Here is a 143,359-nt window from a genome sequence, read left to right on the forward strand (position 1 = left end):
ATGAGTGGGACTAACACACACACACACACAGAGGCCTGTTATCTTGCTTCAATTCAAGTTCATGTAATCAGTTATCAGGCAGTCAACAGTGTGTGACAATTTTCATAACACTTTATTAATGTTTGTTTTCTGTGTTTTCATATTTCATTAAATCTACTATGTCTGTTCCCATCTTCCAGCTCCACAAACTATTGCTTTTGCGTTAATACTTTGATTAAAAAAATTGAGTCAACAAATGTTCTCTCATATTTCTCTATTTCCATTAGAATTAGTTTTCAAAATTACCTTAACTGAAAGTTTTATTATAAATACTATTATTATTATTGCTATTTCACTTATTTCTAATTTTATCATTAAAAAAGTTAAGAAATACATTGGTTAAGTTGTTAACTAATTTTTAGATAAAGATCTCAGAATTTCATATTTTTCTGTTTTACCCTTTTTATCTTAAACCTCAAATCAGAACTACTTTTAAATAAAACCCATCTAACATCTTATCTTCATGAATTTATATGAAGTTATCTATGAGAATATAGATGTTTTGACCCTGTAAATTTTTATAATTCTTTTGAATCAGGAAGTCACTGTCATTCTGGAGTCTTCTTAAAAGATCAGCTGCTCTTATGTAGGAAGTAGTCATGCTCACCCTGGGGGACATTTTCTGTTGAGTATCAGTTTAATTTCTAGAAGACTACTTCTGTTTGGTGATCATCTGGGTTTATGTTTTAAGACTACTTTTTCTGTAGATGATTTGTCCTCTGACGCTCCTTCTTGGCATAAAAGTTCCCCTCTGTGGGGGCGGAAAGATGACACTTAATTATCTAGTATCAATAGTGGAAAAATGACATTTATCTAGTATCAATAGTGGAAAAATGACACTTAATTATCTAGTATCAATAGTACTTTCTGGAAAAAAATTAAAACTTTCAATTTATTGCATTTCAGACCATTAGTAATTGCTGTAAGTTTGTCTTCCTTCATTTTATTCCCATAATTCATTCAGATCTCATCTTTCACATCTTTAGAAAAATGTATCACTTACTAATACACAAACATGATATTGTTGCTCTTTCCAATATACTGTGGGGAGGATTAGATCCCTTTTCAGAAGTAGAACACTGTTCCTAGATTAACTTTTGTGGAAATTAAAGCATGTTATATCTGCTGACAAAAATCTGGGTAGTTTTATTCATGTTAGGATATCTAGTTGGTCATCAGTGTAGGTATCTAGCAGATTAAAAATGAAAGGCACCTTAAAAATAGCCTAGAGCCTGTTATGCAGAGTGAAGTCAGAAAGAGAAAGACAGATATCCTATATTAACACACATGCACACGTATATCATATGTGTGTGTGTGTGTGTGTGTGTGTGTGTGTGTGTGTGTGCTCGAGAAAAATGATACTGAAAAACCTATTTGCAAGGAAGGAATATAGACACAGACATAGAGAACAGACTTGTAAGGGAAGGAGAGGGTGGGAAAAACTAACTGAAAGATTAACACTGAGCCATATACACCACCACATGTAAAGCAGATAGCTAGTGGGAAGTTTCTAAATATATAAAACAGGGAGCTCAACCTGAAGCTCTGACAACCTGGGGGTGATGGGGTGGGGTGTGGGAGGGAGGTTAAAAACAGAGGGGATGTACGTACACCTATGAGTGATTTACTTTGTTGTATGGCAGAACCAACACAACACTGTAAAGCAATTATCCTCCAATTAATAATTTTTTAAAAAAACATTTAAACCCAATTATTTAAGATAGAAAAAACAAAAAAACCCTCTTACAAAATGCTTTTTCTATTTCAGCTACTTCCAGGCAGGTATGTAGCTAAAATGATCAGGAATGAGGTTACAAGGCCAATATCCACTTCTGCTCATAAGCACATTTTTTCTTTCTGTTTAGAGATTCTTTGACAATTTGAAACACTATTCGTGTTTAAAGAATACATTTGAATCAGTTCTAATGAGATGGATGAAACTGGAGCTGATTATACAGAGTGAAGTAAGCCAGAAAGAAAAACACCAATACAGTATATTAACACATATATATGGAATTTAGAAAGATGGTAATGATGACCCTGTATGCGAGACAGCAAAAGAGACAGATGTGTAGAGCGGACTTTTGGACTCTGAGGGAGAGGGAGAGGGTGGGATGATTTGGGGGAATGGCATTGAAACATGTATACTATCATGTAAGAAATGAATCGCCAGTCTATGTCTGATGCAGGATACAGGATGCTTGGGGCTGGTGCACAGGGATGACCCAGAGAGATGATATGGGGAGGGAGGTGGGAGGGGGGTTCATGTTTGGGAGCGCATGTACACCCATGGTGGATTCATGTCAATATATGGCAAAACCAATACAGTATTGTAAAGTAAAATAAAGTAAAAAAAAAAAAAAGATTCTGCAAAACAAAAATATCTAACATTTTACGCAAATAATGCATAAGTGCCGAACCAAGAAAACCTAACAATAATAAATCTGAAAACAAACCTGTATTCAGCCTGACTCTTCACATAGATGTATAATAGCCGATATTTCAATAGGTGAGAAGAGATTTCACATAAAAAAAATATTTCAAGTGTTTGCTATATACTTTATATCATAATTATTTTACATTTGATCATGATTGCTTTCCAGATGTTTACAGTACAAATTTATACATTTAACAGTGCAGCAGTATTCATAACCATTAAAATGTTTAGTTTGAATTTATTGCTACCAAACTTTCCAAAGTGCTATGACTATAAAGGAAGAGTCTATAATTGTTATTCTATTTTGTGAGATTAAAACTTCTCACAAAGCTGTGGTACATATACACAATGGAGTATTACTCAGCCATTAAAAAGAATACATTTGCATCAGTTCTAATGAGGTGGATGAAACTGGAGCCAATTATACAGAGTGCATAAACCAGAAAGAAAAACACCAATACAGTATACTAATGCATATATATATGGAATTTAGAAAAATGGTAACGATAACCCCTGTATGCAAGACAGCAAAAGAGACACAGATGTATAGAACAGTCTTTTGGACTCTGTGGGAGAGGGAGACGGTGGGATGATTCGGGAGAACGTCATTGAAACATGCATAATATCATATAAGAAACAAATCACCAGTCCATGTTCAATGCAGGATACAGGATGCTTGGGGCCGGTGCACTGGGATGACCCAGAGGGATGGTACGGGGAGGGAGGTGGGAGGGGGAGTTCAGGATGGGGAACACGTGTACACCCATGGCAGATTCATGTTGATGTATGGCAAAACCAATACAATATTGTAAAATAATTAGCCTCCTATTAAAATAAATAAATTTAAATTTAAAAATAAAAAAAATAAAAGCATTTCTTTTTTGTCTTTTAAATTTGCTTCTCTTTATTACAGCATGTTCCTCATAAATTGGACTTATGTACTCTTTTTTAGGATTGATGTTGTCATTTAGTGTCATGTTTATTTACAAATGAGAATTGCACTAATGATTTGTTTCAACTAAGTTTTACTTACAGGATGGAAAAAACTGAATGTCTGTCACCCATCACCCATGTGAGTAAACTGATCTAATCCTTAAATCTATAGTTAGGATAGTGAATTGAATGTTTCTGTGTTCAATTCAATATCATCATCACCTGAAAACAAATCTACACTCTGAGACAATACCTCAAATATATCAGTGTAACAAAATAAAGAAACATCTCGCAATCATATTACAGTACAAGTTTGCAGTCAGTGAAGAAGAAACTCTGGTTGTTTCCATCTAGGAGTCCCACTGTTCCTACCTCTTCTCAGTAGTTTCCTACTGGATCTTCAGGATGCAGAAACCTGAGATGTCAGACAGACAGAACATAAGGAAACAAATACACTATTCAGAGCCTCCATACGTAATAAACACGTCACTTCTACCCATATGTCATTGTAGAAACGAATCACTTGGTCCAATGTAGTTCTGAGAAGGTTAGGGAATGATGTTCATTGTATGTCAATAAAACAGATGTATTTGAAGAGCATAAAGCCAGACTCTACCAGAGTCCTCACTTTTGGTCACTAAAGTAAAGGTGTTATAGCATGCTGCAACATGTATACCTTTAGACTGATGATTTAGCATGACACATAACGGAATAAGCATTCATGGTACATATTTATGCATATTAATTTGTTTTATAGATATATTTGAGCCTAACAACACAACATCATTATTATTTTCATTAGGCTTTGATGCTTAAATTAGCAACAGTGGTGAGGCATAATTTACATAACATAAAGCACAACCTTTAAAATTCAGTGATTAGTTGAGATGTACTTGACTTATAGCATTATATTAACTTCTTCTGAACAACATAAATATATTTTAAATGATCATCACAATGTCTAATGTTAATATCCATCAATGTCCAAAGTTATGCATATTTTCTTGTGATGTGAATTTTAAAAAATTCTCTTAACAACTTTCAAATATGCAAAATTATTTAACTATAGTCACCATGCTCTATATTATTTTCTTGGGCACCAAAATCAGTGTGGACAGTGAGCAGCCATGAAATCAAAAGCCTTTTGTTTCTTGGAAAAAAAGCCATGACAAAACTAGAGTGGGTATTAAAAAGCAAAGACATCACTTTGCTAACAAAGCTCTGTATAATTAAAGCTATGGTTTTTCCAGTAGTCACATATGGATATGAGAGTTAGAATATAAAGAAGGCTGAGTGCCAAAGAATTGCTGCTTTCAAACTGTGGTGTTGGAGAAGACTTTTGAGGGTCCTTTGAACAGGAAGGAAATCAAAATGGTTAATCCTAAAGGAAATCAACCCTGAATATTCACTGGGGGGACTGGTGCTGAAGCTGAAGCTTCAATACTTTGGTCATGTCATGCAAAGAGCCAGCTTACTGACAAAAGGAGAAGGGGACGATGGAGGATGAGATGGTGTCACTGACTCAATGGACATGAGTTCGAACAAACTCCAGGAGATAGTGAAGGACAGGAAATCCTGACATGCTGCAGTTCATGGGGGTGCAGAATTAGATGAGACAGCTACTGAACAACATCAACATCATGCTGTATATTGATTGGATTGCTATACATTTTAATAGCTGTTTTATAAATATGACTAAATTCAAATTTACTGCCTGCTGTTTGTGTTTTGTTTCTCTTATACATATATATTTTCATTGTTTTTTCTCATAATTTTTTGTGATTTTAATATACTTTTAGTATTTATGTATCACTTAGACACCATATTAAAAAGGAGAGACATTACTTTGCCAACAAAGGCCCGTCTAGTCAAAGCTATGGTTTTTCCTGTAGTCATGTGTGGGTGTGAGAGCTGGACTATAAAGAAAGCTGAGCATCGAAGAACTGATGCTTTTGAACTGTAGTGTTGGAGAAGACTCTTGAGGGTCCCTTGGACTGCAAGGAGATCGAACTAATCCATCCTAAAGAAGATCTGTCCTGAATATTCATTGGAAGGACAGGTGCCCAAGTTGAAACTCTAATATTTTGGCCACCTGATGTGAAGAACTGACTCATTTGAAAAGACCCTGATGCTGGGAAACATTGAAGGTGGGAGGAGAAGGGGACAACAGAGGATGAGCTTGTTGGATGGCATCACTGACTCAATGGACATTAGTTTCAGTAAACTTTGGGAGTTGGTGATGGACAGGGAGGCCCGGTGTGCTTCAGTCCATGGGATCACAAGGAGTCGGACACGACTGAGCGACTGAACTGATCTGAAGGCCACTTGACTTCACATTCCGGGATGTCTAGTTCTAGGTGAGGGATCATACCATCGTGATTACCTGGGTGATGAAGATCTTTTTTTTGTATTGTTCTTCTGTGTATTCTTGCCACCTTTTCTTAATATCTTCTGCTTCTGTTAGATCCATACCATTGCTGTCCTTTATTGAGCCCATCTTTGCATGAAATGTTCCTTTGGTATCTCTAACTTTCTTGAAGAGATTTCTAGTCTTTCCCATTCCACTCTTTTCCTCAATTTCTTTGCACTGATCACTGAGGAAGGCTTTCATAAGTCTCCTTGCTATTCTTTGGAATTCTGCATTCAAATGGGTATAGCTTTCCTTTTCTCCTTTGCTATTGGCTTCTCTTCTTTTCACAGCTATTTTTAAGAGCTCTTCAGACAGCCATTTTCCTTTTTTTGCATTTCTTTTTCTTGGGGATGGTCTTGATTGCTGTCTCCTGTACAATGTCATGAACCTTTGCCCATAGTTCATCAGGCACTCTGTCGATCTGATCTAGTCCTTAAATCTATATCTCACTCCATTGTATAATTGTAAGGGATTTGAGTTAGGTCATATTTGGGTCATACCCGAATGGTCTAGTGGTTTTCCCTACTTTCTTCAATTTAAGTCTGAATTTGGCAATATGGAGTTCATGATCTGAGCTACAGTCAGACCTTGGTCTTATTTTTGCTGACTGTATAGAGCTTCTCCATCTTTGGCTGCAAAGAATATAAGCAGTCTGATTTTGGTGTTGACCATCTGGTGATGTCCATGTGTAGAGTCTTCTCCTGTGTTGTTGGAAAAGGGTTTTGCTATGATCAGTGTGTTCTCTTGGCAAAACTCTATTAGCCTTTGTCCTGCTTCATTCTGTACTCCAAGGCCAAATTTGCCTGTTACTCCAGGTGTTTCTTGACTTTCTACTTTAGCATTCCAGTCCCCTATAATGAAAAGGACATCTTTTTTAGTGTTAGTTCTAAAAGGTCATGTAGGTCTTCATAGAACCATTCAACTTCAGCTTCTTCAGCATTACCGGTTGGGGCATAGACTTGGATTACCATGATATTGAATGGTTTGCCTTGGAAATCAACAAAGATCATTGTGTCGTTTTTGAAATTGCATCCTAGTACTGCATTTTTGACTCTCTCTCTCTCTCTTTTTTTTTTTTTTACCATGATGGCTATTCCATTTCTTCAAAGGGATTCTTGCCCACAGTAGTAGAAATAATGGTCATCTGAGTTAAATTCACCAATGTGAGAGGAAACCCAAAGTCCCAGTCACCTCTTGAGATGAAGAACGAGTTTCCCACCAGAACTCAAGAGGAGGCTTGACTCCCCTGTTGCAACTTGAAAGAAACCCAGAGTTTCCCACTGGAACTAGAGAAGAACCCCAAATTCCCGCTGCAACTTGAAAAAAGACCCAGCTCTCCTGCTGCAACTCAAAAGGAAACCCGAGTTTCACACCTCAACTTTAGAGGAGGCCTGACTATGCTGTTTCAACTCGAGAGGTATGGCTAGAACTGCTTCACAACTCGAGAGGAACACCATGTTTCCCACTTCCACTCTAGATGAGCCCTGATTCCCATGCAGTGACATGAAATGAATCATGAGGTCGCCATTGCAACTCTAGAGGAATCCCAAGTTCCCCACAGAAACTTGAGAGGAACCCCAAGGTTTCTGCCACATCTCAAGAGAAACCCCAGTTTCCCACTGCAAATAGAGAATAGGTCCGATTCCCCTGCATAGTCTCGAGAGAAACACCGAGTTCCCCCTCACAATTCAAGAGGAAGCCCGACTCTCCTGTTGCAATTCAAGAGGAACCCGAGGGTCAATTCCCCTGAGGCAACTCAAAAGGAACATCGAGTTACCCGTCACAGCTCGAGATGAACCACAAGCACCTTGATGCAACTCCAGAGGATTCCCAAGAGGAACTTACCCCAGAAAATTCGAGCAGGGCCCTCTTCTGCAAAGAGTGGAAGCCCCATACCACAATTTAAAAGGAGGCCCCCTTGCTACAACTAGAGAGTAGCCTCCTGCATATCACAACTAAAAAAGCATCCCTTCTCATCACAACCAAAGAGGAGTAACCCGCCTCACAATTTGAGAAGAGCACTCTACCACAACTAGAGAGGAGCCAAACTGCCACAACTGTAGAGAAGCCCCCCGCCACAACTAGAGAGGAGTCTGCAAACGACAACTAGAGAGGAGCCAACCCACCACAAATAAAGAGTGAACTCAATGTATGGCAAAACCAATACAGTATTGTAAATTAAAATAAAGGAAAAAAAATTATTAAAAAAAAAAAAAAGAGTGAACTCTCCCTGCAATTACAGTGGAGCCCCATGCCACACACAGAGTAGCCTCCTGCACATTGCAACTAGACACAGGCCAGCCTGCACATCACTACTTGAGAGGATCTGCCCCACTGCAGCTTGAGAGGAGGCTCCACCACAACTCTAATGGAACCCTGACTCCCCTGTTGCAACTTGAGAGGAAACCCGACTTTCCCGCCTCAACTCAAGAAGAGGGCTGAATCTGTTATGCACCGAGCCCGTATCTCCGAACCGACCGAGAGAGCAAGTCCACCACAGTAATGCAAAGGCAAGAAGCGAGTTTATTTCTAGCGCGCTAGGGCCCAAGTCTCTTCCAGCACAATGGAATCCGACAAGAGCCCCGAACAAAGGAGTATGGCGGCTTATATACAGGCAGTTCTTTGTCTCAGTTACAGGAGTAGCTGGCGTTACATGATTGGCCAGGCAGGATCAGCGCATATCCTCTTTCTGGTAAACATGACTCAGGTCCTAGAGCCCGTCGTTTGGTCCCTAACAGAATCCCCTGTTGTAACGTGAGAGGAACCCCAAGTTTCATGTAGCAACTTGAGAAGAACCCCGAGTTCCCTATCTCAACTCGAGATGAGGCCCAATTCCCCTGCAGCATCTTGAGTGGAATACCGAATTCTCCATTGCAACTCGAAAGGAGCTCCAAGCTCCCTGATACAACTCCAGAGGATTCCCAAGAGGAGCCTACCTCACCACAATTTGAGAAGAGCACTCTACCACAAGAGAGGAAATGGCATACCACAACTAAAGAGGAGGCCTCCACTGCCACAACTAGAGAGTAGCCTCCTGCACATTGCAACTAGGGGAACCATCCCTTCTCATCACAACCCAAGAGGAGTCACCCCCTTACAATGTGAGAAGAGCACTCTACTACAACTAGAGAAGAGCCCAACTACAACTAAAGAGGAGAACACAGTCCTAATATGGCAGAGAAACAGTATGGGGAGACAACTTTCTCCCCCACAAATTCATCAAAAGATCATTTGAATGCTGAGCAACTTCCACAGAACAACTTCTGGACGCTGGTGGAAGACACCAGGCACCCAGAAAGGCAGCCCTTTCTCTTGGAAAGTAGGTAGTGAAAGGTTGTTGCTGGACCATGAAAGATGCCAGGATTCTTGGCCTCCAGAAGAGAAGAAATCAATCCGGGGCCAGAGACGAGGCTTGATCACTCAGAGCTTTTGTGTAGTTTATTGAAGTATAAAAAGATAGAGAAAGCTTCTGATATAGACATCAGTAGGGGGCAGAAAGAGTGCCCCTTTCACTAGTGTTAGCAAGGGAGCAATATACTTTTAGTTAGTTATTACAATGAATCAAAAGAATGTCTGGAGGTTGTAAAGATTGTACTAGACCCACTCCAATAATTTACATTTTAAGATAACAGGATTAGCCAGAAGGTTTTCAGGAAGGAGAAACTGTCCTCAAGCAGGATACATTGTTGTTATATAATCCTTCAGTTCAGTTTAGTTGCTCGGTCATGTCCGACTCCTTGCGACCCCATGAATCACGGCACATAAGGCCTCCCTGTCCATCACCACCTCCAGGAGTTCACCCAAACTCATGTGCATCGAGTTGGTGATTCCATCCAGCCATCTCATCCTCTGTCATCCCCTTCTCCTCCTGCTCCCAATCCCTTCCAGCACCAGGGTCTTTTCCAATGAGTCAACTCTCTACATGAGGTGGACAAAGTATTGGAGTTTCAGCTTCAGGATCAGTCCTTCCAATGAATACCCAGGACTGGTCTCCTTTAGGATGGACTGGTTGGATTTCTTTGCAGTCCAAGGGACTCTTGAGAGACTTCTTCAATACCACAGTTCAAAAGCATCAATTCTTCAGCGTTCAGCTTTCTTCACAGTCCAACTCTCACGTCCATACATGACCACTGGAAAAACCATAGTCTTGACTAGACAGACCTTTGTTGGCAAAATAATGTCTCTGCTTTTTAATATGCTATCTAGGTTGGTCATAACTTTCCTTCCAAGGAGTAAGCGTCTTAATTTCATGGCTCCAATCACTACCTGCAGTGATTTTGGAGCCCCCCAAAATAAAGTCTGACGCTGTTTCCACTCTTTCCCCATCTATTTCCCATGAAGTGATGGGACCAGATGCCATGATCTTCGTTTTCTGAATGTTGAGCTGTAAGCCAACTTTTTCACGCTCCTCTTTCACTTTCATCAAGAGGCTTTTTAGTTCCTCTTCTGCCATAAGGGTAGTGTCATCTGCATATCTGAGGTTACCAATATTTCTTCCGGCAATCTTGATTCCAGCTTGTGCTTCTTCCAGCCCAGGGTTTCTCATGATGTACTCTGCATATAAGTTAAATAAGCAGGGTGACAATATACAGCCTTGACGTACTCCTTTTCCTATTTGGAACCAGTGTGTTGTTCCATGTCCAGTTCTAACTGTTGCTTCCTGACCTGCATATAGGTTTCTCAAGGGGCAGGTCAGGTGGTCTAGTAGTCCCATCTCTTAGAAAATTTTCCACAGTTTACTGTGATCCACACAAGGCTTTGGCATAGTCAATAAAGCAGAAATAGATGTTTTTCTGGAACTCTCTTTCTTTTTCAATGATCCAGTGGATGTCGGCAATTTGATCTCTGGTTCCTTAGTACAGAGTTTAAACTGAGTTGTTTGCTGTGTAATCATCAGTTGTTAAAGACAAAAATGTTTTATGTGACTAAGACTAAGGAATGTAGAGGGGGAAAAAACCATTTGTCCTTTCCTCCTCCTTGAGAATTACAGACCCCTATCTCCTCCTCGAGAATCCCAGACCCTTCTCTCCTTGGGGACACCCGGACTTCTTATCAACCTGCCTAGGAGTTGACTCTCTCAGTAGGACAAAATCTAAAAGAGAGACAACAGAGTTAGGGACAAAGACCAGTCCAGGGGATGGAGTCATGAAGGAGGAGAAGTTTCCAAACAGCAGGAAACCCTCTCACTGGTGGGTCTGTTAGAGGGCAACAAAACAGGGAGCGGGGAGGGGGGGCGGGTACAAAGAATGCATGCCTAACTGCAACTCCCCACAGAGAAGTAGCCCAGAAGCTCATGTCTGCCACCAGCGAGCTGAGGCTGGACAGGGAGGCGCAGGTAGATGTTTAGGGTAAGGACTGGGGCTGAATGCCCTGAGGACAGTCTGAGAGAGCTAACGTGAGATAGCAACCCAAACTGTGGGTTAGCCAGAGAGAGAAAAAAGAGACAATTTTCTTGCACATAGCTCTAACCTAAGACACAGCCTGGCCAGATCACAGAAACAAAGGATTGAGCGAATACCAAAGGAGAACTAGCCTGCTGTGGACAGGTCCCTTCCCCTCGACAAGAGGCAGAGAGACAGGCAGGCGACAGCCAGAGCCAGAAGGCAAGGTGCAATCTCAGCCCTATAGACAGCATCCTCCTTCAAATTGTGAGCAAGCTCCCAGAATCCTGGGATCCTAGACAACTGACATTTGCCAGGAGGCTTGCAGCCTGAGATCAGCACCCCAGAGGAGACACACAGCACACCTGAGATGGCGCTTTTGTGGTGCACCCGGGAAACCAAGAGGCTGGGATTGGGGAGGTGATTAAGATACACAGCCCACCTGGGACAGTGAGCTCCCCAAGCACCTGGTCACCTGAGCTTCTCAGACCTAGGAAGGGCACAAAACGCACACCCAACCTATTCTGTGCCCTTGTAGAGTACCCAAGAACCTGAACCTGAGCAGCTTAGGTGTGAGAAGTGCAGGAAATGCAGGATCTGCTTTGGACAGCACCCCTGCAGAGCAACCTGGAGCCTGAGCAGTGTAGACCAGGAAAAAACATGCTGCCGTGAGCTGGGGTAAACCCAGTGTGGTCCAAACACTGCGAGCACTCACCACACATGCCAGTGATATTTGTTTGCAGAGTTTCTCCCTCCCCATAACACAACTGAACAAGTGAGCCTAAATAAGTGACCACCTTCAGAGGTTAAAGTGTCTGCCTACAATGAGGCAGACCCGGGTTTGATCCCTGCATCGGGAAGATCCCCTAGAGAAGGAAATTGTAACCCGCTCCAGTATTCTTGCCTGGAGAATCCCATGGATGGAGAAACCTGGTAGGTCGCAAAGAGTCAGACACGACTGAGCAACTTCACTTTTCACCTCCTAGTGTCAGAGAGGAAATTAGACACTGAAGAGACCTGAAAACAGATGAAGCCAAAATAAACAAAGAAGAGGGAACCACTATGGAAATGACAGGTGCAACAGATTAAAACCCTGTAGTTAACATTGACTAAGCATTGGAAGAGGCCTATAGACCTTGAGAAGAAGTATAAGCTGGAACAAGGAACTATCTGAAACAGAAATGACCGCACACTGCCCTTAGCAGCTCCAGAGAAATTCCTAGATATATGGTACTAATATCATTTCTTAATTTTAGTTTTATTATTCTTTTATTTTTTCATTCTTTATTACTCCTTTAATTTTCATTTTTATAACCTACTATTAGCTATTTTTGAAGAAAATTTCATATAAATTTTTTATAATTTTCATGATTGACTTTGTTTTGTATTTTTAATATTGTATTTTTGAGAATCTAACTTCTAGCCTCGATTTTTAATCTTTGCTTTTTGATATTTGTCATCAGTTTGTACCTTTAAGAACCTAATTTTCAGTACCCATTTTTATTTAGGGGTTTGATTACTGGCTTCATTGCTCTCTCCCCCTTTGAACCCTCCCTTTTCTCCCCCAGGTCACTGCTATCTCCTATCTCCCCAATCTCTTCTCTACTTAAGTCTGTGAATCTCTCTGGGTGTTCTGGGCTGTGGAGGACACTTAGGGAACTGGTTACTGGCTAGATTGGTCTCTCTGCTTTTGACTTCCCCTATTCTCCTCCTGTCACCCATCCTGGTGGCTCAGAGGTTAAAGCTTCTGCCTCCAATGACAACTTTATCTCCAGCCTCCCTCTTCTCTTCTCTGTGTAACTCCGTGAACCTCTCTGGGTGTTCCAGACTATGGAGAGCACATAGGGAATTGATTACTGGCTAGATTTCTCTACCCTCTTTTGATTCCCCCTCTTCTCCTGGTCTCTCTCTCTCTCCTCCCTTTTCTCTTCTAATGTAACTCTGTGAACCTCTCTGGGTGTCCCTCACTGTGGATAATCTTTTCACCATTAACCTAGATGATTTATCATCTGTGCTGTACAGATGGAGAAGTATTGAGGCTACCGTAAGAATAAGACTGAAAGCCAGAGGCAGGAGGGTTAAATCAAAAACTTGAGAACACCAGAAAACCCCTGATTCCAGGGAACATTAATTGAAAGGAGCTCATCCAAAAGCCTCCATACCTACACTGAAACCAAGCTACAATGATTTCAGAGTAAAACATATAATACCAGAGTAAGATATACCATGCTAATTCTACAGCAATGCAGGAACACAGCCCTGAGCATTAAAATACAGGCTGCCCAAAGTCACATCAAGCCCACAGATACCCCAAAATTCACTAATGGACACTTCATTGCACTCCAGAGAGAACAAATCCAGCTCTACCCACAGGAACACAGAGGCAAGCTTCCCTAACCAGGAACACTTGAAAAACCACTACTCCAACCCCACCCATAGGGAGCAACCTCCACAATAAAGAGGAACCACAAACTCCCAGCCTACAGAAAGGCGACCCCAAACACTGCCATATAAACAAAATGAAAAGGCAGAGAAATATTCAGCAGGTAAAGGAGCAGGATAAATGCCCATCAAGCCAAACAAAAGAGGAAGAGATAGGGAATTTACCTGAAAAATAATTCAGAATAATGATAGTAAAGATGATCCATAATCTTGAAAACAAAATGGAATTACAGATAAATAGAGACAGCGGAGCCTGGTGTGCTGCCATCTATGGGGTCGCACAGAGTCGGACATGACCGAAGTGACTTAGCAGAGACAAAAATTGAGAAGATGCAAGAAATGTTTAACAAGGACCTAGAAGAAATAAAAAAGAGTCAATCAATAATGAATAATGCAATAACTGAGATCAAAAGCACTCTGGAGGGAACCAACAGTAGAATAACTGAGGCAGAAGATAGGATAAGTGAGGTAGAAGATAGAATGGTGGAAATAAATGAAGCAGAGAGGAAAAAAGAAAAAAGAATTAAAATAAATGAGGACAACCTTACAGACCTCTGGGATAACGTTAAATGCCCCAAAATCATAGGAGTCCCAGAAGAAGACAAAAAGAAAGGCATGAGAAAATAATTGAGGAGATAATAGTTGAAAACTTCCCTAAAATGGGGAAGTAAATAGCTACCCAAATCAAAGAAACCCAGAGAGTCCCAAATAGGATAAACCCAAGACAAAACACCCCAAGACACATATTAATAGATTAATGAAGATCAAACACAAAGAGCTAATATTAAAAGCAGCAAGGCAAAGGCAACAAATAACACACAAGGGGATTCTCATAAGGATAACAGCTGAACTTTCAATAGAAACTCTTCAGGCCAGTAGGGAATGGCAGAACATACTTAAAGTGATGAAACAGAAAAACCTACAGCCAGATTACTATACCCAGCAAGGATCTCATTCAAATATGAAGGAGAAATTAAAAGTCTTACAGACAAGCAAGAGCTGAGAGAATTCAGCACCACCAAACCAGCCCTTCAACAAATGCTAAAGGATCTTCTCTAGACAGAAAACAGAGAAAAGGTTTATAAACTCGAAACAAAGACAACAAAGTAAATGGCAACAGGGTCATATTTATCAATAATTACCTTAAATGTAAATAGGCTGAATGCCAAAACTAAAAGACAAAGACAGGCTGAATGGATACAAAAACAAAACCCCTATATATGCTGTCTACAAGAGACCCATCTCAAAACAAGGGACACAGACAGACTGAAAGTGAAGGGGTGGAAAAAGATATTTCATGCAAATGGAGGACAAAAGAAAACAGGAGAAGAAATGCTCATATCAGGTAAAATAGACTTTGAAATAAAGGCTGTGGAAAGAGACATAAAAGACACTACATAATGATCAAAGGATCAATCCAAGAAGAAGATATAACAATTATAAATATATATGTACCCAACATAGAAGCACTGCAATATGTAAGGCAAATGCTAACAAGTATGAAAGGAGAGATTAACAGCAACACAATAATAGTGGGAGACTTTAATACCCAACTCACATCTATGGATAGATCAATCAGATAATTAGCAAGGAAACACAAACTTTAAATGATACAATAGACCAGTTAGACCTAATTGATATCTATAGGATATTTCACCCCCAAACAATGAATTTCACTTTTTTCTCAATTGCACACGGAACATTCTCCAGGATAAAGCACATCCTCGGCCATAAATCTGCCTTGATAAATTTAGAAAACATGAAATCATTTCAAGAATCTTTTCTGATCACAATGCAGTAAGATTAGTTGTCAACTACAGGAAAAATAGTATTAAAAATACAAACATATGAAGGCTAAACAACACGCTACTTAATAACCAATAAATCACAGAGGAAATCAAAAAAGAAATGAAAATATGCATAGAAACAAATGAAAATGAAAACACGACAACCCAAAACCAATGGGATTCAGTTAAAGCACTGTTCAGGGGAAGGTTAATAGCAATACAAGCTTACTTCAAGACACAAGAGAAAAACCAAATAAATAATCTAATTTTACACCTAAAGCAAATAGAAAAAGAAGAAATAAAGAATCCCAGGGTTAATAGAAGAAAATAAATCATACAAATTAGGGCAGAAATAAATGAAAGAGAAATAAAGGAGACTATAGCAAAAATCAACAAAACTAAAAGCTGGTTCTTTGATAACATAAATAAAAGGGACAAACTCATCAAGAAAGAAAAAGGGAGAAGAATCAAATCAACAAAATTAGAATTAAAATGGAGAAATCACAATAGAGAACATAGAAATACAAAGGATCATAACTATATCCTTGCTAATTATTCTTTGCTAATTATCTGGCAACTATAGGACAAAAAAAATGGACAACTTGGAAGAAATGGACAAATTCTTAGAAAACTATAACCTTCTAAAACTGAACCAGGAAGAAATAGAAAATCTTAACAGACCTATCACAAACACAGATACTGAAACTGTAATAAAAAATCTTCCAACAAAAAAAAGCCCAGGACCAGATCGCTTCACAGGTGAATTCTACCAAAAACTTACAGAAGAGTTAACACCTATCCTGCTCAAACTCTTCCAGAAAATGGGAGAGGAAGGTAAACTGCCAAACTCATTCTATGAGGCCACCATCACCCTAACACCAAAATCAGACAATGATGCTACAAAAAAAGACAACTACCGGCCAGTATCACTGATGAACATAGATGCAAAAATCCTCAACAAAATTCTAGCAAACAGGATCATGCATCATGACCAAGTGGACTTTATTCCAGGGATGCAAGGTTTCTTCAATATTCGCAAATCAATCAATGTGATATATCACATTAACAAATTGAAAGATAAAAAGGATAATATTATCTCAATAGATACAGAGAAAGCCTTTGACAAAATTCATCATCAATTTATGCTTAAAAAAACAAAACAAAAACAAAAACAAACCTCCGGAAAGCAAGCATAAAAGGAACATAAATCAACAGAAAAAAGCCAAATATGACAAACCCAAAGCAAACATTATCCTCAATGGTGAAAAACTGAAAGCATTTCCCATAAAGTCAGGAACAAGAAAAGGGTGCCCACTCTCACCATTATTCAACATAGTTTTGGAAATTTTACACCACAGCAATCAGAGAAGAAAAAGAAATAAAAGGAATCCAGAATTGGAAAAGGAGAAGTAAAACTCTCATTGTTTGCAGATGACATAATCCTCTAGAGAAAACACTAACACATCATGAGAAAATTACCAGTTAATCAATGAAGATAGAAAAGTTGCAGGATATAAAATTAACACTCAGATATCCCTTGCATTCCTATATACAAACAATGAGAAAACAGAAAGAGAAATTAAGGAAGCAATTCCATTCACCACTGCAATGAAAAGAATAAAATATTTAGGAATAAATCTACTTAATGAAAGAAAACACATATATATATAGAAAACTATAAAACAATGATGAAAGAAATCAAAGATGACACAAGTAGATGGAGAAATGTACCATGTTCATGGATCAGAACAATCAATAGAGTGAAAATGAATATACTACCCAAAGCAATCTACAGATGCAATGCAATCCCTATCAAGCTACCAACGGTATTTTTCAGAGAACTAGAACAAATAATTTCACAATTTGTATGGAAATACAAAAAAACTCAAATAGCCAAAGCAATCTTGAGAAAGAAGAATAGAACTGGTGAAATCAACCCCCCTGGCTTCAGACTATACTACAAAGCTACAGTCATCAAGACAACATGGTACTGGCACAAAGACAGAAATATAGATCAATGGAACAAACTAGAAAGCCCAGAGATAAATGCACTCACCTATGGATACCTTATCGTTGACAAAGGAGGCAAGAATATACAATGGAGAAAAGACAATCTCTTTAACAAGTGGTGCCGGGAAAACTGGTCAACCGTTTGTAAAGGAATGAAACTAGAACACTTTCTATCACCATATACAAAAAACTCAAAATGGATTAAGGATCTAAATGTAAGACCAGAAACTACAAAACTCCTAGAGGAAAACATAGGCAAAACACTCTCTGACATAAATCACAGCAGAATCCTCTATGACCCACCTCCCAGAATACTGGAAATAAAAGCAAAAATAAACAAATGGGACCTAATTAAACTTAAAAGCTTTTGAACAACCAAGGAAACTATAAGCAAGGTGAAAAGACAGCCTTGAGAATGGGGGAAAATAATAGCAAACAAAGCAACTGACAAAAAATTAATTTCAAAAATATACAAGCAGCACATGCAGCTCGGTACCAGGGGAAACAATGACCCAATCAAAAAATGGGCCAAAGACCTAAGCAGACATTCCTCCAAAGAAGACATACAGATGGCTATTAATCACATGAAAAGATTCTCAACATCAGTCATTATCAGAGAAATACAAATCAAAACCACAATGAGGCACCATTTCACACCAGTCAGAATGGCTGCTATCCAAAAATCTACAAGCAATAAATGCTGGAGAGGGAGTGGAGAAAAGGGAACCCTCTTACACTGTTGGTGGGAATGCAAACTAGTACAGCCACTATGGAGAACAGTGTGGAGATTCCTCAAAAAAATAGGAAATAGAACTGCCATATGATCCAGCAATCCCACTGCTGGGCATACACAGCAAGGAAACCAGAATTGAAAGAGACACGTGTAGCCCAGCGTTCATCTCAGCACTGTTTAAAATAGCTAGAACTGGAAGTATCCTAGATGTCTATTGGCAGATGAATGGCTAAGATAGCTGAGGTACATATACACAATGGAATATTACTCAGATACTAAAAAGAATGCATTTGAATCAGTGCTAATGACGTGGATGAAGCTGGAGCCTATTATACAGAGTGAAGTATGTCAGAAAGAAAAACACTAATACAGTATATTAATGCATATATGACAGCACCATTGTGGCAGAAAGTGAAGAAGAACTAAAGAGCGTCTTGATGAAAGTGAAAGAGGAGCGTGAAAAAGTTGGCTTAAAGCTCAACATTCTGAAAACTAAGATCATGGCATCCGATCCCGTCACTTCATGGCAAATAGATGGGGAAATAGTGGCTCACTTTATTTTGGGGGGCTCCAAAATCAGTGCAGATGGTGACTGCAGCCATGAAATTAAAAGATGCTTACTCCTTGGAAGGAAAGTTATGACCAACTTAGACATCATATTAAAAAGCAGAGACACTACTTTGTCAACAAAGGTCTGTCTAGTCAAGGCTATGGTTTTTCCAGTAGTCATGTATGGATGTGAGAGATGGACTATAAAGAAAGCTGAGCACCAAAGAATTGATGCTTTTGAACTGTGGTGTTGGAGAAGACTCTTGGGAGTCCCTTGGACTGCAAGGAGATCCAACCAGTCCATTCTAAAGGAGATCAGTCCTGGGTGTTCATTGGAAGGACTGATGTTGAAGCTGAAACTCCAATATTTTGGCCACCTGATATGAAGAGCTGACTCATTTGAAAAGACCCTGATGCTGGGAAAGACTGAGGGCAGGAGGAGAAGGAGACGACAGAGGATGAGATGGTTGGATGGCATCACGAACTCAATGGACATGAGTTTGGGAAAACTCCAGGAGTTGGTGATGGACAGGGAGGCCTGGTGTGCTGCAGTTCATGGGGTCGCAAAGAGGCAGACATGACTGAGCGATGGAACTGAACTGACTGAATGCATATATATGGAATTTAGAAAGATGATAATGATGACCCTATATGCGAGACAGCAAAAGAGACACCGAGATAACAGATATTTGGACTCTGTGGGAGAAGGTGAGGGTAGGATGATTTGAAAGGATAGCATTGAAGCATGTATATTACCATATATGACGTAGATCACCAGTCCAAGGCCAATGCATGAGACAGTGTACTCAGGGCCAGTGCACTGGGACGACCCTGAGGGATGGGATGGGGAGGGAGATGGGAGGTGAATTCAGGATGGGGGACACTTGTACACCGCGGCTGATCCATGTTGATGTATGGTGAAAGCCATTACAATATTTTAAAGTAATTAGCCTCCAATTAAACAAATTCATTTTTTTTAAGATGGTAAAAAAAAAATTAAAAAATAAAAAGAGGAGCCCCTGTGCCACAAAAAGAGAGAAGTCTGCAAAAGACAACTCGAGAGGAGCTGACCCACCACGAATAGAGAGTGGATACTCAGGGGAGTTAGAGTGGAGCCCCATGCCACAAATAGAGACTAGCCTCCTGCACATTGCAATTAGACATGGGCCAGCTTGCACTTCTCTAGTAGAGGGCATCTGCCCCACTGTAGCTCAAGAGGAGGCTCCACCACAACTCTAAAGGAACTCCGAGTCACCTGCTGCAACTCAAGAGGACCCGAGTTTCCATTGCAACTTGACTGGACCCCTAGGCTGTAACAAGAAAAGGGGATACTCGTCAAAATGACAGAGGGGGCCCCAGCCAACACTGAAGCGGATTCCCCTGGCACAACTAAAGTGGAATCCCCCAGGATATCACACCTAGAGAGAAGAACTTTTGCCCCAAATAGAAACGAGCTCCCTGAAGGAATTCAAGTGGCGTCCCTCACAACTAGAGAGCAGCAAACCCACTAATATTAGTGAGGAACCCCTGGCACCATAAGTAGAGAGAACCTCCCCCATGGAGCCACCCACACCCCAACCAGAGAGGGCACTGCCCCATATCTCTAGAGGAGCCCTCCACCACAACTCTAGAGGAGCCCGCTGGACATCACACAAAGAGAGGAGCCCCTCTACTGCTAATACAGATGAACTTAATCAAAAGTAGAGAGGGCCTTGCACATCACCACTAGAGAGAATCGAACCCACCACAACTACAGAGTTGAACCTGCCCAAAATGATAGAGAAGTCCCATGACAAAATTAGTGACAAAAAAACAAGACAGGAGCCACCCTGCATATCACTGCTAGAGAAGAGTCACCGCAAGACAACTAAAGAGGAGTCCCCACTGCAAGTCAAGAGGAACCCTGAGTACATCCATAATTCGAGAGGAACCCTGAGTTCCCCTCCACGGCAAGAGTGGAACCCTGAATCCCGAGCTGCAACTTGAGAGGAACACTGACTAATGGCTGCAATTTGAGAGGAGCTCTGACTCCCCACTGCAACTAGAGAGGAATGCCAAGTTACCCCTTGCAAATCAAGAGGAGGCCAGACTCCCCTGTTGCAACTCAAGGGTAACCCCGAGATCCCTGTCACAACTCCAGAGGAAACCCGAGTTTCAGGCCTCAACTCAAAAGGAGGCCTGACTTCCCTGTTGCAACTCGAGAGTATAACACTGAGTTCCCGCTGCAACTTGAGAGGAGCTCTGAGTCTCCTGCTGCATCTTGAGAGGAAACCCAAGTTCCCCGCCTCAACTCAAGAGGAAGCCTAACTCCCCTGTTGCAACTCAAGAGGAACCCTGAGTTTCCAGCTGGAACTTGAGAACCTCGGGTTCCCCGCCTCAAATCAAGATGAGGCCCAATACCCCTGCAGTAACTCGAGAGGAACCCTGAGTCCCCCACTGCAACTCAAGATGAGCCCCATGCCCCCTGATGTAACTCCAGAGGATTCCCAAGAAGAGCCTGCTACTGCTGCTGCTGCTGCTGCTGCTGCTAAGTCGCTTCAGTCGTGTCCGACTCTACGCGACCCCATCGACGGCAGTCCACCAGGATCCCCCGTCCCTGGGATTCTCCAGGCAAGAACACTGGAGTGGTTTGCCATCTCCTTCTCCAATGCATGAGAGCCTAACCCACCACAATTTGAGAGGAACACTTTATCGCAACAAGAGAGGAAGTCCCATACCACAACTAAATAGGAGGTCCCCTTGATAAAACTAGAGAGTAACCTCCTGCACATTGCAACTAGAAAAAGGCCCCTTCTCATCACAGCCAGAGAGGAGTCACCCCCATCACAATTTGAGAACAGCACTCTACCGCATCTGGCTACCACAACTAAAGAAGATTCCCCACTTTCACAACTAGAGAAGAGCCTGCAAACAACAACTAGAGAGGAGCCGATCCACTACAAATAAAGAGTGGACCCTCACTGCAATTAGAGTGGAGCCCCATGTCACAACTAGAGAGTAGCCACCTGCACATTGCAACTCGCCAGGGGCCAGCCTGCACATCGCTACTACAGAGAATCTGCCCCACTGCAGCTCGAGAGGAGGCTCCACAACAACTCAAAGGAACCCCGAGTTACCTGCTGCAACTCAAGAGGCACCCCAAGTTCCCCACTGCAATTTCACAGGAGCCCTAGGCTGTAACAAGGAAAGGGCACACTGATCAAAATGACGGAGGGGCTCCCTGGCCAAAACTGAAGCGGATTCCCTAGGCACAACTAGAGTGGAGTCCCCCAGGATATCACACCTAGAGAGAAGTCCTTCTGCCACAAATAGAGATGAGCTCCCTGAAGTAAGTCGAGTGGCGACCCTTACAACCAGAGAGAAGCAATCCCACTAACATTAGTGAGGAACCCCTAGCGCCAAAAGTAGAGAGGACCTCCCCCATGGATCCACCCACACCCCAACCAGAGAGCACACAGCCCTGCACTTCGAGAGAAGCTCTCCATCACAACTCCAGAGGAGCCCACTGGACATCACACTTAGAAAGGACCCACTCTACTGCTAATAGAGACAAACCTCACACCACAACTAGAGAGGAGCTTGCACACCACAACTGGAGAGAATCAAACCCACAACAACAGAGTTGACCCTGACCACAACTATAGAGAAGTCCCATGCCAAAACTAGTGAGTAGCTACCCACCTAGCAACAAGATAGGAGCCACCCTGCACGTCCCTGCTAGAGAGGAGTTGCCCCAAGACAACTCGAGAAGAGTCCCTAAGGCAAGTCGAGAGGAACCCTGAGTTCCCCACCACCGCTCAAGTGGAACCCTGAGTCCCCCACTGCAACTCAAGAGGAGCACTGAATTCCCACCACAGCTAGAGAAGAGTGCTGAGATCCCTACTGCAACTCAAGAATCCCGATTGTCCAGCCTCAACTCAAAAGGAACCCCGAGTTCCCTGCTCCAACTAGAGAGGAGACCCAACTTACCTGCTGCAACTCAAGAGGAAACCCGAGTTCCATGCCTCAACTCGAGATGAGGCCAGACTCCTCTGCTACAACTCAAGAGAAAACACAATTTTTATGCCTCAACTCAAGAGGAGGCCTGACTTCCCTGTTGCAAATTGACGGAACTCCAAGTTCTCCATCACAACTAGAGAGCAACACTGAGATTCCTGATGCAAATTGAGAAGAACTCTGAGATCACCCTCTCAACTCAAGAGGAGGCCTGAAATCCCTTGCTGCAACTCGAGAAGAAATTAGTTTCCCACCTCAACTCAAGAGGAGGCCTGACTCCCCTGTTGGAACATGGGATGAACCCCAATTTCAACCACCTCAATTCAAGAGGAGGCCTTATTCCCCTTCTGTGACTCAAGAGGAACCCCAAGTTCCCTGTCGCAACTCAAGATGAGCCCCAAGGACCCTGATGCATCTCCAGAGGATTCCCAAGAGGAGCCACCCCCACTACAAATAGAGAGACACACTCTACCACAACCAGAGAGGAAGGCCCATACAACAACTAAAGAGGAGGCCCCCCTGTCACAACTAGAGAAGAGTCTGCAAACCACAACTAGAGAGGAGCAGAAACAAAAACCTCAGTTGACCACACTGCAACTATAGTGGAGCCCCATACTGTAACTCTATAGTAGCCTACTGCACATCACACCTAGATAGTAGCCAACCTGCTAATTGCTACTATAGAGGAGCTGCTCATGCAGCTCGAGGGGAGGCCCCAGAACAACTCTAAATGAACCCCAATCATCTGTCCCAACTCGAGAGGAAACCAGAGTCCCCCACCGCAACTCAACAGGAGCTCTATAGTGTCATAAGGAAGGAGCTCCCAGTGACAAACAGAGGAGCCCCTCACCAAAACTGGAGAGGATTCCCCTGCCAAAACTAGAGAGGATCGCTCTGGCACAGTGGGCCTAGAGAAGAGCTCCTCTGATGCAAATAGATAAGAAGACCCTAAAGTAACTCGAGATGAGCTTCTCACAACTAGGGTGGAGCAACCCCATAAAAACTAGTAAGGAGCCCCCAATTCCACAACTAGGGAGAACTGCCGGGGGCCAGCGTGAGGAACTCCGCCCATGGCAAAGGTCATGAGGAAGGAGGCTTGGCATATGCAAAGGCGTGATCAAGCCTCAGGAAACTCCCTGTTCCCGAGCATCTACCCCAAAACCAGAGTCTGTTTTATGCTCTCACCTACATCTCTGACTTTACGGGGGGCTCTCCCCCATAACCATTTCTCTCGGAGAAGGAGTTAACTTGCAGCTCCAGTTAATAAAAATTCCTGGGCGTGACAAGAGTGTTTCAACTTAGAAATTCCTCTGGAGGTCCTCTAGCCTCCCTGATCAGGTTCGTCAGGCCACATGTGATTGTTTACAGCCTCCCAACCTTGAGAGGCACAAGATGCTTTAAAACTTTCTAAATACAGACTCTTTTGAGAAGTTAGAAAATTATTAGTATAGTATAGTGGGTTGATTAGAAATTATATTGGTGAAGGGTTTTTTCATTTGTCCTGCCAATAATTACTGCTAATTCCCTGCCCTGGGTGTGACAAGGGTGTCTCAGGTCAAACCTCTCTGCTGACAGACTAGCTTGTGTGACAACCTCTCAACCATAAACAGCACAGAGAGTTTGGAGTATTAGCATAGGGCTTTTCTCATTGTTGAGTCAGGGATTGCTGCCAGGCCTCCATATCCTTAGGCACCTGGGAATATATTAATCAATGAATTTGGAATATAGAAAAGGAAATATAGTAGTTTTTGATGTTGGCAATACTAGACTTTTTGAGTTAATGAATTTTCTCTTTTGTTATAGGTCACTGTACTTTGTTATAAATCACTGTGTCCTTGTTATGTAAAAATGTAACTTTATCACTATCTTAAGACAAAATAGATCTTAAGGGGAACATTGGTCAAGGGTTTACATTTGTTGAGCCAATATTTGCTGCTAAATCCCCATATTCCTTGCCCTTATAATGAATATAACTAGCATATAGGAAAAATAAGTATTAACCTTTAAGATTAATCATGTTAAACCTTAGGCTAAGTAAATTCCTTTCCTAGTTGTAACTCACTACACCCTCACCCTACAGGAATGCAACTTTATTTGGAGGGTGGTGCCTGATTAAAGAAAAAATCACCCCTGGAAAAATAAGTTTTCTGGTTAACTGACCAGTATCAGAAAGGGCCATAAAATGTCAGCAGGTCTTCTGGCCAGAAGATGATGTCAAACCCATAAGACCTTTGTATAATTTTATATGAAGCACCTGATTGTGACAAGGGTCAGGTCTGCTGATCCCTGCGTGACTCTGTATTCATTCCTATGTATAACAAAAAGGTATATAAACAAACCTGAAAAATAAAGAAATTGGATCAGTTTCTGGAAAGACTGATTCCCCCATGTCGTTTCTTTCTTGCTCCCCATTTTTCTGGCTGAATTCCCATCTGGAGCATGGATGCTATTCCACATAAATCAAGTTATTCAGCCTCTTTTTCTCCACTAATTTTCCTACTACACTATCCATTTCTAATCTCTCTGTATATCTGTAATTAAGATTTTTCCTAGGATGCCAATTCTGTCCCCACCTTCGAATCACCCTGGATCCACCGGGGCTGGACCCCGGCAGAGAACACCCTCCCCACAGAGAACCCCCAGAGGAAGCATTACCACTACTAGAGTAGAGCCCTGAGTGTCCTCCTGAACTCGAGAGTAGTCCTGTGCCACAACTCAAGAAAAGTCCATGGCCACAATGAGCGAGAAGCCCACCCGCCGAGACCGAAGAGTGTCCCGTTACCATAACTGAGGTGGAGACAACGGACACAGCACCTAGAGGGGGTCCCCTCCACTGCAAACAGAGACGACCTCCCTGCTGCAAGTCGAATAGATGCCCCCTACCAATGTCAGAGAGGAGTAACCTCGGCAAAACTAGAGAGCAGCCCCCTGAACATCGCAACTTGGGATGAGCATTCCCGCACATGGCAATTAGACAGAAGCCTCCTTCCACAACTAGAGAGAAGGCTCGCATGCCACGACTAAAGAGGAGGGGCCATGCCCAAACTAGAGAGCAGGTTCACCCATACCACATCTGGAAAGAGTGCCTGTGGACATCGCTACCGGAGCGAGAAACCCCCTCCACAATTCAAGAGGAACACGTCACTGCAACTCTAGGGGTGCTTCCTGTACACCATACTAAGAGAAGAGCTCCCCTAGCACACCTCGAGAGGAGACTGCACACCAAAACTAGAGAGGAGCCCACCCACCACAACTAAGAGTTGACCCTCCACAACAACTAAGAGGTGTCCCATGCCACAGGTGATTTAGCCACCCACACATCACAACTAAACAGAAGCCACCCTGCACACTGCTACTAGAGAGGAGCCACCCCACCACAACTCGAGTGGAGGCCCCACCTCAACTCGAGAGGAACACAAAGTCCCCCAATGCAACTTGAGAGGAGTCCCCAACCATGACTAGAGAGGCAAACACACACTGCAACAAGAGAGGAGCCCACCCAGACACAGCATGAAGAAAGGAGGCCCCACACCCTGGCCCTAGAGAGGAGCAATCTCGAACACCACATCTCGAGAGGAGGTTCCACACCACTATTAGGTGAAAGGAAAGGAAAGTGAAGTCGCTCAGTCATGTCTGACTCTTTGCAACCCCATGGACTGCATCCTACCAGCCTCCTCCTTCCATGAAATTTTCCAGGTAAGAGTACTGGAGTGGGTTGCCATTTCCTTCTCCAGGGGATCTTCCCGACCCAGGGATTGAACCCGGGTCTCCCGCACTGCAGCAGACGCTTTACCCTCTGAGCCACCAGGGAGGCACTATTAGGTAGTAACCCCTCAAACCACAAATAGAGACGAGCCAGCAAACTGCGCCCAGAGAAGAGTCACACAGCATAATGCACCAAAACAGCAATTCCCAGTGCACAACCAGAGAGGACGTCTCCAGGCACAGCCAAACTAGGGAGGACACCACAACACATCACAGCTAGAGAGAAGCCCAAGAGCCGAAACTAGAGGGCTGAATAGACGCCACAGCTAGAGAGTTGACCCTCAGGCACAACTAGTGGGAAGCACACTGCCAAAACTAGGGAGGTGCCCCCCTGCCCGCTGCTGTACATCGCATCTAGAGTGCAGAACCACGGCCACCACTGGAATGGACAACTCTGTCACAGGTAGACAGGAGCCCACCCCACACATCACAATTAGAGAAAAGTGCCCATGCACATCACAACTAGAGTGCAACTCACACATGGATCATAACGAAAGAGGAGGTCGGCACTGCAACCAGAAAGGAGACCCCTGCTGTAACTCAAGCGGCACCCCGAGTTCCCCGCTGGATTTGTCAGGAGCCCTAGGCTGTAACAAGAAAAGGGGCCGCGGGCCAAAATGACAGAGGGGCTCTGAGACCAAAACGGAAGCAAATTCCCCCAGCACGAGTGGAGTCCCACAGGACATCACGCCTAGAGAAAAGCTCCTCTGCCGCAAAGAGAAACAAGCTCCCTGAAGTAATTTGAGTGGAGGCCCTCACTAGAGAGAAGCAATCCCACTAATAACAGTGAGGAAACCCTAGCACCAAAAGTAGAGAGGACCTCCCCCGTGGAGCCAACTATACCCCCAACCAGAGAGGACACAGCCCCGAAACTCGAGAAGAGGCCTCCACCACAACTCGAGAGGAGCCCGCGGGGCATCACGCATACAGAGGCAGCCCTCTGCTGCTAACAGAGACGAATTTCACACCACAAGTAGAGAGGAGCTTGCACACCACAACTAGAGAGAATTGAACCTACAAAAACTATGGAGTTGACCCCAACCTCAACTAGAGAGAAGCCCCATGCCAAAACTAGTGAGTAGCCACACACGTACTGCAACAAGACAGGAGTCACTCTGCACATCCCTGCTAGAGACGAATCGCCCCAAGACAGCTTGAGAGGAGGCCCCACCAAAAGTTGAGAGGAACACTCAATAACCCCGAATTCCCTGCCACAGCTCAAGTGGAACCCTGAATCCCATGCTGCAAATCAAAAGGAATACCGCCACAACTCCAGAGGAGCTCTGAGTTCCCTGAGGCAACTTGAGAGGAAAACCGAGTTTCCCGTTGCAACTCAAGATGAGCCCCAAGCCCCCTGATGCAACTCAAGAGGATGTATTTCGAGAGGAGCACTCACCTGAAACAAGTGAGGAAGTCCAATACCACAGCTAAAGTGGAGCCCCACCTCCTGCTCCCTGCCACAACTAGAGAGGAGTCTGCAAACCACAACTAGAGAGAAGTGGAAACAAAAACGTTAATTGACACCACTGCAACTAGCGTGGAGCCCCATGCCAGAACTATACAGTAGCCTTCTGAAAGGTGGTTGCTAAACCACAAAAGACTCCGGGATTCTTGGCCTCCTCCAGAGAAGAATAATTCAATCTGTGGCCAGAGATGAGGCTTGATCACTCAGAGTTTTTGTGTAATAACATTTTATTAAAGTATAAAAAAGATAGAGAAAGCTTCTGATATAGACATCAGAAGGGGCAGAAAGAGTACCCTCCTGCTAGTCTTTAGCTGGATGTTATATAGTTACTAGCAGTCTGCTAATAAAGGAAATGTCTCAAAACTCAGAAAATGGCACCAGGCCCCTCATCCACAAGATGCATTTTGAGATAACCTTGGCACCAGGTGAGTCATCCCAGGCCATAAAATGATTGACATGAATCTTGAAGAAAGGCACATTTCCATACAAATATATAGTTTCGTTAACATAGATTAGGAGAACAGTATACCTTACTGGTTTTTCAAGTCAGTTCTGAGCCTTTAGGCTTAACCGACTTGAAGACAGAGTCTGGGGTAATGATTTGAGAAAATAGCATTGAAACATGTATACTACCATATGTAAAACAGATTGCCAGTCCAAGTTCAATGCATGAAACAGGGTGCTCAGGGCTGGTGCAATGGGATGACCCTGAGGGATGGGATGGCTAGTGAGGTGAGAGGGGGGTTCAGAGTGGGGGACACATGTACATCCATGGCTGACTCATGTCAATGTATGGCAAAGAGCACTACAATACTGTAAAGTAATTAGCCTTCAATTAAAATAAATTAATTTTTTAAAAATGTCTGACACTTGCAGCCTATTTCTTCCATTTGGAGACCCCTGGCCTTCCTGCCTGTTACCTTCTCACTACTGCACAACACAACTCAACAGGAGCCAGTGTGCTAATCGCTACTAGAAAGGAGCTGCCCCATGCAGCTCGAGAGGAGGCCCCACCGCAACTCTAAAGGAGCTCCAAGTCACCTGTCGCAACTCGAGAGGAACCCCGAGTCCCCCACCACAACTCGACAGGAGCCCTATGCTGTCACAGGGAAGGAGACCCCGGTGACAAACAGAGGAGCTCCTTGCCAAAACTGGAGAGGATTTCCCTGCCAAAAGTATGGAGGAGCCACCAGCACATTGCACCTAGAGAGGAGCTGCTCTACCGCAAAGAAAGGAGGCCCATGAAGTAACTCGAGATGAGCCTGTCACAACTAGAGTGGAGCAACCCTGTGAAAACTAGTGAGGAGCCCCCAATGCCACAAGTAGAGAGAACAGCCTCCCCACAGAGAACCCCCAGAGGAGGCACTACCACTACTAGCTAGGAGCCCCGAGTCCCCTCCTGAACTTGAGAGGAGACATATACCGCAACTCAAGAGAAGCTCATGGCCACAACGAGAGAGGAGCCCCACCTGTCCAACCTGGAGAGTGTCCCACCATCACAGCTGGAGAGGAGAACCCGGACATCGCACCTGAGATGAATTTCTCACAGGAGGTGCGAGCAGCTTCTCTCTTCCAGAAAATTCAAGAATCAGACCTGGAAGTGATCAATCAGAAGCAAAGCAAAGCCACCACAAGGCTTGTCAGTAACTTACAATGTAAAATCTAAGTAGTATTCTGAGGCAGAAAAGAGGCTTTAGAAGCAAGTTCTGACTTCCTGGTTCGGAAGCATGATTCGGAAGAATGTGAAAACACAACCTGTGTACTCGGATCCTCCTGTGAGATAACTGGTTTTAAACAGAGAATTCTGTGAACAGAGAATACTCTAAATCTACCTAGCCTGCTTAGGTGAAAATGTACCCAGAGATGACCCTCTAATAAGCAGTTACAGGCAGCTTGCTTTCATTTCTGAAACGAACAGAATTTGACTAACAAAGATGTGGAACTGAATAACACACAAGGAAGGAAAGTTTTTCCAAGTAATTTTCAGTCTAAAATCAACTAGGCTTCGGATACAGAAAATAGAGCTTTAATCCAAAGCTGGGGTTCAAGGATCACACACAGCATGTTTCTGAAGAACATAACACAAAAGGGCTGAGTGGATCCTTCTGGGAGAACCATTGTTTGAGCAGACAGTAAATTATAACTAACATATTTGGGTGTACTTCACCTCTTAGAAGAACCCCTACCAAGGCATGACAAGCAGCTTCTTTGTTTCAAAAAGCTCAAGGATTAGACTAGGAACCTGTCAAGCTGAATAAAAACGAAGGAAATGGCAGTGTTTTTCCAGGAAATGGGTCAAAACCCAACTTGTTTGCTCATTTGCAATGTTACAGCTTGAGCCAAAAGCTCAGTTTGCTATGTTCCCACACAGCATGAGTCTGAAGAATGGAAAAACACACACAGGGCACTCGGATTCTTCTCTGGGTGTACTGGTTTGAGCAGAGAGTTCTGTGACTTGCTAGTTCTCTAACTATAACTAATCTGCATACGTGAAAATGTCATCTGAGATGGACCTCCTAACAAGGATTTGCAGGCAGCTTGGTTGTTTTGAAAAATTCCAGGATTAGACTAAGGCAGTTGTTGGAGAGAATAAAACAAAAGCAAGCAAGGCGTCTCGAGGTTGCTTTCCATCTCAAATTAACTCGTTCTCTGAGCCAGAATGTACGTCTTTGACCAGAGCTCAGTTTCAAGGTTCACATGGAGCATAGTTCCAAAGATTGCAAACACACACAGGGCCCACAGGATCCTTCTGTGAGAACACTATGTAAGCAGGGAGGTCTGTGACTAGTTAGTTCCCTAGCTATAAGTAATGTGGGTAGGTGTAAATGTTCTGGGATAACCTCCAAACCATGCAGCTTGTCTGTTTCAGAAAAGTCATGGTTTAGACTAGGAAGTTGTTGATATGATTAAAACAAAAGTCGACCAAAGCATTTTTCAAGTAACTGACCCAAGGCAGAAGAAAAGCCCTAAGCAAGAGCTTGGTTTTCCAGGTTGACACACAGCATGAGTCTGGAGACTGCAAAGACACAGACAGGGCACACAATTCTGTGGAAACCGTGGTTCAAGCAGGGAGTTCTGGGTCTCTTTAGTTCTCTGAATGATAATTCACCAGGTTGGGTGAAAATAGACTCAGAGATAACCCTGGAGCAAAGAGTTGCAAGCAGCTTGCCTGTTTCAGACAACTCAGGGATCAGACTAAGGAAGCTGTTGAATGGATTCACCCAAAGTAACCAAAGTGTTATTTGGGTTACTTTCAGTGGAAAACGACCTCCATTTCCGAGGCAGATAATACAGCTTGAACCCAAAGCTCAGGTTTCAAGATTCACACACAGTATGATGTGCTTGCTGTGTCTGAACCTTGTAAAATGTCACAAATTATGGATGCCATTGAACTGAATAAAACAATACTTAAGGAATTTGTTGACTGCAATAAAAGAAAAGCACGATTGTGTTTTGGAGGTCAGTTTCAGTCTAAAATGGACTAGCTTTGCAAGGCAGGAAATAGAGCTTTCACCAAATGCTCAGTTTCAACATTCACACACAGCATGTGCCTTCCAAAGGTAAAGACACAAACAGGCCCATTGGATCCTTCTCTAGAAACATGCTTTGGGTTGGGAGTTCTGTGACTAGTTAGCACTCTAACTATAGGAAACCTGGATAGGTGAAAATGTACTCTGACATGACCTAATGAGGAGCTGCAAGCATCTTTTTCAGCTCCAAAAACTTGAGGATTAGAGTAGGAAGTTGTCAATTTCCACAAAGCCAAAGCGAGCAGCAAATCGTGTTGCAAGAGGCTAGTTGCCTGAGGCAGGAAATACAGCTTGAACCAAAAACTTGGTTTTCAAGGTTCAGACACATCATGTTTCCATTCAGAATGTAAAGACACAAACAGGGTACACTGGATCTTCCTGGGACAGTACTGCTTTGAGCAGAGAGTTCTGTGTGTAGTTACTTTCGTCACTACAGCTAAGCTGGTGAGGTGCAAATGTGCTCTGAGATGAATTCCTCACAGGAGGTGCAAGCAGCTTCTCTCTTTCAGAAAACTCAAGAATCAGATCTGGAAGTGATCGATCAGAAACAAAGCAAAGCCACCAAAGGGTTTGTTGGTAATTTACACTGTAAAATCTAAGTAGTTTTCTGAGGCAGAGAAGAGGCTTTAGCCAGAAAGCTCTGATTTCCCAGTTCACAGCATCATTTGGAAGAATGTAAAAACATAACCTGAGCACTCGGATCCTCCTGTGAAAACACTCGTTTTGAACAGAGAGTTCTGGACCAGAGACTACTCTAAGTCTACCTAGCCTGCTTAGGTGAAAATGTACTCTGAGATAACCCTCTAACAAGGAACTGCAAGCAGCTTTCTTTGGTTTCCAAAACCAACAGGATTTGACTAAGGAAGTTGTGGCACTGAATAACACACAAGCAAGCAAAGTGTTTTCTAAGTAACTTTCAGTCTAAAATATACTAGGTTTCAGATGCAGATAGTTCAGCTTTAAGGAAAATGTCAGTTTTCAAAGTTAACACACAGCATGTTTCTGAGCAGTGTAAATGCACAAACAGGGCATACTGGATCCTTCTCTGAGAACACAGGTTTGACCAGAGTTCTGGACTAGTTTGTACTCCAACTGTAACTAACCTGGTTAGGTAAAAATGTACTCTGAGATGATCTCTTAACAAGGAGTTTGCATGCAGCCTGTTTCTTTCAAAAAACTCAAGGGTTAGACTATGGAAGTTATTGAACCTAATAAAATAAAAGCAACTGAAGTGTTTTTCATGTAACTTTCAGTCTAAAACTACCAAGTTTTCAGAGGCAGAAAATACAGCTTTTGTCAAGAGGCTCAGAGTTTCAAGTTCACACACCACATGTTCTTCATTAGCTTAGAGACATACACAGTACATGCTGGACACTTCTGTGAGAACACTGGTTTGAGCAGAGAATTCTGTGACTAGTTAATACTACACCTATAGCCAACGTGGTTACATGGAAATGTACTCTGAGATGACTTCCTAACACGGAGTTTCACAATTCATATGGAGACATGAAAGACCCCAAATAGCTAAAGCAGTCTTGAGAAGAAAGAACAGAGCTGAAGAAATCAACCTTCCTGACCAGATTATACTATAAAGCTACAGTCATCAAGAAAGTATGGTACTGGCACAAAAACAGATATATAGGCCAATGGAACAAGATAGAATGCCCAGAAATAAACCCATGCACCTATGGGTACCATATTTTTGACAAAGGAGGAAGAATATACAATGGGGCAAAGATAGCCTCTTCAATAAGTGGTGCTGGGAAAACTGGATAGCTATATAGAAGAGAATGAAATTAGAACACTCCCTAACACCATACACAAAGATAAGCTCAAAATGGATTAAATATCTAAATGTAAGATCAGAAACTATAAAACTCTTCAAGGAAAACATAAGCAGAACACTCAATTACATAAATAAAAGCAATATTCTCTATGACCCACCTCCTAGAGTAATGGAAGTAAAAACAAAAATAAACATGTGGGACCTAATTAAACGTGAAAGCTTTTGCACAGCAAAGGAAACTACAAACAAGGTGAAAAGACAACCCTCAGAATGGGAGAAATTAGTAGCAAATGAAACAATTAACAAAGGATTAATTTCCAAAATTAACAAGCAGCTGATACAAGTCAATACCAGAAAAATGAACAACCCAATAAAAAAGGGGGGGAAAGACCTAAACAGACATTTCTCCAAAGAAGACATACAGATAGCTAACAAACACTTGAAAAGATGCTCAACATCACTCATTATTAGAGAAATGCAAAAATCAAAACTACAATGAGATACCATCTCACACCAATCAGAATGGCCATCATCAAAAAAATCTACAAACAATAAGTGCAGGAGAGGCTGTGGAGAAAATGGAACCCTCTTGCATTGCTGGTGGGAATGTAAGTTGATACAGCCACTATGGAAGATGGGAAGGAGAGTCCTTAAAAAACTGGGAATAAAACCACCTTATGGCCCAGCAATCCCACTCCTAGGCATATATCCTGAGGAAACCAAAATTGAAAAAGACATATGTACTCCAATGTTTATTGAGGCACTATTTACAATAGCTAGAACATGGAAGCAATCTAGATGTCCACTGGCAGGTGAATGGATCAAGAAGCTGTGATGTGCATACACAATGCAATATTATTCAGCTATAAAAAAAATGTATCTGAGTCAGTTCTAATGAGATGGATGAACCTAGAGCCTATTACACAGAGTGAAGTAAGTCAGAAATAGAAACATAAATATCGTATACTAATGTAAATATTTGGAATCTAGAAAGATGCTACCGATGAATATTTGCAGGGCAGCAATGGAGAAACAGACTAGAGAAAAGACTTATGGACACGGGGAGGGGGAGGAGAGGCTGAGACGTATGAAGAGAGCAACGTGGAAACTTACATTACCATATGTAAGCTAGATAGCCAATGGGGATTTGACGACTCAGTGAACTGATGACTCAGAGAACTCAAACAGGGGCTCTGTATCAACCTGGCGGAGTGATATGGGGAGGGAGATAGGAGGGAGGCTCAAGAAGGAGAGGACATATGTATACCTGTGGCTGATTTATGTTGAGGTTTGACAGAAAACAACAAAATTCTGTAAAGCAATTATCCTTCTATTACAAAATAAATAAATTTTTTAAAGTATAAGATATTTTTGTCCTTCAGTCATAATGTTGTGTCTGACTCTTTGTGACCCTTTGGACTGCAGCACACCAGGCTTCCCTGTCCTTCACTATCTCCCAGTTTCCTCAAACTCATGTCCATTGAGTCAGTGATGCTATCCATCCATCTCATCCTCTGCTACCACCTTTCTCCTCCTGCATTCAATCTTTCCCAGTATCAGAGTCTTTTCCAATGAGTATACTCTTCAATTAGGTCACCAAAGTATTGGAGCGCCAGCTTCAGCAACCATCTTTCCAATGAATGCTCAGGGTTGATTTCCTTTAGGATTGACTGGTTTGATATCCTTGCAGTCCAAGGGACTCTCAAGAGTCTTGTCCAGTACCACAGTTCAAAAGCATCAATTCTTTGGTGCTCAGCCTTCTTTATGGTCCAACTCTCACATCTGTACATGACTTCTGGAAAAACCATAGCTTTCACTATACAGACCTTTATGGGCAAAGTGATGCTTCTGCTTTTTAATACACTGCCCAGGGTTGTCATAGCTTTCCTTCCAAGGAGTAAGCATCTTTTAATTTCATAGCTACAGTCACCATTCACAGTGATTTTGGAGCCCAAGAAAATAAAATCTGTCACTGATTCCTAAAAGAATAAGATATCTTGAAATAAATTTAACCAAGGAATCAAATACCTGAAACTATAAATTACTGATGAAGGAATTTGAAAATTATAGAAAGAAATGGAAAGATATCCTGTGTTCTTAGATTGGAAGAAATAATATTGTTAAAATGTCCATACAACCCAAAGCAATATACAGATTTAATGCAACCCCTATCAAAATATCCATTACATGTTTCACAGAACTAGAACAAATAATCCTAAAATTTATTGAAATCACAAAAGATCCCAAAGAGCAAAAGCAATATTGAGAAAACAAGAACAAATGTGGAGGTATATCACACGCCCCAATTCAGATCATACTACAAAGCTACAGTAATAAAAACAGCACAGTACTGGCATAAAAACAAACCCATAAGTCAAGGGAACAGAATAAATAAATATTGTTCCAGAAATAAACTTGCACACTTATGGTCAATTAATCTACAACAAAGGAGGCAGGAATATACAATGGAAAAAAGCTAGAATATGTACACTGTTCAGTAAATAGTGCCAGAGAACTGGACAGCTACATGTAAAACAATGGGATTAGAATATTTCATCACATCATATACAAAAATAAACTCAAAATGGATTAAAGACTTGAATGTAAGACTAGAAACCATAAAGCTCCTACAAGAGAACATAGGTAGAAGACTCTGACATAAATTGCAGCGGTATTTTTTGGATCTGTCTTCTAAGTCAAAAGAAATAAAAGCAAAAATAAACAAGTGGGACCTAATTAAACTTAAAAGCTTTTGCACAGCACAGGAAATCGTTGACCAAACAAAAAAACAGCCTTTATTTATGACTAATAAAGGATTAACATCCAAAAATACAAACATCTCATACAATTTAATAACAAAAAAGCAAACAGCCCAATTTAAAAGTAAGCAGAAGAACTGACTAGACATTTTCCCAAAGAAAAAATACTGATGTCCAACAAGCACATGAAAAAAATGCTCAGCACTAGTAATTATCAGAGAAATACAAATGAAAACCATGAGATATCACCTCACACCATCAAAAACTCCATATATAAATTAATATGTATATATGTGCATACACACATACAACAGAATAGTATTTGGCCATAAAGAAAACAAATTCTGCAATTTTCAGTAATGTGGATGGACCTAGGGAGTTTTATGCCCAGTGAAATAAGTTAGACTGAGAAAGACTAATATTGCATATTATCACTCATATATGGAGTCTAAAAACTAAAACAAATAAATGTAGTAACAAACAAGACTCACTGTGAGTAACAAGACTCACAGATACAGAGAACAAACCAGTGGAGAGAGGGAAGGAGAAGCAGCAAGACAGGGGTATGAGATTAAGAGATGCAAGGTACTTACACATAAAATAAAGAAGCAACAAGGGTATACTGTATGGCATAGGGAAACATAGCCATTACTTTGTAAATGGATTATAACATATAAAAATATTGAATTACTATGTTGTACACCTGTAACTAATATAATATTGTGAATTAACTAAACTTCAACAAAACATAAAGAAAAACTGACAAGAATAACAATAAGTTTGAATTAAGATAATTAAAGGACTTAGAAGACTTTATTAAATGCAGATGCATTTCCAACCACTAAGTGGAAAGACTCAATAGTATATAGATATCAATTTATCCCCAAATTAAGTCTATAAGTTGAAGGAAATTTTAATTTTAAAAATTCAATAAAAATTTTTGGAACTTGAAAAAATAACAGCTCTTTTAGTAACTTTTACAACTTACCTTACTAGAAGAAAATGTGTATCTTCAAATATGGACTCTGACAGTGCCATTAATTTAAAATCGCTGCTTTTTAGTAAAAGCCATCTCATCCTCTGTCATTCCCTTCTCCTCCTGCCCCCAATTCCTCCCAGCATCAGGGTCTTTTCCAATGAGTCAACTCGTCACATGAGGTGGCCAAAGTATTGGAGTTTCAGCTTCAGCATCAGTCCTTCCAATGAACACCCAGGACTGATCCCCTTGAGAATGGACTGATTGGGTCTCCTTGCAGTCCAAGGGACTCTCAAGAGTCTTCTCCAGCACCACAGTTCAAAAGCATCAATTCTTCTCTGCCCAGCTTTCTTCACAGTCCAACTCTCACATCCATACATGACCACAGGAAAAACCATAGCCTTGACTAGACAGACCTTTGTTGACAAAGTAATGTCTCTGCTTTTTAATATGCTATCTAGGTTGGTCATAACTTTTCTTCCAAGGAGGAAGCATCTTTTAATTTCATGGCTGCAGTCACTATCTGAAGTGATTCTGGAGCCCCAAAAAATAAAGTCTGCCACTGTTTCCACTGGTTCCCCATCTATTTCCCATGAAGTGATGGGACCAGATGCCATGATCTTAGTTTTCAGAATGTTGAGCTTTAAGCCAACTTTTTCACTCTCCTCTTTCACTTTCATCAAGAAGCTTTTTAGTTCCTCTTCACTTTCTGCCACAAGGGTGGTGTCATCTGCATATATGAAGTTATTGATATTTCTCCCGGCAATCTTGATTCCAGCTTGTGCTTCTTCCAGCCCAGCGTTTCTCATGATGTTTCTCATGATGTTTCTCATGAAACTCCAATACTTTGGCCACCTCATGCGAAGAGTTGACTCATTGGAAAAAACCCTGATGCTGGGAGGGATTGAAGGCAGGAGGAGAAGGGGACGACAGAGGATGAGATGGCTGGATGGCATCACCGACTCAATGGACACGAGTTTGGATAAACTCCAGGAGTTGGTGATGGACAGGGAGGCCTGGCGTGCTGCGATTCATGGGGTCTCCAAGAGTTGGACAGGACCGAGGGACTGAACTGAGTAAAAGGTGAAATAAAAGTGTTCTGTTCCACTGGCCAAAGGAACTCAAGAAGAGCTTTGCTTAAGATATTCATATTAAAAAAAAAAAAAAGATCTTCATATTCTTTTTTTTAGTCTTTATTGAATTTGTTATAATATTGCCTTTTTTTTTTTTTTTTTGGTATGTGGCATCCTAGGTCCCTGACCAGGGATCCAAATCAACATCCCCTGCAAATTTATTATTGTTGTGAAATGAGAAGGTTTGGAGATTTACCAGCTGCATTTTGACTACATATATCAATTATATGGAAAATTATTTTAAAAGTAAAACAATTTTTAGTTCACTCTGTTAGACCCTTGTTCATGTTATTACTTTAGATAAATTAAATTTGACTATTTCATGACTACAGTCAATTATATTTAATTTCTAATACAATTCCTGATTCAACCTTATTAGTACAGTCTCTAGTGTTACACAATGTTAGTAAAAGGCCAGTGGTTTGTGCCTAACGAATGTCTATGTTTACGTTTAATTAAATTAAAAACATAAGTCTGATCCTAAATATGTTAGGATGGCATTGTCTGGTGGGTCCTGGTTGGGTTCCTGGTCCCTAAGTACCATGCTTCTCAAGCCAGGGATTAGCACCTTTTGGTAGCACCTTTGCAAAGAAGTTAGAAGGACAAAGAACCTCATTTAGGACCCACAATAACTTATTCCTACTGGATACTAGACCAGGATCCTGCTCCGTCACAGTTCTAAAACCTTAGCTCCGTGAAGTTTTTCTCACTCAAAACAAAGGAGACACCATTCTTTCCTCATCAACCCTACTAGTATTTATCTTGGTGGTGGTGGTGGTTTAGTCGCTAAGTCGTGTCCCCCACTCTTGCGACCCCATGGACAATAGCCCACCAAGGCTGCTCTCTCTGTCCATGGCATTTTCCAGGCAAGGGTATTGGAGTGGGTTGCCATTTCCTTCTCCAATTTATCTTGGAGGATGGTGTAAATGAATAAACTTTTAAGAAATCGTTCCCCAGATTTCAGAAGTCAGAAATGTATAGCTTTCGTATAAGAAATTAGAGTGAACTTACCCATGTTAGACTATGCCTTTGTGGCCTGAGAGATGAGCACGAGAATGACAATAAACGCCCTTTGGGTGTACTGAAGGGAACCTGGAGGGTGGACAGAGACAACAGCAGAAAAATTGGGGAGACCAGAAGGTAAACACAGTTCTAATCAACGGGGCTGTGGGTTTCGGTCTGAGACACAAAATTATCTTTTAAGACGTTAAGACAAAACCCACACGGCCCATAAAAACACCCTCCCAAGCACTTAAGAACCCAGACGCAGGGTTATCTGCAGGCGCCGGATGATGACGTACTCCCTAAACCAGAAGGTGATTGGTTTCTGAAGAGGAGAGTTGGCGGCCGAAGCGACGCGGAGCCGGGGCCTAAGTCCTCGCGGGAGCTGCGGTCTTTGGAGCGGGATGGCAGCGGAGCCGGCCGGAGTTGGCCCTAGGCTCACAGATCCCGCTCTCTGGCCTGAAACATGGCCCGGGGTCCTGGCCCTTTAACCCGGCCTCGCCCCGACACGGTCGCCATGCCCAAGAGAGGGAAGCGACTCAAGTTCCGGGCCCAAGACGCCTGCTCAGGAAGAGGTGGGCGAGGGGCAGGGGCTTTGAAAGACTTGGGGCTGGAAGCAGGGCTGGAAGGCACCGTGGCGAGTGCTCGCCTGTCTGCGATGGGAGGGCGGCTGGGGCCCTCCGGGGACTTGGAGTGCGCAGAGAATCTTGGTGGGGAGGAAGCTGAGGAGGGACGCCTTCTCCTTTGAGGGTTGGTACTGTGTTTCAGTGACCGTGGCGGATTATGCCAACTCGGATCCGGCCGTCGTGAGGTCTGGAAGGGTCAAGAAAGCTGTCGCCAATGCTGTTCAGCAGGAAGGTAGGCTTCCAACGAGTCTTTTCAGACTCAGACAGTCTGAAAAGAAAACTAGGTTTTTTATTTTCCTGGGGTTCTGCCTCAGTGTTTTTCTTACAATCCTTTAGGGATCTTTCTGAAAACGTGTTTTGCTGTCCTCCGTTGTTACTTACTTATTCAGAGGAAGGGAAAGATTAGCCAAGAACAGTAGAAGTTTCTGTAGCAGTAATATTTTATTTGTCTTTCTATTAAAAAATAAGCCCTTGAGTACTCTTCTGTGGTTTCCACTCCTTTCTTCCTGGTTATTAATCTTCTTCCTATTGTTCACATATATTCTTCACTTAACTGCTATTTGCTTGTGCATTTGAAGCATTTTTTTCCCCTTTTTTCATGCTTCTCTTACTTTCAAGCTTGAAACTTGTGTTTTTATAATAAGTACTGTCTCTCACCCAGAATTAAGGTTAAATTGGATTTAATTCCTCTCAACCTTCTCCTCAGAAATTATGCAAATGAAAATAGCATTCACTTTTTGCTTTTCTCCTGCGGGGTTTATAGTGGAGAATAATTCACTCCCTTATTTCAGATCTGATGTGTTTCACTCCCGTATTTCAGGTCTGATGTGTTTCTGCAATTTTGGAGTCAGTTTGCCCATTGCTTTCCAATTTTTTGTATTTAAAATGCTTTTTTTTTTTTTTTTTTAACATTCTCAGCTTTCTTTAGCAGACTCTCACACTGCTTTTGCTTTTTTTGTTTTTCTGTTTTCTTTTCCTCATGTATGCTGATACCCTGCCTAAGCCATAGGCTTAGGCTCTGCTGTCTCATTCTCTTATTTTTTTCTAGTAAAATCTCTCTGTGGCTTGGAAGCCTCCCAGGTTCCTGCAGTGGAAGCTCTTTCTGGGGCTGGTGAGCCCTGTGACATCATCGACAGCAGTGGTGAGACTGATGCCCAGGAGGAAAGCATCCATGAGAGAACTATCTCCAGAAAAAAGAAAAGCAAGAGGCACAGAGGTACAACGCTGGCTTTCTTTTGGATTATTGGTCCTATCTGTGGTGATACCTTGAAGCTGTCACTTCTCAGTAACACAAGAGGTGATACCAGTAGGGAACCCGAGTTTGAATATTAGGAGTAGGACAGGACTGTAATATACCAGGGCTTGCCACTTATATCTAAATTTGAGAGGAAAGGTGAGTCATAGCAGTCAGTATATTTCTGGAGCTGTAAACTGTAGTAGCCGTTCATTGAGAACATATTATCATTGAGAACATTATCAGGTAAAATCCATTTAACAACAGGAGAACAAAAAGCCCTTGCATTTCTGGATTTCTGAATGTGTAAGGAAGCAGACTTTTGACAAAAAATGTTCTCCTAAATATTTGGATTTTTATATAACCAGTTTCATTTCAGTTAGATATGTATGTGCTCTGCAGTTGTTAATGTCTGCTTTATGTCTACTGGGTACTGTAGTAAATAGAAAAATATGTGATATTTATGGATTAGTGGTGATAAAACTTACACAAGTGAAACAAAGAAAGTTAAATTAATGGTATATAATGTGCCAATAGGAGAAGGCAATAGCTATCCACTCCAGTACTCTTGCCTGGAAAATCCCATGGGCGGAGGAGCCTGATGGGCTGCAGTCCATGGGGTCACTAAGAGTTGGACACGACTGAGCAACTTTACTTTTACTTTTCACTTTCATGCACTGGAGAAGGAAATGGCAACACACTCCAGCGTTCTTGCCTGGAGAATCCCAGGGACAGGGGAGTCTGGTGGGCTGCCGTCTCTGGGGTCGCACAGAGTCAGACACGACTGAAGCGACTTAGCAGCAATGTGCCAATCCATCATTCATTGGTTTGCTCCAGACTTAAAAACTCATACTCTTGGAATGGAGCCCAGAATACCTATTCTTTTTTATTTGTAATTTTTGAAAATTATTTACATATTGGCTGCACTGGGTCTCTGTTGCTTTTTGTGGGGGCTTTCTCTAGTTGCAGTGGGTGAGGGCTACTATTTGTTTTGGTGTGTGGGCTTCTCATTGTGGTGGCTTCTCTTGTGGAACACATACTCTAGACACGTGGACTTCAGTAGTGGTAGCATGCAGGCTCAATAGTTGTGCACAGGCTTAGTTGCTCTATGACATGTGGAATCTTCCTGAATCAGGGATTGAACCTGTGTCCCCTGCATTGGCAGGCAGATTCTTATCCACTGCACTACCAGTGAGGTCTCAGGGTACCTTTTGATAAAGCTAAAGTGTTTCTGATGATCAGCTAGAGTCAGGGGGAAGTTAATATAATAATGTATCATTTTGGTCTCAGATCTATGAGAACTTTCACCTATACTTGAGAGTCAGATAACAGACTTTTGCATTTGTTAAAATATTTTGAAATAATGAGCAAATTTGGAAAATTCAGCAGTGGCCACAGGGCTGGAAAAAGGTCAGTTTTCATTCCAATCCCAAAGAAAGGCAGTGCCAAAGAATGTTCAAACTACAGCACAGTTGCAGTCATTTCACATGCTAGCAAAGTAATGCTCAAAATTCTCCAAGCTAGGCTTCAGAGTACATGAACCAGGAACTTCCAGGTGTTCAAGCTGGATTTAGAAAAGGCAGAGACACCAGAGATCAAAACGCCAACATCTGTTGGTTCATAGAAAAAGCAAGAGAACTCCAGAAAAACATCTACTTCTGCTTTGCTGACTATGCTAAAGCCTTTGACTGTGTGGATCACAACAAACTGTGGAAAATTCTTAAAGAGATGGGAATACCAGACCACCTGACCTGCCTCCTGTGAAACCTGTATGCAGGTCAAGAAGCACCAGTTAGAACTGGACATGGAACAATGGACTGGTTCAAAATTGGAAAAGGAGTATGTCAAGGGTGTATATTGTCATCCTGCTTATTTATTTAACTTATATGCAGAGTACATTTTGTGAAATACTGGGCTGGAAAAATGATAAGCTGGAATCAACATTACCGGGAGAAATAGCAATAATCTCAGATATGCAGATGACATCCCCCCTATGGCAGAAAGTGAAGGGAAACTAAAGAGACTCTTGATGAAGGTGAAAGAGGAGAGTGAAAAAGCTAGCTTAAAACTCAAAATTCCAAAAACGAAGATCATGGCATCCGGTCCCATCACTTCATGGCAAATAGATGGGGAAACAATAGAAACAGTGACAGACTATTTTCTTGGGTTCCAGAATCAGTGTAGATGGTGATTGCAGCCATGAAATTAAAAGACACTTGCTCCTTGGAAGAAAAGCTATGACCAACCTAGACACCCTATTAAAAAGCAGAGACATTATTTTGTCGACAAAGGTCCGTCCAGTCAAAGCTATGGTTTTTCCAGTTATCATGGATGGATGTGAGAGTTGGACCATCAGGAAAGCTGAGTACCAAAGAACTGATGCTTTTGAACTGTGGTGTTGGAGATGACTCTTGAGAGTCTCCTGGACTGCAAGGAGATCCAACCAGTCCATCCTAAAGGAAATTAGTCCTGAATATTCATTGTAAGAACTGATGTTGAAGTGGAAACTCCAGTATTTTGGCCACCTGTTGTGAAGAACTGACTCCTTGGAAAAGACCCTGATGCTGGGAAAGATTGAAGGCGGGAGGAGAAAGGGACGACAGAGGATGAGATGGTTAGATGGCATCACCAACTCAATGGACATGAGTTTGAGCATGCTCCAGGAAATGGTGAAGGACAGGGAAGCCTGGCATGCTGCAGTCCATAGGGTTGCAAAGAGTTGGACACGACTGAGCAACTGAACAATAACAATTGAAATAATCAATAATAAATGAACTGACATTGCTTTGCAATTATGCCAGTTATTGTCAGTTATACCACTCTTTTCCAGAACCAAGGATGCTAATAGACATTCTTCTCTCTCTCTTGCTTGAAATCCCTGCCTATTGTCACCATTGTATCAATGTTAGATATTTCTCTTGATTTTCTTCTTTGATTTCAAGCACATTCCACAGAAGAGCTTACAGATTTTTAAAACATCTTTGTTGAGACAAAATACATCCCTTTAAAGTGTGCACTGTGTGGTTTTAATATGTTCACAGAGTTCTGTAGCCATCAACATGATCTAAGTTAGAACATCTCTGTCAACCCAAACCTGTTAGTATCATTCCTGATTCCCTCCTAACACTCTTTCCCACCCATCCCTTCCTCCCAGGCAACCACCAAACTACTTTCAGTCTTTATAGATTTGCCTATTCTGGAAATTTCATATAAATGAAATAATATAATATGTGGTCTTTTGCATCTGACTGCTTTGACTTAGCATAGTGTTTTCAAGGTCCATCTGTATTGTAGCATACATCAGTGTTTCATTCCTTTTTATTTGACTATTATGAATAATGTTACTAGTATCAGTCATAGACAAGTTTTTGTCTGAACATATATTTTCATTTCTGTTGGGTAGGAGTGAAATTGCTAGATGACATGGTGACTGTGTTTAACTTTTTGAGGAATTGCCAAGCTTTCTTTATGAAGTTGCCATTTTATGTCCCACTAGCAATTCCACATCCTAGCCAACACTTGTTATTTGTCTAACTTTTTAATCTAGTGAATGTGAAGTGGTATCTGATGGTTTTCATGTGCATACTAATGTTGAATATTTTATGTGCTTATTGGCCTTTTGTATATCATCTGTAGGGAAATATCCAAATCTTTCACTCATTTTTAAATTAGGTTATATTTTTATTACTGAGTTGTAATAATTCGTATGTATTCAGGAGCCCAGTTAACTTATCAGATGAATGACTTGTGGTTTACAAACTCTTAGGTATAATTCATCTTTTACTTCCTTGCTCCACTTTACCCTCATTAAGGTCCTTTATTCTCATCAAACCAGTCTTCCCCTCCCCCTCTTTTTTCTTTTAAAAAAGGAACATTTACAAAAGAAGAATGAATATCCCATGTGGCTATCACATAGCTTCAACAGTTATCAACTCATGGCTGTTTTTGTTTTAGCCACTACCCCCTCACCCCTAGTCTCAACACACACACATGCACAATTAGTTTGAAAGTTTCCAGACATCCCGTTATTATATCTGTAAATATTTTGGTAATTATCTCCAAAAGATAAATGCTCTTTAAAAAATTATCACATGTAAAAAAGTTAACAGCAGTTTATTAATATCATCAAAATCTTGTTCAACTTATCTGTTTGTTGCCGTCACATATGTTTTGTTTTTCTGAATATTCAGGCTTCGTGTTAGCTGTTTATTTCACTTGGAATACTTCCTCTTAACCTATGCCTATCAAATTTTTTATGTCCTACATAACTTACCTACATGAAGCTTTCCTTTACTGATTCCATTTAGGTTTTGAAATTCTTAATAATTATGTATAAAATATTTGCAAAAAAAGAATATTGGCAATTTTTATAATCACTGAATTTTGTCCCTAAAGACAGAAAAATTTTAACAGTACTCTGCTTTGTAAAAGTTATCATGATTCTCAGTGGAGGAATTACTGAAAGTTGTTTGCCTTCTCTGAGAGAGAGATTTAAAGTGGGAGAAGAGGGCCCCAAGGGCTGTAGGTTGAGCCTTAAATGGTTACTGGAGATTTCAAGAATAGGAACCACAAGAAACAATGTTTTAGAAGCATTGGTCTCCATTATGAAGAACCTGGTGCAAGAACCTAATTGACTTATAGAGCTGCAGGAAGTGACTAGAAAAGCAGATGCAGCTTCAGGGAGGTGGTTATATGGGCTTTGCCCAGGAAACGAAGAAACCTTGGTTTTGGATAACTATATAACTAAGTCTCAATTAAAGTTTAGAGTTGACCAGATTCTGGTGTCTCTATGGAGTGTGGATTTTTACTTGAATCTGACATGTATAGTGGACCTCAGGGTCAAGAGAATTAATACTAATAAGGTCTGAAGGAGGAAGAAGTGAGGATATGTCTTCACAGGGTATCTTTGATTACTGGATGCTTGTGGCCAGAACTGTAGACCAAGCTGATAGTGAAACCAGAAACTAGAAGGAAAAAAACATATGCTCAAGCAATTATTGAGTAATGAAAATATATTGTAATTTACTTAGTTTTTTATTTTGTACTTTGAGGATTCTTTATACTATATAAAAATCAGTTTTGTTTTTAAATGACTGAACTAAAGAAAATGATGGATGGGGATTGCAAGGGAAATGAAGGGTAGAATTTATATAAAGTTGGAATTTGGAGAAAACTGGGTTTTGTTTACCTTGATTTCATGCACAAAGTAATATGGGCCACAATAGTATAGTAAAATGGGCACAGTAATATTTTCCTTATTTCCATATTATTGGAGTTGAATGGTGTAATGGATGCTAAGGTACTTTGAAAACTTCAAAATAGTGTGTAAATACTGGTTAAATAAAGGCCTTAAGAACAACACAACCTATTCACTTGGGCAACAGGAAACAAAAATTTTCAGCAGCTACAATAAGGAGGAAATGTGAGTTTGAGAGGCCTCCTTGGACCTATTTAAACTATTTTCTTAACTATGCAAGCCCTGGGAGAATTGAAATGATTAGGGATCTTTATATGTGCATATAATAGAAGGTCAGAGGTTATAGTTCTTTTTTCTATTTCAGAAGACCTGAACGGGACTGGAGGAGAAGAGTATCCCATGGATATTTGGCTATTGCTGGCCTCCTATATCCGTCCTGAGGACATTGTGAATTTTTCCCTGATTTGTAAGAATGCCTGGACTGTCACTTGCACTGCTGCCTTTTGGACAAGGTTGTACCGAAGGTGCGACCACAGAGAGCTCACTGTGTTATCTGTGTGGCTGATTTCATTGTTTTTGATTTGATGCTACTCCCTGGATGGTGACCTCTTCACTTTCTCTAATTCATGCCTGGGCATGAACCTAGCTTTGACTTCCTTGAGCTCCTCTTTAAAATTGATATTAATTCATTCAGGTAATTGTCTTCCCTATGATTACCTCCTTACCCCCAAGCAGAATCTTTATTAGGTTGGTACAAAAGTAGTTGCCGTTTCGGACAGTGAATTTTAAATCCTTGTAACTAGGCTCAGACACATCTTTGGTGATCAAAATAGAAACCATTACATTCAAAACATTTTTGCCAACAAGAAATAAGTTTGTTTATTCCTGTAGCATGAAAATCTACGCCTCCAGATTCAGTGAACTCTTGGAACGTATTTCTGCCTCCTGCTGCTTGTGGAAATGTTTTGCCTGCAAAAAGTTGCTGAGATACTTGAAGAAGTGGTAGTCAGTTGGCAAGAGGTCAGGTTAATATGGCAGATAAGGCGAAACTTCATTGCCCAATTCATTCAACTTTTTTTTTTTTCTTCAACTTGTGTTGAAGTGTGCACGAGTGTCAGTTGTGCAATGTGCATTCAGGCATTGTTGTAGAGAATAATTCTTGGGCCCAATCTATTCACCAATGCTGGCTGCAGGCATTGCAGTTTTTGGTGCATTGCATCAATTTACTGAGCATACTTCTCAGGTGTAATGGTTTTGCTGGGATTCAGAAAGCTGTAGTGGATCAGATGGGCAGCAGACTACCAAACAGTGACCATGACCTTTTTTGATACAAGTTTGGCTTTTGGAAGTGCTCTGGAGCTTCTCAGTCCAGCCACTGAGCTGGTCATGGCTGGTTGTTGTATAAAATCCACTTTTCGTCGCATATCACAATCCGTTTGAGAATGGTTCATTGTTGTTGAGTAGAATAGTAAAGAATAGTGAAGTCGCTCCACTCAGTCGTGTCCGACTCTTTGCGAACCCATGGACTGTAGCCTACCAGGCTTCTCCGTCCATGGGATTTTCCAGGCAAGAGTACTGGAGTGGGGTGCCATTTCCTTCTCCAGGGGATCTTCCCGACCCAGGGATCGGACCCGGGTTTTCCACACTGTAGGCAGACGCTTTACCCTCTGAGCCACCAGGGAAGCCCTAGAAGATGACAGTTCAGAATAACAGTTTTTTTTATTTTTGGTCAGCTCATGAGGCACCTACTTACTGAGCTTTTTCACCTTTCCAGTTTGCTTCAGATGCCAAATGACCATAGAATGGTCAGTGTTGAGTTCTTCAGCAACTTCTCCTATAGCTCTAAGAGGCTCACCTTTGATGATGGTTCTCAATTGGTTGCCAACTTCCACTGGTTGGCCCCTACACTCCTCATCTTCAAGCCTCTCATCTCCTTTGCAAAACATCTTGAACGACTACTGCACTGTGTTTGGTAGCAGTTCTGGGCCAAATGCATTGTTGATGTTGTGAGTTGTCTCTGCTGCTTTATGACCCATTTTGAACTCAAATAAAAAACCACTCCAATTTGCTTCTTGTCTAACATCATTTCCATAGTCTAAAGTAAATACAAAATAAACAGCAAGTAATGTCATTAGCAAAAAAAAAAAAAAAGTGAGAAATGTACATTAAAATGATGTATAATATAACCACATTTATTTAAGAATGTATTCCAATATGAAGTGGCAAAGATCAACAGTGTAACACCCCAGTTACTTTTGCACCAACCTAATACTTTCAGCAAAAGTAAGGTCTCAAAAATAACTGTTTTTGACTTTGCTTCAGAGGTTTATCTTAGCTAGAATTCTCAGAAACTATAGCTGCCCATCTGTTTATCTTTCCAGCTGGGTCGGTTGTTTCTTAGATTTGCTAGTCATCTTGAATGCATAGTCTTGGCATTTATGTGGCTCTGTATAGTTGCAGTGGTGAGGAGAGAGTGAATGATGTGATTAATAAGAGGGCTAACTTTTGATGCTGGGTTAGAAGTGTCAGTAAGAATATGGTGGAAGGGGATGTTGAGGTTATCAGGGAGTAGAGAACTTTCTGAGACATGTGACAAGAGAACCTGGTAGATCTTCTCCAGTGCAAGTTCTTTTTGAGTAACTGAAGTATATTGTACTAGTATTAAGTCAGAGACTTGCCCTTTTTTAACGTGAAATAGGATTTAAAATTTTTAAGTGAATAGAGAAGTGCAGGATTATAAGGTATATATGAATTGGGTTTTGCATAACGAAGAAAAGAAGCTGAGAAGTGAAGGAGATGGTAATTTGTACGTGTGTGTGTGTGTGTTTGTGTAAGAGCACTAGGGACAAACTACTGGCCAGTGGAATAGTAATGTAAAATGTGTACAGAACCCAGGAGTCTAGGAGACTGGCCTAGAACAGAAGAGACAGGTCGCTTACTGGTAGGAGTAATGTGTCATGTTTCAGACACTACACACTGGATGCCTCTCTGCCTTTGCGCCTGCGACCAGAGTCAATGGAGAAGCTGCACTGTCTTCGGGCATGTGTGATCCGATCTCTGTACCATATGTATGAGCCATTTGCTGCTCGAATCTCCAAGAACCCAGCCATTCCAGAAAGCACTCCTAGCACATTAAAGAATTCCAAAGTAAGTGGGTATTAGTGGTAGGGTTTAACAAATGGACTCTTGTATAATGGGCCTGTTATCATGGCTTGTTTCTAGCTTTCTTAATGGGGTGGTCTGGGGCTATAGATACCAGGCTGCTCGAGGACTAATACAAACTTTCCGGGCTTGGGGGTATCGTTTCATCGTTTCTCCAGGACATTCCTGCTGTGCTGGGCTGGCTTATGTTATCTTTACCTTAAAGCTTTCTTGTGCTTTTAGCATATTCCTTATTCTCTTTAATTTATTTTCTTACCTTATACATTGAACCACTTTAAATGGTTTGATGGTCTGAGCGAGGAAGAACACAGTTCAAATGGTAAATGTAAACCATAATTCTCAAAAGGTGCTTTAAATCATGATATGCTAAGTCACTTCAGTCATGTCTGACTCTGCAACCCCATAGACTGCAGCCTCCCGGGCTCCTCTGTCCATGGGGTTTCTCCAGCCTAGAATACTGGAGTGGGTAGCCATTTCCTTCTCCATTAAATCATGATACAAAAATATTAAAAAAACGAATTTTCATACTAATTTTCTTTTTCTAATATGACCTTGACATCTGGAATGTCACTTTCTCATTGACTTCTTAAAAGATTCTGGTATAGACTTCTTCAGCATTTGCAAAGTGCCTATTGTTGCCATGCTCTGGGATGGATTGTTTCACAGACTATAAAGTATTCCTACTCAGACTTTAGCGCTCTAAAATTCTTCCTGTGTTCTAGGCCATTATTTATATCTCTGGATTTCTCCAGTAGTTTATATTCATTTATACATTGTATTCAAGTTTCATTGTATTTTTCTGATCTGTAAGTAGGTCTGTAAGCCTGTGGTCCATTTTGTCCTTTGTTCCACCATGAGGTATCTGGTGAACACACCTTTGCCAAGCTAGACTATTACAGCATATATGATTATTTAGGCAAGTTGATGTCTCCAGCTTTTTTCTCATTCAGCTAATACGATTGTCCAAATTTTGTATCTTTTGAGTTTGTGAAATTTTCTTTTTTTACTCTGTTCCTACCCAAAGTCTAATGTTCTGTAGCATTTCGTAATTCTATTTTGTTTTTTATGCTTTGGATGTTAATGATTCTTTTTCCCTAGTTCAGCTCTAGTGTGAGAACATTCTACCTGATACATATTGATTAAAAGAGTACTGTTGATTTCAAGATCATGGTTTTTCCCAGGATTGTAAACTGAGGTGGTCAGGGTCATTGGCTGAGCTCAATTTAATGTCACACTAGTTGAAGGATTTAGGGCAGGATTAGAATGCCGAGTGGGTAGAATTTTATTCCTTCTCATAATATGAGTAGACAGAGTATCTTTTCACATTTATAGTTTTCCTCCCCCTAAAGACCTTTGATCATCACAGGTTAACTGTGGTGAGGTGGGATCACCCCAAAGCTGACCGTGGCCGGGTGTTAATCAGTTGCTGGGAGCAGAGCAGCACTGGGCAGACTTCATGCTGGACATCCTTGCGGCTCCAGTGCACAATGCAAGTGCTACTCCTAAATCTAAAATGCCCATGTCTTCATATTTTTATAATTTATTAATTTTTTAAGTGGACTGCTAACAGTGGTGATAACAAAAATCTTAACCGAGACAGGAAGCCTAGGCCACCTGTCTGCTGTTTTTGTGTCCATTGTTTAGAGATCTGGAGGATGTGGGACCTGCAATGGCTGATGTCCCATGCATTGCCTTGCTAGTATAACCATAATCGCATGGCATCCAGGAAGTTGCCAGCATGCCTGAAGGAAGTTGTCACATGTTGCTGGACTCCACCTTTTCGTATTTGATTCTCCCTCTCTCTCTTTTCAGTAGCATAGCTTGTGTGGGACACTGGAGCTGTTGTGTTGGCAGCAGAAGTGTTTGCCCCTTAAAGCCAAGCCCATTATTTTTGATGGAACAGCAGGACGTACAGGGCATGTCTGAAGGGCAGGACAGCTGGCACGGCGGACGACCCACCCCTTATCCCCTGGGAGGTACTTAACTTCTTGTGTTAACCCTAGCTGTAGCCTGACTTTCCTTGAGGGGCTTACTCTAGATTGAATTCAGCTCAGCTCTGTAGTTTCCATCCCGGCTGTCTGCTCCCAGAAGGTCCTGAGTGGTTTGCTCCTATTACATTCAGGGTTGGCTATCTCTGCCTGCTTTATGGCTTTGTTATCATCTTATCTGATGGCTACTGACTGCCCTTATATTTTCATGTAGAGAAGTGGCCTGCTGAATGCCCCAGTCTCTAGAGACCATGTTTCTGTCTTTAAAGATGAGAACAATAGGGGTTGACCTTAATAGCATCTGAGGTTGACTTTTATCGGTACCTCTTCTCTTTACTGAATAGCCTTGGGGTTGTCTCTTCTCATGTTGCACCAATGTCAAGTTGGGGGGTGAGGGGGCAGGATATGGGGGTTTCTATCTGTGCCAAAGTAAAATCTCAGCATTGGAGCCATGGCTGGCTTTAGAGCTAGCAACAGAAAAGTTATTTTTATTTTCTTACAGTGCTTACTTTTCTGGTGCAGAAAGATTGTTGGGAACAGACAGGAACCAATGTGGGAATTCAACTTCAAGTTCAAAAAACAGGTATGTGTTTTTATCATCTCTTTGCTTTTCAGGTAATACCTTGTTCTGATTTTATTAAACATAAAATTGCCTTTTTAAAATCAGATACTACACATTAAAACTTATAATGATGTCATGAAAAGAAAGAAGGAATTATTTTATATGAAAGAGGCACAAAGATTTAATAGCTTAATGCATAGAGTAAACCTTGAGCAGATCCTGGATTAATGAACAGTGAGATACCTCTTTATGTATAAAAGACATTTTTGGTACAGTTAAAGAAATTTGAAGATTCTGTGGATATTAGATATGAAATTATTGTTAATTTTTTTAGGTGTCAATGTTACCTTCAAATGACTTTGCCTCCCCCACCCCAGAGCTGTGATTTTTTTTAAAACATATGAATATATATATATATATTTATAAAATGAGAGATGTGAGAGGAAAGAAAACAAATATGGCAGAATAGCCAATGGTAAAGGGTATACAGGAGTTTATTGCATGATTTTATTAATTTTTCTGTATACTTGAAGACTTAAAAGTAGGGGAAAGGAAAGAACTTTGTACTGAGGTTATTTGCCTAAGAATTTTTTTTTCAAAGCAAATGTATCTGTAAACAAAAATAATTCACATGGTTTTATATATCAGGCAATTTGAGGAAGCCGTGGGGAGAGGGACTGCCAAGAGTGTTCGCAGGAAGAGCAGATACTATTGTACCTTTCTTTCTGCTTTTTGCTTGGACTGTACCTGAGATCTTGCTACTGAGAGGACCTGTTCTGCATGTCCTTGCATGTGTTTCCTCATCTTTCAAAGGGCTTTCCTTGATCGGTGTAAAAGCTGATTTATATATTAAAGAGAGAAGAGATAACAGAAAAATGGATCTCAGCAGCTTTAATTAAGCATTTTCATTGGTGGAGTCTTAGAGCCATAACATTTCCTCTAACCCATGAGAGTAATTCTTAATTCTCCTCAGTCCCCAAGATTAAAGAGCAAGTGTATGGGAGGATTGCAGCCTCCCATTCAATACGAAGATGTTCATACCAACCCAGACCAGGACTGCTGCCTACTGCAGGTCACCACCCTCAATTTCATCTTTATTCCAATTGTCATGGGAATGATATTTACCCTGGTAAGTGGAGACAGGATGTCATCCTCAGTTCTTTTGTAGACTGTCACTGTACCTAGAGTTTGAAAGATTTGTATATTTAACCACTGAGGAAGAAATCTTTGAAAAAAATTATTGTGTAAAGTAATTTTAAACAAACTCTGAAAACTGACTTTTATATTAGGAATAGACTTATTTGTGGAGAAGTTAATTATGTCTGAGAATATTTTACTTCTGTTTCATTCTCCATAGTGAATAGAATGGTTTTGTATCTCCTGTGTTGTGCTCATTAATGTTTGAGAAACATTATCCCATTAAGGGTAATGATAAAGCTTATGCATGGGCACTATATGTCAGGATCTGAAGCATGCATGTGGTATCATAAATGGAATATTAAAATGTAGGGTTACCAGCTCTGTCCTTTGCGTAATTCTCTTGACTATTCAAGGTTTAGCTAAGAATTAGATTAGTAAACAACAAATATGCCTCTGGTATATTTTCCATATTTTTAACATTTTTAACTGGATTGGCAACTGGAAAGTTCATGCAATTTATCTTTTCTGTATTTTTGGCTTATGTTCAGAGATACATTCCACATTGAAAATAGCTTTATTCTTTTTTTAATGGTAAAATAATAATGCATACTTCATGTGAAGAATTAAATAATACATAAACATGTTGAGACAGTAAAGGTAACTTAGACTTGTATCCTCTAACTGCACTTAACTTCTGGGGAATTGTTCTTTAATGTTTCTGTTAATATATACATGTAGATACCCACTCTCTTAAATAATTTTGTATAATTCAAAGTATGTCATATACCTGTTTTTATGGTAGCCATCTCATTAAGCCACATTAATGACTTTTTTATATACTCATATTCCATATTCTTCCTATTCATATAATTCTCTACCCATCTATATATGTTGATATATAAACACATTTAGAGATTTTGTGGTTTATTTTCCAAAAAAAAAAGTCATCAGATGTATCTCATCAAAATCCCTTCAAACCATCTCATAAAGTTTTTAAAAATTGTCAGTGATGGTACTCTATGTGCACGTATCCTAATATTTGCAGCCATTTGAGAGGCTTTCTTTAGCACAGTTTAAATATACGAAGCTAAGAAAAACTTATAAAAACCACTGTTAATTTTTAATATTTTTGCAAAGGTGCTGGTAGTGTAACTTAGAGATTATTTTGTGGCCTAGTCCATGTCAGTTGCCTAGACTGTTTAATTTCAGAATGTGTCATAGGAAAACAAAGTTGTTAAATTTGGGTATTGAATTTACTTTTCCCTCCCAGTTTACTATCAGTGTGAGCACGGACATGCGGCATCATCGAGTGAGACTGGTGTTCCAAGATTATCCTGTCCATGGTGGTCAGAAACTGCGCAGTGAACAGGGTGTGCAAGTCATCCTGGACCCAGTACACAGCGTTCGACTTTTTGACTGGTGGCATCCTCAGTATCCATTTTCCCTGAGAGCATAGATATTGCTTCCTGTCACTGAGGGCAGCCTTGACCTAGGCCAGTCCATTTGTAATCAGATTCCAGTTTGGAAGGGGCAGCTGGATTGTATATCTAGTCAATAATGCACATGCTCTTTAGGTTTCTGGGGTTCCTGGTAGAAGAAGGAGAAGGATTGAATCAAAAGGAAAAACAACTGATCTTTAAACATATTTTAATGTAAAACTTTGTATTTGAAAGGAGAAACCTGGGCCTGTTTTCTGTGTTAAACCCCATTTGGTGCTACTGAGTTTGTTCTTTATTCTTTTACCCCAGCCAAAGTGGATGATCTTGCTTTAGGGGAAAATTAAACTCTTAAAGTCTCCAAACAAGGAAATTTTACCATTCCTTTATGTATCAGAGTAACCTTAGAGACGTAAAATTGTTGCTACTCTTGCTTTCAGTTTAGCTGCCCCTCAAATTCAAGTGAATATTTCCTTGTTTCCCTTTACCCTTATCTAGAAATAAAGCAGGTGACAGGGTTTTCAGAATCTTAATGAGATTGACTTGTGTATCTTTCTTTAAAAATATTTGTTGCATAAATTTTTTTGGCCAGTTTTGAATTTTAGGTTTGTTTGGTTTTTTTTGCATGAAGCTGATAGTGGTGATGATAATGATTTTGTGTTACATTAGGAACTTTTCATAATATCGCTAGTTCTCACAATCCTGCAAGGTGGATGATGCTGTTCCCATTCTCTGGCTGAAAAAAACGGAATCAGTGACTTACCCAAAGCTATCCTGTCCTGTGCTTAGTTGCTCAGTTGTGTCTGACTCTTTGCGACCCCCATGGACTGTAGCCTGCCAGGCTCCTCTGTCCATGGGGATTCTCCAGGCAAGAATACTGGAGAGGGTTGCCATGCCCTCCTCCAGGGGACCTTCCCAACCCAGGGATCAAACCCAGGTCTCCTGCATTGCAGGCAGATTCTTTACCACCTGAGCTACCAGGGAAGCCCACCCAAAGCTATAATACCCAATAAATGGCAGAGCCAGGATTCTGACCCTTTGCTATGCCACAATTAAAATGGTCAGTCTCATTATTCTTATGGTAGATGTCAGCAAAGGGAAGCAGGCAAATGAACATAGATGGAAAAAATAAAAGGATGAATAAAAAGTTGATTGTGCTAAACCTTATCCCTAATCAGCCTAAATAGTATGTAAGATCCATGAAAGAATCTTTTAAATATATGTTTCTAAGTAAAATGTAAAACCATGAAAGTTACTGCAGGAAGAATAGTGATTAAATTGTGAAAAAGGCATTTATTATGGTGAAGGTCCTTTAAAAACTGCATTCCCATATTGGAACCAGACTTTGGCACTGGAAGAATTTAGTGCGTCCTTTGTTGCGCTCTGCCCTGTGCTACCTATCAGAGCTGGTCTTTTCATCCCTGCAGGAGAACTAATGTCCTCTGTACTCTGAGAAGATCATGTTTTTGTTTTGGTTTTTTGCTAACAAGATAACTTTGCTGCGTGTCTCCTGCCCCACCCCCTACCCAAATTAGCTAGGGGGGATGGATGTTAGCTAGATATTGCCACAAGGTGGGCATTAAGACCATATTCCTTAAACTTGAAAATTCAATGGGGGCAGTACAATCCTGAGCTTGACTGCTAAATGAGTGTTGTTTTTTCCTTACCATTCTCCCTACCCCCTGCTATTTACAGAGTATTCTTAGGAAGGATCTGCTTAATACTGGTGCTAATAGCTAACCTTACCCCACACTGAGGTGGGTACTAAAGCTGTTCATGCAGAAAGTGAGCTAGGTCAGTGAAAAACAGAATTGGGACATTTAAATGATTTTTTTTAAAAAAAGGACATAAGCACCTTAGAGATCTCTACAATCAAAAATTGCCTCTGAGGCAGAAGGAGAGAAACAAACAATTCCTAGTGTCCTTATAAGATACCATGGAGCAGAAGAGAGATGTCTAGTGAATTTTGGGTCCCCTATTTAGGAGTTACTTTTAAAAGGGGAGTGAAGTAAAATTGGCTTAATGATTGTGTCCTGACTGAACTTCCTGGTTTTTGTATCAAACTCCATGGTATGATAGATAAAACATTAAACATTGCCTCAGCTGTTCTCTTAGTAAAACATTGACACTTGGTAAAGTATTACCTCTGCATTGACTGAGTTGCGTTTTAGTGAAAGGATATAAAGTGTCTCAGGGATTTCCTTTTGATGTGAACCGAAACCATCTGGAGAAGAGTCGGAACTTTCTGGACTGCTTTTATAAAAACTGCTATGTACTTTCCACTTCTTTAAATACGTACCTTGAATTTGCTTGGAGGATCAGACAAACAAAATATTCAGGTTCATTTCTTACCCCTCAAGTAAGTCAGAATTACTCAGATTTTCCTGCCTTCTACTAACGACACAGAATTAATTAAGCCAAATGGTGACTATATTGGAGGAAAGAAAAAAAAAATGGTTATACGTTTCAACTACAGCATTCGCTGCTGATATAGAACTTGTGTGTTTATAAGTCTGTACACATTGCATGTGTATAAAATCCTTAACATTACTAGCAGTGCTTACTGGGCAATGTAAAGGACTGAATAGGCACTGTGATGAAGCTTCACAAACCAGATGGGAAAGATGCATTAATTGTCACAGGGTACAGGGTACGGTGCAATTAAAAGAAAATGGTCAGATTTAACCAAAATTTGGCATGAATTTTGGCATTTAAAACTGTTCCTATTCTGTACATACTATAGACAGACATTTCATTTTATATTAACAGTGTTAGCACAGCCAAGCGACACAATTCACTTAAGCTTGCACTGTGGAAATTTATCTGGCTTTCAAGTTTCTCCACTTAAAACATGGGCGCAACCAAAGGACGAATAATAAATGGGCAACAGAGTGTGAAAGGCGACAAATCATTGGCAAATAATTACAAGGCCAGTACAGAGACCAATTTAGGGAGGAGGTGGTTAGAGACAAACGTAGGTTCAAAGGGTACGTGCTGCACTTCACTGGGATGGAGGCAGGGCTCCCTTGGGCCCTAAAACTTGACTGGCGTTGGGCAAAAATCTGGCTCCCCGCCACCTCTCCAGAGACTCTCCAGCCGAGCCAAGATGGCGCGCAGCCCCAAGCGGCTCCACGTCACGAGGGAGGGAGCGCCGCGGAGGGGGCGTGGCCTCGAGGGGCCGGTCAGCCCCGCCCTTGAGGTGGTGCGGGGGCCGTCCGCAGAAGGAGGGGGCGGGGCGCTTCGGCTCGGGGAGGCTGCGGCTGCCTCCGCGCCTGCTCGGCTCGCGAGGACAAGTTCGGCTCCTCCAGGCCGGGGCGGCTTCCTGCGCAGAGCCAAGCTGCCCGGCCTTCGGTGAGTGCAGGCAGGTGAGCCTCCAGAGCCCAGGGTGCGGGAGGGATTTCTGTTTTTCCCACCTCCAGCTCCCCTCACAGTTTGAGAAGGAGGTCTCAGTCTAGCGGTTCTTGGGAAACAGCACCTTTTACTCAAACGTGTCTTCGGTAGATACTTTTCCTGCTGCCCCTCACCAGTCTTTGCAGTGCCCTGTGCCCTTGAGGATGAGAATGAGAGGACGATGCCCGATTTGCGGGGAGTGCTCGGAGTCCGCCCTCAGCTCCATCAGCTCGGGACGGGGAGTCTGAGTTGGCAAGTCTCCCAGGGGGAGCTGGGTGGACCGCGCCCCCGTTTCCCATGCAGAAGAGTCAGAGAAGAAACGCTGGGGCCAGCTCCGCTGCTTTGGCCCAAGGGGTACTGTCTTCGTTCTTCAGGGGTTCTTATCCCCTCCCACATTGCTCATATCAGCCGTTCTTAATATTGCTCACTCTCCATTCCTCGAACTGCCAGTCTCAGGTTGTGCCAGAGATGCCCACATTTCTGCAGTGCCAGGGGCGGTGGAGTGGAAGGAGCAGCCAATTGGAGGTCTGTTGAAGGTGGGGTTCAGGATGGGCGCAACCATAAAATAGGGCTGGGTAGAAATTCCTGAGCGGGGAGAGTAGGAGTGGGGAATTGACTTTCCACTACGCAGTTGAGATATTTTCCAGTACAGTTTGGTTGTGAGTGGGAAAAGAGAGGTCTGGTTGAAGGATTTGGAAACGTGATGTGGCTGGGTTTTTTGTTTTGTTTTGAGAAGGGGTTGCCAATGTCACCTTTAAGGAGAAGTATGCTGGTAGAGGGATAGGGGTATTGAGACTGCTGTCCTCTGGTGAGCCAAGTTGTTGAGGAGGAGGCTGTCCTTAGCATGGAGAGCCTCTCCTGGTGGGATCTTAGTAGCCCCTTTTGGGTTCTTCCCTCAATCTTCCCAGTTGGAACTGGTACCTAGTACTTTGTTCAACATCCAACAAATATTAATTGGGCATCTACTGTAATGCCAGACACCATGCTAGGTGCTAAGTCTTCTGAAGGCAATTTAGGGCCATGGAGCACCTGAAAGGTCCACACAGCAGATACCCTGTTAACAGATCCGTTCCTCCTCCACCGCCAGCACCAATTTTGTTACACTCCTATTGGATTATGAAAAGATCTGGGTCCACATCCTTTTAAATAACTGTCTTACTTGGATTCCAACCTATCCACCCTCTGCCACTAATAATTAGCCAGGCAGTCCCAAGGAAAGCTACCTTAAAAAGGAAGTATTTGAATGATTTCTTTTGGCTGTTTTCTAGGACTTTGCCCTGAGATGTAAGGAGGCTGCCTGGATTAAGAGGTACCGGGAGATAATGAGACAATGAATGGCACAATGGTTATTGAAGGCCAAGAATGCACTAGACACCCTCCACAATGAAAGACACCATCTCTAAAAGATAGAAGAATGGATGTGGGATGGGGGTGGGGATGTGAAAAGGAAATCTCATCCAGTGGTATCAGGGCATGTGCTGCTGAGCTTGTCATCATGCCAGAACTGTGGCATGCATAAGGAAGGCCTTGCAGCTGGATGGTAAGGAGGGATTGGATAGGCAGGGAAGGGCAGGCAGCCAGGATGCTGGGTCTCCTCTCTAGGTTGATTGCTGAAATCTTAGAGCTGGAAATAGTTGTCAGGGACTGCTTGTGGGTCCTTTCAGAGCCACTGAGGACAGCAGGGTGAGAGCTAGGGGAGAGGGAGAGGAGTCAGCTTTGGGGGCAGTGAAGCATGGTGAAAACTCAGCAGGGCCAGGGAGGTGGATACCAGTGGGACTTTAGAATATGGGGGAGAGTACTGAAGTCTTTCTGTGCCAGGGATACTGTACTCTGTGGCTATATGCCCTTGGATAAGTTGATATAGAAACAAGGTGTGGTTTCTAAGTGGTGTGGAGTTATGTGTGGTGTGTGTGTGTGTGTGTGTGCTGGAGAGGAGGAGTTGGTAGGGAGCAGGCAGCTGCCTCAGAGTTTAGGTTCTGGGTAGGGAATTGGGAGAAATAGAGGAGAGGGAGTAGGGTCAGAGGGAGGGACAAATATATATTGCAGCCACTTGAAGTCACCATATGTCCCCCTCTAGCTGCTAGCTCACTAAGTATAATTAGCTCTGGGGGGCATGCGGTGCTGGCTCCCAGAAGCGTGGCACTTGAAATAGCCACCAGAGTAAAGAGTACTCAGGGGGTGCTGATGCTGGGCAGACTCTGAGAGGGGGTCCTTCTAGAGGAATTTGCTGAACTGGGAGGGGCCTGTGGAAACTGAGAATATCATGGGAAAATAGCATTGAGGGAAGGAGCTCTAAGCCAGGTTCATATGAAACTCCAGGGCTGGCAGAGCCTGAGGATCTGGGCTGCTGGCTCACCACTCACACAAGAAGCATGATGGCTGCCTAGCCCGTGGCTCTGCTTTCAGAGAGTGTTGGGAGCTGCAGCCCCACCTCCCTCAAGCACCTTCTGTTCCCCCAAGTGAAGTCAGTTCTAGTCCAGAGAAGCATCTTGCATGTCAGTCAGGGGTCGAGAGGCCTTGGCTGGGGTTGCCGCCTTCCCAGAGTTGGGGGAGAAACCGTCACTGGTGAACTCAGTGGTCACTGCAGGTGGTGCTCAGCGCTGAAGCCCAGGATGTGCCAGAGACTGAATAGTTGATTACATGCTACTCTATATGTCTTCCTTTCTTCCAAGTAGGCTGTGAATTTCTTAAGGGTTTAGATTGTATCTTACTTGCCTTTTGTATCCATAACAAAAAGTAATCTACTGCAGAATAGGAAATCTACTCATAGTAATCATTGACTTGAATTAAAGAGGTCTGTCTGCAGATCCCCTGGGTTCAGTGAAGCCTTGCAACTAGTATTTTTAACCAGGAGCAGAAGATCCTCTGGGCACCCAGTACAGTGATGTTACATTAGTGGAGGAATTAGATTCTATAATCAGTGAAGGGAAAATTCCTAAATTTCCCATAAACCATGGTAGGTGGTTTAGGTTTATATCTCTGAATAATAATACTAATGTACAGATACAGTACACATTATATAGTAATTATAAAAATGTATAATGTATACAGTGATTTAAAAGAGTACTTAGTTACAAGTATGATTTTGTTGCTAAGTCTCTGATGAAAATAGCTGGTTTGCAGAGAGACCTCTGTTGCTCACTTGGGCTTCCCTGGTGTCTCAGTATTCTTGTCTGTGAAATCCCATGGACAGAGGAGCCTGGAAGGCTACAGTCCATGGGGTTGCAAAAAGCATGATATGACTTAACAGCTACACAACAACAGTTGCTCACTTTGCCCAGCCAGTGTAGTTTTATTTATTCTGATAAATTTATTCTCATAAATGCATGTCTGATGTGACTTCGTAGCCACTGTCCTTTGATAGATAACTGTCATTTTAAAGGAGAGATGGGTTTCCATTCAGTTTAAGAAAAAGCTTCCTTAGGACAATGAGGGCTTCCTCATTTAGTAGCAAGCTCTTTATTCCTGAAGGATAATCAAAGAAAGACTGACCTGTCAGGGATATTTTGGGAGGAACTCACTTCCAGCATGGGAGATTGGCCTACATGGCCTCAGAGAACCTTTCAAATAAGAACCTACAATTCCAGGTAGGGGCAGGAGTGGAGGTAGGCATAGGCACTGGATGATAGAGAGTCTTCAGTTCAGTTCAGTCACTCAGTCACGTCCGACTCTTTGCAACCCCATGGACCGCAGCACACCAGGCTTCCCTGTCCATCACCAAATACTGGAGTTACCCAAACTCATATCCACTGAGTTGGGGATGCCATCCAACCATCTCATCCTCTGTCATCCCCTCCTCCTCCTGCCTTCAGTCAGCATCAGGGTCTTTTCCAATGAGTCAGCTCTTTGCATCAGGTGGCCAAGGTATCGGAGTTTCAGCTTCAACATCAGTCCTTCCAGTGAACACTCAGGACTGATCTCCTTTAGGATGGACTGGTTGGATCTCCTTGCAGTCCAAGAAACTCTCAAGAGTCTTGTCCAACACCACAGTTCAAAAGCATCAATTCTTCGGTGCTCAGCTTTCTTCTCACATCCATACGTGACTACTGGAAAAACCATAGCCTTGAGTAGATGGACCTTTGTTGACAAAGTACTGTCTCTGCTATTTAATATGCTGTCTAAGTTGGTCATAACTTTCCTTCCAAGGAGTAAGCATCTTTTAGCTTCATGGCTGAAGTCACTATCTGCAGTGATTTTGGAGCCCAAGAAAATAAAGTCTCTCACTGTTTCCACATTTATTTGATATGAGTGATGGGACCAGATGCCATGATCTTAGTTCTGAATGTTGAGCTTTAAGCCAACTTTTACACTCTCTTCTTTCACCTTCATCAAGAGCTCTTTAGTTCTTCTTCACTTTCTGCCATAAGGGTGGTGTCATCTGCAAATCTGAGGTTATTGATATCTCTCCCAGCGATCTTGATTCCAGCTTGTGCTTCTACCAACCCAGCATTTCTCATGATGTACTCTGCACATAAGTTAAATAAGCAGGGTGACAATATACAGCCTTGACATACTCCATTTCCTATTTGGAACCACTCTGTTGTTCCATGTCCAGTTCTGACTGTTGCTGCATACAGATTTCTCAAGAGGCAGGTCAGGTGGCCTGATAGTCCCATCTCTTTAAGAATTTTCCACAGTTTATTGTGATCCACTCAGTCAAAGGTTTTGGCATAGTCAATAAAGCAGAAATAGATGTTTTTTCTGGAACTCTCTTGCTTTCTTGATGATCCGGTGAATGTTGGCAATTTGATCTCTGGTTCCTCTGCCTTTTCTAAAACCAGCTTGAACATCTGGAAGTTCACAGTTCACATATCGCTGAAGCCTGCCTTGGAGAATTTTGAGCATTACTTTACTAGCGTGTGAGATGAGTGCAATTGTGCGGTAGTTTGAGCATTCTTTGGCATTGCCTTTCTTTGGGATTGGAATGAAAACTGACCTTTTCCAGTCCTGTGGCCACTGCTGAGTTTTCCAAATTTGCTGACATAGTGAGTGCAGCACTTTCACAGCATCATCTTCCAGGATTTGAAATAGCTCAACTGGAATTCCATCACATCCACTAGCTTTGTTCGTAGTGATGCTTCCTAAGGCCCACTTGATAGCATATTCCAGGATGTCTGTCTCTAGCTAAGTGATCACACCATTGTGATTATCTGGGTCATGAAGTTCTTTTTTGTACAGTTCTTCTGTGTATTCTTGCCACCTCATCTTAATATCTTCTGCTTCTGTTAGGTTCATACCATTTCTGTCCTTTAATGAGCCCATCTTTGCATGAAATATTCCCTTGGTATCTCTAATTTTCTTGAAGAGATCTCTAGTCTTTCCCATTCTATTGTTTTCCTCTTGTTTCTTTCCACTGGTCACTGAGGAAGGCTTTCTTGTCTCTCCTTGCTGTTCTTTGGAAATCTGCATTCAAATGGGTATCTTTCCTTTTCTCCTTTGCTTTTCACTTCTCTTCTTTTCACAGCTATTTGTAAGGTCTCCTCAGACAGCCATTTTGCTTTTTTGCATTTCTTCTTCTTGGGAACGGTCTTGATCCCTGTCTCCTGTACAGTGTCATGAACCTCCGTCCATAGTTCATCAGGCACTCTATCAGATCTAGTCCCGTAAATCTGTTTCTCACTTCCACTGTATAATTGTAAGGGATTTGATTTAGGTCATACTTGGGTCATACCTGAATAGTCTAGTGGTTTTCCCTACTTTCTTCAATTTAAGTCTGAATTTGGCAATAAGGAATTCATGATCTAAGCCACAGTCAGCTCCCAGTCTTGTTTTTGCTGACTTCATCTTTGGCTTCAAAGAATATAATCATTCTGATTTCAACGTTGGCCATCTGGTGATGTCCATGTGTAGTCTTCTCTTGTGTTGTTAGAAGAGGGTGTTTGCTATGACCAGTGCGTTCTCTTGGCAAAACTCTATTAGCCTTTGCCCTGCTTCATTCTATACTCCAAGTCCAAATATGCCTGTTACTCCAGGTGTTTCTTGACTTCCTACTTTTTCATTCCAGTCCCCTATAATGAAAAGGACATCTTTTTTGGTGTGTTAGTTCTAAAAGGTCTTGTAGGTCTTCATAGAACCGTTCAACTTCAGCTCTTTCAGCATTACTCGTCAGGGCATAGACTTGGATTACCATGATATTGAATGGTTTGCCTTGGAAATGAACAGAGATCATTCTGACGTTTTTGAGATTGCATCCAGGTACTGCATTTCGGACTCTTTTGTTGACTATGAGGGCTACTCCATTTCTTCTAAGGGAGTCTTGCGCACAGTAGTAGATATAATGGTCATCTGAGTTAATTTCACCCATTCCAGTCCATTTTAGTTCTCTGATTCCTAAAATGTTGACATCCACTCTTGCCATCTCCTGTTTGACCACTTCCAATTTGCCTTGATTCATGGACCTAACATTCCAGGTTCCTATGCATTGTTGCTCTTTAGAGCATCAGAGCTTGCTTCTATCACCAGTCACATCCACAACTGTGTGTTGTTTTTCCTTTGGCTTCGTCTCTTCATTCTTTCTGGAGTTATTTCTCCACTGATCTCCAGTAGCACATTGGGCACTTACCAACCTGGGGAGTTACTCTTTCAGTGTTGTATCTTTTTGCCTTTTCATACTGTTCATGGAGTTCTTAAAGCAAGAATCCTGAAGTGGTTTGCCATTCCCTTCTCCAGCAGACCACATTTTTCAGAACTCTCCATGACTTGTCCGTCTTGGGTGGCCCTACACGGCATGGCTTAGTTTCAGTGAGTTAGACAAGGCTGTGGTCCATGTGATTAGATTGGCTAGTTATCTGTGGTTGTGGTTTCAGTCTGTCTGCCCTCTGATGCCCTCTCTCAGTGCCTACTGTCTTACCGGGATTTCTCTTACCTCAGACATGGGGTATCTCCTCTCAGCCCTTCGCCACTCCAGTGCCACGCAGCCTTGCTCACCACTGTGTGGAAGATTTTCCTATGTTTGGCTTCGAGGACAGCTGCTAAGAGGAAGGTCAGGCAAGGAGTTTGGCCTGTGCTCTTCCTTCAGGAGTGAGCATTCTGGAAGACTTAGTGGGTGACTGCTGCCATCTGATGCCGTGGGCTTGGGAGGCTAGGCAGTGAAGCTCTGATGGTTGGTGGTAAGTAGAAAGATGGGCTGAGCCTAGTTCCTTGACTTGAACTCACACTAGGCCAGTTGTGGAGTACCCTAAAATTTTGGTCCTTGTTTGGGGCAGAGCACATGAACAAGTACGATTTGTATTCCTTCATTATTATTCTCATCCTTCCCTCCTTTCCCTCTCATACATTCTCACAGAAGTTCAAGACCACATATATGCTTATGCTCTCTCATGATCAGCAACATGCTTTCACGATCATGCACACATGCAAAGCTCTCACGGCAGCCACGTGCTCTCATGACTCCCAGGTGCACGCTCAGGATTGCACACACATGTATTTTCATGACCAGTCATGAGCCCTGACATATACTCGTGATCACACACATCCGCACAGTCTCACCGTTTTACATGCCCACTAATGTTCTCTCCTGCACATGGACTCAGGACCCCATTCTCATGACCATACTCTTATACACACACATACACACAAGCACATATCTCTTTCAGAGTTACACATTGACACCACAGATTCTCATGACTGTAGCCTTACTCTGTTGTGTGAATACACATGCCCTGCCCATATTCTGTTTTGTGTATGCACATACCCCCAGCCCCCACACACTTGTGTGACCGCTTGCAGTGCACACTTGTTATTGTGCCTACACTTCTCTGGGCAGTCGTGTGTGCTCTGGAGCTTTCACACCCCAGCGCCTGACAGTACTCCCTTCTGATGCTCCTTATTACCCCTGAACAGTTGTTTTCCGCTCTGCGGCAGCGCCCTACTTCTTTGCTGACTGAGGACATATATGTGCTCATCAGTGGCTCTGATTAGCAGAAGATGGTTAGGGTTACTGTACTTGTGACGTAAATTCAGCCAAAGCCAGGCGCCATGTTCAGTGGTGCAGCCTATCTTAACTTTTGTAAATAAGTGATCTCTATTAGGCATTTGGGGCTTCCCTGGTGACTCAGTCGGTAAAGAATCCAACTGCAGTGCAGGAGATCCAGTTCAGTCCCTGGGTCAGGAAGATCTGCTGGAGAAGAAAATGGCAACCCACTCTAGTATTCTTGCACGGGAAATCCCATGGATGGAGGAGTGTGGCGGGCTATTGTCCATGGGGTCGCAGAGTCAGACATGATTGAGCAACTAAAGCGCCACCATTAGACCTTTAGCATGTGGCCCCCCAGTGTGTCCTGTGTAGCCTTCCCAGGCCCTTGTTCTGTTGCACTGATGTGCTGCCTCTGAGAGAATGTGTGTTTATTTTAGCAGAGGTCTCTGTAGACAATACCTACCAGAGATCTTCTAACCTCTTGTTAGACTTGGAACCCTTTGATACAAATGAAACCTTAATCAGAAACCCAGTAAAATTCACATTGGAGTTGATGAGATTAAAGAAAGAAAAGAGTTCAGAGCCCTTTGCATGTGTCTTACCTCTTTCCTCTTTTTTTTTTTTTCATGCCAGGCTGCCCCGAAGGTACTCTATGAAAAAACCCAGTTGGCAAACCCCTGGCTTAACTTAAACGGATAGCTGTGACGGCTGTAACTGTGGTTACTTTAGAAGTGGGCTGTTTTGCAGATGTACAGAGACCTGCAGGCCTCCTTTCTGCCCCAGCCTCTGCTGTTTGCCCCCCCGGGTGGTGACAGTGAGAGTGACCATGTGGTTCGACACGCCTGAGGCAGTGGCATTTTATATCTGTGTCCTGGTGCGGTTGTTAACAGTGCCTGCATTCACTGTCCTGATTTGGACAGAAAGTTCTTTGCTTACCCAAATGATAGGCCATGTCTTAGTAAGAGGTGGCTTGTAACTCACTCCTGTGGAGCAGCTGGATAGATGGGCTTCACAGGTATGGGCCCAGGGGAACCTGTCAGATGGAGCAGCCTCTTCCTGTGTCAGCTGACTATGCCAGCATTCAGAAGTTGAGTGTCTTAAGCTGGCAGTCGGTGCTAACCTGTGCTTGAGCAGCATTTTATACTTCTCAGAACAGTTTCATGTCTCTTAACTCCTTAGACCCTCATGACAACTTGTGAGATCACTAGATCGTGTTACATGTTATGACTTTTATTTCCCAGATTTGGGAACCTGAAGCTCAGAGAGAGGAAGTCTCATTGCTGGCCCTTTAGAGACCCAGAGAACTGGATGCTTTTGAAAGGATTTGTGACCAGCAGTGAGAAAGTATCAATAAAGCTTTTCCAAAAGTTTTTTCCTCTGGGAACGCTTCCTCTAGCTAATGCAGATTTTTAGTTTTCTTATTGTATTTGGAGTGGGCTCAGCCTTGAGATGCTTCAGGAGCCTGAAATGCTAAGAATTAATACTTACTGAGTGTTTGATGGACACTGATGTCAGCACTTTGTGTATGTGATTGAACTCTAGTAATTCTCACATCTGCTATCTGAAGTGAATATTACTATCATCTCCATTTCACAGATGGAGAACCAAGGCTCAGAGAGATTAGGTATCTTTCCAGAGTCACATGAGCGGTCAGTGAAGGAGCCAGTTCATCAACCTCCTCCAGAGTCTGCATTTTAAGGCAGGAGTGGCCCCCATCTTGCTGTAAAGAAGTTTTAATTTTTTAGAGGGCAAGATAAGTTTTTTTCTATTTTGAACTTCCCTTCTTTAAAGTGGGTCAAGAATGGACTTCCTAGAATGACTCTGTCACATGTATCCACTCAACTCTGTGTATATCAGGCCCACGGTAAGTGTTGGAGAGTCCAAAGATAATTAGGTTATGGTTCTCACTCTACAGTCTTCAGTTGAGTTGATGTGCCACAAACAGAGGACAAAACTGTTCTGGGTCAGTAGAAGGGCCAATCTTATGTGTGGAGGGAATCAGAAAGGTTCCATGGGGGGAGTGGTGCTTAAGATGAGCTTAAGGGTGATCAGAAGTTCCTTAGACTAATATGGAAAGGAGACTAAGGCAGGCTGGATGAGGTGCTAGAAGCTCGTGAGCAATAGGTGGACTCTGGGAGCTTGACAGTGAGCAGAGACAAGGAGTAGCAGGGAAAGGCGGCTTGGTGGGGCTTTGGAGAGGGGGCTGAGTGGGGGCAAGTCTTCTTGGGGTTTTGAGCTGGATCGGAAGAGGAACAAGGGGAGAGGATGGACTTCTGCATGAGAGGAAAAGAGAGGTGGGGAGCTGGACTGCGTTCCACTGAGAGGATGGTGTCGGAAAGCCCCAGAGGGAGGAGGCTGAGGGCTCGGAAGAATGTCTGCTTTTGTAGTTCCTGTGGGAATAGGGAAGATGGAGTGGTGCGGGAAACTCAGGCAGTCTCCTTAAACAGCTCAGTATAGAGCCCGCCAGGGGGGAGGGGGAGAGGTCTGCTTAGGGGGTGGATGAGGCTCTGTAGACAGGTCGCTTCCAGTGGGGACGTGGCTGCCTCATGACCATCGTGCCCGCTGTGCAGAGGCCTTCGCTCGGGCTAGAGGAGGGTTGGTAGAAGAGGGCTGAGGCAAGCGAACCCTTAGGCTGCCGTCTCCTGGATAAGGGCGAAAGGGGCTGGGGCCCAAGTGCCTTGGCTTGTTGGAAGAAACAGGATGCCTGAAGGAGTCGTGTTCACTCCCCTCTCCTCCATCCTCTACTCCTCTTTGGAGTCAGACAGACTGGAATTGAATCCTAGCTCTTCTTATTACTAGCCACACAGACTTGATTGCATGACTTGTCTCAATTCTCTAATCTGTGAAATGAGAAGAATTGTGTCTTCCTTGCAAGGAACTGGAGAATTAAAGTTACTGTGTGTCAACTGATGCTGCAATGTCTGGCACATGGTAAATTCTGAATAAATCATAGCTGCTTTCATAATTGTTAGTTTTCCTAGGTGATTCTCCCCCATGTCCCCAGGTCTTCACCCTTCCTCCAGTTGAGTGGTATCTGACCTTCCTTTTCTACCTCTTTACCCTGAAGGAGCTCTCACCCTGAAGCTCCCTCTGCCTGGCTCTTGGCCCACTTACACTTGGGCACAGCTCCTGGAAGCTTTGCCCTGGCCCTTGGGCCTCTATGGAAGCCAGTAGCTTTGCCCTTGCTGAGCTGTCTTACCATGGTGGGGCCTGCCATCTGACAGGGCAGTGGGAAGCCAGCCTGTGTATGTGTGTGTGGTCAACCAGAGCATCACATCCAAGCGCCTATCCCTCCTGTTTGTTAGGAAAAGATGGGGGTGATTTTTAGGGAGCCAAAGAGGTTTCAGAGTCTCTGCCTCTCCTGTATTCTTAAGCTCAGAGGCCTGGTTTTCATCGGACCCTCCCTCTTCACACACACACACATCAGCTCGGTTAGGGGCACTCCTCTGTTGAGTCACAGCCTGCCCACACTCCTCACCGCCACAGCTCCTCACAGATGTCTGCTTTAGGGGCTGGTAGCTTTTGACCTGTGAGTATTACTTAGAAATTGTGCAGGAGTTGAGGCTTCTGCTAGGTTGAGATGCTAACTGCACTATTTAAAGATGGCCATGGAACCAGAAAGAGCCAGGCGTCCTGATAGGGCTGTTCTTGAGCCCCCGTCTGCTCACCACACTAGTGCAGTTTGTGGGGGCAGCCATAGGAAGTCCTGGACAGTCATCTCAGAGGCATCCACCTGCCATGCACCTCTGGGCGCATCTTCAGCCTGCTCTGTGGTTTGCCATTTTGCTAGGGGGAGTGGAGTGGCCTCCTGGCTCTTGGTTTGGAAGGAGCCTGGGGAAGCGATGATGGTAGCAAAGTCAGCTTCTCAGTTGCCAGGATGACTGGGAGGATTTTGGTAGGCCAACTCAGACCAAATGTCCAGCACATCACTGTGGGCAGCCTGAGATCCTATGTTCCCTTCCTGAGAACTTCTCAACCCCTTTCCTAGAAGGAAACTCCACCCACAGGCCCACCTTTGCCCACTACTCAATTCAGTTCAGTCACTCAGTCGTGTCCAACTCTTTGCGACCCCATGAATCGCAGCACACCAGGCCTCCCTGTCCATCACCAACTCCCAGAGTTCACTCAGAGTCGCGTCCATCGAGTGCCCACTACTAACATAATTCAAATGCCCCTACAATCATGGAATGCTTTCTGCTTTTCCAGTCTCCTTATCTATGATCTCATCCCCCTGAGGTGGACTGAATAAGGGTCGTGGGTTCTGTCTTACAGCAGAGGTCTCAGTAAGTCAAGACAAGCCCAGGATCACTCAGCTAATCTGTAGCAGAACTGAAGCTCAGGGCTCGAGTCCTAGCTCTGGGCTCCTTCCTGTGCGTTATACTGCGGGCTGCCTGAGCTCTGCTGGACTCAGTCCCCGTGCTCCTGAGCGTACTGTGCTCTTTTCCAAAGCACAGCCTTTGCCACAGGGGCCCCTTCCCCAGACTGGCCTTCTCTTTGGCTTCACACTTCTTCAGGTAGGGGCAGGAGAGTGGGAAGGGATTGGGCTTGGCCATTGATGAGCTTAGAGAGGTATGGTGGGGCCACTAACCGCTAACCACTAGACGCTCAGTCGTTTCCGACTCTTAGCGACCCATGGACTATAGCCTACCAGGCTCCTCCGTCCATGGGATTTTCCAGGCAAGAGTAGGATTTTCCCACTGGAGTGGGTTGCCGTTTCCTTCTCCAGGGGATCTTCCCGACCCAGGGATAGAACCCAGGTCTCCCACATTATAGGCAGATGCTTTACCCTCTGAGCCACCAGGGAATCCAGTGGCCTTTAAATCTCACAGAGTGGAGCATTTCAGGTGAGGAGAGTGAGTGAGTCCGAGGAATTGCTGTTATTAGCATTAGTGAGACCACTGCTCTGGAAGGACTGGGGCAGCAGCTCATCCTGTCTGCTCCCAGCTGGTCTGTGGAGCAGGGATACTGGGGTAACGTAGGGTGCAGACCAGGGTGCTACTTTTCACCTCGTGGGATCCCGCCTTTTACAGTGGCCATCCAGTTTGGAGAAGGGCTCCCTGGGTCAGATTTTGTATCCATTTTCTGTGTCTGGAAACGTGTATGTCCTAAGGCTCCAAATCCTGTGTCTGCCAGTGTACATACATATGTGGGCATGAGTGCGCATATATGGGCACACCCACATGCTGCTGAACTATTGGGTCCTCTGGGAATGGCCGTGGCTGTGGACTTGGGAGTTCTCTAGTTAGTGCTCTGACTTTTCTCTCAGCTGGGCCCATGTTTCTCCCCTGCATCACTTTTTCTGTCCCCCGTTCTGGGGGCGGGGGGCGGGGGTGGTCGGTAAGGGCGAATTCAGTTAGAAGAGGCTTGGCCCTTTCTTGGCTCCCCTGCTAGGTTCTGCCCTGCCACAGGCTGTCTGACTTCCTGTGTCTGACTGTTCGCTTCACACTGGGTCCAGATGCTGCCTGCCCTCTCCCTGACTCTCCCAGTCTGCCACCAGAGGGGTAGACATGAAGCTGTCTCTGAATTTCCCAGATGTAGAAGGGGTAGGGAAGGAAGGAAAGCACCATTTATGGGGTTTCTCTGAGTCCTTATCACTGCGCTGGCTGTCTACATCCCATCTCTCCTAGAACAGGAGCTTTGAAGACAGCTTCCTCTGAAAACTGATTAGGTGGTAGCCTTCCAGCAGTGAGCAGGGAGCCCGGAAGCTGATGGCAGGCGGAAATCCCCAGCTGTTGGCTGCCTTCCTCAGTCCCCTTTCCTTTGCTCTGACCGCTGGACATCCCTGTGCCAAACTCAAGGTGTTACTGCCAGGCTGTGCACGTGTTAACCACCCTAGCCGGTGGCTTCTGACAGTGCTAGCATTGGGCAATGACATGGAGGGAGAAGATTCCCAGACATGAGCAGAGGCCCCCCTTGGAAGCCCTGCCCTAGGAGAGTAACCCTCCCCACTCCCCGTCACCGATCCTTCACTTCATTCAGTCTCTGCTTCAGCCCATAGGTGGCAGTTCGTGAGTTCAGAGTGGAAGCCTGCTGTCTGCCAGGGTTCAGGAGTAGGGGATGACTTGATCCAGAGACTCTTCCCTGAATGACAGGCATGGAGCAGATCAGGGTTCTCTGCCTGCCCCAGTGTCCAGCCTGGGCCTTGCCAGGTAGCCATGTTGTACCAGGGGTCAGGGTAAGAGCTACTCTGCCCCTATTTCCTGTGACCCCAGGAGTCTATTCTGTGTGGGACTCGTATCCACTAAGAACTCTTTAACCCCTTCTGTGCTCACCCTGGCCTGAATGTGGAGGAGAAACCTCTGGTGGGGTAGGGACCCTGTTTCTCCTCCTCCCACTTGCGCAGCCCCACTTGGGAGGTCTCTGGCCGCTTTCTGCTGCTCCCTTGCCACTTACTGAATCATTGCTATATTTGGCCAGCAAGCCATGTGGGTGGGGGAGCCACTCCACTGCGGCTGCCCTTCTGACAGCTGGGGGTGGAGAAAGCTGCAGCAGCGGGCATGTGCATTTCCTGGGAGAACTAAGGTAGGCACCATCGAAGTGAGAAAACCCGGGGGAGGGGCCTGCCCAGCTCCTCCCCCACTCCCCCACATTCTGGTCCCGGTTCCTGCGTTCTCTGCCCTCACCCATGCTTCCTCCTCTGCCCTTCTCTGCTCAGCTTCTCACAGCAGTCTCTTCTCCAACAGACCACGGCCCTCCAGAAACGATGGTTGTCAGTGGACCCCGCTGGGACTCTGCCAGGCTGCAGTGCTCAGTCTAAGAGAAGGGTCCTCTCTGAGCCCTGCTTGCTCCACCTGTCATGGCCACACTCGGCTGCTTCCTCCTTGTCTGGGGACACAGGGTACCCAGCCCCAGCCCAGAGAGCGTAAACCAGGCCCTCTCACTCCGTTTCACAGGGGCACTCTGGGCACCAGGCCCCTTCCAGACTGAGAGCAGCTGATGCCGTGGAGAAGCCCCTGCCCACCTCTCCACTCACCTGGTACTGCCCACTGTGAGACCTTTTCACTGAGACCCCCAGAGCTTCCAACCCTGTGAGCCACTCCCCTGTCCCCTGCCCACCCCCACCATGTGTGAAGTGATGCCCACAATCAACGAGGGAGACCCCCTGGGGCCTCCCCATGGAGCCGATGCTGACGCCAACTTTGAGCAGCTGATGGTGAACATGCTGGATGAGCGGGAGAAGTTGCTAGAGTCCCTTCGGGAGAGTCAGGAGACTTTGCTGGCGACACAGAGCCGGCTCCAGGATGCCCTCCATGAGCGAGACCAGCTTCAGCGCCACCTTAACTCTGCCCTCCCCCAGGTAAGGCCTGCCGGTCAGCATCTCGCTCCTCCCCTTCCCTTCAACCAGCCCAGCAGAGCCACACCTTCTGAGCCCTCAGCTCTCTGCATCTGTGAGCATCTCGACAGGTGGGACTCACAGAGCATTTCCTCTCCTTCGCCTTGTTTCATAAAACCTCTCCCTGTTTCTCCCAAGCGCCTCAGGCTGAAACTGGCTTCACAGGAAAGCCCCGCCTTAGTGGCCAGCTGCAGTGAGCTGAGGCAGCCAGCAGGTGGCAGCCGGTACTGGGCAGGACACTTCCCCTTGGCTGCTCTTCACCAGGGTCTGTTCTTGGAAGTGGTGGGTGGGAATCACAGAGAGCGAAGATGGCAGAAACTTTAGAGACAGTCTAGTTCACCTCTCATTGCATGGATGAGAGAAACAAGACGCATCCCGTGGACAATTATAGACAGAATTGTGACACCTCTCTTGCTCTCCTCCGTCAACAGAACTAGTAGCGATTATAGTCACCCTTTATGGCTTCTTCTGTATGCTGAGCACTTTGCCTGGGGTTTCCCTCACAGAATTCTCACAACTGTGAAGTTGGTGCTATTATCACCATCACCTCTATTATACAAAGGATGAAACTCAACCTTGAGGAGACTGGTGAATTACTTCTGAGCGCCCTACCAGTAGGGGAGCTGCCGGGGTGGAGGAGGCAGCCCTGAGGAGCTGGAGCGCTCCTCTGCCCCTCGCACGTGGGGAGAAGGGTCAGAGCAGGCGAGGTTCCTGCCCAGGCTTCCAGAGTGTCTCAAGGGCACTTTATGACGCTTTCTAGATGGGAATATGGAGCCCTGGTGAGGAACTGGGGTGAGAGATGGGCCCATCCTACGCCCACTGTGTTTGGAGCCCTGAACAAGCCCTGGGATGAAGGAACCACCTGCTTCTAGGGAGCTCATACACTAAAAAGGAAATAGACAAGAACCCAAACGACAGGAAGAGTGTGGAGGAACAGAAGAGGGGCTCCAGAGGACTGTTAAAATAGGGGCCAGATCACTGATCCTCACGGCAGCCCTTGAGGGATGACTGTATCTTTCGGATTAGATGTTCAAAGAGGTTCGGCATTTTGCCCAAGATCACAAATGGGCAGAGCTGAGAATTGATCCTGGGAGCCTCACAAAGGCAGGGAGTATGTCTGTCTTATTACTGTGTCTCCAGTGACCAACACAGGAGCTGGTTCATGGTGGTCAGCACTCCCAGTAGTTTGTTCCAGTTTTCAGTGGAAGGAAAAAGCCTTCCGTTAGGAAGATCCCAAGGAAGTGTGTCCTTTGCAATGGACTTTGAAAAATCAGGTGTTGACAAAGGGTTGGGAGGGAGCAAGAGGGAGCCCCCTGAGCAAAGGTGTGGACTTTACTAGGGATTGAAAACAGCAGGTTACTCAGGTTAACTAGGTCTTGGGGTGTTTGGAAAGGAACTGTGAGAGAGAAGCTGGAACCAGGATAAGAAGTTTGTATTTAATGGTGAAGACAACACTGCTTTGGGAGATTACCCTGGCATCAGTGTGTCAGATGGTACGAGCTGGGCAGGGAAGTAAGAGGCACACTGCAGTGGGAAGACTAGGCAGTGACGGAGCCTGGACAGGGTGGGAGAGCTGGTAGTGCCAAGTTAGGGGCTGGGGGCATGCCGTCAAGTGTTCAGGTGTGTGTGTGGGAGCATGTGTGCATGCACACGTGTGTGAGCTGGGTAGTGAAGCTACATGAGGCCAGGCCTGGCCTCCGGGATGGGAGCTGCTTGCCTGCTGTTGCCCGTGGCTTTGAGAGAAAGGCAGGAATCACGAGCAGGATCCGCATCCGAGGCTTCTTAGGCTCTGGCATCTCTCTGTGTCCCTTGTCTCTTGCCTGTGTCTCTTGTCCCCTTGGCCTGATATGGAATGATAAGAGGTGATTGCTTTGAAATTCTTCCTTCAGTAGTGATTCTGTGCTGTGTGAGAGAGACTGCAGGTTGGGATGGGACTGTAGCCGCTATTCAGTCACTCCCAGACCCTGAGCATCCACCGAGTTTGGACCCCTTAACTAAACACCTTTCTGGAATTAGTTGATGTCTAATTACTAGTTGATGTCTAATTATAAATAGATATGATAGGCCTGGGTCTGTGGGGCCAGCCTCTCACCCTCTGTGGAGGAGAGTGGGCTGAAAATGTCTCTCAGAGTGTCTGGGCCTATCATTGTGGGAAAAGACCCCTCAAAGGGATGCTTTATACGTGGGCATTGAGCAAAGCCAGGACAAATGCCCTGGCATCAGGCCCCAGGATGGCGTGAGCTGGGATCCTGGAAGCCAGAGCTGAAGCCACACAGCTGATTCAGCAGATCTGTCCACTCTTGTTTCTACATAGGGTGGGCCCTTCAGTCGTCTCATTTCTTACGCTACCTGTAACTTGCAGAGCTCTGGGAAGGGAGTAGAAGAGAGCTCTCCAGAACACCACTTCAAAGCCCTCTTCTCTTCCTTCTTTAATATCCATCAATCTCTGTTTGGACCTTACTAACAGCAAACCAGAAGCAAAACTCCCCTCCACCCGCTTCTACAGGGAAATGTCACTGGATTGTTGGAGAAACAGAAATTCAAAATGGGAGAGGGGGCATAATCAGGTAATATTGGTGGCTGGAGGAGGAAGGAATCACAGGGCACAGTTGGTGACTTTCTCACTGTCATATCCAACTGTATTCCCTTGCGTGTACTTGGAATGCTTCTCCCCTCTGGAGATACATATGCTAATAGTATGGATGGATAGGGCTTCCCTGTGGCTCAGCTGGTAAAGAATTCACCAGCAATGCAGGAGACCCCAGTTTGATTCCTGGATCAGGAAGATCCCCTGGAGAAGGGATAGGCTATCCACTCCAATATTCTTGGGCTTCCCTGGTGGCTCAGGCAGGAAAGAATCCACCTGCAATGTGGGAGACCTGGTTTTGATCCCTGGGTTGGGAAGATCCCCTGGAGGAGGGCATGGCAATCCTCTCCAGCTTTCTTGCCCGGAGAATCCCCGTGGACAGAGGAGCCTGGCGGGCTACAGTCCATGGGATAGCAAAGAGTCAAACACGACTGAGCGACTAAGCACATGTGGATGGGTAGGGATTTTTCTGGGGACAGTTGGTGGAAGTAGGGCCAGGTGACAGGATCCCACCACTCACTGACTTGGGCGTGCAGGATACTGTGTACGTGGTGGATCCTCAAGCACTGAGGGGCCTTGGGGATTTACAGGAATTTACCACCTTGACCCGGGAGCTGAGTATGTGTCGGGAGCAGCTTCTAGAGAGAGAGGAAGAGATATCAGAGCTGAAAGCAGAGCGGAATAACACGAGGGTGAGTGGGGTGACCCGGTGTGTGTTTGTGCTTTGGGGGGTGGGCCGTATGACCAAGGGAGCATGGCCAGCACGCCCAGCCCCATCCTCACCTCCTCTTGCCTTGTCTTCTGGGCTGATAGTCAGTGTGTTCAGCCATGAGTCCTAGGCTTGTCGCCTCTACTTAGGGGATCATGGGAAAGTCAGGGTCTTGAGAGAGAGGCTTGGGCAGCGCCCGTTCACCCACATGGGAGTATTGCAGCATTCCAGCAGTGGTACACACGGCAGGACTTGGGTTTGCTGGGTGTTTGTGTGGACCATGCTTATAGCCTCTGGGGCGTAGGCTCACAGTCCTTCCTTGCACCCTTGCCTTCTCTCTGCCAGTTGCTTCTGGAACATCTGGAGTGCCTGGTGTCCCGCCATGAGCGGTCACTAAGGATGACTGTGGTGAAGCGTCAGGCTCAGTCACCATCAGGGGTTTCCAGTGAGGTGGAGGTGCTGAAGGCTCTCAAGTCACTGTTTGAGCACCACAAGGCCCTGGATGAGAAGGTACCTAGGCTAGCCAACAGCCTGCATCCATCCCCCGTCCAACCGTGGATACAATACAATACAGTCTGGTCCACCCCCAGTCTCTTCCCTGGAGCCTCCATGCATCCTTTCTCTGAGATTTCTGTACCCTCTGTTTAGGGAAAACTGCCGTCTAGCTTCCTAACTGGCTTACTCCTACCGTTAGTCCAATTTCCAGGTCCTTCTATTAGGTGCCCTCTCAGAAATTTGCCTTTTGGTAGGTCTTTCTCTTTGCCTCATGCTCAGCGATGATAGACCAAGCCCAGGCTTCTCCAGCTCAAGTCCAGAGGGTCTCTGTTTCTTTCTCCATCTCCCCTTACCTTGGGCAGGTGCGAGAGCGGCTCCGGGCGGCCCTCGAGAGAGTGACCACTTTGGAGGAACAGCTGGTGTATGCCCACCAGCAGGTAAGCTATCTTCCCTCTTTTCATCTGGAAGCCATGGCTAGGTTACACCTGTTCCCGACTCCGGTCCTCATCAGACTTTTCGCTCCTGTCTTAGCTGGAGATTGTTAGCTAACAGGAGGCGTCTCTCTCTTGGAAGTGGGGGATTTGGAAGGTCTAGAAGGTTCTCTTCTCTTTGACTCCCCGCAGGTGTCTTCCCTACAGCAGGGGTCAGGGGTTCGGGATGGAGTGGCTGAAGATGAGGGGACTGTGGAGCTGGGACCAAAAGGCCTGTGGAAGGTGGGTCACGGGGAGCTGCACAGAGAAGGCACGTCTTACCCCAGACAGGGGGTGTGGGCCCTGCCCTGCCTTCATGCAGTAGAGCCACTGCTTGAATTAAATTTGGAGCTTTCTCCAAGATTATCATCTCTCTCTCCTTCTTCCCCTTACCCCATCTCCAAAGAAATCTGCAAGTTTTTCTTTTAGTGCCCAGTATGTACACTGATACGCATGTAACTGAATTGTTAGGAGCCATCTAAGAGATCACTTCTCTTTCTGAGCCTCTGTTCCCCTAGTCATGGCCCTCGCTAGGTTACAGGAGACTGAAATAGCAGGTAAAATTAGAAATGATTGCTTTTTAAGAGAGACACAGGAGAGTGAGGGTGTTTGATTGTTGTTTGGCGTGAGGTCCTGGAGCTCAGAGGATGAAGGGTGTTCCCGGACATGTGCTCTAGAGCTGGGGCAGAGCTGTGGCCTGCTCTGGATGTGCTGTCCCTCCGCCCCCCTCCCCGGGGCAGGGCACGGAGGGGGTGCCTGACGGCTGACTGAGAGCTCCCTGTCTCTGGAGGAGGACTCGGGCCAGGTTGAGGAGCTGCAGGAGCTTCTGGAGAAGCAGAACTTTGAGTTGAGCCAGGCCCGGGAGCGACTGGTCACCCTGACAGCAACTGTGGCTGAACTGGAGGAGGACCTGGGAACAGCCCGCCGGGACCTCATCAAGTCGGAGGAACTGAGCAGCAAACACCAGCGGGACCTCCGGGAAGTGAGCAGGGGCCTGGGCCTGATGCTGTCTTTCTGGGTGTGGGCCTTTGGCACTTAGGAAGGCAGCTGTTGGATGTCCTGGATATTGAGGGAGGGCCAAGCGAGGGCTGCGGAGTGTGAGACTGATTGCTTGGGGGGTCCTGTGTGGGGAGGAGTGGTGGCAGGGATGGGTCAGGGTCAGAAACTGGTAGGGGAGTGTGGAGGAGACACAGCCATTCTGCTGTGGAGGCACAGGCAGGGTGGGGGCGGGAGGAAGCTCATGGCCTTCCCGGCACCCTCTCCTCTCCTGCTCAGGCTCTAGCCCAGAAGGAGGACATGGAGGAGCGGATCACCACCCTGGAGAAGCGCTACCTGGCTGTTCAGCGTGAGGCTACATCAATCCATGACCTCAACGACAAACTGGAGAACGAGCTGGCCAATAAGGAATCCTTGCATCGCCAGGTAACTCCTGCATTTGGTGTTTGGGGGCATTGTACTCGACCCTGGAGGTCCTGAAGATCATGCTTGACCCTTCCCTTGGTGGCCCAAGAGCCTCTGAAGTACAGCAGGCCACTTTGGGAGAGAGAAGTCAGGTGTCTTTGGGTAACCAGGAACGACGATGACCCCTGGCCTGTCACCTGCTCTGTCCTGAAGCAGGGGGTGGGGGACGCTTCAGTGCTCCCTGTTGACTCTCCTTCCCACCCCTCACTCTGCTAGTGTGAGGAGAAAGCCCGATATCTGCAGGAGCTCCTGGAGGTAGCCGAGCAGAAACTTCAGCAGACGATGCGTAAGGCCGAGACGCTGCCAGAAGTGGAGGCTGAGCTGGCCCAAAGAGTTGCGGCCCTCACCAAGGCAAGTGGACTGTGGGCCTGGGAATCCGCCTCTGACCGCTGCTGCTTGAGCTCTCCTGGAGCCGGGCAGTGGGTGGAGAGAGTGGGAGGTGTGATGGGCTGGGGCCAGGAAGCTGCTGCTCATTGCATGGCTCCAGGAAGCACACTCTCTTGTCTCTGTCAGATGGAAGAGTAACCCCTGCCCTTATCCCTCCACAGGGATGTGAGCCCCATGAGGGAATATAAGAGTACTTTAGGAAGTAGAAGAAACTGTGTCAATACAGACTATTTTTATTATTATTTATACCATTATGATTAATAGTAATACTTCTTTTGGGTGGAATCTGAAGTAGAAAAAATAGGACTTTGATTTCTGGAAAAGTGAAATTTGAGAGGAGATATGATCAGAGTTTATACATCCCTGAAGGGGCTGGGAGTTTAGACTAAGCATTTCATTTTTTGTCAGATTGAAGCATTCTAGATCTTGGGACCACCTCTGGCTGTTTGAAGGCTGCAACTTTTGGACAAATGAAAGGGAATATAATTTTACCCAAAGGATAGTTAACTTAATGGAGGTGTATGGCTAAAAACATCCTAGGTCTGGAAGAGCTGTGTACATGCATGGGCATGTGGTGGCTTAACCAGAAGAATTCAGGAGTGTTTGCAGTGGGAGAGACTTTCAGGGGTGCCCCATGTGGGGTCGCCATAGCTACTCCCTCAAGCAGTGAAGAGAAGGAAACCAATATTTAGTAAGCGTCAGACCCTAGAGCTCTGGAGGTGAGAGGCTGGCCATTGTGCCAGTGTGGCAGCTTGGGAGCTCTGCAGATGGAGCCTCCAGCCTGGCTGTGCCTCATACACGCAGGCCCAGGTTTACTTCTGCCACTGACTGGCTCTGTGACCTGGGAAAAGTCACTTCCTCCCTAGTTGGGTGTCTCTGTCTTTATCTCTGTGATGAAGTCATCATCTCTGTAATGATGGGATTGAACTTGGTGATCTCTAAGCCTTTCAGGAATCATCCCCTAGGAATGAAGAACAGAGTTTAAAGTCCAGCAGAAGACATTGTGTGTGCGATGCTGAGCAGTCAGGTTTCATCACTCCCAAAACTGACCAGAAGGGCTGGACTGGAGTGATTAATGTGTTCAGGAATTCATTGTAGAAGGACTTTTAGAAGGGATTTCCTGACTAAAAGATGTGTAGTAATATTTAATACCTTGTCAAAAGAAACAGTGAGGTCCCCATCTTTGACGATGTGTGAACAGAAGGGAAGACTACTCTACCAGGGCTGGTTTAACAGCAAAAGTAATCACCGTGGCTAGCATTTGTTGGCTACTTATTGAGTCCTAAGTGTTTACCGTGGATTATGACCTTTGGTCCTTGCAAAAGGCATAGATACTGTTATCACAATGGAGGAGACAAAGGCTCATAGAGGTTCAGTAACTTGCCCAACGTCACACAGCTGGGACGGGAGGGAGCCAGGATTTGAACTCTGGCTGGAGTCCGTGCTCCTATTTAGAGGCACAGAGATTTATGGTAACTCATACTTTCAAGTGGCATTCTTTCTGGAAGCATGAGAATTTACAGTCTCTTGAGCTGCCAGCTCTGAGATAGTACAAGGTTAGCCCTGAGCAGGAAGGAGGAGGTGTGGGTGGGGGAATCTGGCAGGGGTTGGTGTACATGGGAAGAATGGCAGTGGTGGGGACAAAATGCTCTGCTATGGTAAGTGGAGAGCTTGGCTTTACTTTTCCCTGAGGCCCTAACTCCCAGAGACTCCTGTGGCACCTGGGAGCATGGGATGCAAGGTGTGAGCAGGAAGGAGGATGATCTACAAGCCGCACTGACCCATCCCTACCTCCAGGCTGAAGAGCGACATGGCAGCACTGAGGAGCACCTCCGACAGCTGGAGGGACAGCTGGAGGAGAAGAACCAAGAGCTGGCGCGGGTGAGAGCACCAGACAGGACTTTTTGGTGTCCCTCTCTGCCCCACGGTGGCACCGCAGGGTGGTCTGTGAACAGGGAAAGGAGGAGACTGGGACCTGGACAAGGACCTAACTAGGACAGAGAGAGACACATGGAGGAGCTGAGGGCATGGGCAGGAGCACTGGAGAGAGGGCCCCCAGAGGCTGGAAGTGACCAGGTGGGCACATAACCACACTAGGAACAGGCGCTTTCCTGGAGTTGTGGAGGGAGGGCCCAGGGGGCCAGTGAGGCTGGGACTGTGGAGGGAGGGCTGCGGGGTCCTGTGAGGCTTGGACTGTGGAGGGAGGGCCTCGGGGGCCTCGTCTGAGGCTGGGACTGTGAAGGGAGGGCCGCAGGGGCCTATGAGGCTGGGACTGTGGAGGGAGGGCCGAGGGGGCCTGTGAGGCTGGGACTGTGGAGGGAGGGCCGAGGGGGCCTGTGAGGCTGGGACTGTGGAGGGAGGGCCGAGGGGGCCTATGAGGCTGGGACTGTGGTGGGAGGGCCGCAGAGCCTTGTGAGGCTGAGACTGTGGAGGGAGGGCCGCAGGGGCCTATGAGGCTGGGACTGTGGAGGGAGGGCCGAGGGGGCCTGTGAGGCTGGGACTGTGGAGGGAGGGCCGAGGGGGCCTATGAGGCTGGGACTGTGGCGGGAGGGCCGCAGGGCCTTGTGAGGCTGGGACTGTGGAGGGAGGGCCGCAGTGGCCTCCTGTGAGGCTGGGACTGTGGAGGGATGGCCGTGGGGACCTGCTGTGAGGCTGGGACTGTGTCGGGAGGGCCGCAGGGGCCTGTGAGGCTGGGAGTTTGAAGGGAGGGCTGCGGGGCCCTCCTGTGAGGCTGGGACTGTGTCGGGAGGGCCGCAGGGGCCTGTGATGCTGGGACTGTGGAGGGAGGGCCGCGGGGCCCTCCTGTGAGCCTGGGACTGTGTAGGGAGGTCCGCAGTGGCCTGTGAGGCTGGGACTGTGTAGGGAGGTCCGCAGGGGCCTGTGAGGCTGGGAATGTGGAGGGAGGGCCACGTCGTCCTCCTGTGAGGCTGGGACTGTGGAGGGAGGGCCATGGGGACCTGCTGTGAGGCTGGGACTGTGGCGGGACGGCCGCAGTGGCCTGTGAGGCTGGGACTGTGGAGGGAGGGCCACGGGGCCCTCCTGTGAGCCTGGGACTGTGTAGGGAGGGCCGCAGTGGCCTGTGAGGCTGGGACTGTGTAGGGAGGTCCGCAGGGGCCTGTGAGGCTGGGACTGTGGAGGCAGGGCCGCGGGGGCCTCCTCTGAGGCTGGCACTGTGGAGGCAGGGCCGCGGGGGCCTCCTGTGAGGCTGGCACTGTGGAGGGAGTGCCGCGCGGACCTGCTGTGAGGTGGGCTGCATTTGCAGGTGCTCCAGCAGGAGAGGATGAATGAAGCCCACAACAAGCGCCTGTCAGACACGGTGGACCGGCTGCTTATTGAGGCGAAGGAGCGCCTGCAGCTCCACCTCAGGGAGCGCATGGTGGCCCTGGAGGAGAAGGTACTGTGGACAGCTCTTCGTGGTCAGGTTACTGGGAGGAACAGAGCTGGTGGAAATGGGTAGGGGGGCAAAGGCCTGGGAGGAGCCCCACGAGCAGGTGGGATGGGGCTGCATCAGTGGGCTGTGGACAGAGAAGGCAAAGAGCAGCTAGGGGGTGGGGGTGGTGGTTTGGAGATCGGGTGGGCAAGGGGCGGCTGAACTAGAGAGCAGGCTGAGCGCAGCTGGTCCTTGGAGGGGACAGTGTGGCCAGAGCTGGATTTGGAGTCAGGACGGGGAGAGGGAGGCTCCTTGGCTCACAGCTGTTCTCCCCCAGAACACGTTGATCCAAGAGCTGGAGACCTCCCAGCGACAGATTGAAGAGCAGCACCATCACAAGGTACCCAGTTGTTGGCCAGCCGTGCCAGCCTGGGAGGGCTGAGCTTGCTGTGCAGAAAGAACACACCTGTGTTTCATGTAGCTGCTCTCAAAGCCAGCACTGTGCTAGCCAATTCGTTAGTCCGTGTTCACATGTTACCCCACTAATCCTCACTAAAGGCTGTCACAGTGGATGTATCACCACCCACCTGTAAAGAAGAAACTGAGCCATAAGCTTAGGGCAGAGAGTGGGTAGCAGAGAGACAGGGCCCAGTGACGGACTTGACATGATTGGGTGGGGCTTCCCAGATGGCGCTTGTGGTAAAGAACCCACCTGCCAATGCAGGGGACATGAGACGGGTTCAGTCCCTGGGTGAAGATCCCCTGGAGAAGGGCACCCCACTCCAGGATTCTTATCTGGAGAATCCTATGGACAGAGGAGCCTGCCAGGCTATAGTCCATATGGTTGCAAAGAGTTGGACAGGACTGAAGTAACTGAGCATGCATGCACACAAACCTGGGGAAGCTCTCGCTTTCTGGTGATCTGAGGAGGATTACCGCTGTGTGTGCCCAGCAATGTCTGTGAGGTCTAGGAGTACACTGTGGACCCCTCTGCTACCTGGCCTTATGTGCCATGCCTTTGTCGGCAGGGAGGGCTCAGCAGACCTGTTCTGCTCGAGTCCTTCCAAACAGAGCTCTCTTCTGGCCCTGCCCTACCAACCCTTCTACTCATTTTCCAGCTGGACCTCTTCTCTTCTGGTGTCATCTGTGGTCTTGGCCTCGGGCCCCTGGGTTTGGACTTTGCAGTGCATTCTTCTGCTTCTCCCCAACTCGGCTGTTCTCTGTGTCCTTTTATCCCCTTTCTTCCCTTCCCTTGCCCCTATCCCTACTGTGTGTCTGCCTGGCACAGGGCCGCCTGTCTGAAGAGATTGAGAAACTGCGCCAAGAGGTGGACCAACTGAAGGGTCAAGGAGGACCATCTGTGGATGGCATCCGCTCCAGGTATGCTCAGGAGGCCAGGCACGCTGGGACGGGGTCCTGGATGGCCCCGGATGGACCCTGGGGGAGGAGACTTCCTCCCAACAAAAGACTGCTCAGGACCTCAGGGTCCTCCTGCTATTCAGGGTGGAACACTGAGGTTTAGAAAACTTGGTAATGTCATTCAGCCTTCTTGGGCAGTTTAGAAGGGAGCACCTGTCCTCTGGTGGATGCTGAGAGCTAATAAACCACAGTATGATTCTTCCCCACTGTCGTGGAACATAGGGCATGATTCCTGCTTCCTTCATAGAGGGCATGCTGTTGAGAGGGGTCTACTGAATTACATGCCCACCTGTGTCCAATAGGGCCTGCTCATGGGGAGTATCTGGTTCACTCTAGTTCTTTTGAGATAACTTACTTAGGGCTCTGAACATAATGCTGGAATTAGGCCCATGTTTTAGGGGACTTCTGGGTTTTTATTCATATCTTCTGAAGCATTTGGTTTTGAACTCAGATGTCAAGCCTGCACTCAATTCTCTGCCCAGAGAGGCAGGGTGATGATTGAGGAGACTGAAATGGATGATGCTACTCAAGGTTCATGTCTTCTGGATATATTCTGGATATATTCTGTATAAACCAAAATGTCTTAGATCAGAACTCATAAGGTTCCCTATGGTCATGCTCTTGTTGTATCAGGGAAATAGGGATCAGTTTTTTTGAAGAGAGGTAAAAGTAAATGTGTGTATATATATGTGCAGAGGGGTAGCATAGGACATATTAGGAAAAGAGATGTTGAAGAGAAGTCTGTAGGTTTCTAGGGTGGTAGACACTTGGGTATCAATTTCAAGTTTATTAGGAATTATTGTATAGAAGTATGGAGAGAAACATCTTCCCAGGTGGCACAGTGGGTAAAGAATCAGCCTGCCAATGCAGGAGATGCAAGTTCGATTCCTGGGTCTAGAAGATCCCCTGGAGAAAGAAATGGCAACCCAATCCAGTGTTCTTGCCTGGAAAATTCTATGGACAGTGGAGCCTGGTAGGCTACAGTCCATGGGGTCACAAAGAGTTGGGCACGACTGTGCTACAGAGCACATATGGAGAGAATCAGAGAATAGAGACAGGAAATGGTAGTTGGGATTCCTCCTCCTCCTCCGTTCCTGTAGGATGCTCAGAAGGGACCAACCCCCTACCCCAATCAAAAAGACATAGCCTGGAGCACACCAAGCTATTTGGCATTGCTTTCCTTAGTGACTGAGGATTCTTGGCTTTGACTATAGAAGTACTGACCCCATCGTAGAGCTGGAACTGAGTTGCGGAGAAAAGTGGTGGTGGGGATAAGCAGGAACTCCCCTCTCCCTCCAGATACCTTGTGTACTGTTTGAAGGTTCTTCTTATATTAAATGAAAAGCTACCTGCCTAGAACTTACTCACCTGGATCATTCTCATTCCTGAAGCACCAGAGAATAAACCTAATCTCTTGTTTACATGGAAGCCTTTAAATCATTTACAAAAGTCAGGTCTTTTTCTCCAAGCTGAAGATCCCTTAACTCTTTGGGGCCAGTGAGTATGAGCTGGGGCTGTCAGACCTCAGGGCTCACCTTTTCTCCCCCATCCACCACTCAAGGGCATACACGGGCAGTGCAACGGATGTGCGGTTCTCCATGAGCACAACTGCCCACGCATCTCAAGGTCTGCATCGTTGTTACTCAGCACGGCGGGAACAGTCTGCCAAGGTGAGGGGGTGGAGAGTTGAGTGTGGATGGGTCTCCCCAGGGGAATTTGGGGTCAGTTCAGCCACGTGTCTGGCTCTGGTTTCACAGACAGCTGGTGTGTGGTGCACAACCTCCCCCTACCCTCCCCCATGTCAGTGACAGCTGCAGCCTCGGGGTTAAGGCCGTCATCAGCTACAACAGCTGTGTTTCGCCTTGACCTCCTGATAGGCAAGAGGTAGGGGCTGGTGGGTGGCCAGCCAGGCGCTGAGGCCCTGCTGAAGCCTGTGCACGTGTGCCTGGGTGTTTCAGTGGTGGGGGTGGGGGAAGTAGGGCCAAGATGGAATTGGCAAGTCCTCTGAAACAAAAGCTGTGGTTTATGGGGGAGGTGAGGGCGGGATAACAGATTAACTGACCCTTGGGATGGCTCCTGCAGTTTCCTGAGAAGCGTGTAGTTTCTGTGGGGTCTGCCTAGGAAGCTGAGAAGAAACAGGAAAGATTAGGGGCAGAAAAGGACTGACTTCAGTCTTTTGGGGAAGTCTGATTCCTTCCTAGCCCCGCAATTGTTAACCACGCTCTGTCTTGAACACAGGTTCCCCACATGCTCTAGGGCGCTAGAAGATAGAGGTAAAGAAGGAGGGAACTCTTAGCTGATGGGGAAGGATTCATCTCCACCCTTAGGAAAACCCCTCTTTTTCTCTCTCCCCTCTCTTCTTGTCCTCCTTCTGTTTATAACAACACAGCAGCTGCCCAGGAGCTCAGTCTAAAGACGGCAGGAGTGAGAAAAGACCCCTGGGGGGTTTGGGACACAGAAGATAGGGTTAGAGATGGGCTCTTCCCTTTTCTTCCCCTGATCTCACTCTCCCAGCCCAGTTCTGTGCTCTTTGCACTTCTAGGCCTTTGTCTACCAAAGAGGTTCGTAGGACGATTTCTGAGAAGCTACCTCCTCTGAGGGTTCACCAGAGGGTTCTGTAATGTGCTGAAAGTCCGTGAGACACAAGACAGTTAGGCCTGCTTGGTTTTCTCTTGTTCCCTTTACCTTTTGGATGCATAGAAATGGACAGACTTTACATAATACTTACTTGGTGCCAGACACTGTGCTAAGTGCCTTATATGCATTTCCTAATTTAATCCTCAGAGCTAACTATGAAGTAGATACTGTTACTGTTCCCACTTTAGAGATGAAGAAACTGAGGCACAGAGAGATTAAACAGCTCTTTCATAGCTGGGACTTGGTGGAGCCAGCATTCAAAGCAAGGCAATTTCTGGAATCTGTTCCTAACTATTCTGCTGTCTGCCTCCTTGAGTTTGGGTAGTGTTTCTTAGACTTTAACATACAAGTAAGTTATCCAGGAGTTTTGTTAAAAGGCAGATTCTGAATTAGTAGGTCTGGGATGGTACCTGAGATTTAGCGTTTCTGACAGCCTCCCGGGAGATGTCAGTGCTTCTGCTGTAGGTGGGGAGGGTCCTGCTCCTCAGCCATCAGTGCATCTTACCCACCTCTCTATCCTCTGCTAAGGACTGGGAGCCATCTCCACTGCCTGAGGTGCTGGTCCCGACAGCCACCCCTGCCTTTGACAGTGACCGTGAGAGCTCTGATGTGGATGAGGATGAACCAGGGGGTCTGCTGGGCTCCATGGACGTTGTCTCCCCCAGCAGCCACTCAGACGCCCAGACCCTGGCCATGATGCTGCAGGAGCAGCTGGATGCTATCAACGAGGAGATCAGGTAGGGCAGGGGTGGAGGGCCTGGGAGGTTCCTTGAAGGACAGCGGCCCTTCGTGTTTGAGCACTGCAGGAGGGATTCTGTATGTGTTTGCTTGTCTCTTACAGCTGCACCTTGAGTGCCATCTAGGGACCCTGTGTGGGGATCAGGCAAGGTTCTGGCACAGCGCTGATGGAGAGGGGCAGGACCTCAGCTTGACTTCTCAGGCTTCATTTTTTCTCCCGGGTCTTTGGAGGCTGTGTTCCTGACCTCCTACAGCTAAACACAATCACTTTTGTGTAGTGCCCACATACTGAGGCCAACTCAGGGTGAGATCTTTTGTCAGTCTCATCACAGTCACTGCAGGAGACAGCATTACTTCCATTTTACAGACAAGAAAACAAATCAGATAGATTAGATGATTTGCCCAAAGCAGTGCACTAAGTGGCCGAGCCAGGATTCAAAATTTTCTAAACTCCGTGCACTGTGTCATGCTGTCCATCCCCAATGAAGCATCAGACAGAAACCACTGGCAGGGAATGTTACCAAGATCTGCACTTTACTCCATTTTTATAGAGAGTTTATTAATGTTTGTGACAAATGGCAAAGGAAATTCCAAAGCAGAGAACATCCACGCTTTACAGGGCTGTAGGGGTCATCTGGTTCAGTGGTTCCCACACTTTTGGATTTCACAGACAAGCTAAAAAGAAAATACTACATAGACACACACACACACACACACACACACACATACACACAGAAGGGTACTAACATAGTATTGCCAACTTTCATTCTGCAAAATGAAATAGTAAAGATAATTACCATTTCCTATCATAACCATTCTATGAAAGAAAGGATATTTTAACATCCCTAAAGTTGGAAAGATATGCTCTGAGAATTAAGATAGGTCCTGCTTCTAAAGGATAGTTGACATCATTATATTTGTGTGTGTGTATGAGTGTGCATGCACACATTTCTCTCTGAGTGCCTCCCCCATACACATAACATTATCGCTATTACTCTAATTTTTCTGTGGAACAGGGAACATTCCATCAGGGATCAGCATCAATTAAAGGTTCTGTGTTTGAGAACTACTGACTTCGACCTTCCTGACATTGGGTATATTTTTATAGTTTTATATAGTTTATAAAACTATAGTTTTATAAGTTTCATATTCCACTGACGGACTTGCCTCCTTTCCTTGCAAACTGCTTCTGTTAAACTAGGGAGTTTTGTTACATTAGGCCAGTTAACCAGACAGAAAATTGCTAAGCTGTAGTGGGATAGAACCAGCTATGCTCACAAGGCCTTGTATGTCCCTGCAATGCCCCCAAACACTGGGATACACCTGAGCATCGCCTTGTACCCTGGGTCACTGGGTGGTGACTCAGGCAGTGCCCACACGTGCCTCCTGCTAGTCCTCTCTGGGCTAACAGTGAGGCCCAATTTTGTCTGCCTCCCAGGATGATCCAGGAAGAGAAGGAGTCCACAGAGCTCCGTGCTGAGGAGCTGGAAACTCGAGTGACTAGTGGCAGCATGGAGGCCCTAGACCTGACCCAGCTGCACAAACGAGGTTCCATCCCCACCTCTCTGACCGCCCTGTCCCTGGCCAGCGCATCCCCTCCACTCAGCGGCCGTGCCACACCTAAGCTTACCTCCCGCAGTGCTGCCCAGGACCTGGACCGGATGGGGGTCATGACCTTGGTGAGAGACTCGGAGCAGTTGATGAACAACCTTGTCATCACTAGGCCCTGCTTCAGGCTTGACCGAGGGGAGTTGACTGCAGGGCTCACTCTCAGCTGGGGCACAGCATTTTCTTCTTATGATGTGTGTAGACCTTGGCATGCCAGGTTACCAGCACATCCTTCTGGGTTTGGAAAGAGCTACGTGGTTACTTCCTTGCCCTCTCCCCTTGGGTAATGCTTAAGAAATTCACCCAGCGCCCACACGTCTTTCTCTCTTTCAGAGGAAGCCCTGATTTATTTTTTTTCAAGCCAGTGTTTTGTTGGTTTGTTTTGCTGTGATATTCCCTTCAGGCCTGTATAAGGCACTGAGTTCTGTCTTCTCATCCTAAGACCACTGGGTTCCCCTTAGGGTAGATGTTCAAGCATCCAAAAGATGAGTCCAAGCTCACCTGTCACTCTCTCTTCCAGCCCAGTGACTTAAGAAAGCATAGGAGGAAGCTGCTGGTGAGTGCTGCCTGATGACCCAGCTACTAACAGGTTAATTTTCCCCCGCCTTTCCCTTTCAACTTCTCCCCCACGGGCCCTTGAGTCTGAGTCTGAACTCTGAGAGGCCCCGGCAGGGCCTCCCCTCTGCTGCTGTCTACGCCCCTCCGCCTGTCTGGGCTGGGTCAGCAAGCCCCCGATCTCTCCCTCTACCCCCTGACGGCTCCACTGTCTGTTCAGTCACCAGTGTCTTGGGAAGAGAACCGAGAGGATAAAGCCACCATAAAATGTGAGACTTCTCCTCCTTCCTCACCCAGGACACTGCAGCTAGAAAAGCTTGGCCACCCAGCCCTGAGCCAGGAAGAAGGCAAGAGGTAAATGGAGCAGACCCCATCTCAAGCGTCTCCATCCCCAAGTTTACCTCATCCCTCTCTGCCTCTGAACAGGCTGAATCTCACCTGTCCCAGGCGTCTGAACATCTCACTTCTCTTTGAAACACCATGAGAGAAGGACATATCCATGTCTCTTTTGGTCCCATGCTCTGATCATACCCCCTTACCCTTTCAATTCTGACACTTACTGTAAGTTCTTCCTGAAATCTAGCTCCTATCTCTCATGCTGTAATTTAAGTCTATTTCTTTTCACCCCACCCCGTCCTGGCTGTCATCCTGTAGTGCTTTGGAGGATCCAGGCAGCAACCCCAGCAGCAGCAACAGCAGCCAGGACTCCTTGCACAAGGGTGCCAAGCGCAAGGGCATCAAATCATCCATCGGCCGCCTGTTTGGGAAGAAGGAGAAAGGCAGGCTGATCCAGCCAAGCCGGGATGGACCCACAGGCCATGGTCTCTGTCTAACCCTAGTAAATGGGTGTGAGTAGGGGAGAAGCAGGAGGGTGTCCTTGGATCCAGCCTTCTCTGCCAGGGACCAGCGGGCAGAAGCCACAGACACCGAGACTCCGCTCCAGAGAAGCAGTTTTCTGTCGGAGCTGTTTCACAGCTGGAAGGGCTGCTTCATGAGGTGGTAGTTCCTGCCACGAGAAGTGTCAGGCATCAGATGAATGGCTGTTTATTTGGTATACTGTAGAAGGGCTTCCTGTATCAAGTGTGAGCTTGGACCTCTGAGGTTTCTTCCAGTTTGGAGGTTTTCTAGTGTGCTGTGCTCAGGACCTTCAGGAGAAATTTCTTGGGCTTTTTTTTCTCCTAGGAGAGTCACTTGTTAATTCCTAGTATATCTTGCCTCCAAGACTCAAAATATCCTAATGCCTAATCATAACTTGGTAGACACTGTAGTCAAGTAAGTCCTTGGGCAAGGGTAGCATTATTAACCTCTGTGATAAGATAAAGTTCCAGTGTGTGCTTGGCATGTGCTAGGTGCACCGTAAATGTTAGCTGTCTTCCTGTCCCTTCCCCTGTTTCTTCTTTCCTTCTTCCTTTCCCTCCCTTCCTCCTTTTGTTGCCCTCATCTGTCCAGTTATTTGCTCAACAGACATTCATTAACCACTGTAGCAAGCAAGGCTTCATGGAGCAGTAGTCATTCCTTCAGGGAGTTCAGTTTCTAATGAAAAAGAAAAAGATGATTCCAAAACAATATGAAGATAGCAATATGCTTCTGGAATTCAGAGGTCAGTTATGAAGCAGTGGGAGTGATGAGAGTGACTTTCTCTGCTGGGCAACACCTGGGCAGAAGCTTGAAGGCTAAGTGGGAATTAGCCAAAAAGAAGCATTTGTGTGTGAGAGGGGGAGGGTGGGCATGAGAGTTTTGTACATAGTTGAATCTTTTCACAGTGGGGAGGGAAGGGTGTGGGAGAAACGGAAGAGGTGGGTTTAGATCCTGGACTGGGGCTAGCTCATAAAGGCCTTGTAAAGTACATTATGGAGCCAGCCACAGATGGGAGGGGCCAGGGCTGAGAAGCTCTGGCAGTGCAAGAGGCATCTTGTGTTGAAGCCTTATGCTTTCCTACGTTCCCCACACTATGTTGGCACCTAAACCTAAGACAGCATTGCAGATTGAGTTCTGGATTACCCTCTGCCCCCTGTATACTTGTGAGCAGTGACTGGGACTGAAATGAATTCTACAGTGCTGCCCCTGCCATGAACTCTGGCATCAGTTCAGGAGATCCTTAAGACAACAGAGCCGTGCATGTTCCGTTTTGTGATTTGTGCAAGTGAGTGGCCCTGAGAAAGGGGCCCAGACACACCTGTCCGAGCATGCCTGTTTCCCCACCCCAGCCCAGGCCACGCTAATCCTGGCTGAGCCCAAAGCCCACTCTGGCTCTCCGAGTTTCCTTCGCAGCTTGGTCTGGAGGAGGCACAAGTTCTGCTAGGATTCTGCTGCTGTTAGGGTGGAACAACTTCTAGCCCTCTGGCTGGAAAACACGTAGAGAGCTGAGGCCCCCAGGGGAAGGCTCTTTGGGCTCGGGGTGACCCACTTGATGCCACTGTGGGACCGCCGGGTTGTAGGGATGTTGTGTGGAGGCTCCAGGAAGAATGGGTGGTCCCCTCAGGCCCACAGGCTCTCCTATGCTGAGGCGCGTCCTGCTGGTCTGCTCTCCAGTCCTGACCCAGGCCTTGGGAGGAGAAGCAGAGGACCTAGCTGATATGCCCTCTCTTCCATTCTAGTTGTACTACTAACAGATTCTGAGCTCGGTCTGCAGGAGCCCATGGTGCCTGCCAAGCTGGGAACCCAGGCAGAAAAGGACCGGAGGCTGAAGAAGAAGTAAGAAGCACAGGCTAGGCTCTGCCAAGGTGGGATCCAGCCCTTCACTCACTTTGGTCCCCCAGGACTGCCATGGGGCTGAGCTCAGGCAGTCAGAGCCCAGCAAGGCCCTTTCTGAACTGAGTTGGCCTGCTCTAAGTGGGGGCTGGGAGATTGTTCTTAGGATGACCTGAGCAAGAAGGAGACGGGTGCTTTGGGAGAAGGAGACAAGTGTGCTATGACCCAGCACCTGGGATCTCTGACAGAGCAAACTTAAAATGTCTGTGTTTCAGGCCATGTGCAAACAACCTGAAAGCCCTCACCTCTGGGAATGGAGAGGTGTTGCTCCTCATGGCTTCGTGTTACACTGTTTCAGGCATAGCACAAAGGTGGCAGTCCTGTGGTGAGGAGCTGGGGTAGTGGGAGTCCACGTCTTGGCAGAGCCCATGGTCCCTGAGAGTAAGCATGGTTGACAAAGAAAAAAGGACTAGTGAATCTATTGTTGTTCTTCCCGAAAGACACCAGCTGCTTGAAGATGCCCGGAGAAAAGGAATGTCCTTTGCCCAGTGGGACAGCCCTACTGTGGTCTCCTGGCTAGAGGTAAACCTGGGCAAAGGGCGTCCAAGTCTACTCAGGTCTGGTGGGAAGGGTGCGTAAGAAAGGACAGGACTCCTTATGGAAAAGGGGTGGTATTTCTAAAATTTTCCCAGCATGTTTTTCCCCTGCGAAGTGCACAGTGCCATATCTAGCACTTAGCCAACACCCCCTTTCCCCAAACATGCACACCTGTTACTTTGGAGGACATAGTGGATGTTATATTCTGATGTCTCTCGTGTGGCTAAGTCTGGGAATTAATCATCACTGAGCCTTAAGACTTTCACAGGTGGTTTCACTTTTCCTATAGCTATCCCCAGGAGCTGATCACCCATGCAGTGTTGGTAAAATCCCTTCACCTTCCCAGGCCTCCGAGTTTCCTGTTAAATGAGAAAAAGCATTTGGTGATGGTCATTTCCACATGTCTAAATTCCTCTGCTCTGGGACCATGGATGAGGCCTGACCATTGCCTCTCAGTATTGAGTGAAGCCCAGATCTTGAGGAAGGGGCTGAAATTACCCTCTGTGCCTCGTATCTGCAGCTCTGGGTGGGGATGCCTGCTTGGTATGTGGCAGCCTGCCGGGCCAACGTCAAGAGTGGCGCCATCATGTCAGCCCTATCGGACACAGAGATCCAGCGAGAAATTGGCATCAGCAATGCCCTGCACCGGCTCAAGCTCCGGCTGGCCATCCAGGAGATGGTGTCGCTGACCAGCCCCTCTGCCCCGCCCACCTCCAGGACTGTGAGTGGCCTCTCCTTCACCTAGAATATTTTCAAAAGCCCCAGAATAGTGTCTGCAAAGTTTCCCATGGGTCATTGGGAAGATGGTAGCATTGAGTCCTGCCCCTTACTTCCTGTCCCCACAAAGGGTCCCACCTGGCCTCCAAGAGGTGGTAACACTGATTCAGCAGGATCTCAGCAGGTGTAATTCCCTGCCTCCCACATACCGCCCATGAGCTCCATCTCCCCAATTCTTCCTCTGCCAGGAATTCCAAATCTTTGGGCAGAGTTTGCAAACAGGGCCTTTGTGGGAAGCAGAGGGAATAGGGTATTTGTAAATTCTGGCCCTCCAACCTCTCCAGAAGAATGTAAACCTCTCCATAGAGGCCCAGAGAAAATCTTTCACTGTAGTCCATCTCTGTGATTGGGTTAGTCCTTATACCAGATTCACACCATTTATTCATATTCATTCAGAAAACATTTGGTGAGTACTTCTGTGTGCCAGACACTGTGCTAAGCAGTGCAGACATGGTAATAAAAGAGAGCTGCTCAGAGCTAGAGTGCAGAATTCTGGGCTGGGCCTGTGATAGGACTTGGGGAAGGCAGCTCTGTCCTTGTCCTTGAGGCTCTCAGCCTGATAGGGAGCCTAGGCACCCCCACACAGGACCAGCTAGGTTTCTTCTCTGCCTGCAGTCTTCTGGGAATGTCTGGGTCACCCACGAAGAGATGGAAACTCTGGCAGCATCCACTAAAACAGTGAGTCAGGCCCTGGGTCCTGGGTCTGGGGTTAGGACTGATGACTTGCATGAGGATGAGGGGAAGGTTATAGGAAGTCAAAGGGGGTTGCAGCTGATACAGTATAAGATTGGGATCCCTGCTGTTTGATGGAGTTCTGCTCTCAGAGTGGTAGGTTGGTGGGAAAGAAGTGAGAATGGAAACAGTTGGTGGGGGTGGGGGTGCACCCCAGGGGGCTCACAGGCTCACGCTAGGCTCCTGATGTACTGCAAAGAAGAGGAGGACTTGGGAAAATCTTGCCCGGCTACAGACATGAAGCCAGTCTTTGCCCTTGCGCTGGATCCTTGGGGAAAGAACAGGGAAGGTGATGAGGACCTGGGAACTTGGCTGGCTATGATGCTGCCACACACACATTTGATCCCCTTTCACTGCAAACGCAGGCATGTGCACCAGCCTTCTGTGCTGAAACCATCCTAGCAAGTTTTCCCTAGTCACCCATCCCGCTGCTGGGGTGTCTGCTCTTTCTTCCTGATGGGGCCTTGGGTGGAGGCTGCCAGGTTTCTTGACTTTGCCTCTTTCCCCCGACATGCTGCACTTGTTCCCAGGACAGTGAGGAGGGCAGCTGGGCTCAGGTAAGACCCTGTCCCCTTGTTCAGAACCAACTCGCAGCAGTTTGGGGTGGTGTTCTCCCAGCAGGTTTGGTCCTGGAGGACTCTGAGCCCTGGTCTTTTAGGTCCCTCTTCACACGAATAGCCCTGGGCACAGGTTTTCTCCTCTGCTGAAGCCCTGCCTCCTTCCTTCCTCAGCCCCCTTTCGTTACCTCTGGTTTTTACCATGGCAGGTGAGGAGCCTTGGGTGGCTGTGCCCCCAGCATGCCTGCCTCTTCCCCTCAGCTTGACAGCCTTCCCAGGAGTATTGAGATCATTTGTATGAATCCTCCTCCTCTTCCTGACCCTCTTGGGGGTTCCCCTGGTGAGCTTAGCAAAGGGCTTTCATTCATTCACTTAGCAAGGATTTGTTGAGCAGCTACTAGGTATTAGGCCTTGCTCTACAGAAGTAAGCAAACTTAGCCTTCCTGGGGTTCATATTCTAGTGGAGAGAGAGACAGTAAATAAATAAATGGACAGTATGTCAGATAGATATGAGTGCCATGAATTAACGTGAAGCACAGAGCAGCACTGTTTATACTTACTGGGCAGCAGCAGCAATAGTAGACTGGACTGATCAGTTACAGTATATTGTCACAGTAAAATACTATTCAGCAGAGGAAATAAATGACACACATATCATGTAACATGAAAACTGTAAGTCCCAAAAGATTTTCTATTAAAATTCTCAACCAAGCAAATGTAATTATATTATTTAAAGAAGTACGCATCAGTGACCATAAGAACCAATAAAACATTTTCTCAAGCAGGGGAATGATAGAAAACTCAGGAGAGGTGTTTCCTCTCGAGGGAGCAGGGCACAAGCTGGGGGAAGACCCAGGGATGGAGGCCATAGTGGATGACATCCAGAGATGTTAACTTCATCTTTATGCTTCACAATGAACATATGCTGCATATATTTTATATGTATGAACTATTTTTTAAAAGATAATGAAGATAAAATTTTCAGTTCTAAAAAAAAGCAGATTAGGTAAAAAGAGTGATAGAGGGTTGCCGTTAAAATTCTTTCTAAGGGTAGATGGTCAGAGAGGTCCCTGGCCGCGAGACAGGAGGCAGTGACTAACTGGAGCAGGCCTCTCAGAACCAGACTGGGTCGGGGGTGGTGCACATGCTGTGTTGGGGGTGGGGAGGCAGCATACAAAGGACCTAGAGGATTTCTGGAGAGACCACCACGCCTTAGAGAAGAGCGCTGGCTATTCAGGCACAGGTCACCTTACTTCAGTTTTTTTTACATCTTTAGTCAAACACAATCCCTTATGGACCATATGAAGACAGTTTCCCAAGAAAGACTGGCTTTCTTAGCCACACTGCAGGTCCTCTATAAAGCAGCCTGACCCGTGGACTCAGCAGGCTTGTGGCTGACTGGAAATCAGGAGGGCAAGTCAGCCTTACAGCACCACAAATGCCTTTCAAGTGAATGGGAAGGAGTTCCTATTATCTGCTGCCTAGATAGATGCTTCTTTTCATTACTGTTGATAATTGATAAGTGAGTAGAAATACATCATTTCAGGGTTTAAAAAATTCCATTAAAAATCCCCACCTCCCACTTGACAAATCAGTATGTTATACTCAGACATTGTTCCCCAGCCTCTCAGTGAAAGTAAGCTGCGATTTTATTGAATTGCCATGGACGCCGGAGTAAGGCTTCTCTCAACAATACGCTAGCGGCAACCTGCTGACGCTGCCTTTGCCCCCATCCTCCTCCGTCTTGTTCCTCAGACCCTGGTCTATGGGGATATGAACCACGAGTGGATTGGGAACCAGTGGCTCCCCAGCCTGGGGCTCCCCCAGTACCGCAGCTACTTCATGGAGTGCCTCGTGGATGCTCGCATGCTGGATCACCTCACCAAGAAGGACCTGCGGGTCCACCTGAAGATGGTGGACAGCTCCCACCGGTGAGCCAGGCTGGAGCCCACGGCCGCCTCCCAGCACAGGTCTCCCCCAGTTCTGGGGGTCTGTCTCCAGGAATAGAGGTGCTTTTTCTTTACCAGTTTGGGATAGTGACAGATCTCCATTTAGGGAAAGTAAAATCTTTGTCTCCACTGCAGTTTGAGGGTTTAGTCCTGAAAGGTTGTTTGTTGCTGAATGAAAAGACACCAGGATTCTTGGCCTCCAGAGGAGAAGAATTCAATCCGGGGCCAGAGACGAGGCTTGATCGCTCAGAGTTTCTGTGTAATAAAGTTTTATTAAAGTATAACGGAGATAGAGAAAGCTTCTGACATAGGCATCAGAAGGGGGCAGAAAGAGTACCCCCCTGCTAGTCTTCAGGTGGATTTTATATAGTCACTAGCAGTCTGTCAATGAAAGAAAGGAATGTCTTAAAACTCAGAATGGCACCAGGCCCCTCATCCATAAGATGCATTTTGGGATAATCTTGGCACCAGATTATTCATCCCGGGCCATAAAACGATTGACTTGAATCTTGTAGAAGGGCAGATTGCCATACAAATAGTTTCGTTTACATAGATTAGGGGAACAATGTCTGAGTATAACATAGTGGTTTGTCAAATCCATTCTGAGCCATTAGGCGAAACCGACTTGAAGACAGTCTGGGATAAATGTATAGTACATTAACATAGTTTAAGACAAATATTTCCATAAGAAAAATGCATTGGTTAACTCAAGGTTTGAGAATAGTTAACTTCAGGTGAAACCAGGTGTCATTATGGCAACACAGAATTTTAAGAGAAACCTCCTTTTAAATTTGTATAGAGAAGGGAAAAAAAATTGCTGGTTTGTTTCCTCCTGCCACTTAAGAGAGATAAAAATGTCTTACACTTGCAACCTATTTCCTCCATTTGGAGACCCCTGGCCTTCCTGCCTGTTACCCTCTCAATCCTCTCACCTCCAACTCTTAGGACATAGTCATTTCTTTTTAGCTTCACTGGGAAAAATTTCCTCATAGATATGAATTTTATTTCTTGTCACTGGGCTTGCTGAATCCCTACATGTATCCAGATAAGACTCATACTGAACCCAGCATCTATTTTAGGTGCCTAGTTCCTTACAAGATCAGAAGAAAGTTCTATCTGGATTCTTGCTCTGCTAACATCCTAGATCTGAGCCTCTCAGCTTTAAATATACATCCTTTTTGTACAGGAAGTTATCCAGTGTCCTTCTCTTTGTTGGCAGATCTTCTGTGCAAAAATGTCTGCAATGGAGGTCACCAATTGGTAGCCTGAGAGAAGAATTTGCCTCACTAATGCATTTTGTTTGGCCTACATTGTGTTTTTAAAATTATGACTTTAGTTGCCAACATTTAAACATTAGGAAATATTACACAGAATTCTGGATGTCTGGCTTCTCTTGAAAAACAGGATCATGGAAACAACCAGCTAGAGCTAGGGAGGCAGCCCTCCTAAAACATAAGTATTCCCCAGGTCCTCCCAGCCCCTCCAGCCTGCTTCACTCATTTGAAATATATGCTTGACCCCAGCTGGCATTTGGGTGGGAGAGTAAAGTGGGTGGTAATAGTTCCAGGAGTTTATAGTTTTTAGGAAGTCCTTTTTAACATTCAGCTTCACATCATACCAACTATCTGAGCCAGGTCTTTTGCCTTGAGTGGTTAATGTGTCAAAGGTTACAGCTGAGAGTGTGTGGCTTTTCAAAGTTCTATTTGGAGTCTGCAGGTGTCCCTTGGTCTCTCCAACTCATAAAGAACAAATTATATTTGGAAGAGATTAGTTAGCCTCCATATTTTTATGGGTGAGGAAACTGAGGGCTAGGAAGGAGTAGCAGCCCAAGGTCACTCAGGGATTCCATCAGAATGCAAGTTTCCCCATGCAAACCGCGCCACCATGCCGGAGAGCCTCCTGTGCTGGAACCCTTAGCTGTGTCTGCCCTCCCCGCCACCGCTAGGGCTGAAAGGCACTCTTTTGTCTCTGTCAGTCTGGGAGGCTGCCAGACCTAGCTGCACCTGTCCTCGCTGAGTGATTGATGGGGCTGGGGAGAGAAGGGCCATTGCCCACCAAGCTGAGATGTGCCTCGGCTGCTTCAGGATCTGGTAGGCCAGCCCTGCCCAGCATTATGGAAGCCTTCCTCTGACCCTTTGCCCAGGTCCCAGGAGAGAGACTCAGCCTATACTCATGGTTCCAGATGCAGCCCCAAATCGTCAGTACTTCCGAGTTAATGAAGCATTTCTGCATTCCTTATTACCTCAATTATGTCTGTGGCTGCTTTCATTCCACTTAGTAGTTCATAAGCATATTCTCATCTTTAAAAAATGTTTTTTAAGTTATAATTTTTTAACAATGAGGAAGGGATATTTAAAAACTTCTTTCACAGATGGAGAAAACAAGTCCAATAGAGACAGAGTGTCACCAGGCCTCAAGTCAAGTGGCTGCAGAATGGGGCCAACATTCTTTCTCGACACCTCACTGAGAGTGCTTTTCCTTAGACCATAGTATTCTATTGAGCAGGTTTCCGTGAGAGTCTCCGATTTTGATATGAGAACAAACACACACAATAATCAGCAATGTGCTCCTAAGAGTGGTACCATTACTGAGTGCCTCTTATATTTCAGGGGCTGGGCTAAACCGTATCATACAGGATCACTTTTAATGCTCACGGTGATTCTGCAGGAAAGGCACTACCCCCGTTTCACATATGCCAAGTGCCACTCAGCTGGAGAGTGGCACAGCTGGCATTCAGACCCAGACTGATCTGATGTTAAGGGCTTTATATTTCTGCTGTACCATACAACAGCTTTTTGAAAGTCATAGGAACTGTATTGAAATTTTAGGAAGATTGCAGTTAGACAGAGGCATTTCCAGTTAGGTCTGTGTCCATCTGCCCTCCTTCTAGGGGACCAAAAGGCTTAAAGGTCGTGAGCCAGAAAACAGTTCCTAGAAATGGTGTCTCTGAGCTATAAGGGATTTTTTTCTAGGCATATGGGCTACCTGGATAGAACTGAGGTAAGAAAAGTAGGGAGCAATCCAGCATAATTTAATCTCACAAAGCAATGACCTCTATAGTCAAAAGTAGTTGAAGTTGGGAGAGACCTTCTATTCTATTCCTCCACTTTATAGATGATAAAATCCAGAGAGGCTGAATGACAGAGTAGTGTTCAAGTTTAAAGAACACTACAAGGAAAGCTGCTCAAGGTGGAATGAGCTGCATTGAGAGGTAGTGAGTTCCCTGTCACCAGAAGTGTTCAGGCACAGGTGTTCATAATACTCACAAGGTTGTTAAAGAGATGACTCTTGCATTAGGTCGGAACTCGGACTGATAGCCTGCGGGGTCCTTTCTACAGTCTTTGGGTTTTGGCCTGGCTTAGTCATTTTTTACTGAATATATGCTATGCACCTGGTACAGTTTAAAGTACTTTAATAGTTTATGCAAATTATTTCATGTAATCCATTTAGCATTTATGATGTTTACATTTATGGACTGTGTCAAGGAATTTAAGATACATCAGTGAACAAAACAAAGCTTCCAGTTACATTGTAAGTGGGAGACATAGCAAGGAATTATAAATATGCAGAATGTTAATAGATAAAAGGTGGTAGGAAAAAAATTAGATCAGAGTAAGGTGGATTGGGAATATGGGCTGGGGGTGATGCTGGTGATGTTGCAGTTTTAAATCAGGTGGACAAGGTAACAACTACTCAACTTGAAATACATTTGAGCAAAAGCTTAAAGGAGACAGGAGGGTGAGCCATGTAGCAGTCTAAGGGGGAGGGATGTCACAGTCAGAAGGAGCAGCCACTGCAAATGCCCCAAGGCACAGAGGCCAAGCATGTCTGCCGTGTCTGAGGAACAGCGGGGCTGTCAATATAGGGGCAGGTCATACCATAGGCCGTTTTAGGGACTCAATGAAATGGGCACACAAAAGAGTATCTGTAGGGGTCTGTCATTTCAGACCCTGGAGAGGGAAGGACATGTTGCTATCATTCAAAGAAGTTTCCATCATCAGTCAAGCCCACACCCTGGCTTAGAGGGAAGATGGGTAGGGTAGGCAGAGAGAGGGAAGTAACCCTTGAATGGATCATGTCTAAGCCCCGGGGAAGGCGGAGAAGGAGCAGGCTGGGATGCTCTTTGTGCTGGAGGATGTAGGTCTTGATGTGCCGTGACTGGTGCTGGATATGGGGCAGATGAGGTTGAAATGCAACCCCACTGAGGCTCTGGCTCAGGGGGGCTGTGTGCCTGCAGAACCAGTCTTCAGTATGGCATCATGTGCCTGAAGAGGCTGAATTATGACCGGAAGGAGCTGGAGAAGCGGCGGGAGGAAAGCCAGCATGAGATCAAGGGTAAGCCTATTGGACTCGATGGAGCCGCCTCTGAGGGTTGTGGAAGCAGCCTGGGGGGATGAGGGCCTGCACGGACCTGGCCTTTGGCTGAGGGAAGACAGGAGAGGCATCCTGTGCCACAGCGGAGATCCAAATCTGAGGGAGAAGGCAGAGTCTGTAGGGAGGCACAGGCTCTGCCCAGAGGATGCTGCCATCTGTTGGAGAAGAAACAGCCCCCGCCCCACACACAAGACAGGACCACCAACCAGACAAATGCAAGGATGTGAGAAAGTGCTCAGAAAACTTGGTGCTGTGGGTGGGGTTTGACCAGAAAGAAAGGCAAGTCTTAGGAGAGACCTTGAAGGTAGAAAGGCTAAGAAAAGGGCCATGCCTGCTTAGAGACAGGGGATGCCTGATCCAGGGCCTCTGGGGAGAAAGCCTATTGGCCTGAACCTGCAGGCTGACAAGAATGGAGTAGTATGGGCTGGTTCTCCAAGAGCTCAGGTGCCAGGGAAGACAGAAAGAAGATGTGGAAAGTTAAGGGGGGTGGGAGTGGGTAGGAGCCGATACAAACGGGAGACTGGGGATCTGGGTCCAGGGACCTCCATTTCTGTCCCTGGAGAGGCCTTGGCCACACCTGTCTCTGCTGCTTTTCTGCCCCCACCCTCCAGATGTGCTAGTCTGGACCAATGACCAGGTAGTTCATTGGGTCCAGTCTATTGGGCTCCGGGACTACGCAGGAAACCTCCATGAGAGTGGTGTGCATGGCGCTTTGCTGGCCCTGGATGAGAACTTCGACCACAACACACTGGCCCTCGTTCTCCAGATACCCACACAAAATACCCAGGTGGGCATCCTTGTCATCAGTCTCAATCTCTGTCTCCCTTTCTCTTGCTTTCTCTCCCTCTGATATGCATAGGTTTATGGATCAGCGGGAGGCCTGTCCTAGAGGGGATCACAAATGTCCTCAAACCTCCAAGTGGTCCTTGTGCATAACCAAGTTCCCTAGGAAACAAGTGTTCCTCACAAACAGAACACGCTCAACACAGGCCTGGTGCCACCGCAGTGGGCACCTCCATCTCCTCCCAGCCACACCATTGCAGTTGAGACTTTCCTCAAGTTGCTTTTCTGACCTGACTATTCATAGACGAAAATGAATAACCCTAGCCCTAGGGCCCAGAGAACCTGTATCTCCTTTGTTTCCCATCCTAGGGATCTGCTCTGGGTCCCTAGGTTTAAGAAAGCTAAATATACCAAATAACACAGCCCAGAGCTGCTCCATGCCAAAGCGTTGTCTCCCTGTCAACAGCTCAAAAGATTAGACATCTCCTTCCATTACATTTCATATTTATTATGGAGCTATCATCTAAGAATATATCTGAATTCTCTTAAACTTATTTATGTTTGACCTTTCTAACTTCCTGTCGATAATGGACTCTAGAATTACTACCTGTTGTGTAAATTACTTCCTGATCTTATTTCTCCTAAATATAATTCACATTGGGCTCCCCCTGGGGAGGACAACTGTCTCATCCTAATTGTCTGTGATTTGGTACAGATGTTTGTTTTTGACTAGTTCTACTTTGTGTCATTTCATAAACCCTGATTGTGCTACCTCTGGGTCTGAGGCTTTGTCTTTCCAGACAGAGTGGTCTTAATTCTTTTAGCCTTTCTCATATAGAGTTGTTTCCATGCCCTGATCATTTTAGCTACCCTTGTCTGGACTGTTTGCAGCTGTCATATATCTTCTGAAATTCAACCACCAGAGCTGCACAAGCTATTCTGGGAACAGACAGGTTTTTGCTTGTGCAGGGTAGTGTTGAATTGTCTCGTAATTTTGGTGGTGTGTTGGCCTTTTAGGGGTGATGGCAGCACACAAGCCCAGGGTGTCCTGTAGTCTCTTTACAGTGACCCATCCCCACCAGTCCAAATGGATCACACAGATTCCCCTTGTTCTCTAGGAAGAGCTGAGATTTCCCCACAAAATGCAGTATCTCTATGATTGTCCACGTCCAGCCTCATTGGTCGCCTTCTTGCCCACTTACACAGCTTCATAGTCATTTTTCACTATCCAGGGGAATAGTGTCATCTGGATACTTGAAAATTAACTGTGCATCTCCTTTTTGATCGTTTATAAAAATGTTCCCATTACCAACAAAGACCATCCTCACAGAATTCTATGGTTAGTATTTTCTACTCAGAAATGGGCTTGTTTTTTCTTGTTTCCTGTCTCTACATACATCCAGTTTTTGTGGATAGCTGTACATCTGTAAACAGTGGCAGGGCTACCCCTCTGTTGCTCTCTAACCATTCTTGTTTTTCTGACCCATTCATTTAGCTTAGCTATTAAGGGAAGTAGGATCTGATCCAATATAGAATCCTTCATAAAAATGGTTAAAAATACCTGGTGGCAATTTTTAAAACTTCCTTCTTTCTGGCATTTCTCAAATCTCCTAGTGAGTTAAAGTAATAAGAGGCCTACAGAAGGCCTTTATGCCCCACACAGCCTAAGGGCTACCAAGATCCATGACTGAGCAGTCTCCTAAGTTAAAATTTTTATTTGGAACCTCATAAAATACATTTATATAATCTAAATAAATCTTTATTATCCATGTTCTCCATGCATATTTACCCCTTCAGAGAAGTAATATGCCATGATATTCCCTTATAGACAAACTGTTGGTTTTTTCCCCCAGTAGGTGAAGCCTGTCCATCCATGTGTTCTATAGTTGGTTTTCTTTTTTTTTTAATTAGCTCCATATGAAAAAATCCTAAGGTTTACAGTTTGACTTGTAGGAGGACACCAAGGTCAGGCCTAAAGGAACAGTATCAAAGGCCAATGGGTTAAATGAACTGAAAACCCCATCTCTACCCTTGTACTCCCTACGAAACAGGTGAAAGATGGTATTGGAAGTCATTAACCATAGCTCCTCCCTACTCCCCCTGTCTCACCTTGTGGACTCTAGGCACGCCAAGTGTTGGAGAGAGAGTTCAACAACCTGTTGGCTTTGGGCACAGACCGGAAGCTGGATGATGTGAGTACCTGACTGTGAACTGGGGACCTTGAAGATTTGGTGGTCACTGCTGCTTCATTGAAGTTCATGAGTTCTTTCCTTGGGTTGATGATTGGTGGAATAACCTAAAAGAGGCGAGCCATACAGGATGGGGATGATGTCAGGGGGTTGAGGAGGCAGAAACAGGCATAGCAATAGGCCTAGAGAAGTCTCTATGAAACTCCTTCCTTGAACCTCTAGCATTTTCAAACTCTGTGCCCCAAACCTCCTAACAGAAGCTCAGAGGTTTCCCCCAAAGGCAATCTCTTTGGGATCATACCTTTTACTGTATCTCTTGCTTCTGCTGCTGCTGCTAAGTCGCTTCAGTCTTGTCCGACTCTGCAACCCCATAGACGGCAGCCCACCAGGCTCCTCCATCCCTGGGAATCTCCAGGCAAGAACACTGGAGTGGGTTGCCATTTCCTTCTCCAATGCATGAAAGTGAAAAGTGAAAGTGAAGTCGCTCAGTCGTGTCTGACTTTTAGAGACCCCATGGACTGCAGCCCACCAGGCTCCTCCATCCATGGGATTTTCCAGGCAAGAGTACTGGAGTAGGGTGCCACTGCCTTCTCTGACTGTATCTCTTAGACCTCCTCTTTTCAGTGTTGTCAGCAAAGCACATCTCCAGCCTGTTCATAAAGTTTCTAACCCGCCCAGCAGTGTGATTGTTTGGAGGTGGAAGTTACGCTGAGGTCATTCAATGACAGGTTGGCTCACATGCTCCTCAGTTCAGTGTGACGTAGTTAAACACATGGCTCAGGCTGCAATCATCCCAGCTTCCCCTCTAGTTGTACTCATGTACCCTGGTCACTGAAGAAACAGTCTCTTCCAAGTAGATTTTGTCAGGCCTTCCTCTCAAGTTTAGGCTGGACTGTCTCTGGGAAGACTCCTGAGTTCTGGCCGTAATCCTTCTGTAAGAGATGCCTGCTAACACATAGGTTTCCTGAGGACACAGTCCCCTCAGTGCCTGCCTTCTCTCCCCTTCCGCCTCCCTACTCACTTTCCTATCATCAGCCTTGCCTGCCCTCCCTGTCAGGTCCGCCTTACCTGCCTTGGTTTCAAACAAGTTAAAAAAGAGCCCAGACTATTTATTTTTAGTTTCTCCATCTTCAATCAGATCTGCTGATCCCCACTTTCTGTGCAGCTTCCCTTTGTTTGCACCCCCACCCCACCAGTGCCTCTCTTTAGACTTCTGGGCCTCCTTATGGGACACCATTAGTGTCACCTACTTATCAGTTAATCTTTTCTTGGTTGGGTTTAACATATTCCTGCTCTGCCTTGGTAGATAGGACACACTTAGAAACACACAGAATTTGTAAAGGGGTGTTTTCTTCACAGAGGTACCTTGAAATTTGGAGTGTGTTATTTACCATACACACGTGTGTGTGTGTGTGTGTGTGTGTGTGTGTGTGCATTTCAGTCAAAGAGATAAACTGCCAAACCCCACTAGGTGTCCCCTTTCTAAGATCTGAATCTTCCTAATGCTCCTACAAGGAGGACCTTCCTACTTATTTCCCATACGCTAGGATCTAAGCTTTCTTTGATACAGCTTTCTCATAAATCTTTGAATGGTGCTTTCTAATTTAGAAAGCTCTTTACTCCTTCAGCCCTGACAAAAATAGTCTTTGAATGCCTATTCAAAGCCAGGCATGGGGCAAGGCATGGTAGTGAAGTGATGGCAGACATCTTATTTTATGCTAGTAATAATCACATGAGACAGGTTATTATCTTACAGATGAAATTGAAGATCAAAGAGGTAACTTGCTGTCACAGGTAACTTATCTACAGTCATAGGCTGGTATGTGGCAGAGCAAGTCTCGAGCAAAAGTGTATCTGATTCCTGTATTCTTTTTCCTACATTCCATTGCCTCCTAAAAGTGGAGATACCAGGCTTCAGACATTAAGGTGGAGTTATTGAGTAGGTGATATTATCTTGGCAACGTAGTGGTCTTTCTGGGATGCAGTTGGATGTAGGGGTGGAGAGAACTGATTTTTTAAAAGGAAGCTTAAAGTAGAATGCCAGGTCCCATGAATAATATGAGATTTGGGGCTATGGGACAGTAGCAGGAGGGAGGTTGGAGATCCAAGAGCCTGCCTCCTGTCCAGCCATCTAGTACATCATAAGCAATCTTGGGTTGTCTCTTGGAACTGTGTTCTCTGACAGTTCTGATTCTTGGTTTCCCTTCTCAAGCTTTAAGGCCCTGGAGGGCTAGATCCAGTTCTCCTGTACAGGGATAGCAGGACTCAAGGGAAATGAGGAGATGCTGAGTAGAAAGAATGCCTATTACAGGACAGGGGAGAAAAACAGAAAGACCTTAGTGTTGGCTGAAGGTGGAAATGGAGAGAAAGCGTGCAGAAGAGAAGGGTCTCGGGACATGGGGAAGACAGAACTGATGAGGAAAGTTCCGCATAAACTCAGGGGTGGGATGTGTGCCTAGGGAGCCAGCTGCCATTTAATAGTTATTTATTGAGTACCTACAGTGTTCCCAGGCACTACTCAGAGGCTGGGGAATATATTGGTTGAAACAAAAAGAACAAAATCTCTGCCCCATGATTAGAATTTGAAAGTGGAGGTGGGGGAGAGAAGGAAGAGGAGAAGAGAAATAAATTGATGACATAATCTCATCAGTACATTTTAAAATGCTATGACAGAGATACATGGTGCTAAGAACTGATGGGAACATTTGGCCTACTCGGGGCAGGAGCAGCAAACCCTAATGGGGCTGGGAGAGGTTGCTGAGGTGGGAATTGGTGGGTTGGTGTCTCTCAGTCCCGCTGGTAGCACTCTACCTGCAACAGTTCTGCCAGCACAAGGGTTGAGGGGGTTTAGGCATGGCTGCCAAGGAGGGTGGATGTAGGCTCTGAAGGGTGGGTTGGGAGGCTTGTGCAGAGGGACATCCTGTAGGGTTATGGCTCTGGGTGCCCTTTGGCAGAGAGAGTTATTTTGGAGGCTTGGCTGGCAATACAGTGGGCAGATAGCAGGGGACTGCTGTCCACTGCCTCCTTTGGAAGAGCCTATCCAGATTGGCCATCTGCCTGACCCAGCCTTGTCACTGCTCTCCCCAGATCCAGCATATAGGCAGCCTGTACATTTATAGATAATGAAACTGAAGCTCAGAGAGGTCACCTATGAGGGTCACACAGCTAGTAAAATGGAAGCCACGTCTCCTGGCTCCTGACCCAGCACTCCTCCAGGACCCTGGGGCTGCAGCCATATTGAGTCTCCTGAAGGACAGGAAGGAGTGCATGGAGCCTGGCTGTTGACCACTAACCATGGATGAGGCTGAGAGGAGGGATACTTTAAAGGTCAGTGGTTATCCCAAGCCCACTTTGAGATGATTGAGGAGACAGGGAAACTGAGTTAAACTGCAGGATGTCAGATCTGAACAGGGGACCGCACCTCGCCTAGACACAGGGGCCTTCAGAGTCGCAAGGGCTCTCCGGAGCCACCCGCTTCGTCCAGTCATTTTCCACAGGGAAAGGCTGAGGGCCGGAAACGCGACGTGCCCTTGCTCCGTTGTTTCTGAAGGGAAAGGTACCCCTAGAACAGGCACTGCCTGCCCTCCCAGGCAGGGACGAAGGGCGGCCATAGCGCCCTAGCCCCGGGCCTCTGCGCGCCCCCCGGTGCAGGGGGAAGACCAGGCGCTCCGCCGCGCGCCCTCCTGGAGGAAACGCTTCCGCCCGCGGGACCCCCACGGCCGCGCCCCGCTCAGCGCCGCGGCCGACACGCTCCCGACAACATTCCGCGCGTCCACCATGGGGCCCGTGCCGCCTCCACCGTCCCCGCGGAAGATCACGCCTGAAGGTGAGCGCAGGCGGGGCGCGGCGCGCCGCTCCGGGCTGGCGCTGTTAACGCGGCCGCGGGCGGGAGGGCTCCACCGGCGAGCTGCGAGCTCGCTAACCCGTCGCTCTGTGTTCCGCGGCGGCTGTCGACTCCTAGTCCGGACAGCGGGGGCGCGGAGACTGGAGACCCCAGCAGTGCGGACCTACTCCTGCTGAGCCCGCCTCCCGCCCCGGGTCCTTCGCGGCTGTGCTCGCGGCCCGGGGTGAGGCGCTCCGCGGCCCGCCGTCCGCCGTCCGCCGGCTCGAGGCTTCCCCGCGCCCGTGGCTGGCGGGCCGGCCCTGTTGCTCCACGCTGCTCGCGCCCACTGCCGCTTGCTCTTACTGCTTTCTCAGGTTTGGGGCGCTTCAAGCTTGCAAGCACGCCGCAGATACCTTGCAACCCGTCTCCCAGGGGGTCGCTCCCAACTCACTGCGCAAATGCCTTTCTCTCTCTCTCTCTCAGCTCGCTCCCACTATCTCTACGGACACATGCTCTCCGCCTTCCGGGACTAGCCACAGCCCCGGAAGGCCAGCTTCCTCCTGCTTGGTTTCACAGGCTCGAATAGCCCTTACCGTCCTGCTGGTTCCCCCTTACTCCCAGGGCTCCTAGTCTCCTCTCTCAGAATGTACTCGTCTACTCCTCAGCATCCCGCTACCCCAAGTCCACCGTGTGTCCCTTGTAAGGCTCTCTGGGATGTGTCTGGGTTTCCTGGTGGTGTGAGGCAGCCAGGTCGTCCATGCTTGTGGGTCTGCGGCAGGGAGAGGAAGGCAGCCGGAGATAGACGGACTCCGCTTCCCGTCTTCTGCATCTAACAGGTCTGGACCACACACTCCACCGGAGACCAGGATGCAGCACCAAGGGCTGGGGTGGCCCTTCCAAGGAAAGGGCGCTTCAGACTTCCTTGCTTGGGTTATTTGGCCTTCTGGTTTCTGTCTGTCTCTTGGTTGCACTAGATGGCCTACGTCTGCTTTTGGCAACACCTCCTTCCCCACCGTTTTCCCTCCCCCGACTCATCCGCACCTTGTAGCTGCTGCCACACCTTCAGGACCTCTTTGGGGGCTGGGAGACATAGACGGCCCCATTCTTTCTCAGGATGATGAACCTGGGAAGAAGGAAGGCTCAGGTGGAGATTCTAGGCCCTGGTTTAAGTTCAATCCCAAACGTCAAGCATAAGCATGGGGAAATTCAGCCCTCCTGCCCAGTGAGAGGTTGCAGGCAGGTCAGCTAGAGGGAGAGCCGATGTCCTGCGGTAGCTCTAAGCCCAGGTGGCAGTGGGAATTGCCTCCTGCCCCAGCTGTAGCGTCGAGCTGCTGCCGGGCTGGAGGGAGAAGGATCTTGGCTCTGGGGCAGAACAGAGCTAACCATGAACTGCCAGCTGTGCTCCCAGTGTTTCTTCCCTTGCTGTCCCCCTCTGGCCCACTTCTTTGATAACCCCAGCCCTACAAAAATGTACCTAATGAGTGGATTGAGTATATACTAATACACTGACCTTAAAATCTGGTTTGGGAAAAAGGTAATCTGAGGCTTCCTTCCCCTGATCTCCTAGCAAGAAAATAAAGCTTCCCCTTTAGTGAATCATGTCCTAGGTCCAGGAAATCCAGTGTTCTTGAAGACTGTCATTCTCCTGCTTGTCCCCAAACTGTCACCGTAGTTCAAGGTGCTTTTGGTGTTCAGGGGCTGCCTCCAGAAATTCCTGAGACCTGCCCAGTTTCAGTTGCTTTCCCCAGCAGTGTGGTTGCCTCTAGGGCTGAGGGATATAGGTCCTGGTTTGGTAGGAATGTCATTTCCAATAAGTTCTTCTTCACCCACATACTTCTCCTGCCAAGGTGCTTGGAAGTATTTGGAACCCAAGTTTAGGGTGAGTTGATGGAACCCAGAGCTTCTCCTAGTGAGAGGAGAGGAGAAGTACCTGGGGCGTGTTACCTGGAGAGTGGCCAGTACAGTGCCAACCTTCAGGTGGCTGAGCGGCTAGTTTGCAAGCTGATGATTTGGGTCTGAGTAGGGGCTAGGCTATCAGGTCGGATAAAGGGTCAGAGAACCCCATCTAGAAGGAGTGATGGAGTCTGGGGCAGTGCCACACTTACAGCCTTCTGCTGCAGAGTGGTGGGGCTGGGTGGGCTTCCATGCATCTGGACAAGATATTCACCTGCCCTTGCTCTCATTGTTGCCTGCCCTTCCTGTCTGTCAGGCCACTGGCAATGGAGCTGGAGGAGTTCTTGAGCAGAGAACGAGTCAGATGGAGATAAAAAGCTCCCGTCTCTGGGTAATGGATGTTAAGATTAAGGAGGAGCCCCAGATTCCTGTGATTGATGAACTCACAATCAGAGACCATAAGGCCATCTGATTCCTTCAGGGAACTCTGATGGGCTAGCTAAGTGGGAAATTTAGTCCCAGCTTCTCCTCTGTGACTTAACACTATCTTAATTGGTTATATCATAAGCCAGCAGCTAGCAGGATCCAGGTCTGTTCAGGGTATCTTGGGATATATTTCAGCGAGGTTATGCATACAGTGATGGAAGGTTCTTGTCTTGGTGTATCTTCTGCCTCACCATCAGTATACTTTTTATCTGGAGACTCACCAGTGACCCATACCCTCCCCGCCCCCATCAGCTTCCTGTGTCTTATCAGGTCCCTTCTCAGCACTGTACTGGCTCAGTGCATCAAGAATGGGTAGATGGGTGTGTATGAGTGTTGAGTGTGGGTGTGTATATACCAATAAATAAACTGGTCTTGAGACAATATACATATGGCTCTGGTCTTTTTTTTTTTAAACTTCAAACTTACCTGATACATCTAGCTTATTCCACAGTCCTAAGGGCTGTTGTATGCTGGAATGTAAATATCAGAGTTTTTCAAACTTGTAGTTAGTAACCTTCTGTTTACTTATATAACCATGGAATTGATAGGTTAATGTTTGGGTTACTTGTGCCAAGGGAGTATAGGAAAAGGAGTGAGGAGTCCTAACTGCTGGGATTGATTTATTTCCTTCTCTTCCTCTGTACACACCTGCTTCACTATTCTCATAGCCTTTCACACTGATGCCAGAGGATAAGTAACTCAATCCTAAACACCCTTCAGTCATGTCACTCTGCTGTGCACTTATGTAGCAACTCCCCAGCACCTCTAGATCTGAGATCCGAGTCTTTGGGGCAGGACAAGAGGCTATTGTGACGTTTTCCCATGCCCTCTCTCCCTCTCAGGCTTCCCTGGTGGCTCAGAGGTTAAAGTCTGCCTGGAATGTGGGAGACCTGGGTTCAATCCCTGGGTCGGGGGAAGATCTGTCTTGAGTCAGCCTAACTCAGAAATGTGTCTATCCAGCCCCGTCACCAGAAGAAGGCAGCACAAATACGTTTCTTGCCTTTGCAGCTGTGAACTTTCCAGACCCACTTCAAGTGTCACGTGGGAGGCACTGCCTGCCTCTCCTCAGCAAAATTAAGTAATCAGCAACCCTTTTTGACCCGGGCACTCTGTGCCCACCACAATATTGCCTAGTCATCGTCCTCTCTAGTCTTTCCCACAGGGCTGTGAAGAAGCTCCTTTAAGTGAATCCCATTGATCTCATGTGTCCCTAGATGAATATACTTGAATGAATAAATGAGCTAACATTATCTCAGAGGGTTTTTATGAGGATTATTATTAAATCTAAACATTGAGAACTTTTCTGTGCCAGACACTGTTCTAAGCATGGTAAATGTATTAGTTCATTAAACCTTCACAGCCCTGTGATGTATCATCATCACCATTTTATAGAACAGAAAATTGTAAAGCTGAGACCATGTAACTGGTATGATATAGCTATGTAGAAGTTTGTTAAAAGTTCTGACCCACTACCGGTATATGCTCTTCTTTTGAGTGAGCTTGAGCCCCTACCTTGAGGCTAAGCCCCCCACCTGCCTTTCTCAGACTTTCATCTTTGCCACTCCTACGGCACTCGGTTCCTCTGCTCTTTGTGGAGACTTCTTTCTTTGTTCACTGGAATGGTGCAGTCCCTGATGGCAGCATAATACAGCCTTGCATCTTCAAGGGGAACCATTCCACCGATGATATGGGATGGCAGAGTCCATGGGCACAGATGGCAGGATGAGAGCAAGACAAAGCAACCTTTGATTCCAGGTGGTCGAACAGGCAAGGGAAGTTGCTGGCCTAGTGCCTGCAAGCCTCTAGGGGTCCCCTACTACCCTCTCAATGATGAAAGGTAGACTTGACCAACTTTGGTGACCAGTTGGCTAAAGGAGTGAGATCTGAAGGATTTCAGGAAAACTGCTGTTTCTCAACATTGCCATCCACTGGGTGGGAAATGTAGATGAAACAGGCTTATGTGGAAATGTGAACTTGACATTGGACAGGCTGCGTTTGAGATGAGACCCCAACATCGTGTTTCTATCAGCATTTGTGAAAAAGAAGACTCTAGGTTTCTTCCGTTGAACATTTTTCTTTGCTCCTCTTAGGAATGTACCCAGCATAGTGAGAGGCAGAGAATCTGAATTTGGTGTTTGCCTGTGGCTGAGGGGTGAGGCACAGCCATAATCACTGTGGCGTTTGGAATTCCCATCTGGGTCTAGGTGGTACGCCCCTAGCCATGACCCTAGTCCAACCCCTTCAGTTCTTCCTGAGCTTAGCTCACCTCCAGGTGTCTCAGCCCTAGCCTGAAGCCCAGAGGCCAGGAATTCAGACAAGTCCAGGGGACGTGACATGTTAGCTCTTACCCATGAAATAGTAAAACTGAACTGAGGGGGCTTCTCTGCTCTCACCCTCCATTGTACCTTCTTTACCTCCCTCTCCAGCTGGTCAGCCACCTGCAGCACTTTAAAAGGTTTTTCACTGCCAACTCGGTTACTCTAAGAAGTTAGATACCCAAGGATGTTTATTAAACTGCAGCAAATAGTACTCTTAAATGTTCCACAGTTCATACCAATTATCTAAACACTCCGAGAAGTTCCTCTCTACACACTGTCAATTGGTATATCGACTTCAAATAATTCTTATCTTCTTCTTCTAGCAGATTCCCTAAAGTTTATTATTAGGCAGCATTTGATTAAGCCTGTTTGATTTATTGCAGGTGCTTCCACTGGAGACCAAATTTAAGCTGATTTCCCTAAAGAACTATCACTCATTACTCATTAATTGGAGTTTTATCTGTAATTCAGTGTGAAACTTAAGTGTTTGTTAATTTAAGAAAGTCTCTGTGCTTTGATGACAAATAAGACTCAGACACGACTGAGCGACTGAACTGAACTGAACTGTGCTTTAATGACAAATGTTTATCCCATGAAAATAATAAATGAGTCTAGGCTCCAGTTTGACAAAACTTTGCCATTCACACATGTGTCCAGTTCAATTCAGTCACTCAGTTGTGTCCAACTCTTTGCAACCCCATGAATTGTAGCATGCCAGGCCTCCCTGTTCATCAGCAACTCCCAGAGTTCACCCAAACTCATGACCATCGAGTCTGTGATGCCATCCAGCCATCTCATCCTCTGTTGTCCCCTTCTCCTCCTGCCCCCAATCCCTCCCAGCATCAGAATCTTTTCCAATGAGTCAACTCTTCGCATGAGGTGGCCAAAGTATTGGAGTTTCAGCTTTAGCATCATTCCTTCCAAAGAACACCCAGGACTAATCTTTAGAATGGACTGGTTGGATCTCCTTGCACTCCAAGGGACTCTCAAGAGTTTTCCCCAACACCACAGTTCAAAAACATCAATTCTTCGGCCCTCAGCTTTCTTCACAGTCCACCTTTCACATCCATACATGACCACTGGAAACACCATAGCCTTGACTAGACGGACCTTTGTTGGCAAAGTAATGTCTCTGCTTTTGAATAACTTTTCTTTTCTGGTCATAACTTTTCTTCCAAGGATTAAGCATCTTTTAATTTCATGGCTACAATCACCACCTGCAGTGATTTTACAGTGGAAGTGAGAAATAGATTTAAGGGACTAGATCTGATAGATAGAGGTCTTGATGATCTATGGACGGGGTTCGTGACATTGTACAGGAGACAGGGATCAAGACCATCCCCATGGAAAAGAAATGCAAAAAAGTAAAATGGCTGTCTGGGGAGGCCTTACAAATAGCTGTGAAAAGAAGAGAAGTGAAAAGCAAAGGAGAAAAGGAAAGATATAAGCATCTGAATGCAGAGTTCCAAAGAATAGCAAGGAGAGAGAAAGCCTTCCCCAGCGATCAATGCAAAGAAATAGAGCAAAACAACAGTATGGGAAAGACTAGAGATCTCTTCAAGAAAATTAGAAAATTAGAGATACCAAGGGAACATTTCATGCAAAGATGGGCTCGATAAAGGACAGAAATGGTATGGACCTAAAAGAAGCAGAAGATATTAAGAAGAAATGGCAAGAATACACAGAAGAACTGTACAAAAAAGATCTTCATGACCAAGATAGTCACGCTGGTGTGATCACTCACCTAGAGCCAGACATCCTGGAATGTGAAGTCAAGTGGAATGTGAAGCTAGTGGAGGTTATGGAATTCCAGTTGAGCTATTTCAAATCCTGGAAGATGATGCTGTGAAAGTGCTGCACTCAATATGCCAGCAAATTTGGAAAACTCAGCAGTGGCCACAGGACTGGAAAAGGTCAGTTTTCATTCCAATCCCAAAGAAAGGCAATGCCAAAGAATGCTCAAAGTAATGCTCACACATGGGAAATTTCAGCAAATTGTTTCTTCCAGGTGGGAGGCTCAAGGACTTAAAGACTGAGAAATAAGTATACAATGACAGTACTTGACAATCAACCCTAATAGCCATTGCTGAGAACTGTTCATTTGTAAGATTATGAATATCAACCTCAAATTCCAATTGAAATGATAATTGAGAATAAATAAACTTATCCAGCAACCCGAGAACCTATGAGTTCCTTAGTAGAGATAAGTGTCTTTCTCTTGGTCAGACCATGACCACTTAATGGGCAACTGAATGCGGTGGGATTGTATCCCCCTAGGAGCTTGGAAGGTGCCAGGGCCAGAAGAAATGAATCTGATGGGAAAAGATACCCCTTGAATGGGTAGTTCGATGTTTGCGTTGGATAATAAGAACGAATAATTTGATACCCACACGTGTTACCCTCCTCATCTCCAAGGGCAATGAGCCACGGAGAGCTAAGAGTTGTGGCAGTGACCTAAGTATTCCTCTCCAGTCTTGCCAAGGAGGTAAGACTGTCCAACTGAAGAAAAATGCACAACCTAACAATTGAAAGGTATGTTTTACTTGGGGGAACTTACTGAGGACGATAGCCCAGGGGAGAGCCTCTCAAATAGCTCTGAGGAACTGTTCTGCCAGGACATATAGGAGTTTTTGCTAAAAATAAAAATATAGTCAAATGTCAAAGATTACTGATAATCACAAAAAACAGGCCTATCACATTAATGATTTTAGTGCCTTTCTATATATGGGAATATGCAACAGTCTGGGCTTATTGGCATTACCCTTTACATAAGCATCTTAACAGTCTAGGGCCAGTATCTGAACCACATAATGCTTTCTGTTATTTTCTCCATCCAGGAAATGGGTGCACCTTGCCACTACAGTGTCTGATGACTTGATGGCAGGCAAGATTTATTTACTGAAATGGAAAACATGCCAGTAAATAGAACAGCGAATGGAATACACCCCTTGTCCACAGCGTAAACACAGTGACATAAACCCAGAAAGAAAAGCTCACAAATGGGGAAAGATTAGGCCAGTTTATGCTTCCCGGTAGACCCAACCTGCCTGGTGGTTTGGGATGAGCGAGCCCTAGAGAAACCCACCCACCGCCCCCCCCCCCCCCGCTCCCGCCCCCCACTCTTCTGTGCTCTCGCCTGCATTCTGTGAGCCTGCTCTGAGGCTTGCTTCTCCTGTTGCTTACGCAGGGTTTCTGGAGAAACCTCCAGGAGCAGTGTGTTGTCTTCCCTCTCGAGGATCAAGTCAGGAAGATAGGTGTGGTAGAGATGGTGCAGCTGGGCCCGGAGCTAGTGCAGGAAGGGCATCAGGGCCCTGGGCCTGGCTGATAAAACTGGGTCAAGTCTGTTGTGAAGGGCCCGAAAGAATTGAGGCTGGAATGTACTGCACTCTGAATCCCCTGACTTCTGTAATGATTCTGAAACTTCTAATTTGCAATAAGCCAGACACAGCCTGAAGCAGTCGGAATTAATAGTTTCTAGTCTGAATTGACTAAATTATAGCTGAATTCTAGCTCCTGATGCTTTTAACAGTTAACGTATGTGATCTCTATCCAAATCCTTCATCTCAATTCTCCACCCACCTTCTTCCCCTCAGGAAGCTAGTCTTTGGAAAATGGCATCCCATATGGAGAGAGTCCTAGCTTCATTTCCTTTGATTGTTCTTTATAAACCCCTTGCTCCCAACCCTCAACGAAATTGGCTTCATCCTCTGAGCTGTAGAAAGGGACCAGAATCTCCTGCAGCCTGGAGTATCGGAAGAGTGTGGCGAGAGGGCATGCTATTTGGCTTGGAATAAAGGGATAGTGTCTGACTCCAGTCACCCTGATTTGATCACCTCCCACTTCCTCACAGGACTCCTAATGTTGCACCAGAGGAGAGGCAGGAATTAGGGTAAACCCACAGATTCCAGCTCTATACCCCTGTCTGCTGGCTGTGTTCTGAGTGCTAGGAAAATGAGCATGCTCAGTTAATTGAAAGGGAATGAACCTAGTGGGATGGAGTGCAGGAGACTGTGAATAGCACCTATGAACTAGAGTGCAACAGAATGCTGAATGAAATTTCCTACGTGTCCCCCAAGGATTTCCGTAAAATCTTGTCTTTGCCCAGCCAATGAACCAGACATGGCTTCCTTTGTAATGGTGAAAAAAGGGTTCAGGCACCTCGTGACCACCAGCAGTGTGGTGCCTCGGATGCTTTGGGAGCACCATCTGCTTCACAAGCCCTGGCCCTGCAACGTGTCTGGACCACCGAGGTGGAAGAGGCTATAGCATCAGTCATCTCCTCCCTCTATATCATAGACACTCTTCTAGCACCCAGTCTTTATTTATTTTTTAAAAAAAGAAATCCAAATAAGTTAGCAAAAAAAAATATACAAAACAATGGCAAAACCACACAATGCTTAGTTAACAAAATTAATCACCCCAGGAGCCCCTGCCCCCAACCCCGCACCTATCCCTGGCAACTTCAGCACAGAGACCTTGGTCAGATGGCAGCTTTACAAACAACACACAAAACAAAACAAAACATAAAACCACTGGAAGGTTCCCAGGATTCACTGTAAAAGCTTGGCCCCCCCAGTGACTTGGGAACTGGATTATTCCTCTCCCTTATCTCAATTCAGGGCAGGCCCAGCCCAGCCACTGGCATAGGAAGAGACGAACAGGAGATGTGCATAGTCTGTCCAGGTCAAGATGCTGTCTTCATATCTCAAGCTATCTTTTCAGGGAGTGGATTTGGAGGCTGCATAACAATCAAAGGGCAGCTCCTGAGTTGCCCCCTGACCAGAGGGCTTACACAAGGGGGCACTCTGGTCCCTTGCTTTATCTCCCTGGAAACAGAACTGCCCTCTTGCTCTAAGGAGTCAGCTAAGTGAGAGCATTCTTTCCCTCTCTGGGTGGCAGGTTAACCTTAAGTGGATGAGGAGGGGGTAGTCTGGCATTTGTCAGCCCCAGAGCTGGTTTCCTGGCATCAGAAAAGCCTGGCCTAGAAGAGCCCTGCTGCAGAAGTGGTAGCATCTGTGGCCAGCTGGGGGGCTCTCATGGATGCCCATCCTGGCAGACAATCTCAGTTTGGTATGGTTTCATCTGGGAAGGCCGCAGTGACATCCTCCACTGTGATGCTGTCCACGATGGAGGTGAGGGAGTGCAGATTGTGGGCATCTGTAGGGTCCGCTGGGAGCAGATGATCTATAAGGAGAAGGTAGGAAGATGTTACCTGGTTGATGAAAGGATCGTATGACCAGAGTCAGCTTTGGAGTAGCACAGGTTTTCCAGGACAGATGGGTGAGAAAAGCTTGGGGTTCTACTCCACAGCCCATGCCTTTCCTAATGCTAGGTGCACACACGTGTGTGTGTGTGTGTTTGAACAACAGTGTGCCCTCTGAAATCCTCGATGTAGTTAGAATTTGGAAGCAGCTATTCTGAGGTAGAGCCAGAATACTGTATCCTGAGAGACTGGAACTGCCCTTTGCTGGCCAGTTTTGCAGCGTTGACTCAGCAATTCCCAGAGCAGGGACACTGTCCTCTCTGTGGGGAAGGTCAGCCACCAGGCAGCAGCCGGGCTGTTGCAGGAGGCCTAGACAACTCCTTAGTGAGTCAAAGCTTCAGAGAGGCACAGGGCCTTCTAGCCCACCATGTGGGGCCCTGGTTTCAAACACCTCCTAGAGAGGCTGAGGGAAAAGTACTGGAGCAGGGAATAAGGGAAGAGGGAAAGAACTGGGCCTAGAGACAGACTGCGTGATTTGAGTCAAAGCAAGCAGGGTCCTGGTCTCACTTACCCCCTGGGTTGGGGCCAAACTCCAGTGCGCTGCCCCACTGTGGACTGCAGGAGGCGCTATGGGAGCTGCATTCACTGGGCACCTGCAAGACAGAATGGAGGCCCGGGGTTAGGGCACCACCATTCTTGGTAATGTCTCTTTTGTCCAGTCCCAGTGGCCAGAAGTGCCTGTGGTGGGGTTGGAGGGAGGCTCACAAGCTGCAGCCCTCCAGCCTAGCACACCCCCTATTTCAGAATCTTCAAAATTACCTCTTTTAATTTGGCCACAGAACCCCTGCTTCAGGGCCTTTCCCAGTACCCATCCTGGGGTGATTCTGCCCCTAAAGAGTGCTCTGTGGTTTCCTGACTCTGGGATAGGGGTGAAGGAGGCAGAGTGTCTGGCCCAACCGGGCCCACTTCTGTGCAGGCCTGTTGGGGTTGCATGAGGGAGGTTGAGTGGGTTTCCTCTCTGCTCGCCATACCCAGGATGGGGTTGACTAAGGGGCGAATCAGTCTTCTTAGGTACGCTTGACCTTGCCTTTGAGGCCCTAAGGCCAGACGCTGGGGTTAACCTTCCTCCTCATCCAGATGACTCTGGACTTGCTTCTGGAGCCCTCCTTCAGGCCTGTGCCACCCCCCTCCACATGCCTCTCCTCCCGGTTGCCTTTGTCTTGTCTGGAAAGGACACGGGGACACAGGAGGTCAGCTGGGCGGTCCAGCTGTAACAAAGGAGAGGCATCCTGCAGCTTCCTAAGACCCTGCCTGGCTCCTGCTCCAGCCATCTAACTGAGCCCACGATGGGTCCCCTGAGGCTGTCCAGATGCCTCCTGTGCCCCCCTCCCCAGGCAGGCGGGTGGGGTGGCCACTTACCCCTGGCTGGGGTCCGCCCCCACCTCGGTAGCGGAGATCGCGCTCCTCCTGGTTGAGGGAGCTGAGCAGGGCCTGCAGGCGCTCTATGTACTGGATGGCGCTGCGCAGGATCTCCACTTTGGGCAGCCGCTGGTTGGGGTTGAGCAGGGTGCTCCTCTTGAGGGCCTCGAAGGCTTCATTCACCTTCTTGAGTCTGCGCTTCTCCCTCAGAGTGGCGGCGCGCCGCCGGTCCACAGACACCGACTTCCTCTTGCACACCTTACACGCCCACGGCAGGCACTGGCCCGGGCAGTGCTCCGCGGGCCCCAGCCCCTTGTCTTCAAGGGGCACGCGAGCCTCAGGGCTCAGGCCGAGCTCAGCCCGCTCGTAGCCTGGCGGCTCGAAGCCCTGGAGGTGGACAGGCAGGTAGTTCTCCCCGTCATAGAAGTGAGGTTCCTGATAGAAGTAGGGCGAGGTCTCATACAGCTCCATGGGGTCAGCAGAGACTTGTTCCTGCCACCAGCCCCCAAGCTCCTGCGGCCCCTCACGCCAACTGCTGGGTGCCATTTAAACCCTCCCCGCTGGCATGGAACCAGAGATAAATATAGCTAACGCCACAGAAACTTGAGCCCCACTCTAAGCTGTTGCTGCACATCAAGACGTTTACAGTGGATTAGACGTGATTCCCCTTCCCTCTCCCCCTGCACACACCACCCCGGCCCCTGCCCCAGCCAGCCTACCCCAAGCTGGCTCCCGTGCACTGGGAGGGAGGCCACAGGGTGTAATCTGACTAGTTTTCATTTCTCGACAGCCCCCGTGGGGGCCGGGGAGCCGGGGGAGGACACACATTCTCCCCTCATCTGCTCCTTTCAATTACTCCTAGCTGGGCGGCCTGCCTGCTGCTAGCCTCAAAGAAGAGGGGTGGGGTGGGGGAAGGACAAGGAAGGAGCAGGCTTAGGCTGGAAGGGGCCATAGGAAGTCAGTCTACTCATCTCCCTGCTTCCTCATAGCGCCTTACCCAGACTGTATTGGTGAGATGAAACTCTTCAAAAGATTCCCTTTCCAGAGGGTGACAGCACTTCAGTCTGCAGACATGTATGGATACTCAGTGTCCAGGGTAAAAAGGATTGGCAGATGGATTCAACTTTTAAGTATTCAAAGCAGTTTTGACATCATATATTTCTTAGATCTCATGTGATTGTGGATAAACTGAGGCAAAAGGAATTTTTCGGTCTTGTTTTCTCTTTTTTGGTAAGAGTCAGTGAAAGTTTTCTCTTTAATACAGCCGACCAGGGTTAAAGCAGAGATTGGAATTTACAGTCTTCACATCACCATCTTCCCCACAGTGGCAAGGTCAAGGTCTATTAAGCCCTCTGTCTCCTCTCTGACTCTGAATCATTTATCTGTCTTCCCATGTCACCTTTTCAACTTGTTTCCTACCCAATTTAGACACCAGAATTCTCCTGGCTCCTTAATGTGGGTGAGGAGGGAAGGAGAGAAAGCAGAGACCTTCAAATGCAGTTTAAATATACCCTCTCCTTGGCCATTTGGCTGGGTTGCTCTGGTCTTCCCATCTGAGCCATCAGCTTTATATATACCACGCAGATCTCAAATGTCAGGTGGAGGAGGGACTGCTTAATCTTTGGGCTTCTCAGTCTGTGATCACCTCTCAGCTGATGCTTTGGGGTCTGAGGGAACAATGATCCCAATAGAGTAGGCAGGCCTCAGAGGTCAGCAGCGAACAAGGCTCAGTCTTAGGACTGAAGAATCATAGACATGCCCAAAGCAGTGTCTCTACCCTCGAGGACCTTCCCATCTAGTAGACCCTGCTGGCCACCTAATTCCCTTCCCAGGTAGCCATTGTCCACCATCTGCTGAATTCCTAAGGCAGCCCATTCCACTGATGAGCAGGAAGCCCTTCTGGGTTTTAAACTGCAGCCTGCACCCTGAATCTTCTATCCTTTGATCCCAGTTTTTTGTCCCCTACAACACTCTGGACTTAGCCTCATTTCTTCTCAAATGACAGATGAGACTGATGTTACAAGTTCCAGCTGGTGGCAAGGATAATAAGAGGAAGAAGAACTGTGCTGGAGTCTTGGGGAAGACTTCACAGGGGAGGTGAGATCTGAATAGAGCTTGAAAAATGCAGCATTCCACCCTCTCTTTGTCTATGGTAAGGAGCAGAAAAATGTTGCTATCCCAAAAATGTGTCCTTTGGGATAAGGAACAGAGATGAGGAGGGTACATCACTAGACTTTTTTTTTTTTTTTAACCCAAGCATGTTGAGGGGAAGCAACAAGGCCTTAATTTGGTTTTTGGTTTTACTAGTGTAATAAAAAGTGGCAGTATAGGAGCTATGGGTTGTAAACTTTGCTTTGATCCTGACCAGATAGGCTGATAGCTGTGGCGTTCCTGATAGCTCAGTTGGTAAAGAATCCACCTGCAATGCAGGAGGCCCTGGTTTGATTGCTAGGTCTAGAAGATCTGCTGGAGAAGAGAAAATCTACCCTCTTCAGTGTTCTTGGGCTTCCTTCATGGCTCAGTTGGTAAAGAATCTGCCTCCAGTGTGGGAGACCTGAGTTCGATCCCTGGATTAGGAAGATCCCCTGAAAAAGGGAATGGCTACCCACTCCAGTATGCTGGCCTGAAGAATTCCATGGACTCTATAGTCCATGGGGTCACATAGAGTCAGACACAACTAAGCAACTTTCACTTTCAGATAGGGTGAAGAAGAATCTATTAATATTTCTAACACCCCACCAAGAAAAGAAAAAAGAAAACCCTTGCCTCAGTTTACACTCCAATTTCGAGTGCTAAGAAAAAGAGTGATGTTGAAGTTACTATAGAAACCCAGAAATTGCACTGTTTTGTCCTTTTGGGATCCAGTCTGCCACACTCTTAAACAATGTGACCTCATCCTCTAAAAATGGAAGCGGGAGAATTGAGCTTGTTCTGTGATTACTTCTAGGATCTTAATAGACTGGTTCCAACTGGGAAAAGGAGTACATCAAGACTGTATATCATCACCCTGCTTATTTAACTTATATGCAGAATACATCGTGGAAATGCAGGGCTGGATGAAGCATAAGCTGGAATCAAGATTGCCAGGAGAAATATCAGTAACTTCAGATATGCTGTTGACACCACCCTTATGGCAGAAAGTAAAGGACTAAAGAGCCTCTTAACGAAAGTTAAAGCGGAGAGTGAAAAAGTTGGCTTAAAGCTCAACATTCAGAAAACGAAGATCATAGCACCTGGTCCCATCACTTCATGGCAAATAAATGGGGAAACAGTGGAAACAGTGGCAGACTTTATTTTGGAGGGCTGCAAAATCACTGCAGATGGTGACTGCAGCCATGAAATTAAAAGATGCTTGCTCCTTGGAAGAAAAGCTATGACCAACCGAGACAGCATATTAAAAATCAGAGACATTACTTTGCCAACAAAGGTCCATCTAGTCAAGGCTGTGGTTTTTCCAGTGGTCATGTACGGATGTGAGAGTTGGACTATAAAGAAAGCTGAGCACTGAAGAATTGATGTCTTTGAACTGTGGTGCTGGAGAAGACTCTTGAGAGTCCCTTGGACTGCAAGGATATCCAACCAGTCCATCCTAAAGGAGATCAGTCTTGAGTTTTCATTGGAAGGACTGATGTTGAAGCTGAAACTCCAATATTTTGGCCACCTGATTCGCAGTGCTGACTCGATGGAAAAGATGATGCTGGGAAAGATTGAAGGCAGGAGGAGAAGGGGACGACAGAGGATGAGATGGTTGGATGGTATCACCGACTCAATGGACATGAGTTTGGGTAAACTCTGGGAGTTGGTGATGGACAGGGAGGTCTGGCATGCTGCAGTCCATGGGGTTGCCAAGGGTTGGACATGACTGAGCAATTGAACTGAACTATCTAGTTTGTGAGTGTGGATACTGTGCAAATGTTAAATTACAGTGCGAGAGAGATGTTTTAATTCAGCAGTAAACATGGGGTCATGACCTATTGCACATGAGTGGGTTCATCAAATGAATGTTTCAGTTTATAGAAAATCAAAACCACCAAAGGCTGGAGTCTTTGTGGAAGGGGAAGAGATCCCTGGATTGGATCTTGGAGAAATGGTAGGATTTGGATGAGGAGAAGAGGGCAGAGGGATCATTGGGTAGATGAGCTTGTATGGAGCTCAGGGTTCAAGTAAGTAGATGACTGGACAAGCCTGCACAGATGAGAGGAGGCCCACCTCGCAGCAAGGAAGGACTTGAGGCCAGAAGACCACAACAGAAGACCATGACAATGACACAGTGCAAAGTGCCGGAGACCTGCAGAAGCCACGCAGATGAGAGGGTGGGGTCAGCTGGGAGAGGATGCAAGTTTCAGCTGGTAAAGGGATGGTACATGTGCACGATAGGGGAATCATTGCTGTATTAATGAAAGGGCACCTGGCACATGGAAACACCCCTAAAATGTTCATTCCCTTCCTTGTTTTATCCCCTCCTCCACTCCTGGCCTCTCCCTCAGGCTATTTCTCTGGCTGTCTTCATTGTCTCCAGGGGACCAGAACAACAGGAATGAGAGAGGGGAAACATGACCCCATGCCATGTGTGTACATAGTTATTCATTCACGTTTTCATTCAAGGATTACGTAATCTGTACCTTGTGCTGGAGTCAGAGTCACTAGTGTGAATAAAACGTGGTCTTTCTGCCATCTCCACTTCATCCATGGGAACATGATTGTACAAAGTCAGTGATAATAGAGTAGGCTTAATATACTAATATAATAGAGTGCTTAATATACTCCAGAGAAGGAATTTATTCATTTATTCCTTTCTCTGCTCAACTCAGTTTCCTGAGAGCCTACTCTCTATCATTCCCTGGGCAAGACTGGACATTGGCAAGAGTGGCAAATAACGTCAGTTCCTGCCCTCAGTCTGGGTGTGAGTTTAGCCTCCTATCTGTGTATCACTTGCTTCTGACCAAATGTGAGGACAGGACTGGGAGATGAGGGTGACCTTGTGTCTGGGTTTCAATGAATCCCTGTCTGTGGATGTATTTGTGTATGTCTGTCCAAGTAAGTGGCTTGTGGACTATGTTAAATCCCAGCTGTGAGGCAAAGACCCTTCCAGGACTGAGAAATTAGGGTGGCCCAACTGTCTCTGACCTCAGAACCCTAATGGAGAGACTGGCCCTTTTCTCACCTTGTTCCTCTCTCAGAGCTGAACTGTGGAAAACTTGCCCCTAGAGGCCCCCCCCCCACCCCCGCATATTCCTCTGCTCCATGCTAACCACCCTCTGATGGATGGGAACACATTGGTGCCAAGCACAGAACAGCCTTTGTGCTCTGCCACCAGTGGTGATCCATCAGCTCTAACCTGACAGCAGGGCGTCAGGTCTTAATCCCTACCCCTGCTGGCGTGGGCACGCAGGGACCCCTGCTCTGACTGTAGCCTCCTCCTCTAGCAGTCCTGCTTCCTCCAGAGGAAGTCCTTGTCCCTGTCCAAGGCTCCAGAGCCAGGCTGTTTGTGCCCCTACCCTGGCTGTCTCAACTTGATTCTGTCTATTTGCATGCTGGGCTGATCTCATTTGCATGGTACTGGTTGAATTTCAAAATGCTCAGAGATCCCTTTCACCTGCTCCTGACTCTTTGTTTCTGCATCTGCTGCATACCCAGTCCCAGCTGTCTGATTCCCAGGATCTTCCAGTCCCTACTGACCTCACAGCGGGGCTGACCTGGGCTGCTAATTTGCTTGACTTACATCAAAGCAAGTTTCCTATCCCAGAGTCTCACATGCGTAGGTATAAAGGATCAAGGAGGAGGTTCCGGAAGGGTGGGAGCCTCTGGTTTCTCCAGACAGGCCCCACATTTTGTTTGCCTAGGCTAGTTCTCTGGTATTATGAATGAGTACCAGGTGGGAGCTGGGTGGCAGAATGCACGTGCGTTTCAATAGGACTTAGATGCAAGAACATGGCATGCAAATCAGCATTATTTTTAGGACTTTGTAGCAGGGTGAGAAGAGATCACAGAATCATAGAACGTCCAAACTGTGAGGTAGTCTAAAAATCAGTGCACCTTCTTTTTATATATTGGGTGCACAGAGCACTAGTGTCAGAAGTGTGAATGATGTTGGCTGTTAGCCGGAGCTTAGGCCTCAGAGCTGAAAGAAGATGCCTCCTCTCCCTCTCTGAGGCTGACAGGTGAAGAAGTGTGCTTTGAATACATGTTTTCCAGGTAAGCCTGAGGCCATAGGTGGGAGGCAGCAAGGGAATTGGAAGTGCTCTAGGTTTCAAATAGAGTGTTTAGAGAGCTATTGGGAGAGGTAGTGATGGAGAAATGAATAGAAGACACAAGAGAAGGGTGAGACAATTGGCTGGAGAGACCAGGGGGAATCCTGAAGTCTTGAGAAAGAAGGAGAGGTTTGGACGCAGATGGGAGTCATGGTGGAGAAATGAGGGGGAGGGGAGAGCTCCAGGCCTCTGGAGACAACACATTGTTTCCACTGAGAACTGAGCATCAAATTACCACTGGGAAATCCGTCCCTGCCTGGAATCTGGAGATCAGGGCCAGGCTCATTCATCAAGAATCTCTGGTGTTGGGGTGGGGAAGTGCAGGTCTGGAGGTGGTAGGGTCCTCCGGAAATGAGGGTCATGGAGAGGTGGTTGGTAGACACAAATTGCAAAGCGACTTTTTAAAAATAAATAGAACAGGGCTTAGCAGAGCATGTGGCAGTGTAAACCTAAGGAACTTGGGGAAGATATAGGTGAGGATTTCTTATGAGTAGCTCATGCTTCTGTGAGGGCTTGACCTTCAGCTCCCAGTTGAGACAGTTCAGGGAAAGAGGAAGAGGGAACCCTAGATACGGAGTCAGGGCACGTTACTGTCCCCAGTTCTGAACTCTCCTGTTTGTAAATCAAGATGCTGGATTGAATGATTCCAGTGGCCCTTTGAGAGGTGACATTCTTTCTCTGACACAGCATGTGGGGCTGTAGGAAGTACTCCTGGGGTCGGGGTAGAAGGACTGTTTTGAGTGTTTAAATCAGATGTAGCTCTAAAGATCGATTCATAGGGTCAGAGCAGGCAGGTTTCCTTGGCTAGTCTGTCCTTTTCCCGTCTCCGCTATGCTCCCATACTCAAGCTCACTGAAGGGCAACTGGGATGTTCTGTGGACCCACTTCAGCCTACCTAGAACTGCCTAGCATGTGTGTGTCATACTCATCTCTAACAGCACACCCCACCTGTCCCCCTTCTCTTCCAGCCGCTCAATTCTCTCCTCCCTGTGGGCTAAGAGTCCTAGCATGCCACCCCACCCCCTCCTGCTCCCTGGACAGCTTCTATTTCTGCCTCTTTGACGAGTTGTGACATATTTGGGAGCAGCTGCTGCCTGGGTGGAAGTGCTTTTGCTTTTCTCCCAGCTCTATCTTCTCCTCCCCAATATCTCTTTCAATAGCCACCACTTCCCAGAATTTGCTCTAAGACCCTCCCTGCATTCCTCTCCCTGGAACTCAGGCCCCCAGCTTTTCCTAGGTTCCTGCAGGCATGGCCAGGGCTGTGGGCTGATATGGAGGAAGCTTTGTAGGATAGGAAGTCAGGTGGCCAGGTGTAGGGAACAGATCTTTTCTGCCAAGTCCCAGGTTGTTGTTGTGGTTTGAGGCAAATTTTTTCCTCCTTTGGGATTCACTTTTCTATCTTTAAAATGGGGAAGATGAGTAATGTCTTCCCCGCCAGTGGTAAGTAGTTGTGCCACCTATTAACTGTAGGTGACTGATGCCACCATTCAGTAGTTCCTCTCTACCTCTTATCCTTCCTAACCCAATTCATCAAAAACCCCTCAATCTCTGGTCCCTTCTGTATCTTAACAATTCCTAGCTTCACACAAAGCCAGAAATTATTTAAATTTCCACTAGTTATAGCAAGAGCCTCACAAAAGAGTCACACTTTAGCAGTAAAATAAAGAGTACTCTAAATCTGCTTTTTAAAAGTTTAAAAACAAGCCTCAAGCAAAGAGTCAAACTAACTTCCTACCAGAACAAAGTCTAACACTCATCAAAGGAATATGATAAAACTCAACACTCAATTATATAAAATTAATGTCAGTTATTCAATCAAAAGTTAGTAGGCAGCAAAGAAGCAGGAAAAAAAAAATGTGACCTAAAATTAGGAGAAAATTTTCTCCTATAATCAGGAGAAAAATCAGTAATTGGAATAGACCCAGAAATGATAGAGATGATATATTAACAGACAAGACCATTAAAAGGGCTTTTAAATATGCTCAATATGCTTAAGGATTTAAAGAAAACGTGAGCATAACGAAGAAAAAAATAGAAGATATAAAAAGGAATCAAAATTTCACTGGTGGAATTATGTATTAGTCTGCTTTGGCTGCCATAACAAGATAGCACAGGCTGGATGGCGTAAACAACAGCATTTTATTTTCTTGCCGTTCTGGAGGCTAGAAGTCTGAAATCAGAGTACCAGCATGGTTGGATTCTAGTGAGAGCCCTCTTGCTGGCTTGCAGGTTGCTGCCCTCATGCTGGGTGCTCACATGGCTTTTCCTTGAAAGAGAGATCAATCTCTCTCATATTTCTTCTTATAAGGGTAATAATCCCATCAGACCAGGCCCCCACCCTTAATACCTAACCAACTCCACAGCCCCATCTTCAAATACAGTTACATTGATTACACTGAGGGATTAGGGTTTCAACATATGAAGATGGGGATACATTCAGTTCATAACAGATTAGACATTGCAGGGAAAGATTTCATTGAATCTGAATACAAAGTAATAGGAAAAATTAAAAATGAAACAAAAAATATTTTTAAAAAGAGCTTCAGTGACATGTGGGACAGTATCAAGTGGATTAATATGCATGTAATTAAAGTTCCAGAAAGGGGCAGAAAAATATTAGAAGAAATAATGGCTAAATTTTTACAAGTTTGGTAGAAACTGTGAACTCACAAATCTAAGTCACTTAATGAAGGATAAACACAAAGAGAACCACATCAAGGAGCATCATAATCAAAGTTTTGAAAATCAGTGATAAGAGAAACATTTTAAAGCAGTCAGAGTAAAAGAGGCCTTTTGTGTATAGAGGAATGAAGATTGTTAAAAGCTGCTAAGTATTATGAGGGATACTATGAAGGACAGAAGACAGTAGAACCTCTTGAAAGTGGTGAAAGAAAAGAAAATCTATCAAACAAGATTCTGTAATCAACAAAACATATCTTTTAAGAATTAAGTAAAATAAAGACTTTTTTCAAACAAAAATAAGCTGGCAGAATTTATCACCAGGACATATTTACTATAATAAATGGTAAAGGAAGTTCTTCAGGCAGAAGGAAAATGATACAAAATTGAAACTTGAATTTGCATAGAGGAATGAAGAGCATCAGAAGTGGTAAATGTGGGTAAATATAAAAAGACTCCTCACTGTAAAATTTCTTTAAAAGATAATTATCTATTTAAAACAAAAATAATAGCAATGTATTTTAGAGTTTATAACACAAAAATGAAACGTAAAATGACAATAGCAAAGAGAATGGGAGGTGAGAAGAGAAGTATACTGTTGCAGGATTCTTATACATAAAAGTGGTATAGTATTAACTGAAAGTATACTGTGATAAGTTAAAAATGAATACTGTCAAATCTAGAGCAACTACTAAAAAATAAAACATAGAACTATAGCTAATACATCATTACTGGAGATAAATTAGAATATTTTTAAAAACTCAGTTAATCTAGAAGATAGGAAAAGAAACAAAAAAGAATAAAGAGTAATAGGATAAATTGAAAACAGTTACCAAGGTGGGAGACTTATATCCAACCATATCTATAACTGCATTAAATATAAGTAGACTTTGGCACAAATACACAGATAAGTTGAGAGTCAAATGATGGGAAAATATATACAATGAGAGCACTAATCATAAGAAAACTGGAGTGGCTATATTCATATCAGAAAAGTAGATTTCAGAACAAAAACTGTTACTTGGGATAAAGAGATATATTATACAATGATAAAGGGCTCACTTTATCAAAAAGCAATCATCTTAAATATATATGTACCTAATAACAACCCCTTTAAAATAAAGTAAAAAAAAAATGCATAAAGCAACATACAAAAAAATAAAACTGAAGGGAGGAATAGACAAATCCAAAATTTTAGCTAGAGATTTTAAAAATCCTCTTTCAGTAATTCATAGAACAAGTACATAAAATCAACTTGGAAATAGAAGACTTAAATTTATCAATCAATTTTGCCTATCAACATTTGTAGTATATTCCACCCAACAGTAGCTGCACTTGGTTAAGATATGCTGTACCACAAAACAAGTCTAAATAAATTTAATAAAGACCATGTGCTCTGAAAACAATGAGACTAAATTAGAAATCAATAACAAATTTCTAGAAAATCCCTGAAATTAAACTTTTAAATGACTCAGTTCAGTTCAGTCACTCAGTCATGTCCACTTCTTTGCAACCTCATGGACACCAGGCTTTCCTGTCCATCACCAATTCCTGGAGCTTGCTTAAACTCATGTCCATTGAGCCAGTGATGCCATCCAGCCATCTCATTCTCTGTCATCCCCTTCTCCTCCTGCTTTCAATCTTTCCCAGCATCAAGGTCTTTTCTAATGAGTCAGTTCTCATCAGGTGGCCAAAGTATTGGAGACTCAGCTTCAGCATCAGTCCTTCCAATGAATATTCAGGACTGATTTCCTTTATGATTGGCTGGTTTGATCTCCTTGCTGTCCAAGGGTCATTATTTGTTGAGCCCTTTCTTCTAGGCCCTATGCTAAGTGCTAGATAACCTGTAATTCATTTAATCCTTACAGTCATTCCATAAGGTAACTACTATTATCACCATTTTACAGATGAGGACCCGGAATTCAGAGAGGGTAGGCAGCTGGTGAATTATAAAGCTAGGACTAGAAACTCTTATCTATCTAAAGCCAAAGCCCAGGTCATGATCAGTATGTTATTTAATAATCAACTAGTTAGAGCATTTGAGACAGGTGTTCCAAAGAGAGCCCTGTAGGGTGTATGGGTAGGGGACTGTGTGACTCAGTTGTTGAGTTGCCACTTGCCTTGTTACCAACTCTCCACCCTCAGTATGACCCTCATGCTTGGTGCTCAAGCTCCTTCCCCATGGAAAGTCTCCCATTGGATGTTTCCTTGTGTTCTTCCCCACCCCGATTCCTCTCTGTTTTAGGGCTCCTCTGTCCCTAAGCAGCTTTCTCCATGGCAGGCTTACAGGCCTCTCATGAGGTCTATCTAGACTGGACTTTCCTGGTGATCCAGTGGTTAAGACTCTGCACTTCCAATGCAGGAGGTATGGGTATGACCCCTTGTCGTGGAACTAAGATGCCGCATTCCATATAGTGCGATGGTAAACCAATAGATGAATAAACTCTTCACAAGTCTTCCCGGCCTTCCTCCTCTAGGAGTCCACCTCCTCTGCTTGAACTTCAGTTCAGTTCATTTCAGTCACTTAGTCATGTCTGACTCTTTGCGACCCCATGAATCGCAACACGCCAGACCTCCCTCTCCATCACCAACTCCCGGAGTTCATTCAGACTCACGTCCATCGAGTCAGTGATGCCATCCAGCCATCTCATCCTCTGTCGTCTCCTTCTCCTCCTGCCCCCAATCCCTCCCAGCATCAGAGTCGTTTCCAATGAGTCAACTCTTCACATGAGGTGGCCAAAGTACTGGAGTTTCAGCTTTAGTATCATTCCCTCCAAAGAAATCCCAGGGTTGATCTCCTTCAGAATGGACTGGTTGGATCTCCTTGCAGTCCAAGTGACTTTCAAGAGTCTTCTCCAACACCACAGTTCAAAAGCATCAATTCTTCAGCACTCAGCCTTCTTCACAGTCCAACTCTCACACCCATACATGACCGCAGGAAAAACCATAGCCTTGACTAGACGAACCTTAGTCAGCAAAGTAATGTCTCTGCTTTTGAATATGCTATCTAGATTGGTCATAACTTTTCTTCCAAGGAGTAAGCGTCTTTTAATTTCATGGCTGCAGTCACCATCTGCAGTGATTTTGGAGCCCCGAAAAATAAAGTCTGACACTGTTTCCACTGTTTCCCCATCTATTTCCCATGAAGTGATGGGACCAGATGCCATGATCTTCATTTTCTGAATGTTGAGCTTTAGGCCAACTTTTTCACTCTCCACTTTCACTTTCATCAAGAGGCTTTTTAGTTCCTCTTCACTTTCTGCCATAAGGGTGGTGTCATCTGCATATCTGAGGTTATTGATATTTATCCCGGCAATCTTGATTTCAGCTTGTGTTTCTTCCAGTCTAGTGTTTCTCATGATGTACTCTGCTCGCACTTAAGACTTCCTAATCTTAGCAGGCCTGCTTTCTGCCCCAGGGCTTTCTGGATCTTTTCTCTGGGCCCTGAGCTCCAAACAAGCCTTGAGACTACCCATGTTCCTGAGACAGCCTTCTCAGACCAGACCCACTATTGTTGCTCAGACCCTTGAGGAGTTAGAGTATCCCCAAACTATCCAGACTAGTCAGACTGCCTGGATTTTAATGTTAGCATTGTCACTTTCTAGCTGTGTATGTGGCTTGACCTCACTGTGCCTCCACTTCTTCATGTTTAACAAGGATAAAAATAAGACCTGTCTCATAAAGTTATTTTTTGGGTTAAATAAGTTCATATTTATATGAATGCTTCTCATGTAGTATGTACTCAATAAGCTTTATCTACATGATTATTATTGAGCCTAGCCATGACATGTAGGGCCACCCAAGATGGATGGGACAATGGTGGAGAGTTTTGACAAAACGTGGTCCACTGGAGAAGGGACTGGTAAACCACTTCAACATTCTTGCCTTGAGAACTCCATGAACAATATGAAAAGGCAAAAATATATGGCACTGAAAGATGAACTCCTTGGGTCAGTAGGTGCCCAATATGCTGCTGGAGAAGAGCAGAGAAATAGCTTAAGAAGGAATGAAGAGGCTGAGTCAAAGCAGAAACAATGCCAAGTTGTGGATGTGTCTGGTGGTGAAAGTAAAGTCCAATGCTATTAAGAACAATGTTGCATAGGATGGAATGTTAGGTCCATGAATCAAGGTAAATTGGAAGTGGTCAACAGGAGATGGCAAGAGTGAATATCAACATTTTAGGAATCAGTGAACTAAAATGGAAGAGAATGGTGAATTTAATTCAGTTGACCGTTGTATCTACTACTGTGGGCAGGAATCTCTTAGATGAAATGGAGTAGCCCTCATACTACTCATACAAGAGTCCAAAATGCAGTACTTGGGTGCAATCTCAAAAATGACAGAAAGATCTTGGTTCATTTTCAAGGCAAACCATTCAATGTCACAGTAATCCATGTCTAATGCCAAAGAACCTGAAGTTGAATGGTTCTATGAAGACCTAAAGACCTCCTAGAACTAACACCAAGAAAAGACGTCCTTTTCATCATAGGGGTCTGGAATGCAAAAGTAGGAAGTCAAGAGATACCTGAAGTCAAAGGCAAGTTTGGCTTTGGAGTACAAAATGAAGCAGGACAAAGCAAAACAGAATTTTTCCAAACGCACACATTGGTCATAGCAAACGCCCTCTACCAACAACAAAGAGATGACTCTACACATGGACATCAACAGATGGTCAATACCAAAATCTGATTGATTATATTATTTGCAGTTGAAGATTGAGAAACTTTATACAGTCAGCAGAAAAAAGACTTGGTGCTGACTGTGGCTCAGATTATGGACTCCTTATTGCCAAATTCATACTTATATTAAAGAAAGTGGGTACATGTACACAATGGAGTATTACTCAGCCGTTAAAAAGAATTCATTTGAATCAGTTCTGATGAGATGGATGAAACTGGAGCCGATTATACAGAGTGAAGTAAGCCAGAAAGAAAAACACCAATACAGTATACTAACACATATATATGGAATTTAGAAAGATGGCAATGACGACCCTGTATGCAAGACAGGAAAAAGACACAGCTGTGTATAACGGACTTTTGGACTCAGAGAGAGAGGGAGAGGGCGGGATGATTTGGGAGAATGGCATTCTATCATGTATACTATCATGTAAGAATTGAATCGCCAGTCTATGTCTGACGCAGGATACAGCATGCTTGGGGCTGGTGCATGGGGATCACCCACAGAGATGTTATGGGGAGGGAGGTGGGAGGGGGTTTCATGTTTGGGAACACATGTAAGAATTAAAGATTTTAAAATTTAATTAAAAAAATAAAAATTAAAAAATAAAAATAAAAATAAAAAAAAAAAAAAAAAAAAAAATAAAGAAAGTGGGGAAAACCACTAGGCCATTCAGGTATGACCTAAATCAAATCCCTTATAATTAAACAGTGGAAGTGAGAAATAAATTCAAGGGATTAGATCTGATAGGTGAGTGCCTGAAGAACTATGGAAGGAGGTTGGTAACGTTGTTTAGGAGGCAGTGATCAAAAGCATTCCCAACAAAAAGAAATGCAAAAAGGTAAAATGGTTGTCTGAGGGCCCTTACAAATAGCTGAGAGGGACTTCCAGTTCAAGATGGCAGAGTAGAAGGACCTGTGCTCATCTCCTCCTGTGAAAGCACCGAAATCATAACTATCTAATAAACAACCATTGACAGGAGGATGCTGCTGCTGCTGCTGCTAAGTCACTTCAGTCGTGTCTGACTCTGTGCGACCCCATGGAACCTACTAAAAAAGATACCCCATGGCCAAAGACAAAGAAGAAGTCACAGTGAGACGGTAGCCGGGGCACAATCACGATAAAGGCAAATCCCATACCCGCCAGGTGGGTGACCCACAAACTGGAGAACAATAATACCAAAAAAGTTCTCCCACTGTTGTGAAGGTTTGGAACCCCACTTTGGCTTCCCAGGCTGAGGACCCGACAAAAGGACTAGGAATCCCAGGAAATCTGACCTTAAAGCCCAGTGGGATTTGATTACAAGACTTCCACAGGACTAGGGGAAAGGGAGACTTCAGGCTAGAAAGGCACTAACAAAACCTTGCATGCACCAAGCCTCAGAGGAAAGGATCAGTGACTCCATAGGAAACTGAAGCAAAACTACCTGCTAGTGTTGGAGGGTTCCTGTGGAGGCGTGGGTCAGCAGGGGCTCACTGCAGGGATGGGCAGATGGGCAGCAGTTGTCTGGGAAGGTCCCCTTTGGCATAAACACTCTTGAAGGTAGCCATTAACCTGACCATAGAGCCTGTAGCCCGAGGGCTACAGGCCAGAAAAAAAAAAAAAAACTACCAGGGAGGGAGTGCAACCCCACCGATCAGCAGATAATTGGATTAAAGCTTTACTGAGCAAGACCCTGCCCACCAGAGCAAGACTCACTATTCCCCACCACCAGACCCTCCCTTCATACTGTTCATGGGTTTCTCAAGGCAAGAATACTGAAGTGGCTTGCCATTCCCTTCTCCAGTGGACCATGCTTTGTCAGGACTCTCCACCATGACCCATCCATCTTGGGTGGCAGTACACAGGACCTGGTTGATAGTTTCACTGAGTTAGATAAGGCTGTGGTCCATGTGATCAGTTTGATTAGTTTTCTGTGATTGTGGCTTTAGTTCTGTCTGCCCTCTGATGGATAAGGATAAGAAGCTTATGGAAGCTTCCTGATGGGAAAAACTGACTGGAGGAAACTGGGTCCTGTTCTGAAGGGCAGTCACTCAGTTGTGTCTGACTCTTTGCGACCCCATGAATCGCAGCACGCCAGGCCTCCCTGTTCATCACCAACTCCCAGAGTTCACTCAGACTCATATCCATCGAGTAAGTGATGCCATCCAGCCATCTCATCCTCTGTCGTCCCCTTCTCCTCCTGCCCCCAATCCCTCCCAGCATCAAAGTCTTTTCCAATGAGTCAACTCTTCTCATGAGGTGGCCAAAGTACTGGAGTTTCAGCTTTAGTATCATTCCTTCCAAAGAAATCCCAGGGTTGATCTCCTTCAGAATGGACTGGCTGGATCTCCTTGCAGTCCAAGGGACTCTCAAGAGTCTTCTCCACACCACAGTTCAAAAGCATCAATTCTCTGGTGCTCAGCCTTCTTCACAGTCCAACTCTCACATCCATGCATGACCACAGGAAAAACCATAGCCTTGACTAGACGGACCTTAGTCAGCAAAGTAATGTCTCTGCTTTTGAATATACTGTCTAGGTTGGTCATAACTTTTCTTCCAAGGAGTAAGCATCTTTTAATGTCATGGCTGCAATCACCATCTGCAGTGATTTTGGAGCCCCGAAAAATAAAGTCTGACACTGTTTCCACTGTTTCCCATCTATTTCCCATGAAGTGATGGGACTGGATGCCATGATCTTCATTTTCTGAATGTTGAGCTTTAGGCCAACTTTTTCACTCTCCACTTTTACTTTCATCAAGAGGCCTTTTAGTTCCTCTTCACTTTCTGCCATAAGGGTGGTGTCATCTGCATATCTGAGGTTATTGATATTTCTCCCGGCAATCTTGATTCCAGCTTGTGTTTCTTCCAGTCTAGTGTTTCTCATGATGTACTCTGCATATTAGTGAAATAAGCAGGGTGACAATATATAGCCTTGACGTACTGCTTTTCCTATTTGGAACCAGTCTGTTGTTCCAAATGTCCCGTTCTAACTGTTGTTTCCTGACCTGCATACAGATTTCTCAAGAGGCAGATTAGGTGGTCTGGTATTCCCATCTCTTTCAGAATTTTCCACAGTTTATTGTGATCCACACAGTCAAGGGCTTTGGCATAGTCAATAAAGCAGAAATAGATGTTTTTCTGGAACTCTCTTGCTTTTTCCATGATCCAGCAGATGTTGACAATTTGATCTCTGGTTCCTCTGCCTTTTCTAAAATCAGTTTGAACATCAGGAAGTTCATGGGTCATGTATTGCTGAAGCCTGGCTTGGAGAATTTTAAGCATTACTTTACTAGCATGTGAGATGAGTGCAATTGTGCGGTAGTTTGAGCATTCTTTGGCATTGCCTTTCTTTGGAATTGGAATGAAAACTGACCTTTTCCAGTCCTGTGGCCACTGCTGAGTTTTCCAAATTTGCTGGCATATTGAGTGCAGCACTTTCACAGCATCATCTTTCAGGATTTGAAATAGCTCAACTGGAATTCCATCACGTCCACTAGCTTTGTTCATAGCAATGCTTTCTAAGGCCCACTTGACTTCACATTCCAGGATATCTGGCTCTAGATGAGTGATCACACCATCATGATTATCCAGGTCGTGAAGATGTTTTTTGTACAGTTCTTCTGAGTATTCTTGCCACCTCTTCTTAATAGCTTCTGCTTCTGTTAGGTCCATACCATTTCTATCCTTTATCAAGCCCATCTTTGCATGAAATGTTCCCTTGGTATCTCTAATTTTCTTGAAGAGATCTCTAGTCTTTCCCATTCTGTTCTTTTCCTCTATTTCTTTGCATTGATCTCTGAAGAAGGCTTTCTTATCTCTTCTTGCTATTCTCTGGAATTCTGCATTCAGATGCTTATGTCTTTCCTTTTCTCCTTTGCTTTTCACCTCTCTTCTTTTCACAGCTATGTATAAGGCTTCCCAGAGAGCCATTTTACTTTTTTGCATTTCTTTTCCATGGGGATGGTCTTGATCCCTGTCTCCTGTACAATGTCACGAACCTCATTCCATAATTCAACAGGCACTCTATCTATCAGATCTAGTCCCTTAAATCTATTTCTCACTTCCACTGTATAATCATAAGGGATTTGATTTAGGTCATACCTGAATGGTCTAGCGGTTTTCCCTACTTTCTTCAATTTAAGTCTGAATTTGGCAATAAGGAGTTCATGATCTGAGCCACAGTCAGCTCCTGGTCTTGTTTTTGTTGACTGTATAGAGCTTCTCCATCTTTGGCTGCAAAGAATATAATCAATCTGATTTTGGTGTTGACCATCTGGTGATGTCCATGTGTAGAGTCTTCTCTTGTGTTGTTGGAAGAGGGTGTTTGCTATGACCAGTGCATTTTCTTGGCAAAACTCTATTAGTCTTTGCCCTGCTTCATTCTGCATTCCAAGGCCAAATTTACCTGTTACTCCAAGTGTTTCTTGACTTCGTACTTTTGCATTCCAGTCCCCTATAATGAAAAGGACATCTTTTTTGGGTGTTAGTTCTAAAAAGTCTTGTAGGTCTTCATAAAACAGTTCAACTTCATCTTCTTCAGCGTTACTGGTTAGGGCATTGACTTGGATTGCCGTGATATTGAATGGTTTGCCTTGGAGACGAACAGAGATCATTCTGTCATTTTTGAGATTGAATCCAAGTACTGCATTTTGGACTCTTTTGTTGACCACGATGGCTACTCCATTTCTTCTAAGGGATTCCTGCCCGCAGTAGTAGATAGTAGATATAATGGTCATCTGAGTTGAATTCACCCATTCCAGGCCATTTTAGTTCACTGATTCCTAGAATGTTGACATTCCCTCTTGCCATCTCTTGTTTGACCACTTCCAATTTGCCTTGATTGATGGACCTGACATTCCAGGTTCCTATGCGATATTGCTCTTTACAACATCGAACCTTGCTTCTATCACCAGTCACACCCACAGCTGGGTATTGTTTTTGCTTTGGCTCCATCCCTTCATTCTTTCTGGAGTTATTTCTTCACTGATCTCCAGTAGCATATTGGGCACCTACTGACCTGGGGAATTCTCTTTCAGTATCCTATCATTTTGCCTTTTCATACTGTTCATGGGGTTCTCAAGGCAAGAATACTGAAATGGTTTGCCATTCCCTTCTGCAGTGGACCACATTCTGTCAGACCTCTCCACCATGACCCGCCCATCTTGGGTTGCCCCGCAGGCATGGCTTGGTTTCATTGAGTTACACAAGAATGTGGTCCTAGTGTGATTGGATTGACTATTTTTCTGTGAGTATGGTTTCAGTGTGTCTGCCCTCTGATGCCCTCTTGCAACACCTACCATCTTACTTGGGTTTCTCTTACCTTGGGCGTGGGGTATCTCTTCACAGCTGCTCCAGCAAAGTGCAGCCACTGCTCCTTACCTTGGAGGAGGGGTACCTCCTTACCACCCTTCCTGACCTTATCTTTAATCCAATTTTCTGTTGATGGGTGGGGTTGTGTTCCCTCCCTTTTGTTTGACCTGAGACCAAACTATGGTGGAAGTAATGAAGATAATGGCAACCTCCTTCAAAAGGTCCCCTGGGGTCACTCATTGCCCCCAACCCTGCAGCAGGCCACCACTGACTCATGCCTCTGCCAGAGACTCCTGGACACTCACAAGGAAGTCTGGGTCTGTCTCTTGTGGGGTCACTTCTCCTTTTCCCTGGGTCCAAGGTTTTGTTTGTACCCTCCAAAAGTCTGTTTCCCCAGTCCTGTGTAAGTTCTGTAATCAAATCCCATTGGCCTCCAAAGTCAAATTCCTTGGGGGGTTCTCCGTTTGCCAGATCTCCAGGGTGGGAAATCTGTTGTGAGTCCTAGAAAAGGCAAAAAGATAGGACACTGAAAGATAAATTCCCCAGGTCAGTAGGTGCCCAATATACTGGAGAAAAATGGAGAAATAACTCCATAAAGAATGAAGAGATGAAGCCAAAGTGAAAACAGTGCCCAGTTGTGGATGTGACAGGTGATGGAAGTAAAGTCTGATGGTGTATAGAACAATATTGCATAGGAACCTGGAATATTAGGTCCATGAATCTCAAGGTAAATTAGAAGTGGTCAAACAGGAGATGGCAAGAGTGAGCATCAAAATTTTAGGAATTAGTGAACTAAAATGGACTGGGATGGGTGAATTAAATTCAGATGACCATTATATCTACTACTGTGGGCAAGAATCCCTTAGAAGTAATGGAGTAGCCTTCATAGTAAACAACACAGTCTGAAATGCAGTACTTGGGTGCAATCTCAAAAATGATAGAATGATCTTGGTTCATTTTCAAGGCAAACCATTCAATATCACGGTAATCCATGTCTATGCCCCACCTACTAATGCCAAAGAAGCTGAAGTTGAATGGCTCTATGATGACCTACAAGACCTTTTATAAGTAACACCCAAAAAAGATGTCCTTTTCATTATAGGGGTCTGGAATGCAAAAGTAGGAAGTCACGAAATACCTAAAGTAAAAGGCAAGTTTGGCCCTGGAGTACAAAATGAAGCAGGGCAAAGCATAACAGTTTTGCCAAGAGACTGCATTGGTCATAACAAACACCCTCATCCAACAACCCAAGAGACAATTCTACACATAGACGTCACCAGATGGTCAATACCAAAGTCAGATTGATTGTATTCTTTGTAGCCAAAAATGGAGAAACTCTATACAATCAGCAAAAACAAGACTGGGAGCTGACTGTAGCTCAGATCATGAACTCCTTATTGCCAAATTCAGACTTAAATTGAAGAAAGTAGGACCATACAGTTATGACCTAAATCAAATCACTTACAATTATACATTGCAAGTGAGAAATAGATTCAAGGGATTAGCTCTGATAGACAGAGTACTCAAAGAACTATGGATGGAAGCTCATGATATTATATAGGAGGGAGTGATCAACATCATCCCCAAGAAAAAGAAATGCAAAAAGGCAAAATGGTTGTCTGAGGAGGCCTTACAAATAGCTGAGAAAAGAAGAGAAGATAAAGCAAAGGAGAAAAGGAAAGATACACCCTTTTGAATGCAGGGTTTCAAAGAATAGCAGGGAGAGATAAGGAAGCGTTCCTCAGTGATCAATACAAAGAAATAGAGGAAAACAATAGAATAGGAAAGACTAGAAATCTCTTTAAGAAAATTAGAGATATCAAGGGAATATTTCACGCAAAGATGAACACAATAAAGTGCAGAAATGGTATGGACCTAACAAAAGTAGAAGATATTAAGAAGAGGAGGCAAGAATACATAGAAGAACTATACAATAAAAGATCTTCATGACCAAAATAACGATGATGGTGTGATCACTCACCTAGAGCCAGACATCCTGGAATGTAAAGTCAAGTGGGCCTTAGGAAGCATCGCCATGAACAAAGTTAGTAGAGGTGATGGAATTCTAGTTGAGCTATTTCAAATCCTAAAAGATGATTCTGTGAAAGTATTGCACTCAGTTACCCAGCAAATATGGAATACACAGCAGTGGCCACAGGACTGGAAATGTGTTTTCATTCCAGTCCCAAAGAACGGCAATGCCAAAGAATATTCAAACTACCATACAACTGTGCTCATTTCACATAGTTGGTAAAGAATCAGCCTTCAGTGCAGGAGACCCGGCTTCAATCCCTGGGTCAGGAAGATACCCTGGAGAAGTAAATGGCAAACCACTCCAGTATTCTTGCCTGGAAAATCACATGGACCGAGGAACCTGGTGGGCTGCAATCCATCAGTCGTAAAGTGTTGGGCAGGACTGAGTGGCAAACACTGGTCACATTTTAGCACAATTATGCTCAAAATCCTTCAAGCTAGGCTTCAACAGTATACGGACCAAGAACTTCCAGATATACAAGCTGGATTTAGAAAAGGCAGAGGAATAAGAGATCAAATTGTCAACATCCAACTGATCATCAAAAAAGCAAGAGAATTCCAGAAAAGTAACCGCTTCTGCTTCATTGACTATGCTAAAGCCTTTGACTGTATGGATCACAACAAACTGTGGAAAATTCTTAAAGAGATGGGAATACCAGACCACCTGACCTGCCTCCTGAGAAATCTGTATGCAGGCCAAGAAGCAAGTTAGAACCAGACATGGAACAACGGACTGGTTCAAAATTGGGAAAGGAGTAGGTCAAGGCTGTAACTAAAAACCCTCTTGAAGAAAGTGAAAGAGGAGAGTGAAAAAGTTGGCTTAAAGCTCAACATTGAGAAAACGAAGATCATGGCATCTGGTCCCATCACTTCATGGGAAATGGATGGGAAAACAGTGAAAACAGTGTCAAACTTTATTTTTGGGGGGCTCCAAAATCACTGCATATGGTGACTGCAGCCATGGAATTAAAAGACACTTAATCCTTGGAAGGAAAGTTGTGACCAACCTAGATAGCATATTAAAAAGCAGAGACATTGCTTTGCCAACAAAGGTCGGTCTAGTCAATGCTATGGTTTTTCCAGTGGTCATGTATGGATGTGAGAGTTGAACTGTGAAGAAAGCTGAGCACCGAAGAATTGATGCTTTTGAACTGTGGTGTTGGAGAAGACTCTTGAGAGTCCCTTGGACTGCAAGGAGATCCAACCAGTCCATCCTAAAGGAGATCAGCCCTCGGTGTTCTTTGGAAGGACTGATGCTAAAGCTGAAACTCCACTACTTTGGCCACCTCATGCAAAGAGTTGACTCACTTGAAAAGACTCTGATGCTGGGAGGGATTGGGGGCAGGAGGAGAAGGGGATGACAGAGGATGAGATGGCTGGATGGTATCACCAACTCGATGGACATGAGTTTGGGTGAACTCCAGGAGTTGGTGATGAACAGGGAGGCCTGGCGTGCTGCAATTCATGGGGTCACAAAGAGTCAGACATGACTGAGCGACTGAACTGAACTGAACTGAACTGAAGGCTATATATTGTCACCCTGCTCATTTAACTTATGTGCAGAGTACATCATGTGAAATGCCAGGCTGGATGAAGCATAAGCTGGAATCAAGATTGCTGGGAGAAATATCAATAACCTCAGATATGCAGATGATAATACCCTTATGGCAGAAAGTGAAGAGGAAGTAAAGAGCCTCTTGATGAAAGTGTAAGAGGAGAGTGAACTTAAAACTCAACTTTCCAAAAACTGAGGTCATGGCATCTGGTCCCATCACTTCATGGCAAATAGATGGGGAAACAGTGGAAACAGTGATAGACTTTATATTTCGGGGCTGCAAAATCACTACAGATGGTGACTGTAACCATGAAATTAAAAGACACTTACTCCTTGGAAGAAAAGCTATGACAAACCTAGGCAGCATATTAAAAAGCAGAGACATCACTTTGCTGACAAAGGTCTGTATAGTCAAAGCAATGGTTTTTCCAGTAGACATGTAAGGATGAGTGTGTTTGAGCATAAAGAAGGCTGAGAGCCATAGAATTGATGCTTTTGAACTGTGGTATGGAGAAGTTGAGAGTCCCTTGGACTTCTAGGAGACCAAACCAGTCCATCGTAAAGGAAATGAGTCCCAAATATTCACTGGAAGGAGTGATGCTGAAGCTGAAGCTCCAATACTTGGGCCACCTGATAGAAAGAGTCGACTCATTGGAAATGATCCTGATGCTGGGAAAGATTGAAGGCAAGAGGAGGAGGGGATGACACAGGATGAGATAGTTGGATGACATCACCGACTCAATGGACATTAGTTTGAGCAAGGTCTGGGAAATGGTGAAGGACAGGGAAGTGTGACATGCTGCAATCCATGGGGTCACAAAGGGTCGGACACCACTGAGTGACTGAACAACAACAGCAATCTTTGTCTACATGTTCCCCATCAGGCTGGGAGCTCTTTAAGAGCAAAAGTGGTATCTGTTCTATCACTTTATCATCCTGGGAACTCTCTGGGGAAAGGGGTTGCATCTCCCCTAAAGAGTCAGGGCTCCCTCATGTCTCCCCCATCACACAGGAAATGTGTCTGTGCCTGAATATTTCTGCCCCTAATTACTCAGGATGTGAATATGACAGTTCCTGTGAAGCTCCTAGGCAGTGAGACTATCTTGGGGAGTGATCCTGGGAGATTGTCTGGTCCTGGTGAGACAGCCATGGGATCCTAGAGGGAGATTCCTACCAGGGGCAGAGTGCCCCCCAGAACAAGCTGGGAAACTCCAGGGGCAATATAAAAGGCAGCCTCCAAAGACTACTTCTACTCTTAGTAAGGGGCAAGCCAGATATCCTCCTTAGACCTTCTTTCCATGCACACCATTCTGAGAGTATCAGCCCTAGAGACAATCTTACTCCTTTCTCTCTATCAGAAAACAAGAAATGCAGTGTGGTGCAGGACAAAGATAAATCAAGATGGCATCAAATCCTAGCTGTGACACTTGCTAATTGTATGACATTTTTTTCATTTACTATCTTGGAACTTTCATTTCCTCATAGGCAAAATGGTAATTAGGAACCCTGTTTCTTTGGGCATATC

The 143,359-nt window shown here is 45.4% G+C and overlaps 3 protein-coding genes across 18 annotated transcripts; 2 read left to right on the plus strand and 1 right to left on the minus strand.

Annotated features, from left to right (window-relative positions):
- The first annotated feature begins 39,535 nt into the window (after nucleotides 1–39,535).
- On the plus strand, nucleotides 39,536–55,340 carry TMEM183A (transmembrane protein 183A). Of its 7 annotated transcripts, none has more exons than XM_068985945.1 (8): nucleotides 39,536–39,708; nucleotides 39,902–39,991; nucleotides 40,808–40,975; nucleotides 46,555–46,714; nucleotides 49,157–49,337; nucleotides 51,843–51,923; nucleotides 52,876–53,031; nucleotides 54,313–55,340. In XM_068985945.1, exons 1-8 carry the CDS (start codon nucleotides 39,600–39,602, stop codon nucleotides 54,496–54,498), a joined length of 1,131 nt encoding a protein of 376 aa, XP_068842046.1. In that variant the 5' UTR covers nucleotides 39,536–39,599; the 3' UTR covers nucleotides 54,499–55,340. The 7 variants fall into 7 exon arrangements, with proteins under 7 accessions (XP_068842046.1, XP_068842051.1, XP_068842048.1 ...); XM_068985950.1 differs by having other exon boundaries at nucleotides 52,884–53,031; XM_068985947.1 differs by lacking the exon at nucleotides 49,157–49,337 and adding an exon at nucleotides 51,165–51,328.
- A 17,506-nt stretch (nucleotides 55,341–72,846) lies between these two features.
- PPFIA4 (PTPRF interacting protein alpha 4) lies at nucleotides 72,847–108,557 on the plus strand. Of its 10 annotated transcripts, none has more exons than XM_068986354.1 (29): nucleotides 72,847–73,080; nucleotides 76,294–76,395; nucleotides 76,758–76,922; nucleotides 77,270–77,344; nucleotides 77,531–77,620; nucleotides 78,168–78,359; nucleotides 78,653–78,799; nucleotides 79,055–79,189; nucleotides 81,023–81,106; nucleotides 82,488–82,619; nucleotides 82,933–82,995; nucleotides 83,884–83,975; nucleotides 85,576–85,684; nucleotides 87,180–87,388; nucleotides 88,828–89,068; nucleotides 89,518–89,553; nucleotides 89,773–89,906; nucleotides 90,207–90,373; nucleotides 92,150–92,246; nucleotides 92,744–92,825; nucleotides 93,361–93,561; nucleotides 94,233–94,295; nucleotides 94,880–94,906; nucleotides 96,662–96,837; nucleotides 101,093–101,190; nucleotides 101,841–102,016; nucleotides 104,136–104,204; nucleotides 107,853–108,027; nucleotides 108,508–108,557. In XM_068986354.1, the coding sequence occupies exons 1-29, from the start codon at nucleotides 72,847–72,849 to the stop codon at nucleotides 108,555–108,557; spliced, it is 3,621 nt and encodes a 1,206-aa protein (XP_068842455.1). The 10 variants fall into 10 exon arrangements, with proteins under 10 accessions (XP_068842455.1, XP_068842457.1, XP_068842459.1 ...); XM_068986356.1 differs by having other exon boundaries at nucleotides 79,082–79,189; XM_068986358.1 differs by lacking the exon at nucleotides 104,136–104,204.
- Nucleotides 108,558–117,783: 9,226 nt separating this feature from the next.
- MYOG (myogenin) lies at nucleotides 117,784–119,814 on the minus strand. Its single transcript, XM_068986452.1, has 3 exons — nucleotides 119,344–119,814; nucleotides 118,496–118,577; nucleotides 117,784–117,905 (listed from the first exon to the last, which is right to left on the minus strand). Exons 1-3 carry the CDS (start codon nucleotides 119,812–119,814, stop codon nucleotides 117,784–117,786), a joined length of 675 nt encoding a protein of 224 aa, XP_068842553.1.
- Between the last annotated feature and the right edge of the window lie 23,545 nt (nucleotides 119,815–143,359).

This window comes from Capricornis sumatraensis, chromosome 14 (genome assembly GCF_032405125.1).
Source record: "Capricornis sumatraensis isolate serow.1 chromosome 14, serow.2, whole genome shotgun sequence".
Lineage (NCBI taxonomy): Eukaryota > Metazoa > Chordata > Mammalia > Artiodactyla > Bovidae > Capricornis > Capricornis sumatraensis.

What these genes read in the sequence shown, in the direction of transcription:
- TMEM183A (XM_068985945.1), top strand. Translation starts at nt 39,600, where the DNA reads ATGGCCCGGGGTCCTGGCCCTTTAACCCGGCCTCGCCCCGACACGGTC. An exon ending in GCACATTAAAGAATTCCAAA is followed by an intron (nt 49,338 to 51,842) that starts GTAAGTGGGTAT and finishes ATTTTCTTACAG; the next exon opens with TGCTTACTTTTCTGGTGCAG. An exon ending in TGGGAATGATATTTACCCTG is followed by an intron (nt 53,032 to 54,312) that starts GTAAGTGGAGAC and finishes TTTCCCTCCCAG; the next exon opens with TTTACTATCAGTGTGAGCAC.
- PPFIA4 (XM_068986354.1), top strand. Translation starts at nt 72,847, where the DNA reads ATGTGTGAAGTGATGCCCACAATCAACGAGGGAGACCCCCTGGGGCCT. An exon ending in GGATGGGGGTCATGACCTTG is followed by an intron (nt 89,069 to 89,517) that starts GTGAGAGACTCG and finishes TCTCTCTTCCAG; the next exon opens with CCCAGTGACTTAAGAAAGCA. An exon ending in GGATGGACCCACAGGCCATG is followed by an intron (nt 90,374 to 92,149) that starts GTCTCTGTCTAA and finishes CTTCCATTCTAG; the next exon opens with TTGTACTACTAACAGATTCT.
- MYOG (XM_068986452.1), bottom strand. Translation starts at nt 119,814, where the DNA reads ATGGAGCTGTATGAGACCTCGCCCTACTTCTATCAGGAACCTCACTTC. An exon ending in GGGGCGGACCCCAGCCAGGG is followed by an intron (nt 118,578 to 119,343) that starts GTAAGTGGCCAC and finishes TCTGTCTTGCAG; the next exon opens with GTGCCCAGTGAATGCAGCTC. An exon ending in GTTTGGCCCCAACCCAGGGG is followed by an intron (nt 117,906 to 118,495) that starts GTAAGTGAGACC and finishes TTCTCCTTATAG; the next exon opens with ATCATCTGCTCCCAGCGGAC.